The 127,415-nt window shown below is 37.8% G+C and overlaps 1 protein-coding gene and 1 non-coding gene across 9 annotated transcripts; one reads left to right on the top strand and one right to left on the bottom strand.

Annotated features, from left to right (window-relative positions):
- Window positions 1-6,222: 6,222 nt before the first annotated feature.
- Window positions 6,223-121,829, top strand: NCOA1 (nuclear receptor coactivator 1). 8 transcript variants are annotated; one of them, XM_006091697.3, is made up of 22 exons: window positions 6,223-6,412; window positions 37,336-37,491; window positions 49,727-49,832; window positions 53,414-53,580; window positions 56,360-56,457; window positions 63,256-63,433; window positions 65,228-65,407; window positions 66,996-67,091; window positions 68,896-69,036; window positions 76,559-76,706; window positions 77,955-79,272; window positions 82,105-82,285; window positions 85,330-85,447; window positions 86,614-86,782; window positions 88,107-88,421; window positions 96,789-96,890; window positions 98,743-99,145; window positions 106,634-106,808; window positions 111,741-111,924; window positions 115,554-115,643; window positions 119,092-119,148; window positions 119,237-121,579. In XM_006091697.3, exons 3-21 carry the CDS (start codon window positions 49,744-49,746, stop codon window positions 119,134-119,136), a joined length of 4,197 nt encoding a protein of 1,398 aa, XP_006091759.1. In that variant the 5' UTR covers window positions 6,223-6,412; window positions 37,336-37,491; window positions 49,727-49,743; the 3' UTR covers window positions 119,137-119,148; window positions 119,237-121,579. The 8 variants fall into 8 exon arrangements, 6 of the variants coding, with proteins under 6 accessions (XP_006091759.1, XP_006091757.1, XP_023612204.1 ...); XM_023756436.1 differs by lacking the exon at window positions 119,092-119,148 and adding an exon at window positions 35,270-35,401 and having other exon boundaries at window positions 6,225-6,412; window positions 119,234-121,579; XM_006091694.3 differs by lacking the exon at window positions 119,092-119,148 and adding an exon at window positions 30,386-30,440 and having other exon boundaries at window positions 6,225-6,412; window positions 119,234-121,579.
- LOC111826666 lies at window positions 81,055-81,184 on the bottom strand. Its single transcript, XR_002830026.1, has one exon. It is a non-coding gene; the product is annotated as a small nucleolar RNA SNORA17 (small nucleolar RNA).
- Window positions 121,830-127,415: the final 5,586 nt, after the last annotated feature.

Genomic DNA, 127,415 nt, shown 5'->3' with positions numbered 1-127,415 from the left:
CAAGCAGGCTGGCGGGCGGGGGCATTTGGGAGCAAGCAGGCTGGCGGGCGGGGGCAGTTGGGGGCAAGCAGGCCAGCAGGCAGAGTGGTTAGAGGCAATCAGGTAGGCAGGCAGGTGAGCGGTTAGGATCCAGTGGTCCCAGATTGTGAGGGGGATGCCCAACTGCCGGTTTAGGTCTGATCCCCGGGATCGGGCCTATCCCGGCAGTCGGACATCCCCGAGGGGGTCCCGGATTGGAGAGGGTGCAGACCAGGCTGAGGGACAACCCCCTCCCCCCCCCCCGCATGAATTTTGTGCACCGGGCTACTAGTACTAGTATAAGAATGCATAAATGGGTGGAACAACAAATCAATGTTTCTCTCTTCCTCTCTTTCCTCTCGCTCTCAAATCAATGAAATATATTTTTTAAAAACCACATTGATTTATGTTTTTATACAACTCTATGCGTCAGGAATTTGGGCAGAGAGGATTCTTCTGCTCTATGTGGCACCATCTGGGACCACTCACTTTGCTGGTCCCCTGAGTGGGCTGTACAGGACAGTCTAAGAAGGCTTCATGCACATGTCGTGACCAACATCCTGTTGGTCAAGGCAAGTCACAAGGCCAGCCAAGATTCAAGGAGCTGGTAAATAGTCCCCATTTCTTGGTGGGTGGAGTGACGTGTGTACACAGAGAGGGGAGGAGTTGATGGTAGCCATCTTTGGAGAATAGTATCTGGCCATGCCAACTACCACAGTATCTTTTTTTTTCCTCTTTCTGATTGCTATTTATCTCAGTACTACACCTTTAAAGTTCTCATTTTAATGTTTATAGATTCATCAATACACAGTATCTATTTTTAAATTTTATATGCATAGTTTTATTGTGATGAATCTCCTTTACCTTGTATTTTAACTTGTAACCAATTCAAGTCCTTTTATAAATGAAGCAGGTTACAAATATTAAATAAAAAGTACCATAATTTAATAGAAAAAATTTGGAATAATGGGGGCCAAGCTGACTGCCACTCTTATTGTCACTTACTATAAACTTATCTTGGATTAAGGAGCATCTTGGATTATTTAGAGTTGAAAATCCCTAAAACATTTTTGCTTAGTTATTGGGGCTATCTTCTGAGAGTTTGTTGCTTTAGCTTAGTTTCCCTGATTTGGAAGGTTTATTAATACATGTTCATATTTTTCCTCCCTGTTAAACTTTGTGGAGCACAATCTAGGAAAGGCTATCGTAATTTAAATCCAGATATTCTTTGGCTCAGTAATTCCACTTCATGAGTGCACAGATATGTCTTACAGCATTGTCAATAGTGGCAAAATATTGGTAACAACATAAGAGTCCATTAATAAGAGACTGGTTAAATGAAACGATGGTTTCATAAATATAAAATTATGAAATTATTAAAAGAAAGTATGAAGGATTTTTATAAAGAATGATATGAGCCCTAGCTGGTTTGGCTCAGTGGATAGAGTGTCGGCTTGTGTACCGAAAGGTCTTGGGTTCGATTCTGATCAGGGACACATGTCTGGGTTGTGGGCTCGGCCCCCAGTTTGTGGTGTGCAGAGGCAGCCAGTCAATGGTTCACTCTCATCATTCTCTCTCTCCCTCTCTGAAATCACTAAAAATTTATTTTTTAAAAATATGTATTTTATTGATTTTTACAGAAAGGAAGGGAGAGGGATAGAGAGTTAGAAACATCGATGAGAGAGAAACATCGATCAGCTGCCGCCTGCACACCTCCTACTGGGGATGTGCCCACAACCAAGGTACATGCCCTTGACCTGAATCGAACCCGGTACCTTTCAGTCTGCAGGCCAACGCTCTATCCACTGAGCCAAACCGGTTAGGGCTAAAAATATATATTTTTAAAAAGAATAATATGAAATAAGCTTTAAGATGTATTAAGTATTTTAATATGCCACCATTTTTAAAATATATATGTAAATGCTTTTATATAAGCAGAATAAGTTTAAACACACAGTGAGGGAAGGAAGCTGGGTGATTGGGGGAAATTTCTATTCACTATAACCCTTTTGTACAGTTTACTTTTGTACCAGGTACACATATATTAACTAAAAACTAACTTTTAGCCCTGGCTGGGTAGCTCAGTTGGTTAGAGCATCGTCCTGATAAGCCAAGGTTTTGGGTTTGATCCTCGGTCAGGGCACATATAAGAAACAACCAATGAATGCATAAATAAGTGGAACTGCAAATCTTTCTCCATAAATAAGAAAAATTTTAAAATAAAAATTAACTTAAAAAATGCTCTGATAGTTTTATTTCATTTGTTGGTTATTTCATTTCTTGTGTAAGGCAGAACATTGGAAGCTCTATTCAGAGACTAGTAGTCTAGCTTTAGGGAGCCTAAAGGAAAGATTAAACACATGTACCATGTAACTAGGCTCCTTGATATGAGTTTTTGTTTTTTGCATTGTCCAGATATTTTGCCCATTACTTTTATTCGATTGCTTATTTTCTTACAGTTGTATTAAAAAGTTCTTTATATTCCAGAAACAAGTTCTTTAATAGGCATTTGTTTTGCAATTATTTTCTCCAAGTCTGTGGCTTGTCTTTACATTTTCAGAACACTGCCTTTTCAAGAGCAGAAGTTTAAAATTTTAAGTGCAAAATATACAATTTTTTCTTCATGGTTTGTGCTTTTGGTGTCATATCTAAAACTCATTGCCTAACTCAGGTTGGCAAACTACAGCCCATTCAGGCCGCTGCTTGTTTTAGTACGTAAAGTTTTAATGGAATATGGCCATGACCTAATGTTTACTCATCGTCTATGCTGCTTTCATGCTACAATGACAGAGTTTTGTATTTGCAACAAGACTGTATAGCCTACAAAGTCTGAAATGTTTACTGTCTTGCTCTTTGCAGAAAAAGTTTGCCAATTCCTGGATCCCCAAAATTTGTTCCTTTGTTTTCTTCCAGAAATTTTGCATTTAAAAATATTTAGGTGTATTTGTATAAGATAGGACATGTAGGTTGAATTTTTTTGCTTGCTTTCTTTTTTTACCACATGGATTGTCAGTTGTTCTAGTACCAAAGTTGTAACAAAGACAATTATTTTTCCATTGATTGACCTTGATACTTTTGTTGAAAATCAGTTGACCATAAATATGTAACTCTGTTTCTGGACAGTATCTTCTCCATTGATTTGTATGTTTATCCTATTGCCAGAATTACAGTGTCTTGATTCTATAGCTTTATAGAAAATCTTGAGACCAGGTAGTGTAAGTTTTCCAACTTCGGTCTATTTCAAAATTGTTTTTTGAGTATTCTAGTTTCTGTGCATTTACACAAATTTTAGAATTAGCTTGTCAGTTTTTACAGAAAGCCTGGTGGAAATTTAATTAGGTTTTACATTAAATTTATAAATTAACTTGGGAAAAATTGATATCTTAACAGTATTGATTGATCTTTGAAAATAGTGTCTCTCCATTTATTGAGGTCTTTGATTCCCTCACTTGGTGTTTTGTATTTTTGAGCACACAAATCTTGCATTTATTTTGTTATATTTAGCTTAGATATTTCTTTTTAAAAAATATATTTTATTGATATTTAGAGAGAGAGGAAGGCAGAGGGATGGAGAGATAGAAATATCAATGAGAGAGGAGCATCATCGATTGGCTGCCTCCTGCATGGCCCCCACTGGGGATCAATGCCCTGACCGGGATTGAAGTGGGGACCTCCTGGTTCCTAGGTCGATGTTCAACCACTGAGCCAAACCAGCTGGGCCTTAGGCATTTCTTTTTTGATGGCTAATATAATTGTTACTATTTTTTAAATGTCTACCATGTAGAAATACAATTATAGTATGTTGACCTTGTATCTGCAATATGCTTAGTTCACTTGCTGGCTTTAGTGTTGGATTCTTTAGGGTGTTCTATATAGGCAATCCTATCACTTGTGAAAGAAGACTTCTTTAGGTTTTTATTTCTTTCTCTTACATTATTATACTTGCAGTGCAGTACAATGTTGAATAGGAGTTGTGAGAGAGATGTTCTTGCCTTATTCCCAGTCTTAGAGGGAAAACATTTCGTCTTTCATGATTATGTCTGATATCAGTTATAGACTTGTAGATTCATGTGCTATGCTGAGGACGTTCCCTTCTGTTCCTACTTTTCTGAGAGTTTTGAGTCATGAATGGCTGAGTTTTTTCTAATTTTTTTTGCATCTATTAAAGTGATCACTTACGTTTTAGTCTGTTGATATGGTGAATTAAATTGATGGATTTTTTTTCTATTGAACTAAATATCACATTCCAGGGATAATATTATTTGATTATAATACACATTGCTTTTTAAAATATTGCTGGATTTATTTTTCTAATTTTGGTCAAGATAGTTTGTGAGAATTAATATTAAGAAAACTGGTGGGCAGTTTGGAATACAATTTAGATTAGATCAGACATCATTTGGAACGAAGGATTCAAACAATTAGCCCACAGAAAAGTGAAAGTCAGACTGTTTATCTGCTATCAGAAATTTATAAGCAGAGACATAATAAAATAAATGAAAAAGACAATGGTGGACAAATCTGGCCACCTAAAATAAAAACTATTAAAAGCCAATAATAGACTGAGAAAATGTTAAAAGTAAGTGAAAGAAATAGTATCTTCACAATATAAACAACCTACACAAATGTTAATAAAAACAAGAAGACCCCTCTCCCATCTCACCCCCTCCCCTCCCCATGGGTCTGCGAGAGGGAGAGTGTCAAAAATTTGGAAAGACAGTGTGAGTTATGGGAGAAAGACCTGATTAATGGCATATAAAAGGGATACTGGATAGCATTTAGTGTCTAACTGAATTTGAAGACCCTAATATTACATTATAGCAGGATCAGTCTACGTGTGTGTGCGCGCGCGTGCGTGTGTGTTTTTCAAAAGGTCATTGAGTTGCCCCAGGATTAGGAATTTGAGGGTGGTGACGTGGAAGAAAGAAGGTAACATACTAGGTGGACTGATAGCTTGGGTGACAACCAAGATTTTGAGACTGGTGATAGATAACACAGCAGCTGGAGAGATAATAGTAGGTAGGTACAGTGCATGGAAGGGATTGAGGGTGGACCCAGATTAGAAAAAAAAAATAAAGTGGGATATTGAATGACAAAGAGAAGTAGAGGGTGGGGCAGTCAGATGGTGTGAGCTTGAGGGAAGGAATGGGGTTGCTGGTGAGTTGGGTCTGGAAATGTCACCGTGGAGAAGGTCGATCTACTGTCTTGGCCTTCACTCTAGAACTTTCAAGAGCCAGATTTATACTGGTGGCTGAAAGGAGTGTCCAGTGATATGGTTGAGGGTGTAGAGGTGATTTGTTTTGCTATGTAAATGGGGTCTCCAAAGGTCTTTGAAGAAACGATTAGCAGGAAGGGGAGTAGTGGGGGAACACATGAGTGACTGAGAAAGCATAGAGAACATTGTGGGCATGAAAATAGGAGAGAGGGTAGTTGGCCAGAATGGTTTGTGTTTTGAACAAAGTCCAAGGGTGACAAGGGTGAGAGCAAGGGTAGAATTAACTAGCAAGATTCCTGAATTGACCTGTGGTACAATGATTTTTTTCTGGAGCCTGATCCACTGTGTCTTTGTGATCTAAAGGGAATAATAGTAACCCTGGGTGGTAAAGCCTAAAGCAGTTGAACTTTAATGAAAGCAGGTAGGGCTTACATTTCTTAAGCATTCTCTTATATCTACAAATTCCCCGCTGTTTGGCATTAGCTTTGAGGTAGAGTGGGAAGATACAGCACTACCATTAGTTTAGTGAAATCCAATTTGTCTTATCCCACGGACAATGACCTGGGAATGAATAGTAGCCATCATATTGGGTGCTTCCTCCTCATAGAGATGATCTTCTGCTGGAAACCCTGTTTCTTCCTACTTTTCCATTTTACCTAAAACTGGGTACTGAGGCTACTGTTGCTGGGATGATGTCAGCAACTCTGATGAGTGAGCTAACAGTCAGCAGCCCCTTGTCTCCTTGGAACACCGGTGCAAAGCAAATACCAATTTGCTGCATACCTTCTTTGGGGATCTGACTGCTTTAAAGCTAGTAACTAATTACCTCTTATCAACTTTCTTTCTTTTTTTCACCTTTAATCTTTAATTTTAATTTTTAAAATCTTTAGGAGGGAGAAGAATGGGATTTGACATTTCTTTAACAACTAAAGCATCTGTATAAGGATCTTTGTTTGCTTGTAGGAAAACAGTGATGTGTTACAATATCTAAATTTAACCTGTAATATTTTTAGTAGACTAATTGTGTCTTCTTTCTCCTACTTTAGAGTTATCCACACTAATGGAAATGTAACTGGAACCGGCTGATGAGAAAATCAAGGACCATCAGGCAAGATCGTGCAGTAGAAATTTTTGCTTCCAAATGAAGACACCAACATTTAGAAATTTCTACTTTCTAAGGTATTTGAGGCATAATTTTGTTTTAATTTGACTCCTTGGCAGTCATTTCATAATGTTGGTTTTTATATAAATATTTCAGAAGTTTAAATTTTTATGTTGGAATGGTTAGCTATTGGAGAGTTTACCCCTCTCCCCAGCTCACTTTTCCCCAAAACTGAGAAAAGATCCAGATTTTAAAAGGAGGTAATCCTTATAATTAGGAAAGTGTGTCCATTATATGAAATTAAGGTACATACCGTGTGCAGATTAAGACTCAGTAAACTATGTGAGAAGAACTGAAATAAATAAATGCCAGTTTAATAATTATTTTATTTATGGCATGACCCTCTGAGACGAGCAACTGAATTCAGCACTCTGATAGAGCCTGCTCACATGATACAAGAGATCTTAGTGATTGTCCCTTCGTTTGGTTTGGAAACCTTCCTCTCCTATTCTTCTCATTTGTTGTTAAGGATTCTCTATTCTCCAAGAAGTGTCACTTCTACTCCCTATAGACTGTGCCTGTAGGGCTTTTGGGATTTGATGGGTTAGTTTCACTTGCACCAGAAAACCGAGATATGTAAAGAATCAAGTGATACTTCCAAATTATGGGGTGGGTCCCCACTCTGAAGACTACATAAGATAACTGAAAACAATCACAGGAAACATCATGTTAATGGAAAACAAACACAGTGCTTCCTATTTTTCTAAAATACATATAAATTCCAAACAGGGTAGTTAGGTGTTCATGTAAAAAACAAATATTTTTTTAAATTATCTTTTTCCAAATATGCAGAAGGTATGGAAAGATAATTATTTTAGGGGATAGGTCCAAGTTGGTTGGTTCTTCGCATACATTATAGAGGTTTATAAATTAATCATGCTGGGATATAGAAAAGATAAAAATCTGACAAAAATTTATCACTTATTACTTGGATTTATTTATTTCATTTTGTTCTGCTTTAGAAGAACATATAAAGTAGTAAATTCTAAAGTAATAAAAATCCATGATATTGAAAAATTCTAAGACTGCTCCAGTTTAAAAAAATGGATTACCTTCTAGAAAGGGGTGGTATAATTTGAGTAATTTTTGCCAAAGAAAGGTTACCTCAAATCAAATAGCAGATAAAAAAGAGTTAGCTTACTTTGATGAGAGGTTTTAGAACTCTGGCAGCTGGTAGATGTATCTGTACTTTTCTAAAATTTCTTGATGTCATTTCGAATCAAATGGTAATGATGATTACATATATAATTTGTCTTATTATCAGAACCATTTCTCTTAATTTTTGAAATATCTTTCCTTCTTACTTTCATTTAACAACATTAGTAGAATGTCTAAGCTTTGCAAAGAACGATTTTAGATATGTGGAAGAATATAAATTATTCTATAACTTTATTATGAATGAAATTGAAAACATCTTTCATTCAGAGTATTTACTCTGGGGCTAGGGAGGCTAAATACACTCATCTGAAGACCATTTAAAAGCAATTATAAAATGAACACATAAAATCATAATTTAGAACCCCTTTCTGAGTAATATAGTTAAGTTCTGTATTCAGATCTCAACAAAAGTTAAGATTAGGGAGTAGGAAGTTTGATCAGGTGAATTTACTGACTAATTGGTCTACTTAATGGTTCTACTAGAGGCCCGGTGCATGAAATTCGTGCTCTCGGGGGAGTCCCTCAGCCCAGCCTGCGCCCTCTTACAGTCTGGGAGCCCTCAGGGGATGTCCGACTGCTGGCTTAGGCCTGTTCCTTAGTGCTGCTGCAGATGCGGGAGCGGCTCCCGCCACTGCTGCTGCGCTCACTAGCTGTGAGCCTGGCTTCTGGCTGAGCGGCGCTCTCCCTGTGGGAGCACACTGACCACCAGGGTCAGCTCCTGCATTGAGCGTCTGCCCCCTGGTAGTCAGTGTGCATCATAGCAACCAGTTGTTCTGCCGTTTGGTTGATTTGCATATTAGCCTTTTATTATATAGGATTTGTAAAACTGCCACATAGCCAAATTAGGTTGCTTAAATCTTTAATTAGGGATTTCTAATTCATCAATTTCTTCTCTCTCTCTTCACTCATTTGCAAGCTTTCACAGAGCGATATCCCTATTAATATTTGTCATTTTTCCTTTTGAAAGTGAAGAAAAGTGAAAATTTTGCAATCGTGTGCTCAGAAATTTTATATAATACATTTTGACAATATTTTCTTGTAAATTTTTTGAGAGGTCTTTAGATTTTGAGAGTGTGGGGTTTTTTTTGGGGGGGGGCAGGTATGAAAACAAAACAAAATCAGTACATAATTTAGGGCCAGGAACATTTGTAAGTTATGTCTTGAAATATAGTTTACATTAAGTTAAAGTGGTACCTTTTAGAAATATTTTATTTGGATTCAAAAAATCTTTGAAAACAAATTTCAACAAGGTGCACTAAGGAAATAGGTATTCTCTTGCTATAGTTTTCTCTGTGGTATGATGGAAAGAGCACACATTTCGGTTTTTCTATTTTCGTGCTACCCTGGGGAATTGAATTACTGTTTCTGCCTTAGTTTCCTTTTCTATGATAGTAATTATTTTTTAGACTTGTGATAAAAAAATGTAATAAGTATAATTACATACAATAATGCTTTTCAGTGTGAAATTAAAGAATGTTGCTGAAGACAGAATACCACACTCCTGAAGTGTCAGTCACAGTTATTTTTCTCATAGCAACAAACAGGTCAACTCACACTATTGCTCAGAAGCTTGTAAAACCAGTTTCAATGTTAATGACAAATACTATGCTTGGAGAGAAAGTAAAATGAGCTTTTGGCCAACATTCCCTTATCAAAGGCATATCATCTGGAAAAGCAATTATTGTCATGTGTGCAGGCTAGCAGAATTTTTGTTTTTCCGTGTGATGAAAGCACTGATGTGCAGAGGACATACTTGGACTTCATATAGATGTGTAACTGTTACCACTGAGAAGTACACACTACTGCAGAAGAGTATTTTGTCATTGCTTTGTTTTGTTGTTGGTAGTGGTTGATGGGTTTTTTAAGCTATTGTTGCCTGGAAAAGTTGCATTATTTCCTCTGATCCAAGCCCAGTCACTTAAACTGCAGGAAAGAAATTGCACCAGGATATCAATTCTATGAGTAAAAGAAATTGCACCAGGATATCAATTCATATCCCTCTTTTATCAGAGAGAAGAGCTGGCAATTCTGATGTGGTGTGATTTCTTATTGTGATTTAATGTTGAAGAAAAAAGTAAAAATTGTGGAAGCAAGCAATTTTTGGCCATTAAAACCATGTTTTTTCAGATTATTGTGAAGCAGGTACATATAGGATCCTGCTTTTCCACAGTGACGTTTGCTAGCCGTGTAGTATGACAGGGCTTACATGTTTGTTAATTAGTTTTCTAGCAAAATAAATATTTATTATTGATAATTCCATGTTTCTGATCTCAGAGGGGCATGACTTAGCAAATACATTTAGTATTTCAAATAGTCAGAACTTAATTCATATTCACAGTATATGAGTTTTAATGTTAAGGATGAGGTATGAGGATTCTATAAAAAGTCTGAATTATGGTACAAAATAATTCAGTTTCTAAGAGTTTGATAATTTCCCAATACTTGATGAGCTTATTAATTTATCAAAGAAAAACTGCATTTTTCTTGTACATCTTTAAAAAAATATCCAAATTTTGAAATGGAACACTAAGAAATACTTTCCAGAGCAAAAATGCCAGCTGAGAATAGATTAGGAATCTTTTTGAGCCCGTCTCTCAAAATTGAAGCATTCAACATTGAATTTTAAGTGGGATATGTTTTTTGAGGGGCAGTCAATGAAATGCTAAAAGTAGACTTCTGTGAGAAATACTGCTACAATTCTGGGTCCATGTTTTGTTATAAAACCCAGAATGTATAACACAGCTGATTTATAATTAAGAGTTAGGAATTTTTAATTTAGTAGATATAAAGATAAGAAAGAAACTAGTTGTATGGGAATGTGACTTATGACTAAAGCTTATTCTATTTCTGGGGCCTTGAACACCTTGTAAGGAAGTTATCAAACTGTAATAAGGCATGGCAAAATAACTAAGGTGCTTAACTGCATGGACTGTGGCTGGCCAAAGATGAGCATCAGCAAGTTTAATAACTACAGTATAATCAGTCATATCACATATGTTTAAATCTGTAAGTTCATAATGACACTTTAAAACAACTCATTAGTTTTCTTTGGAGTATGCTAAGGAACTAACTATACTTGAAGGGAAGGAAGTTTCTTTTTTTCAGGAGTATTCTAGTTAACAAATGAAGAAGGAGTGATACATAGAACATCACCGTTTTCTAAAAATACATATTTTTTTTTTTATTTCAGAGAGGAAGAGAGAGGGAGAGAGAAAGATAGAAACTCAATACTGAGAGAGAATCATAGATTGGCTGCCTGCTGCATGCCCCCTACTGGGGGATGGAGCCCGGGTATGTGACCTGATTGGACGCAACCATGACTTCCTGGTTCATAGGTCGATGCTCAACCACTGAACCACGCCAGCTGAGCAAAACATCACCGTTTTGTAATGAATTCCTGGACCCAAGCAAAGATCATCAGTGGTTGCTAACATCACAGAAAGACAACCAGGCATTAGGTTTCTCTTAATGAAAATTCACAACATCATTTATGAGGTATTCTTGCCAAAAAATTGAACTGAATCAGATCAAGCCTCTAGTTCTAACTTCTTGTTTACAGGAAACATAGAAGACAGGGAAACAAATGAAATGATAACCATTGGGGATGCAGTCAGCAAAATCTAGGCTTTGGGGAAGTCCTTGGGACACACAACTTGGCTTTTACAACAAATTAATTACAGGAAGAAAAAAAAGAGAAATGAAGGAGGAAATTTGAGATTAATAGTAATGTTTGGACTATATTTGGGTCCAGATTTTAATAAATAAATATTTATGAAATAATTAGGAAAATTTTAACACTTGACTGGTTACTTGATATTAAGAAATTGTTATAGCAGTATGTGGTTATATGAAAAAAGTGTCATCTTTTAGAAATATATACTGAAAGGTTGATGGATGCAAGCATATGTCTGGGATCTGCTTCATTATTTTATAGAATAGAGGGGAGGCAGTGGATGGGATGAAACAAGATTGACCATAAGCTAGGCAGTTGTGGTGTTGGAGGTGATGGTAGTGCTGTAATTCTTGTTTTTATTCTCTAAGCTGTTTTGAAAGTTTCCATAAGAAAGAGGTCTAGAAATTTGCATTTTCTCTTTGTTGGCTTATAAGAACACAATTGAATTATGTTTATTTAGCAATCCTGCTGAAATATTTCTAATAATTTCCTTAATCTATTGGGTTTTCTATGTGGAAAATCATATTGCCTACAAAGGACAGACTTACTCTATTCTATAGTGCTTACTATTTCAGGCATTCTAGCCCTGGAGTCTGACTTTGCTAGGTTTTGTATCTCTCCTTAAAACATTTTTTAAAAAATCCCTCCACTCTAATCCTTACACCTTTTATTTCTTTTGTTTGTCTTAATGTACTGGCTAGAAGTTAAACTTTTAAATACCAGTTTTCATTTGTAATTTTGATTTTGGAAGTTGTCTTAATACTTAGGTAATCCAAGTCCAGTTGAGTTCACTCCTTTACAAACACAATGTAGTCACTCAGAGACTAAGAATTAACTTAGTGTGTAGCCAGGAACCAAAGAATAAAGTGCATTGTAACAGCTTCTAGTGTGTGTTTCTTTTAAATTATATATACCTCCTGATCTGCAGGCAGTCTATTTATGACTCATTTTACTTTCAATTACTTGTTGATTTTATTGGTCCTATTTGCTGAATTTGTGACTCTTATATAAAATTACTCCTTCCTTTCCCCAACCCCACACCTGTTATGTAACTACTTCCCCCTGACTTTACATAGGTTACATGAGATAAAATTAGACAGGGCATTTAGCACACTGTTTATCACATAAGATGTATCTAGTAAATATATCTCTTGCTAACTCATAATTTTGTTTTTAAATTATTTTTTAATTAATTTTTAAAATGGGGAGGAAAAAAATATGGCTTAGTTACTTCAAGAAGTCCTAGGCCTGGGACAGGTGGGAAAATCTGTTGATAATGTCTTACGATGGTTTAATGAGTACTCTCTCTGTTCTCTGCAATGAACTTTTTTTTTATAATAGTCTCTGCGTTTGAGAAAGATTACTGAGAGAGTTGGTTACCAAAAGAATACTTGCCTATTAAGAGATGGAGTGGAAACAATTTAGGGAAAATGTGACTTGTCCCAACTATGTATGTGTGTTTTGTAAAATTTCTCTTTGGCCAGCTAATAGCTACGTTTCATGAAAGGAGGCCTATATGCTCTAATAAGGACATTTTTTTTGTTTGTTTCACTCTCAAGAGAAAGAGCTGGGTTACAATTACAGACCTCCTTTCCTGAAGGTTATGGAAAGTGGCCATCTGAAGATCTGGTATAGCTAGTTAAAAGTTGTGCTGGTTTTCAGGACTTCTCCACCCACCTCCCTCCAACCCAGGTTCACCCGTTATTTTGTATAGCAATAAACTGAAGCAGCCTTTTTAAAAATAAAATACATCTTTAATGGTGTTTTTGAAAGTATTATTGTTAGTTGGAATCTGAAAATTGTAGAAGTTCAAGAGGTTTTTCATTTTCCAAATGACAGTTATAATTATTGAGTGGCATAGTTATTGAAATTGAATAACCAATTATTTGTGTTAAAGAAAGGGTTTGCTTTTACCGGCTATAGTTTATTGGTAAGAGATAAAATATATTTCTGAATAAAAACTACATGTGTATGACAGAAACTCACTCTCCTATCTTATCATGAAAGCTTTGAGTAGAAAGATGAAATGCACTAGTCCCTTCTTTTTAAAAAAAATATATATTTTATTGATTTTTTACAGAGAGGCAGGGAGAGGGATAGAGAGCTGGAAACATCAATGAGAGAGAAACATCTATCAGCTGCCTCCTGCACACCCCCTACTGGGGATGTGCCCACAACCAAGGTACATGCCCTTGACCGGAACCGAACCTGGGACCCTTTAGTCCGCAGGCCGATGCTCTATCCATTGAGCCAAACCAGTCAGGGCTGCACTAGTCCCCTCTTATTCACAGTTTGGCTTTCTGTGGTTTCAGTTACCCCCGGTTAAATGTGGCCCAAAAATATTAAATGGAAAATTCCAGACATAAACAACTCATAAGTTTTAAATTGCACGCCCTTCTGAGTAGCATAATGAAATGTTGGGCCGTCCTGTTCCATTCCACCTAAGACATGAATTATCTCTTTGTCCAGCTAATTTCTTACTGTGCCTGATTTGTAACTTTATCATAGGGATGTATGTATAGGAAAATGAGTAGTACAGTGAGGTATCAAATGTAGGAAAATGCATAGTATATAGAGATTTGGGGGCACCATGAACTGCACCCAGATCAGACGTCAAACTTAATGGATAAATGTCGTGTGTGTTCTGACTGCTCCACCAACCGGTCATCCCCTCATTTCTATTCCTCCCCGTGGGCCTTTAAATTATGTTGTTCTAAGTTGTGGCATTCAGTTAACATTTTTGAAATCGCTTTGATGATTTTTTAAGACTTGCCTTGTTTTGAGGAAGCTTTGTTAGGATGAGTCCAGAGCAGCCTTTTTTCCTAGAGCTAATTTAGAGTTGAAGCCCTCTGATGAGTTTATTTAATGTCTCATGTGTTACAAGGCCTTCACTCTCTTTGATAGGAATACAAACTATTCCTAACCTTGTTTGAGTTTTAGGAATCCTTTGACTTATTTGTTTTCCAGTAGTTTCCTTTCTCCAACCTTAGGTATTTTCCTCTCAACACATGACAGATCAGTACCTGCCAGTGGCTGGAGGGGCCGTCTCTGCAGATCTCCAGAGCCCTATCGCCGAATGCAGTTCCCTTCTCTCTGGTTTGCATTTCCACAAATTCTGGATGCCTTAGCCTCCCTGAACAGGAGTCTCTGTTTCCTCAATTTTCTGAGACTGCCAGACTCTGTTGAAGTTCCCCCTCTCTACCTTGCATACTGTCAACTGCTTCAAGGGCATGATGTGGGGCATTCGTAGACCTCACCTCATTTCCCCCCTTTTCTTAGGAATCTCACTCCTGCTTTGACTGTTGTCCAATATGTGAAACCTGTTGTTTATTTTATACAGTTTTCTGGTTGTATAAGCTGGGAGGATTCATCGGATCCCTATTACTCCGTCATGGCTTTGTGACATACTTGTTTATCTTTTCCTCCTCCTTTTCTGTGGGTTAAGATGAGGGCCTAAGTAAAAGAAGACAAGAAACCAGTTGGCTTGTTCTCAGTGTCTCACTTGTTAGGCTTACCTGTAACTGAGGCAGAGGAGTCCCTAATTGCTTGTGGTCAAAACCCTTTGAGGATAATAAACGGGCAATTTTGCCTGGTGCATCCTCTTCACTTTCCACTGTCTGGCACTTACAGTGGTAGGGTGATTGACCAAGAATTACGGTATTCTGAATCTTGGTCAAATATCACATGGTTTTAATAAGTTCTTAATATTCTTACCTTTAACTGAATTAAGATCAGTTTTTATTTACGTTTTCTCGACTATTTCTGTTTGCTGTTATTTACCTTTAACTTCATAAGGTTTTTTGGTTATGTTAGTTGCTAGTTAGTTTTTTAAAAAATATATATTTTTATTGATTTCAGAGAGGAAGGGAGAGGGAGAGAGAGATAGAAACATCAATGATGAGAGAGAATCATTGGTTGGCTGCCTCCTGCACGACCTACAGTGGGGATCAAGCCCACAACCCAGGCACATGCCCTAACCGGGAATCGAAACGTGACCTCCTGGTTCATAGGTTGTCGCTCAACCACTGAGCCATGCCAGCCAAGTGTAGTTAGTTATCTAACTGGTTATTATTTTTTCATTTAGGTTGTATTTACTTCATTCATCATGTATTTTTCTACATCACAGTAACTTTTGGGATCTTGAAAGAGTTTGATCTTTATGCATTATATCTTTAGTTTTGTTCCTGCTTCTCTGTTCTTGCTTTCTTCTACTCAGAAATGAATGAGTGAATAAATAATTGACAAATATGTCCACACATGCATACATGCAGTGCATTTTCTCAATTCTGTCACTATTAATTGTAACATATACTATTGATTTAACATATTTTCAAGAAAAAAGAAACATTACATTTGTTTTTTAAATCCTTCTTAGAAATTAACTAACAGAAGCATACATTTACCCATATAATTTCTATACTATCTTCTTTCAAACCATAATATACAATTAAGTCCAAACCTTTTTCACATCCTGACATGCCGATTTTTCTCACCTTTGCTTACATTTTTTGCTTTCTTTACACATTATGATTGTTTGTTATAGTTTTGAGTCATATGGAAAATATGAAATTTAACCTGCTTTTTGCTTTTGGTTAAATATTTTCAGTTTTTCTGTAGATAAGCTGTATATTAAATAACTTTATTTTTGAGTCAGCTGGAAACTTTTGACAGATTGATATCCAGCACTTGGTAATAGTACTTTGTCAAATAGTAATTGGTCACACCCATGTCTCCCAGCTCTGAAAATTCTGTGGTCTGTTTTGAGGGATTGGATGCTTTCTGCTGCCTTGAATTGTCCTTGCTTATCTTACAACAGACAGTTTTTGCGTCATAATACCTTTTTATTTCAGTGCTTTATCATAGTTCAGTCTTTCTGAAAACATTTTCAAGCAGCAGGCTTTCAGATTTCACTTAAAATTCAACTGTAAGTACATTTACCTATGAACTTAACTCAGCTATGGTCATAGTTGGGTAAACTAATGCCTTCTATGTGAAGGTATTTCCTACAGGTTTATACCTGGGCAAGGAATAACATGTATCACAACTTATTCTTTTGCTTGACTACTAGTGGGTTTCTGGACATTAATTCTGATACTTCGCCTAGTTTCAGAAACCTAAAAATGTTATTTTAAGAAAAACAACTATCTTTAGAATTGAGATAATATGACTTAGGAATTTAATATATATTAAGCAAGCATAAAGTCTGTCAAGTGGTAAATCTAAAATTACTATGAATATTTAAAAAATATTTACAACACTAAGATTGCAGTAAATACATTGATAAAGTCATGCCCATTAGGTTATAAGGGGATATAGCATAAACAAATGTTAAAAAAAGAGTTAAACCTTCTGGATAATTAAAACAAGAGTGAATCACCTTTTTATACTTACTGAATAACTGTAATAAAATAGTCCATAGGGAATCAAGTACTTAGGCATTGCTTTGGCATTGGTACAGCTCATTTGGAGGGTGGTATGGTAGTATATCTTAAAAGCCTTAAACATATTTATGGCCATTGATTTAATAATCCTACTCTTGGACATTAACCCTAAGTAAATAATTCAAGGAATAAAAAAAGCTGTATCAGCTATATTCACAATAATATTACTTATAATAGTAAAAACTGAAGACAGCCTAATTGGCTAACAATGGGAAATTTGATGTTTTATGATAAATAAATACACAAATAGTTCATATTCAATACATATAAGCACTGTGACAGTAGGGATGGTAGCTTTTCTGTTCTCTACTGTAGCACCAGTGCATAAAATAGTTTGACTTATAGTAGTTACTCAGTAATTATAATTATTTTTGAAATGAACAAATTAATGGAATAATATTAAGTTAAATTGAAATATACACATATAGAACCTGTTCTTAAGTACCTTAATGAGTAAGGAAGATGTGGAACAAGTTGGTTGATGAAGAGTTTTTTGGAGAAATTTGAACTTGAGTTTGAAAGTTCAGTAAAATATGGATTCTCTTGGGACCTAGGAGTTGGGAAAGGCATTCCAGGAAGAAGGTCAGTATAAGGAAAGGCCTGACAGTAAGTAGAATTGACTGGAAGGCAAGGTAGGAGCTGAGGCATATGTAAAGACAGTGCCCTGAGCGGACTTGTAAATCAAGCTGATTAGGTGGGACTTTGTTCTGTAGCATGGGAAGTCATTAATGGTTTTCTATGAAAGTTGATGTTGAAAGAGTTATTTAATTCAAGGAATTTAATTTGGCATTGGTATATAGGGCAGGTTCAGGCAGGGAGATCAGTTTAAACTATATTGGAAATACTAGAGTGGAACTTCGTGTAGAAGTCCAAATATAGTCGTCATAAAGCTATTTTGTTTTTCATCTTGAACTATGGATAGGAATCTGATAATTTGTTCCTTTGCACTAATACTATTTTTATTAATTTTAAGAGTTAAACTTGGTTATGCAAAGAGTATTAGAAGAGTAAACAAAAATAGAATACAGGAAAAATTTTACTGAAATTTTGTTTAAAATCATTCACAAAATTGTTTAGGGTCAAAATAGAACACAATTAAGTAATTCTTTCAGCTTCATGTATGTTTTTGTAAGTCTTCATTAAAGACAGAGGAAAACTATGTCAACTATTATTGTTTGTTCTGTCAAAATATTGCTAGAATATCTTTTTAAAATTATGATCTTCTAGTGAAGGATCATACCATTAAACTTTTTGAATTGAGAACCTAGTTTTCTCTCTAGGGCTTTATGAAAAAGTTTTTTTGTTTGTTTTTTTCTAGCACTTAATATGTTAGTGGCAGTTGGGTAGTGAAAGTTGACATTTATGAAACAGGCCATTGTGGTGAATTAGGTTTATGAAATTTATTTGGAATAAACTAAGAAGAGGTTTTTAAAAAACCAATTTGTTGCCAGTAGTTGTGCAAAAACTAATTCTGCATTGTTTATAAAATGGAGAAACATCATAAATTAAATTATCTCTAGATAAACATGTGCAGAATCCTTTTTAAGAAATAGCAAGCATTTTACCAAGCAGTTGACCAGTATTTTTGAGCATTAATGTTTAACATTCAGAATTCAAAATGTAAACGAAAGCTTTAGATGACAAAAAGATGAATTTTTAATTGAATTCACATGACAATTCAATTGAATTGTTTGAATAGTGGTTCAGAACAGTATACCTAAGTGAATTATTTTATGCTAGAGGCCCAGTCCACAAAATTCTTGCACGGGTAGGGTCCCTAGCGGCTGTCGGCTGTCAGCTGCCGGCCAGGGCTTTCCTTTGTTCCACGTCGCCCCCTGGTGGTCAGCATACGTCATAGTGAGCAGTCGAACTCCTGGTCAGTCGAACTCCCAAGGGGACACTTTGCATATTAGGCTTTTATATATATAGATTTTCAGGTTTAGAGGTTGAGTTGGAAAGGGCTATGCCAAGTAGATGATATTTTACCTGAATCTTGAGTATGTATTATTTGTTCTGCATGCCAGATGCTGGGTTTGTAACATATGCATAAGACATTGCCCTTTCTTTAATGGACTAACAAGTGTTTATAAACTGTGTGACAAATATTTAGATAAGGGAACAAAGATTAGTTTGGAGAAGGGACAGGAGGAGAGGAAGTGTTAGAGCTTTGCAGAGAAGGTGGCATAAGTAGGACTTGAATGATGGATGGACCCACACCTCCTAGAGAATGGGGCCAAGGGTTGTTTTTGATATAGGATGTGCAGTATGAGGAGATGCATAAGGACTTTCTTTCTTTCTGCTCATTAAATATAAATAAACATTTTGACTGGTAGGTATAGAAAAAAACCTGTTATATATCAAACCATTTCTTATAGAATTCATTTAGGAGACCTTTAAATATTAAAGTAAGTATTATCTGGACTGCAAAAAGTTATGAAGAAAATAGAATGGTTTGGCTGATAGTAGGTACTCAACAATTATAATTATTATTGAAATGAACAAATTTCATTTGGGACAGTGGAAATGTTCTATATCTTAATTGTGGTTACAAAGGTGTTTTCCTTTGTCAAAATTCATTCTGTTGTATATTTAAATTAGGCTCATTTTGTGTGTAAATTTTATCTCAGTAATGTTCATTTAAAAATTGTGAATGTATTACATATGTCCCCTTTTATGTTTAATAATATAGATTTTTTAAAAAAATCATAGGTGGGTCGGAAAAATAAAATTGTCTGTGAAATCACACTTCTTCCATATTTGTACTTAGATTAAAAAAAAACGGAGTTCTTAAGGAAGAGATTTTCAGCTGTTTATTATCAAACTAAATGTCCAACACAAGACTCAGCATATTAATCATATAGCAGTGAGCAGAATAAAAGTCCATACTTTCATAGAATTTACTTTTTAGTGGAGGAAGGAGAGGGATACTACAGAAGAGAACAGAGTAATTCATTCCAGGTAATTAAGTGTTATGATAATGTGCCCTTCATCGGAATCGAACCAGGATCCTTCCATCCATAGGCCAACACTCTATCCACTGAGCTAATCCAGCTAGGGCTGGATAATTTCTATTGATCAATCTTTTAAGTTCACTGATTCTTCTGTTATTGCCATTTTAATATTGGTTTCATTCAGTGAGTTTAATTTTGGCTATTGCATTTTTCAGTTCTGAAATGTCTACTTGGTTCTTCTTTATATCTTCTATTTCGTTGCTGAGACTCTGTTTTTCCATGTATCTCAGTAGTTTGTAATTACTTGGATCATTTTACTGATACCTGCTTTAAAATCCTTGTTAGATAATTCAGACATCTTTGTCCTCTCAGTACTGGTGTCTGTTAATTATCTTTTTTAAATTGAGATTTTTTTCCATGTATTGCTTAATTTTTTTTCATAAGTATGATTATTATTAAAACAAATTAGGAGAATCAGAATAAGGAGGAAACTGAACCAATCGAGCTGTATAAGCTCAATTTCTTTTTCTACCAAGTAGATATAGTAATACCTACTTCACAGATGTTTTGTAAAGAATACATGAAAACACATATGTAAAGTATCCAACCCTGTCCCTGGCATATAACAAATGCTCAGGAAATTTGAGTTAATTTTTTTTTCTTCTTTTTCATGCTTATAGTATTTTGAAATCATTGTTGTCAATTATATAGGGAAGAGACTCTTTAAAAGTCATAACTCCTCCCCACCCCCAGCTAGTTCTCTAAATTGTTATTACTTAATACGAAGATCAGCCTGTTCTCAATACTGCCTTAGTTTTTGTTAAACCTAGATAAGTTTTCTTGTTTGAGGCCTAGGAAATTCATCCATTTTCTTCTGTTCCTTAGGGAATCTTTTCTATCCCAAACACCTATCCAGGGCAGAAGTGGATTGATGTATTGTTGACGGCTTCCCTCCTTACTTGCCACCTTACCTTTTGCTTTTAGTATTTTACAACTAAGCATTAGGGGAATGGTAGAAGCAGGAAGAGCTGGAGAAGGTGTGGTGATCTTGACAGAAAAAGACAGAGATGTTACCAAGCTTAAGAAATCCTAACAGCTTCTTTTAAAGCTTTCAGTTGTCCCAGACTCTCGAGTCGATAATTGGAAGCTCTATTGAACTGATGCATCTTGATATTTTCCCTTTGTCTTGAAACCTGTTTGACCTTCACGGTGGAAGTTTTTTCTGAGAAAGTGACATTTAGGTTGAATTTTGAAAGATGAGTTAGGCCAGTGATGGCGAATCTTTTGAGCTCGGCGTGCCAGCATTTTGAAAAACCCTAACTTAACTCTGGTGCCGTGTCACATATAGAAATTTTTTGATATTTGCAACCATAGTAAAACAAAGACTTATATTTTTGATATTTATTTTATATATTTAAATGCCATTTAACAAAGAAAAATCAACCCAAAAAAATGAGTTCGCGTGTCACCTCTGACAAACGTGTCATAGGTTCGCCATCACTGAGTTAGGCTTTACTAGGTGAGGGAGGAAAATGTACAGGCAGACAGAACCAGCATATCTGAAGTTTTTGAAGTAAGAAAGGAGCATATTGTATACTGAAGGTACTAAAAATGTCAGTACAGAAATAAAGATGGTGTGGTATTGACAAAAGGATACACGCATAGATTGTTGGAACAGAGTAGACAGTCCAGAACTGGAACCCACACAAATATAGCCAATTGGTTTTTGGCAAAGTTGCAAAAGCATATCAGAAGAGAAAGAATAGCTTTTTTAGTAAATGGTGTTGGCTTTGCATTCAAATGCAAAATAATGAACCTTGATTTATACTGCATACCTTATATAACAATTAACTTCAAATGCATCATAGATCTAACTGAAAAATGCTTTTGGAAGAAGGCATATGTGAAAAACTTTGTGACTTGAGGTTAGGCGAGACACCAAAAACATGATTCATTAGATAAAAATTTTGGTAAGTTAGACTTCATAGAAATTAAAACCTTTTATTATGTGAAAGACACAGTTAAGAGAATAAAAATAAGCTATAGGTTGAGATTAAATATTTTCATATCCTATATCCAATAAAGGACTTATATCAAGACTATATAAAAAACACTCAAAACTCAACAATAAGGAAACATATAATTTAAAAATGGACAAAAAGATATAGACATTTCCTCAAAAAGGACATACCATTGATAAATGAATACATGAAAAGATGGTCAATATCATTAACCATTGGGGAAATGCAAATTAAAACCACGCTGAGATACCACTACATACCTATGAAAATGACTAAGATAAGAAATAATGAGAATACCAGGTGCTAGTAAAGGTGCAGAAAAACTAGAACTGTCATATGTTTCCGGGGACCATAAAAAATGGTATATACATTTCTTTTAAAAATATATTTTTGAATTAATTTAAATATACAGAAAAGTAGCAAAGATTAATACAGATGCCTGTATATCTCAGTTTCTTGTAATGTTAACAGCTTACAAAACCATGCTATATATTTCAGGACTAAGAAACCAACATTGGTGCATTACTTTTAACTACATTCCAGCTTTTATTTGTATTTCATCAGTTTTTCCACTTAATGTCCTTTTTCTGTTCCAGAATATAATTCAGGACAACCACATTTTGAAAATAAGTTTTATTTTTATTTTCTAAAAATTCTTTCTTATTCATTGATTATGATATGAACAGATTTTTCTTGTTTTGTGGACACATTGGCCTCTTGAATCTCTCTGAAGATACCAGTTAAAGTTAAGACATTCTATTTATTTTGGTTACCTTACTCTTTTTTCTTTGGGTCATTGTACCCCTGCTTTTTCACCTTGGTGCCTCTCTTAGTTTTTATCAATTAGCTGGTGATTCTTGGCTATTCTTCTTTACAGTATTTTCAAACAAAGGTCTAAATAAGTGGTCATCCAATTTGAATATATACAAAATCCCTTCAGGGCCCAGCTTAAATGCAGTTTAAACCTCAAAAAAATCTGATTTAGTAAGACTGGGGTTGAGCATCTAAACCAGCAGTTCTCAACCTGTGGGTCGCGACCCCTTTGGCAGTGGAACAACCCTGTCACAGGGGTCGCCTAAGACCATCCTGCATATCAGATATTTACATTACGATTCATAACAGTAGCAACATTACAGTTATGAAGTAGCAATGAAAATAATTTTATGGTTGGGTCACAACATGAGGAACTGTATTTAAAGGGCCAGAAGGTTGAGAACCACCGATCTAAACACTTTAGATAGTTTGGATGCTTGTAACATCTTGGTAAACTAGTGAAATTCTGTAAAGGTCAGTATTCTTTAAAGATTTTTATTATTTACTAGAGGCCCGGTGCACAAAATTCATACGGTGTGTGTGGGGGGGGCAATAGGGGATGTCCCTCAGCCCGACTTGCACCCTCTCCAATCAGGTAGCCCTCAGGGCATGTCCTACTGACAGCTTAGGTCTGCTCCCCATAGTTCTCTGCTCTCTGTGGGGCCTGCCTGCTCCACACCACAGCGATGGGCAAGCAGGCCCTGCTGGGTGCTGCCTGCAGGCCACGCTTGCCTGCTCCCGGGTCGCTGGGTGCTACTTGCGGGCCATGCTTGCCTGCTGGGCTCACGTTGGTGGGGCGCTGCCGCCAGCGTCACACCCCGGCCACTATGGGTGCCGCCATCTTTTGTCACGAAGTGATGGTTAATTTGCATATTGCTCTTTTATTAGATAGGATTTTTTCATTATATTTTATTGATTTTTACACAGAGGAAGGGAGAGGGACAGAGAGTTAGAAACATTGATGAGAGAGAAACATCGATCAGCTGCCTCCTGCACACCCCCTTCTGGGGATGTGCCCGCAACCAAGGTACATGCCCTTGACCAGAATCGAACCTGGGACCCTTGAATCCACAGGCCGACGCTCTATCCACTGAGCCAAACCAATCAGGGCTAGATAGGATTTTTTAGAGAGAAAGGGAGAGGGGGAGAGAGAGCAAGAAACATCTACGTGAGAATGAAAAATTGATCAGCTGTCTCCTGCATACCCCCTATCAGGGATCAAGCCCTAAATCTGGGCATGTGCCCTGACTAGGAACTGAACTGCCAACTTTTTGGTGCATGGTATTTTGCCCAACCTACTGAACCCCCAGGGCAAGGTCAGTATTCTTTAGAAAGCATTGATTTCCCCAGTGAATTTCATCCTGACCACAGGGCTCTGTAGGTTGGCTTCCCACTTGCTGTGGTAAATGGGAGGTGGAGCCCCTTTTTTCTTTATCATGCTCCATGTAGAGACAAGGCTAATAAACTGGGACCTGTCCCTCCCCCAGCTTCTGCTATAGGAAGGAATTTATCTGCTGTGACCAGCGTTTACTATTTACTATCAGGGTTGTACTGGTTGCCTTTGGTGGTTTTTCAGTTATTCTATGTCCTGTCTATACTCCAGGCCCACCTGACATGAGATGTTTAAGAAGGAGAAACGAAATGACTGGGCTCAGTCTGCCATCTTGAACTGGAAGTCCACTTGTTACTTTTAAAGTGATGTTGTTTTATAATGTGCCAATAAGTATTTCTTTTGAATTCTCACATAAAATAAACATCATAAAACCAGTAGTAGGATTACAGTTTAATCTTGCTTATTCAGATGTTCAAAGAAAATGTAGCTTGTTCATTTTTTTATAAGTCATGTCTTCCTTTTGATGAACCCTGGTCACGTGGTAACTGGAGGAAGAGTATCAGTCTTAAATCTGGTAAACTAAGTCTTATTCAGTAATTTAAATGTTATCTCTTTGGATATTTCAGTCTCTGTTTGGATATTAGTCTTTCAGTTATCATCTCTCCTCTCATACCTTTCCACAGTGGAATCCAGACTTACGGGTTGGATGTATGTGGCTTATGTGACCTTGTCATAGTGGAAGAATACAAGGACCCTCAGTCCATTTTTCACTGATCTCTCCTTCAAAGTGATTGGTCGGGCTACTTCCTGGAATTGTGACTACTAGGGTGCCATCAGAACTGTCCTTGGGTGTTCCGCAGATGTCTACAGCTGAAGTTTAAATGATGTTACTTGAGATTTGTTCTGTGGTTCCAGGATGTGTTGGCCATCTTCCCAGATGTCACACATTACCTGAGGTCTGGCTAGGGTTTTCCATTGGCCCCCTAGCCAGGTGTTCTCTTTTCCAGGCCTTTACTGTGGAGTTACTTTGCCCCTATCACAGTGACCTCTTCTGGAAAATTCACCATCCAGCATCTTAAATTACCTTTCCTCTACTACTTGGGAGCACCGAGGAATTTCCCAGTGCCTTCTATGGCAATTAGGGGAAAGGGAGATTCCAGAACCAACCTCGTGCCTCTCTTCACTCTGATTGTGCTTCTCTGCATTGTTTTGATGTGGTTTTCTCCAGCTTTTGCTAGGGCGTGGATGAGGAGAGGTAAGAGGTTGGTATGTGTGTAGGGGGTGGGGAGTGCTCCTGGAAGGCAGTCACTTTGCACAGTCTCAACAGGAAGAAGAACAGAAGCTATTCCAACTCCCAGATTGCCTCACTCCGTCAAATATCTCTTTCCTTTTGCAGCCTCTACTTGGATAGGGTAATGTGAGTATTGGTCTAATCGCTTTTTCCTCCTGTCTCGGTCCGATTCTTTATCTCACTGTCCTTTGGCCATAATCAGGAATTTGAGGCTTTAATTTGTACTTTCTCTAGGTTTAATCCTCCTTCTACCCTAAATAGCAGGCTTTATATTATAGCTGTCATGACAGAAAAGATATATGCTCTCTAGTGTGGAAGAAACTATAATCTGAGTCTTTCAGGCCTGGTCAGAAAATATTAGTGCGTTTTAAAAAATTCCTTCTTTTGTAAACCAGTTTTAAGAATTATGTCCTACTATAAAATCTTTTCTTTAATTAAGAAGGTGAATGTTAATATTTCTAGTAGGTGAATAAACATAATATTTCTTTTTATTGCTGAACTTTCCCAAGGAAATGGATGCTACTCATAGAATACTAAGAGAGTCAGTAGAAGGAAATGCAAGTGGAAAAAAGATAGATGAGTGTTTTCATAATCATTAGGGTATATGCCTTCATTTCCTCTTCTTTTTCAGAATTTCCTTATAGATTTATCCTTTTCATTATAGTATAGACTAGAGGCCCGGTGCACGAATTCGTGCATGGGTACAGTCCCTAGGCCTCGCCTGCAATCAGGACCATCTTGCTGCCACCCACCCTGGTTCCCCGTTCGCCACCTGGCGATGGGAGCCTGATGGTCAGGGAAGGGACTGAGAGGCCGGCCATTGTTGCCCGCTTGCCGGCCCCACCCCCGCCTCGGGTCGCCATCTGTGTGTGGGGCAACCAGCCGGGTGGGGGGCTTGGCCTGGTTCCTCCTGCATCCCCTGCCACCCACCCAGGTTCCCCATTCACCATCGGCAATCGGAACCTGCCAACAGGGGAAAGGGACCAAGAGGTGGTCAGTGCACCTCATAGTGAATAGTTGAGCAGTCGTTCTTGTCATTCTGCCATTATGGTTGCTAGGCTTTTATTATATAGGATTCTTATATGATTATGTTTCTAAAACATATTTTAGTTTTTATTTTATTTTTATTAAATCCTATAATTTCAGGATTACATTGTATCTTAATAATTTTCCCAAGCAGGGAAATGGTCTGTGTCTCTTTTTTTCATATCTTCTTTAATTATATATAATACGGTTTTATAAAATTTTGAAATACGACTTTAAAATATGTCTCATATTCTTTTTACATGAATCTTTTCCTTTTTGATTTGTGTGTGTGTTTAAGGGAGTAAAATTCAGCTTGCAGCTCAGTTCCTTCTGCCTTGTAGCCCTTTCCTTAGTGATCCCATGGTACTCTGTGTACTTGCCTTTTCTAGTATTCCTCTATTTATGTTTACTAGAGTGTGATCAGCTCAGGGACAGGCACTCAGGTATTGCTTATCTTTATTTGCCTTAGTGCCTAACAAATTCCTGCTCATAATAATGGGCATGGGAAAGTTATCAATTCATATACTCCTTCCCTGACTTCTTTTTCTCTATAGTACTTACCATATTCTAATGTAATATATTGTTTACTTATTTGTCTTATTTATTGTCTGTCTCTTCTCACTAAATTATAAGTGCCATCAAGGCAGGGATTTTTTTTTAAAATATATTTTATTGATTTTTTACAGAGAAGAAGAGAGAGGGATAGAGAGCCAGAAACATCGATGAGAGAGATCGATCAGCTGCCTCCTGCACGCTCCCCCAGTGGGGATGTGCCCGCAACCAAGGTACATGCCCTTGACCAGAATCGAACCTGGGACCCCTGAGTCCGCAGGCTGACGCTCTATCCACTGAGCCAAACCGGTTCGGCAAGGCAGGGATTTTTTAACTATTTTGCTTACTACTGCATTTCCAACACCTAGGAGAGTACCTGGCACAAATGTGACCATTGATTACTTGTAGAATGATTAATGAACTAATTGCTCAAATTTATAATTGCCTGATTATACCATATGATCGGTACAATATGATAGGCATAAACTTCTGGTATAGAAAAAAAATAGTAATGTAATTATAAAGGTGTTAAATTTAAAAGCTTGGAAGACCTTACTATCATCTAATTCTGTTTCATTTTGTGAAATGACCAAGAGGTGAGATGAGTTGACTTAAGCAGAGTCAGTTTCTTGTAGAGATGGAATAAGAATTTAGAACTCTTGAGTAAAACTTAATAATTAATAGTGGCACTTGTATTATTGGTGGAGTGCCCTCTATGTCCCTACCGGTTGCCGGTAGAAGTGGGTTTCTTGTGATGTCGCAAGGAAAGTAAATTCCTGAGACTCACACAGTAGAGTGAGCAATCTTTGTTTGCGTGGAATTAAACCCTGGGTTTCCAAGGTCCCATTTCCCTCGGTCACGCCATGGCAGAAGTCCAGCTGTGTCTTCAGCAGAGCCAGGATTAAAGCCACTGCCCAGAGTCTCTGCCCAATATTAAAACATCGTCCAGTCCAGCATCTGCTAGGTTAGCTTTGTTCCCAGCTGTAGTCCATTGCGTGTGAAAACCGCCATGTGGCTGCTGAGGCCACATGGTGGGCTAGCGCACAGGTCTGTGTGGGTCAACGAGCAAGCGAGAAACAGGAATACAAGAGAGCAAGAGCTGGTAAGAGAAAGAATTCTTTGTCTGGGGATTATGTATTACCAAATTTTTACCATCTTACATTGGTGTCCACCCTCTTAGCCAGTGATCTTTGTTCCCAAGTTAGACTGAAGACAAGCACTTTCCCAACATCATCCAGACTTCATTGCGCATATGCCCATCTTCTCCTTGGTTTGATCCCTTTCCCCAGTGATCTGCAGGGAAAGGATTGGTGGTTCCCTGGGTAATGTGAAGTTGCAGCTTCATGGTGAAGCTGCCCCAGATGACATGCTTATCATGTCTGGCCTCCCGTTTGCTTCTTTCCTATTATTAATAACCAGGTAATCACAACGGTATCACCTTTGTATATCAAAGAAGCTTTTCTTGATATCCCAGTAAATATCTTTAGTATTTTTCTTTCATAGCACTAACACAATTTATAATTGTGTATTTAATGTCTCTCTTCTACATTAGATTGTAAGCTCCATAAAGGCATGACTTTTGTCTGTTTTCTTTATTGTGAAATACTCAGCATCTTATACAGTGCCTGAAACATGATAGGCACTATATATGATTTATTATTTCATAACTGAGGAGGTTTGAAAAGAGGATTTTTGATGAAAACCTGTTTTTACTAACAAAGGTTATGAAAAATTACTGGAGTGGCATTATATTAAAACCATAGGTGCCTTCTTAGGCTTGGATTCATATAGTTCTAAGCAACCTTGTGCTCTTATTTTTTTTTTTTTTTCAAGTAAGCTGCATTGCTGGAAAGCAAATTCACTGACTGCTTGGCAAGAATATTAGTTGAGTTTATAAGATATTGTTCGTTGTAAATGCTACGTTAGATTTTGGGGATCACTATTGGATAAGGTAAAATGATCCGTGGAGGTACTAGACAGTGGGGCTGAAAGATCAAGCACTTCAGCGGCTCTGGAGAGAAGTCATAATCTTGAGGCCCTTGCCCAGCCTCATTACTATTGCTTCATTTGATGAAAATCAAAAACACTGTTTTTCTCCTCAAATTGCTATCCCCTCCTACTTTTCTTGTACTGTTTTGTAGCAGTAACCATGGTTACTAGTAAAGGCTCCTTGGAGCTTTAAAAACATGTCAGTTTCACAGCTGGAGGCAAAGTGATCTAGATAAAAGCATAAGAATAAAGCTTACAGTGGTGTTTTGTTTTGTTTTTTCCCCCTGTTAGAATTGAGTTCTTTCATTAGGGAACACTTTTCCTGAAGTGAAGTGTTCTTTGTTCCCAGTAGAGTAGACAACATTTTCATTTAAATTAACACTAAGTTAGCACCTGGCTCTTTTGTTAGAGTCAGGAAAAAGGAGGTAATGCTACCACTCACCTGTCCTCCACCTGAACCTACCCTCTCTCTATCCTCTTCTTTCTCTTATCTATTTCCTTACCGCCTTCCCTGGGCCAATACTGCATGATAGTAATACTGATGGAAAAGGTTGTGAAGTTGCAGCTTTGGATTAATGGGGGGAAGAGGAATACAGGAGGACTAACATTTGGTATAGTGCTACCAGGAGCATATTTGCCACGATCAAGAAGAAACAAAGGCCAGGTCTTGTCTGAAGGCCAGAATAAGTGATCTCTAGAAGGAAGGCTTGGAGGCAGATACTATTTTAAGGGATGCCACTGTTGAAGTGGGAAAGGAAATCTGTATTTATTAAACATTTAGTATATATTGAATACCTGCATTGGTACTTTCTATTATGTTATGTTCTCTCTTAAATCAGGCTGAAAGGACTCTGAGAATTTTAAAATGACTTATAATTGTTTTCTTTGTGATGATTTTCTACTCTGAAATTCTGCCAGCTTAGCTTATACGTGATTTATACCATCTTTTTTCTTGGTGTGATATAGACTTGCTTGTACCCTGTTTTGTTTTAAATAAAGTTTTTTTAGAATGCAGCTACCATGCTCATTAGTTTATGTATAGTCCAGGGGTCCTCAAACTTTTTCAACAGGGGGCCAGTTCACTGTCCCTCAGACCGTTGGAGGGCCGGACTATAGTTTAAAAAAAAACTATGAACAAATTCCTATGCACACTGCACATATCTTATTTTGAAGTAAAAAAACAAAACGGAACAAATACAATATTTGTATTTGCATATGGCCCGCGGGCCGTAGTTTGAGGACCCCTGGTATAGTCTATGGCTGCTTTTACAGTCCAAAGGCAGAGTTGAATAGTTGCTACAGAAACCATATAGCTTGCAAAACCTAAATTTTTACTATCTGGATCTTTACAGAAAAGTTTGCTATCTCCGATCTAGATCAGTTCATCCTAGACCAAGTATGAGAATGATTATTTTGGGAGGAAAACAAGCATATTCTTAGGTTATATTCCTTGTGGACATTAGAAAAATGGCAGGATGAAAGAGGATACTGGGGATTTAGAGGAAAGTGCTGGGCTTACTGAGCCCTTTTTAATCAAAAGTTTAAACCTAAACTGTGAAAGGAAACTTCAAATGTAAACGTCGTATTTTTTTTACATTACCATTTCTATTTCTACATACATACCTGTGTCCATAGTCTCACATGGACTTGCTCTGATTCTGTTATCATTTGTATACTCACATAAATGTAGACTTACGTAAGTATTTTGACTGGAAATGAGCACCAACATCTTTATTTTACAGATGGCAAAAACTTGAGTTCCTAAGAAGTTATAATATACCTGATTTACAAAAGCAGGTTAGTGCCAAATCCTGGGAGTAAAATCCTGGTTTTTATGTCTGATTTCCTGCTATCTTGCATAGAGGCATTCCAATATGAAGTCTACCCGAAAGCCTCGCCCAATATATCTTTAGTTCTAAGTAGGACTTCTTAGAAAACTAAAGAAATGCTGAAAAGGAGAAAAGCAAAATCTAGATTCTGATTTAACTCTGCTACTGATATCTTTGCAATTTTCTGTAAGTGGACCATTCTTTGATAAACAGAAGTAAGAATTTAGAAGACCGATTAGGCTTGTAAGGATGACTGTAGACTCAGATCCAGATATTTGCTTTATTTCTTGGTAAATGTGTAGTTATTCAAGTAAACTTGCTAATATATTCACAGTCCCTAAGTAATTTATAAGGGGAACATTGAAGAATCCAGAATCCACATTGCATAAGTAGGTTATATGAATGTGTTTAAATGTTTTTCTTTTGTGAACTGAACAAACCATAATTTATAATTCATTATAAAAAGGCTTAATGTATGATTTCATAACTTAATGAAAAAAAACTTCCTTAAGAAAATTAGCTGTTGCTTAAATAAAAAGACAAAAGAAATACACCAGAAATTATAACCATTTTGCTTTTATATTCATGATAGAGATATTGCCATGACACTCAGGGAAGAGTCATTATTTTCCTTAAATTTAGTATTAGAAAGACCTCTCACTTTATTGCATCAGAAGATAATCATAGAATTTCTTCTTACTGGTTCCCCAGGGACCCATTTTAGATAAGAGAAATCCTAAGAGAAGCTTACACAAAAGATCTACATTGTAAATTATAATATAAGAGCTTATTCTGAAGAGGATTTATAAAGCCTTATAAATTAATCTCTACAGAATTGTGTAATTGTTCCTTATTTCTCTCTGTGATAAATCAGGTCCCTCTAATTTCTTTACTTTTACATTGGAAAAAAGTTTTTAAAATATAAAAAGTTTTTGTAAGTTTTAAGTGTTTTAAAGTTTTCTTCTTAGTAATATAAGTAATAAGCAAATGCATGTTATAGCTCAACAGACTTAACTAATAATAATTATAATCTTTCAGAAATTTAAGCCATTATAGCAATTCAATATTTCATATATTTGGTTTTATAGTTTTATTGAAGGCCTTCCTCCAGGTGAATTGTTCACCTAAAGAAAATGAAATGGCCCAGCTGGTGTGGCTCAGTGGTTGAGCATCAACGCATGAACCAGAAGGTCACAGTTGATTCCCAGTCAGGGCACATGCCCAGGTTGCAAGCTCAATCCCCAGTAGGCATGTGCAGGATGCAGCCAATCAATGAGGATTATCTGCTTTACTCAAAGTCCACTGATTTAAATGTTACTCTCAACTAAAAAATACCTTCACCTTTGTGAAAGCAAAATTTAAACTGGTGGTTGACCATATACCTATGGTTTAGCCAAGTAGACATATAAAATTCACCATCACAGGTACCACGTAAGTGATTAATTTCAGTGGGGACAAAAAGATCCCTCTGCATTTTTATAAATCACCTATGAAAAAATTGAAATTAGTATAAGAAATATTAACAAGTTAAAATAAGAAAGAAACATGCATGGGCATGGCCAGGAATATATTCATACATTAGAATCTTATATTTAAATGCAGCATCGGAGAAAATTATAGCAGATGAACAAGTATTACATAATATATAAATCAGGAAATTTTCAGGGACCAACAATCAAAATGGAGTTGAACTTAGGAAAATATTCTTAAAGAATATGAATTTTGACCAAATTTTGAAGAAAATGTGCATATGGAGTTGGGAGATAATTCTGGTAAGTAGATTACCAAAGGGCCTTAGGAGAGGCTTGGGAGGGAAAGGCAGGGAAGAACTGAAAGAGGGCCTTGAATGTACATTTTATATTTGTTTAGCTAGGCAATTAAAAAAAAAAGTCTGAGAGTTAATTAGGAGGGAAGTGATTAAATAGAAACATTTATTAAAGGTATTGTTCTGCATGTGTAACGGACTAGATTGGCTTCTAAGCCCAAGCACAGGAGATGAGAACCTGGGCAAAGATGTATAAACAGGGAATTGACAGAACTTTATGATTTAGTGTTGGAGACAAGAGAGGAAGGGAGTGGGAGAGAGCGAGAGATAGAAACATCAACGATGAGAGAATCATTGATCAGCTGCCTCCTGCACGCCCCACACTGGGGATCAAGCCCAAAACCCAGGCATGTGCCCTGACTGGGAATTGAACTGTGACCTCCTGGTTCATAAGTCAGTGCTCAACCACTGAGCCACGCCGGCCGGGCTATCTCTCTTCTTAAAATTGATATTCCAGCTTTAATTATTCCCTTCCTTAAATATTGGATTGTCTTTGTGGTAATTTATTCTCTTCTCTTCTCACTTTTCCTTGGTCATCTCATCTACTCTACTACCAGGGATTCCAAAAACCTTTTTATCCCACTTCTTTGGGAGTCAGCTGGACTTATCTATTTGGATGTCATATTCATTATTAATGTGTACATAACTGAATTCATTAGCCTCTCCCTCAGACATCTGTTACCGCCTGCAAACTCGGTCTTGACTAAATGGCACTAATGTCTATCCCATCTCTCATGCCAGGAAACTTGGTGCTTGTAGGAGCTTATTTAGAGACTATAATCCTGAATGTAAACAAAATTTCAGCCAGAAAAATGCCTCATTATAGTATTGTTTTTAACAGCATAAAGAAACAGTCTAAAGTCCTGTAGTACTTACTGCCTTGCTTAAAACCTATGACACATACACACATAGGAATATTTTATAGACAGTACAAGCTATGTAGAAGACTATTTAATAACATGAGAAGTTATAGATAACTTTAGTGAAAAAAAGGTGCTCTTAAACAATATGTATACTGTGGTACCATAATTTGTATTTATAGAATAATAAATATATAAATCTTTGCATTAATTCTAGATGGAACACTTGTGGGTGATTTTTATTTACCTGCATTTTCTAGACTTGTACAGTAAACATGCATTACTTTTATAATTTATACATGCAGACAATTTGGCCTCTTGTTTTTTTTTTACCCCCAATTCTTATTGATTTATTCCAGTATCTCATTTGGCCCAACTGTTATTGCATAAATCCCACTGCTCACTGTGTTGGAATTAAATGATCACAGCAACCCTCTTGCCTCCATTGCTCAGCTACCAAAGCTATCTTCCTGAAAATCTTAGCTGGTCGGGTCGTTCCCTTGCTTAACCTTTCCAATTTAAGTAGCTAAATGTTCACCTCCCCAAACCATCAAGAATAGAGTAAATTTTGAATATTTTTTCTTACGATTTGATCTGAAGACCTTTAGCAAACTAGATTTTAACCAACTCAAGATTTAATATAACATTTTCTTCTAACCCCAACCAGATCATTTTTGACAAGAACACAGATAGTTATGCCAGATTTGGGGGATGCAGGAAGAGAGAAAGAAAGGGAGAAAGCGAGAGAGAAAATATGAATTGAACTCAGGCATTTGCAAATTTTTGCTCTTTGCTTGTCCCTTCTGTTTTATCTCTGCAACCTGTCACACTTTGCCCTTGCTGGGTGTTTTTTTGTTTTTTTCTATTCAAGGGACAATTTATCAGTTTTCTCGAGTATTTAGCTAGTAGGAATAAATACCCACATAATGAAAATCCATTCGTTTTAGTGCCAATTATTATATCAGCAGATCTTATTAGGAGTATTTATTGAAGCATGTCATGCTAATAGTCCCAGAGTGTAATTATACTTGCAGATTTCTCATGCTTTTAGGGAGTTTTTAACATGTTCCAGATGGTTAAGTAGGAAGGAGTAGACATTTTGTACTGTCTTTTCAATTATGATTAAGAATTTGATGTTACTACTTATGTTACCATTATTGCTTTTGTTAGGTTAAAACATGAGAGGAATTTAAACAAAATATGTAGATTCTGTGGGTTTTTGTTTTTTTTAAAAACATTTCTTCTATTATGGTCAACAATTAACAGGACCTTTTAGATTCTTTTCCTCTGGTAAATTAATTGCTTTAATTTAAGCATCATTAAAATGAGATAATTGAATGTTAAGTAGTAATTCTTTTATGAATGTAGTCCCTAATTTATTCATGGAAAGTATTCACTTGGGTTTGTTTTAGACTTAAAATTACATGGTGAACCTTCTTGAAAAAACTTACATAAGATTGAAATAGTATAATTTTCCAAATTGTTGAAGGTTCTTCGACGGTTTTCCACAAGCTAATGTGACCTTAGATTCAAAATCAATGGACATACCAGTATACTTCAAATTTTGCCAGTAGTAGTACTGATGACTTCTCACTCATCTATTCATATTCTCTTCTATCCTTAACTGACCATTCATCTACTTTCATTTGAAAGGTATGTAGCGTGTGAACTTGGAATAGTACAGTTAATGGATCATAGGGGTCCAGATCCATAAACCTTGGCTTCATTATGACCTTGTATTTACCTGTATTAACCAGTTTGCTAACTTGTTAGTTGACTTGACGAAATACATTGTTTTTCGATAAGAAATAGAATATTCAGTAATTCAATTTACCACCTGTATATTTTCATAATGTAATTACTGTGAGAAAGAGGACAAATTGGCCTTAATCTTTAGGCTAGTGTTGTTGTCCTTGAAGCTCTCTTCAAGATGTCTTCCATACAAGAAAACAAGCAAAAACATAAAATATATAATGCCAAAATTATATTTTTGGTAATGAATAAGGTAGACTATTCCTAAGAATTTTGTTGGGATGAAAGGAATAGTTTACATTCTGTATCATCTAGTAAGACATACTTCCTTTTAAATTGCCTTTAAATATCTTTGTTCAGACTTTCCTGTTCCACATCTCTACATTGTGCTTTTCTTGTTTCTCCCCCGAACAACCTGCCTTCTCAGCCTCTTCAAACTCCTCAGTACTTCTTGCTCATACCCGCTCCACAAATTCTTTACAGTTTTTCCAGGTAAAATTCTTTACAGTTTTTCCAGGTAAAATTCTTAACCTTTCTATGAAATTCTTTAAACTCCTTCCCAGCAAGATCAAAGTTAGCCTAAACTAAGACTACTAAAAGCATGTCTTTGGGGAGACTCAGTTTATCTTGTTATAATAAACTAGCATTAAATTGGGATTCCTATTTCCAACGATATTGCTAAATTTAATACAGTTTGGTTTGTTGAGCATGTACAACAAATATCATGGTCAAGTTATTATTAATGGTTCAATGTATGGGTCTGTATGGGCAATTTTAATTTTTATTCTTGTTTGTGTTTATTTAAGTTTTTATATATTTGTCTCAAAAAATTTTTATACAAAAGATGGGATTAATTTTTTTTTCCTTTGGGATTAATTTTTAAAAGAATGATTCACACTAGGATTCTATTGAATGAAATATTTTAGTTTTACATATAAAGAATAATATTTGCTTTATAACATTTAGTGTATGCAAGACTTTTTCAGGGGTATCTATATAAGGGTTACATGTGATGAAATTTAGACTGATTTGTGGAAATACCTCTCTGAGTTAGTGATGGGAGATGATAACAGTATATTTGAAAAGCAACTCTACTTTGGGTTCATGAGACCATCTTTCATTTAATAACCAAGCTAGAATTTTTCCTTTCCCCTTCTTTGCAGTATCCCAGCCTCTACCTCTTTACCCAGGCCACTTTCATCATGAGGTGGACAGAGTTGTTACTGTGATTCCCTTCATCTTGGAGGCAGGGAGGGTTTACTTACCCACCCGACCCTCTTCCTGGTATATGACATTTGAAACACCTTTGCCTTCTTGAAACATTTAGAAAATTGTAATAATGGCACTCAGTCCTCATCTTTCCTAAGGTTTTCTTTGTCCCTTAATATATATCTCATGTATTTAAAATATCTTTTTTTTTCTCTTAAATCACAGCATCTCAGTGTTTGATTGAACTTGGGCACTGTATATAAATTGAGACTATATTTGTGTGTGTGTTTAGGCACCTTTTTAAGCACAGATCATGACTTTGCATTCCCCACTGATCTAATTTGTTACCCAGCTGGTGTTGCTCAGTGGTTGAGCATTGACCTATGAACCAGGAGGTCATGGTTTGATTCCTGGTCAGGGCACATGCCCGGCGTTACAGGCTGGATCCCTGGTTGGGGGGTGCAGGAGACAGCCAATCAATGATTCTCTCTCATCATTATTGTTTCTCTCCCTCTCCCTTCCTCTCTGAAATCAATAAAAATATATTTTAAAAATCATCCTATGTAATAAAAGCCTAATATGCTACGTGCCCGACTGTTAGTTCAACTATTCGACCAGTCACTATGACATGCAATGACCACTAGGGGGCAGAGGCTCCGACTGGTAGGTTAGCTTACTGCTGGGATCTGGGAGAGATGGGCCGGACACGCCCTGGAGCCCTCCCGCAGTCCCTCCCCGGCCCCAGTTGTGCACCAGTGGGGTCCCTCGGCCTGGCCTGCGCCCTCTCGCAATCTGGGACCCCTTGGAGGATGTCGGAGAGCCAGATTCGGCCTGATCCCCGCAGAGCAGGCTGAGGGACCCCACTGGTGCCAAACCCGTGCACTGGGCCTCTAGTGATTTATAAGTAGAAAGAATAAACATATACATACAGTCAGAAAAAAAATTAAAGACATATAAATGGGTCTTTCCAAAGATTAAGGGCAGAATGTAATTAGGCATTATGTAAGTAGCAGTCTTAAGTAGGAACATATATTTAATCATCAGAAAGGACTTTAACTGTAAAGTCAGACTTTTATACATTGTCTTTGGAAATATTTTTCCATTTGGCCTTAACAGTTATTTTTCTTTACCTAGCATTCTGACCTTTATCATTTCTTAAACAATAAAATGACAATCTAATCTCCCTCTGCTTTTTTTTTTCTTTTCCTTTGCTTTAGTTTTTTGCATAATTGTCCTTAAATGAGGTGAGAGTGAAGAGATTAGAGCCATCTCTGGAGAACATCTTTACCCCATCCCCCTGGAAGCTAACCTCAGGAGCACTAACTTGACCCTATCTGTTTTGAGGACTCATTATGAACAAAGAAGTCTCCCAGGTAAGAATTGTAGCTCTGTTTTTAAAGAGCTTTGTCTCTACAAAAGTATGGAGAAAATGACTACCTGTTGACTTATTTTTATGGAATATATGATCTGAGAAGCTTCAAGGTTATCATAAAACATGTGTTGACATTTCTAATTGAAAATGTTCAAAAAGTTTTAGATTACACTTTATAAGCCGCTTAAATGCACATTGAAAGTAATATAGGCTTCAATAAGGGAATGTTATGTAAGTACCTGGACTTTATGAAAGAGAAAAGGAGAAAAAAATAGAATAATCTAGTAATTGAACTCTGGCTTAGTGTTCTTATTCTTTAACTCAGTGTTCAGTGAATGAGTCTGAGAAAGTCTTGATTTTCTTTATGTTACAATGAAAATTTTTATCTTTTCTATTTCCCCTTAACATTTTTTAAAAACATTTTAAACTGTGAAACAATTGCAAGATTGATAAACTAAACACCTCTATATCATTACCCAGTTTCACCAATTGTAAACATTGTGTTACGTTTGCTTTATCTCTCTGTATTTTACTACTTCTGCTCCTCCACCACTGTTATGGTGATAATGATGAAGAATCATCTGAGAGTAAGTTGTAGACATTTATGATCTTTCACTCCTAAATATTCATTATTTGTCTCCTACTTAACCACAGTATAATAACCACATTCAAGAAACATAACGTTTTTATTATTATATCTAACTAGAGGCCTGGTGCACGAAATTTGTGCATGGGTAGGGTCCCTAGGCCTGGCCAACGATCAGGGCCGATCTGTGGGGCGACTGCAAGGTGATTGTGGGGGGGCCCTTCTGGCACCCACCTTGGCCAGCCTGGCACTGCCCGCTCACCAGCCCTGCCCCCTGCCACTGCCACTGGTCGCCTCCCTCTGCAGAGTGACTGGTGGGGCGATCGGGGGTCCCCCACTTGCGCCCTCCTTGGCTGGCCTGGGGTCTGCGGGCTGTGGGCAACTCCTGTGTTGAGCATCTGCCCCGTGGTAGTCAGTGCACGTCATAGTGACCGATCGTTCCGCCGGTCATTCCGCTGTTCGGCTGATTTGCATATTAGGCTTTTATTATATAGGATATACAGTCCATACTAAAATTTTATCACGTTGTCTCATCCAGAATCACACACTGCATAGTTGTCACATCTCTTTGATTCCTTTTACCTGGAATAGTTTATCAGCTTTTCTTTGTCTCCCGTGATATCGACATTTTGGAAGAGTCCAGGCCAGCTCTTTTGTACAGCGGCACTCATTCTGAGCCTGTCTCTTTCCATCTATGCTCCTTTCTAAAGAGACTAGGTTATGAGACTTTGGAGATTCATGGATTTGGTACTAAGAACCTTATCTGGAGAACAAAGCCTGTAACTATATCTTCAGGGGAAAATTTGTCAAAACATAGGAAGAGCTCAAAATTCCAGAAGGTAGACCCTAGAGATGATTTGAATGATATTGAAAGGAATTTTGTGTTTGTATGTGTAAGTATACATATAATTTTAGAATCTAAGATTTATATTTTTTGGACAAAAATTAAGGTTTTACAAGGTAGAACTTTTGATTTTGAAGGAATTGCACATTTACATCTTAAGGTGATTCACATCTTATAGGAAATAATTGGTTTTATATTATGACCATAAAATATAAGTCAGGATTAGGAATACGATCAATTTTATTTCTTTCTATGTGATGTTTGGACCAAGAATTGAAAAGATTCTCTGTTCATATGCTTGAGAACCTTGTAAATACCACCCAGGGTTTTTAGATGTGGTATAATTTGTCAGCATTTTAGTGTAGAGGCAAAAGCAAAACTTGGGAATCTATAGTTAGCTTTCCTACTTATCAATTATGTGACTGTAGGTTAGTTATATAAGTTAAAGCACAGCCAGTTTCTAGAACCAAGTTACCTAAGAATGATTTTTACCACTGCCACTTATGATGTTGGGCAGATTAAGTAAACCCCTCCATGCCTCAGATTTCTCATCTCTGAAATGGATTATAATGTTACCTATCTCATATTTTATGAGTAAATGAATTAGTAAGGTTTATGAGTACATAAAATAAGCTAGATGCTTCGAACAGTGATTGGCAAATAGTAAGTCCAAAAAAGTGTTAGTCATCATCATTGTCATCACCATCAGACCATAGTTTCTTTATTAGATAAAACTGTTGAACTCAATCAGTGCATCTATGACGTGGAGGTAATAATAATATATGCTTCATAGGGCAGTTGTGAGGAATAAATGAGTTAATACATATAAAACACATAAAATTCTTTATAATTACATTGTCACATTCTTTAATTAAATGCATATTCATGGGATTACATTTTTTGTGAACTTTCTGTTATTTTGTTCCTCTCATATTCTTTGTTACTACTGACTTTATACTGCAAAAGTGGGAATAGGTAAGATAGACATTTTGTATATTCTAGTGGCTTATATAGTCAAAAGATTTGAGAAGCACTGTACTAGATGATAATTGCTGTGGTGCCTTATTCTGAAATTTTATAAATCTTAGTTTCTGGTTTAATTTATAAGCATTATTTTTATACTTACTCTGTTTGAAAACTCTGGGAAGTGAAATTTGAGTTTTACTGGTTTGGAGTTAGTCTTTAATTGGATATTGCACTGGAAGAGTTATAGCCAGATAAATTCATATGATCATTGAGCAGATATTGAGGCTCTTTAACCAGTTATTCACCTGGAATGTTTGGAGAAATTTTTTTCATTTTTCAATAGGTATCAATAATGTTTTTGCCAAATATATTTTGAATCAAGTGATGTGGCTTAAGTTTCAAGCAGGGCTTTTAAAAATGCACAATCTTGCCCTAACTGGTTTGGCTCAATGGATAGAGCATCGGCCTGTGAATTCAAGGGTCCCAGGTTCGATTCTGGTCAAGGGCATTTACCTTGGTTGTGGGCACATCCCCAGTAGGGAATGTGCAGGAGGCAGCTGATCGATGTTTCTCTCTCATCGATGTTTCTAACTCTCTATCCCTCTCCCTTCCTCTCTGTAAAAAATCAATAAATTATATTTTAAAAAATGCACAATCTTTCTATAAATTTGGGCAATGAAGGTTATATGTAGACTAGAGGCCCAGTGCACGAAATTCATGCACTGGGGGGCGGGGGGGGGGTCCTCAAACTAGCCTGCGTCCTCTTGCAGTCCGGGGGCGATTGATCGCAGGGCTCTACGATAGATCGCCCCAAAGAGGTAGGCCCTGCCCACCCGGTTGGGGCTCCGTGATGGATAGCCCCTGCAGAGGGAGGCCCCACCCACCCGGCCCAGGGCTGCCACGGGGTAGCCTGGGCCTCCCTCTTTGGGGTGATCGATTGCACCCCGCAGAGGGAGGCCCCGCCCAGCTGCCGCAGCCCGCCAGTCAGTGGCCTAAGCCTCCCTCTTTGGGGCGATCTTGGAGTCCCCTGATTGATCACCCCACCAGCCGGGGGCCTGGGTCTCCCTCTGCGGGGTGATCATGGGGCGATGGCTGGGCCCCCGACCAATCGCATCGCACCCACCTGGGCTGTCCTGGCGCCAGTAAGTGTCATAGTGTGGTCGTCCAGACAGTCATTCTGCTGTTCGGCCGTTCGGTCGATTTGCATATTACGCTTTCATTATTACAGATTTGTATTGTAATTTTATTCGTGCCCTTTCCTTTTCACTTGGGGAGAAGGACCCTGAAATTATCTGGAAATTTACCTGACTTGATAATTTTCTAGTGCCCTTAAAATACAATTACATTGTTTGGGCAAATTATTTTGACCCATGTAGCTCTATTACTTTGGTACTTTTGCTAGCTTATAACATTAAAGATCAAATTTAAGTGTACTTATTTTTCTTTTATCGGTTTATATGTGTATATTTAACCATACTGTATTTTGAAATGAGTTTCTGAAATATTTGAGGGAAATTAAACAACTTCTAATTATCTTAGATATTGCAGTAATTTTATGTGACAAGTGTGGTTATTTGGTTTCAGATAATCTGTGTAATGTTGGGCTTCATTCTCCCCAGCTCTAGCTGTTTTTCTGCTCATTACTATCTGAATCTGTGAAAGTGGGTAGAGTTGGTAGAAAGAGACAGACATTGAAATTTTTCTATAGGTTCATCATTTTCTTTTCTTAAGGCTATTACTTCTTTGCTAGACTATGCTCTCCTGTGCACATGCCAGTACATTCAGATACTTATTTCATTCTTTACACAGGTAAAGACAGCTGTAGTCTGGAAGAGTAGCTTTAATTTTTTTCTTTTTAATAAATTCCAACATCTGTTTCACAAGTTATAACAATCTAGAATTGATTTTTTTGAAGACATGTGCAATATCCTATCTAATAATAGACAAACATGGTAATTAACCATACCTCTGACACGCTTCCCATTGGCTAATCAGGGCGATATGCAAATTAACTGCCAATCAAGATGGCGGCCGGCAGCCAGGCAGCTGAAGCGAACAGGAGACTTGCTTGCTCCAGTGATGGAGGAAGCCAAGGTTCCCGCCTGCCGCTGCCGACCTCTGAGCTGCACTCTAAGAAACAGTGTTGCAATTATAGAAGCTAAACAAACCCCAGAAACCTGCTTTCAGCCAGCCAGGCCTCAGAGCTGGAGCTGCAACAATGTTTCAATTATAGAAGCCAAACAAACCCAGATACCTGCTTTCAGCAGCCGAGGTCTCAGAGCTGGAGCCAAGCCTCAGAGCTAAAGCCGGCTCTCAGTTCCAGTGACAGCCATAGAAGGTAAATAAATCCCAGAATAAAAAAAGAAAAGAAAAAAAGGAGAGGTTGGGAGCTTGAGTCACCCGCCAGCCTGAAAATGGCCCTCAGCCCCTCACCCAGACTGGCCAGGCACCCCATTGGGGACCCCCACCCTGAAGGGGGTGTGACCAGCTGCAAACAGCCATCATCCCCTCATCCAGGCTGGCCAGGCACCCAAGTGGGACCCCCACCCTGATCCGGGACACCCTTCAGGGCAAACCAGCCGGCCCCCACCCGTGCACCAGGCCTCTATCCTATATAATAAAAGGGTAATATGCAAACTGACCCTAACAGCAGAAGGACTGGGAATGACTGGTCACTATGACACACACTGACCACCAGGGGGCAGATGCTCAATGCAGGAGCTGCCCTCTGGTGGTCAGGGCGCTCTCACATGGGAGGAGCTCTGCTCAGCCACAAGCCAAGCTGATGGCTGCCAGTACAGTGGTGGTAGTGGGAGCCTCTACTGCCTCCTCAGCAGCGCTAAGGATGTCTGACTGCAGTTTAGGCCTGCTCCCCGCTGGCAAGTGGACATCCCCCGAGGGCTGCCGGGCTGCCAGAGGGATGTCTGATTGCCATCTTAGGCCCAATCCCCCAGAGAGCGGGCCTAAGCCAGCAGGTGGTCATCCCCTGAGGGGTCCCAGACTGTGAGAGGGCACAGGCCGGGTTGAGGGACCCCCCCTCCCCCCCAGTGCACAAATTTTTGTGCACCGGGCCTCTAGTATATATATATAAAAGGCTAATATGCTAAGTATCGACCCTCTGACCGGTCGCTGTGACATGCACTGACCACCAGGGGCCAGATGGTCAACACAGGAGCTGCCATGACGCTCACTGGCCATTTACAGAGAAATGGCATCACTGACTTGGTGCCCACAAAGCAACACTCGGCTTCCCCCAAGTGGGACGCAAGCCCCGCCACCACCCCAGAGTGACAGCCCACCAAATCACAGCCAACACTGCTGAGATCCCATGGTACAAAATGCGGTCCACAGCCCAGCCCAGCCCGGAAACGGTTGCTGCAGGTACCGTGTAATGACATCACGTAGCAACGCCCGGCTTCATTTCCCTAGCGACTAGCCTCCTTGGAGTTTTTCACCCCAGGAACACAACTTGCTTTATAGCCAGATGGAAACATTTTACACTTTAACCAGATGTCTGTGAAGCATTTTCCCGTGCCTCATCTCATTTGATCCTCACAGAAGTCCTGGAGTAGGTAGATAGTTGACTCGGTGGAATCCTGTTTTCTTTTCCTTAGCTGGAAAATGGAGATTTAGAAAGCTTAGAAACTTGACCCGACTGAAAAGAAGTAAGAAATGGTGGACCTTGAAAATGACTTCAGCCCTAGCCGGTTTGGCTCAGTGGATAGAGCGTTGGCCTGTGGAGCAAAGGGTCGATTCCAGTCAAGGGCACATGCCCGGGTTGTGGGCTCAATCCCCAGTAGGGCCGTGCAGGAGGCAGCCAGTCAATGATTCTCTCTCATTATTGATGTTTCTATCTCTCTCTCCCTCTCCCTTCCTCTCTGAAATTAATAAAAATATATTTTTTAAAAATGACTTCAGGTTTTCTCACTGAGCAGAATATAGTCAAACACTGCTGCAGTTAAATATTTCACCCTTTGTTCTCCCTAAGTGATCTACAATAATAATCTGCTCCATGTTGACATTTACTGCTGTGTTGCTGACAATTACCTAAAAGAGAAGTTGGGGTGCTTCACTGGGCTGGATAAAGTTTAGCTACATCAGAAAGCAGGTCTAATTAAGCAAGTTTATTCTATATGTATAAAAGGCTAAGTTGACTCGCGTATGCCCGATACATATAAAGCTCTCGCTGGCACCAATCACACGCGTCTGTTTCGTTCTGTCATTGTCGATCGTGAATTTGGTTGACACTTCTATTATAGAGAAAGGGCGAAAAGCGATATTAAAATATTTCTTCTAATTAATTTCCCCTCAGTATGCACGAATCTGTGTACCGGGCCACTAGTGTATGTATAATTACACAATGTTATTTAAGAGAACTGTAATCATTCAATGAGATTCATAGATTTATAAGAAAATGTTGAAGGTATGTTTCACAAATATGTATGTTGTATGCTATTTTTCCACAGTAACAAATTAATACCAGTAGGAGTATTTTACCAAGGCAAATGCATATTTTTTTTATCTTTAAAAAGTTATCTTTTATTTTATTTTATTTTTTTTAATATATTTTATTGATTTTTTACAGAGAGGAAGGGAGAGGGATAGAGAGCCAGAAACATTGATGAGAGAGAAACATCGATCAGCTGCCTCCTGCACGCCCCCCACTGGGAATGTGCCTGCAACCAAGGTACATGCCCTTGACCGGAATTGAACCCGGGACCCCTCAGTCCGCAGGTGGACGCTCTATCCACTGAGCCAAACCGGTTCTGGCTAAAAAGTTATCTTTTAAATAAAATTAATGTGAGGAATTTAAAATGTTAACTTTAAAAAACTGATATGATTTTTCTTCATCCTGTATATTTAATAGGAAACCGAAAGTAAACTTTTACAGTTTCCAAAATTATTCTCTTTCCATTTAGAAAAAATTAGTACATAGAAAAAAAGCTTATTTCTTTTTAAAAATATATATATATTTTTATTGATTTCAGAGAGGAAAGGAGAGGGAGAGAGAGAGAGAGAGAGAGAGAGAGAGAGAGAGAGAGAGAGAGAAACATCAATGATGAGAGAGACTCATTGATTGGCCACCCCGTGCATGCCCTCTACTGGGGATTGAGCCTGCAACCCAAGCGAGTGCTCTTGACCTGAATCGAACTCGGGACCCTTCAGTTCTCAGGCCGACACTCTCCACTGAGCCAAACCAGCTAAGAAAGCTTATTTGTTAATCTGTAGAATAAGTTTTAATAATAAACATAAATTTATTAAGTACATTGTGGGTTTTTTTGTTTGTTTTTTTAATATATTTTATTGATTTTTTTACAGAGAGGAAGGGAGAGGGATAGAGAGTTAGAAACATCGATGAGAGAGAAACATCGATCAGCTGCCTCCTGCACACCTCCTACTGGAAATGTGCCTGCAACCAAGGTACATGCCCTTGACCAGAATTGAACCTGGGACCTTTCAGTCCACAGGCTGATGCTCTATCCACTGAGCCAAACCAGTTAGGGCAAGTACATTGTTTTAAACATTACATACTTTTAGAAGTTAAGTTATCCAACCCTTCATAATGTCTTTATTAGCATAATAAATTTAAAAGACTTTGCACAGGATTTTCTTTTATAGAAAACATTAAGAAAAATTTGATATTTTATAAAATCGATGAAATAAAATGATGCCTTCATTTTTAAGAACTCATTGCTTTAAATCAATTTCTTTGCCTTTGCTTTCTATTTCTGACCATAATGGTTGAGATATTGGCAGAAGTTTATGGGGGCAGGGGCTAGGGATAGCCACCATCTGAATTTTGGTCCCTTGCTTTGTGGATTCTGAGAGAATTTTTGTTTCCAGATGTTTAAGGAAATCCTTGTTCAGTCATTTGCCCAAAAATATCTGTTTTAACATGAAATTAGGAGGCATGCAAGGAAACCAAAATCATGGAAAAATAGCAATTAATAGAAACTGTCTTTAAGGAAGTCCAGGCATTGTACTGATTAAACAAAGAAGAAAGTTGGAAGATGTTGGAGTTCATCAAAATTAAAAACTTTTATCAAAAGACACTGTAAAGAAAGTGAAAAGATAAACCACAGAATGAAAGTAAAGTAAATATTTGCAAATCATATATCTAATAGAGGTTTAGTACCCAAATATAAAAAACTTTTATGACTCAACAATAAAAAGACAATTAACCCAATTTTTAAAAAAATAGACAAAAGACTTGAATAGATATTTCTCCACAAAAGATATGCAAGTGACCAATGTCATTAGTGATTAGGGAAGTGTAAAGATATCATTTCACACCCACTAGGATAGCTATAATAAAAATAAAATTGCAAAACTGAAAGTAACTTTTGGTTAGGTGGAGAAATTGGCATGCTTGTACATTGTGGTGAGAATTTAAGATGGTACAACCATTATGGGAGACAGTTTGGCAGTTTCTCAAAAAGTTAAGAGAGTTATAGTATGGCCTAGTAGTTCCACTCCTAAGTATATATTTAAGAGAATTGAAAACATGTTCACACAAAAAATTTGCATTTAAGTGTTTACAACAGTATTATTGATAAATAGCCCCCAAATGGAAAAACTTAAATGACCATTCACTGATGATTACCTAAACAAAATGTGGTATATCAAACAATGGAAATTTAACCATAAAAAAGGACAATAAAATTGTTGAAATCCCCATCCTTTCTTAACAAGAGAAAGATTTCAATTGTCATTTAAATGAAAAGAGAAAATTGAAAACTTCTTTCAGAGAACTGCAGGTGTCTGAAACTCTTGTTTGAGAAAAATTTGTCAGCCATAGTCTATGTTACCCATTGCGACACTGGACCCTTGAGAAACATTTTCTTTTTTAAAAAAATTCATCTGTCAAAGTGACCAGTTATTAGAGTTGTTTATTAACTGTTACTTATTTTTCAAATTACATTTTTCTCAGCTGAATCTGGGAGATGAATAACAAATTTCTCATGTGGAAATGTATAAATCAACTGAAATACAAAGCACTGACCTATTTCTTCAGCCTCCCCTATTTGGTTTAGTCTGGTCCATTTGAACCGAGATAGATGTGGTTTCTAGTTCCTAAAACTGCTCTCTAGAGATTGCATGAGATTGGGTATAATTTAGCAAGCCTTTTTAAATCAAGAGGGTACTTTTACTTGGAAACCTTACCTCTTTTTAAAAGGTGATATGCAAATTGGTTTCCTGAAACCAACATTTCTTAATGAACCTTATTTAAGTACCCTAACTGCCAAATATAAAACCATTCCACAAAAAGAGCAGCTATAATAGTTTCCACTCATCGGAGGTTTTGCATTCCACTATCTGTTTGTTGTTTTGTAAATAGAAAGCAGTTCATACCAGAATCATCAGCAAATTGTTGGTGACTCTCTCCCAGCTTCTTACTATTGGCTATTAATTTTGGTGGCCGGCCTGTCTGGCTGCTCTTGAATTGTTGTCTGATGTCTCCTGAGTCCCAGAATCTTAGATAATTTTAGCAAATATCAATAGCCAGTAGTCTGAAGGTAGTTCAGTATGGAGAATCTCCTTTTAAATCCAGATTTATTTGTTGCTCAAAATTATCCAGCCTATGAGATTATATTATTTATGTTTACAGTTGTAAGCACAACTGTAACAGGTCTTTGTGTCTCCATAGAACTATGAAATATAGTAGGCAGTTTCTGCAAAATAGTAGTTACTTACTTTTTCAAAATTAGAAGAGTTGTTCTCTAATTTCTAGACCAGGAAGGTCAGGGTGTGGTGTTTTTTTCCCCCCATTGGAAACAGGGGAACAAGGATTTCAATTGTAGGAAGAATTTATAGAGCATTATGAAAGATTCCAGAAAAGATTTAACCATAAAAAAATCTTAAATATCCTTTAAAAGTTTTAAATGTTGTATTAGTGACATAACTTAATCACTTAAAATTTATCATCCATCTTAGCATCTGTATCTTTTAGGCATTATGTTAGATATTGGATATACAGTAAAAAGATCTAGTAATTGGCTTTGAGTTTGCAATCTAGAAGAGAAGAGAAACAAGAGAATTGTAATTTATAGCACACTATAGTAAGAAATACATGTCCAGGAGTATTTTGAGAGCAAGTAGAATTCCAGATGAGTAAATTCTCAGATGGATATACTAATGCCTTTGAAAGTGGAGAAGATGGACAGGTAGGGAAATGGCCTCTGAACATGAAGTAGGAGTTAGCTAACTCTTTTTTTTTTTTAATGTTTTTATTGATTTCAGAGAGAAGAAGGGAGAGGGGGAGAGAGAGAGAAATATCAATTGGCTGCCTCCTGCATGCCTCCCATTGAGAATCAAGCCCACAAGCCAGGCATATGCCTTGACCAGGAATCGAACTGTAACCTCCTGGTTCATGGGTTGATGCTCAACCACTTAGCCACACTGGCTGGGCTAACTCTTTTCTTTTAGATTTTAGCAAACTCTGAAGTCTTATCTTCCATTTTCTTCCCTGTTCATTATTTTCTTCACTGTTCTATTTCTACTTTTTTTAAAAATATATTTTATTGATTTTTTACAGAGAGGAAGGGAGAGGGATAGAAAGTTAGAAACATCAATGAGAGAGAAACATCGATCAGCTGCCTCCTGCACACCCCCTACTGGGGATGTGCCCCCAACCAAGGTACATGCCCTTGACAGGATTCGAACCTGGGACCCTTCAGTCTGCAGGCCGACGCTTCCCTGTTCATTATTTTCTTCACTGTTCTATTTCTACTTTTGTTGAAAAGTTTAGAGTTGACGCTTTTTCATTATTATATATTTATTGCATAATTTAATTTTTTGTATTAATAAATTTTAAAATATTTACATTTTATTTCTGTGTGAAAATCAAATTAAGTGGCTTCTTTGCTTTGTGATATTTGGTTAACCTCATTTATATTTCTATGGATCTTTTCTTTTTAATCCTCACCTGAGGGTATTTTTCCCATAGATCTTTAGAGAAAGAGTGGAAAGGAGGTGGTAGGGAGGGAGGGAAGGAGAGAGAGAGGTACATGCCCTTTACTGGGAATTGAACCCATGACCCTTCAGTCCTTGGGCCAACCCTCTATCCACTGAGCCAAACTGGTCAGAGCTTTCTATGGATCTTAATCAGAAAAGAAGGTAGCAGTCTTAATTACAGTAATGTGTTACTTAGCTGGATATTGTTTAATGTTGGGATTTCAGAATTAATGCTAATAAAACCATGTTGGGTCTTTCAACATTTTTAAAAAATATGTTTTTATTGATTTCAACCTGGCTTCATGGCTCAGTGGTTGAGCATCAACCTATGAACCAGGAGGTTAGGGTTTGAATCCTGGTCAGGGCACATGCCCAGGTTGCAGGCTTAATCCCCAGTGTGGGGCGTGCAGGAGGCAATGATTCTCTCTCATCATTGATGTTTCTATTTCTCTCTCCCTCTTTCTTCCTCTCTGAAATTAATAAAAATATTTTTCAAAGTTAAAAATAAAAATTAAAATAAATATAAAAATAATTTCTCTGACTCTCACTTATACATTGAGTTTTTACAGTTACATATAAGTGTTAAAAAAATCTCAGTATCTCTTTTATTCTAACAATATTTTTATCCTGATTGATCTCTATGATTTCACAAAGGATTATTAATTTTATTTAACAGATACAGAAAAAAAGTTTAGAAACACTAAGTAGCTGGTGATTACTGTGGTTTTGTATAGATGTAGGTGTCTTTATGTTGGCTGTAATAATCTATGCATTGATTACAATGACTACAATGTTTAGATATTTTCTAACATAAGGGAGCTCCGTCCTCCCTGTGGTTGGCAAGTTCATTAGGATAGATTTCTTGTTGTTGTCCTTTCTTTTTAGGTGTGAAGTTTTTCAACATGAGTGGCCTCGGGGACAGTTCATCCGACCCTGCTAACCCAGACTCACATAAGAGAAAAGGATCTCCATGTGACACACTGGCATCAAGGTAGGAACACTCTTTTCTTGGTCTATTTCTGGCAGAGCCGCTTTATCATTTTCATTGCCACTTTAAAGCTTTTGTTTCATCTACTCCAAGTTCACTGGCCTTCTTTGACTCCTGCATACTTACCAGGTTCTCTTCCTTCCTCAGCTCCCTTATAATGCTACTCCCTCAGTCCAGCTTGCTCCCTCTAGATTTCCCGTAGTCATCACATAGACATTCTACGATGCCAGCTTAGGCATTACTTCCTCAAAGGAAACCTTCTCTTTCTTCCTTAACTATTACATCAAATGTCTACCATTCATGTATCTCTCTCACATATTTTTATAGCTTTGATCCATAATTTCAGATTTTACTAGTGTGTGTGATTATTTCATGAATCCCTGGCTTTTCCACTGCAAACTAATACGTCCTTTAACTTGATAATTTCACTTTAACTTTATACCTTTGAAAGAGCTGGGTTTTTTTTCCTTTCAGGAAACCAGTCTTTCCCTACCACTTATCTGAATTTGCTCTCCATTTTATCCCTAGTTCCTAACACAGTGTTTGGCTTATATTTAGTAAATCATGAAGAGCATATGTAGACCTCAGGTATGGCCAGCCCTGTGTATAGTCGCCCTGGATAGGAGAGTTCCTCAGTAATTGTTGGGGTGAGATGTCTTGTGTCTCCTTCCTGTTACCTCTTCTCCATTCTTTAACTATTCTAAGAGAATGAGGATTAAAGTGCTAATCTTAAAATGGTGGGTAGCTGTGCCTTCTGCTTGTTCAACATTTCCAATTCAACTCAACAAGTGTTTATGAAATGCCTGCTTTTCAACTGGCACCATGTGGGTGATGTTATAAGGATATATGTGAAGTGTGACACATGTTTTCTGTCTTCAAGAAGCTTACCAATCTGGTCATGCCAATCATTCTTAAACCCTTCTGGGCTTCCCCTGGCCCTGAAAAAAATAATCATAATCAGAGTGATGATAACAGATAACATTGATCGAGCTAATAGTGTATGCCAGGAACTCTGCCCAGTATTTTATATATGTCATTGTCTTAATCCTCACAAAAGCCTAGGAGGTAATGTCATTATCCCTGTTTTACAGATAAGAAAACTGAAGCTTAGAGAAATTAAGTGACATGTCCAGGGTTACATAGCTAGTAAATGACAGAGGAAGTTTGAACTTGTACTTTTAAGTAATATATCATGCCTTTTATCATGGCACGAAAGAGCCCTTGTGGTCTGGCCAGGACCTCATCTCTTGCCCTTTTGGGTTCTTACATCTGTAGGTCAGCCATGTTGAACTACTTATAGGTCCTTTGACTTGATATTTTCACTCTCACTTTATACCTTTGAAAGAGCTGGGATTTTTTTCTTTCAGGAAACCAATCTTTCCCTACCACTAGGTCTAGATATCTCATTCCTAGGTCTAGGAGCCATCTGTATGCCCTTCTCCAGTATTACAGTCTTGTCAACATAGTATGATAATGGCCTGTCTCCTTCTCTGTTTTCTGGCTAATTGGAGGCTAAGTCTAACTTACTCCTGGATATAGTACATGATTATCTGGCACATAATGAGTATAGGAGCATTTGTTGAAAAAACTAGTAAATTGAAGAAAAAAAGATACACGAGAAGTTAACTCATAGTAGCATTAACTAGCATGTATGCAATATAAATGGAAATGAAGTGGGTTAGTGAGAGGAGAATGTAGGTGGCCCAAAGTAATAAAGAAAGCCTTCTTTTCCATTAGGTAGAATTTTTTGTCATCTCCACCCCTCCTTCAATTTTGACTTTATTTTAATATATCTACTCTCATTTTCTATCCTCGCTTATTAGTTGCTTCATTTTGTGGTGATTTTCCTAGTATAATTTTCAGGTCATTTTGTAGACACTTCATTATTTCATTACTTTTAGCTTCTCGCTTCCTCTGTCACCTCTCTGTCTGCCTACCGTGCCCATTCTATCAACTTTCTTTTTACCCTACAGTAGTTTCAAGCACTTCAGTTTTACACAAAATTTAAAGTAAAAAACAAATTTGGGAGCCTCACCAAGTGAATCCAATTTACTTGTGTTGAAATGTAAACCCATAGATTTAAACAGATTAGTTCAGACTATAGACTGAATATACTAATAAGTCTAATATTAATTAGTTTCTCTAACATAAAAAGCAGATGTGCTTCAAAACACTATCAGGTTGCTCAGCTGGAGTTCTCTAAAGCCTGTATATATCAAAATGTAGGTTATTCATTCTTTTCATGCCTACTTGTCAATGCCTTGGTGTGAAACTTGTCAAAATCTTGCTGTAAGTACTAACAGTGGACGTTGTAAGAGTTTTACTAAGTAAAATGGGACTAATTCCTTAATAATGTAAGATTAAAAAGACAAAGACAGAATGGAATATATAGTTTTAAAGTTTGATTTTGTTTTGAGATGTGTACCATTTAGTGGTATTTTGTTTTATGTAAGTACATTTGATGATTTGACTTGGTTCTTTTCGACTTACTAAGTTGTTATGTAAATGCTATCACCTTTATAGTCTTTAAAATTAAAATAAATGGCATTTTAATTGTTGCCAAATATGAGCTTTTTAACAACTGCTCTTTCCCTTTTTTCACCTTTTTTTCCTACCATTTTTATATGCAGCCAAATGATTTTGACTGCTGCTTATAAAACAAAGAGCTGCTTATGACCAGTCTCTCATTCTTTTAAATTGATAATAGAAAAATTCATTTCCAAGTAATACTTCATTGTCTTTATCTTACATAAAGCAAGTTGCCTGATGACTTGGCTAAGTAACCCAGGGGTAAAGACTGGAAAACAAAAATGAGCAATACAGTCATTCAGCACATTTGAGTGAATGTAAAGTGCTGGCTGTTTCCGCTGTTATCTTTTGTTCTCATTATTTTGCTTTAAGATAATTTGAGTTTGACTTTATTAAATTTATAAGACCTTATAAGTAGATGGTTTTTTTATTTTTTAATTGAATCTATTTTTAAAACAAAGTTGTATACTAAAGACATTGTTCTCTATACCTTAGTTTCTAATCATTGATTTATTATCCTTTTTATTTTACTTCTTAGATGGGTACTTTTTTCTTTTTGATGAGGACCAACTATAGTCTATTCATTATAAGAATCAAGAGTTTATCAGATTTCTTATTATAACTTATTTGAACTCTTTATAGTCTACCCTGCTTAATTTATAACAAATTTATTTGAAAATTCAGATTTTCTATCTCAAGGCGTTACTTAGAAGGGAATATAATTACAAATGCAGGTAGTATATATACTGTTTGCTTCCTTTTAATATCTGTATTCATTGTTATTGAAATAGTCAATGAATATACATTGCTGAGGAAATTCATCTGTGACAGCAGCCATTCTCTTTATGTATTTTAGCTAGAATTGGCTTCTGTTTTGGTATTTTGTGGTATCCGTTTTTTAGATGTGAATTTACCAGTAAATTGTTTTCTGAATCTGGTTTTATATTCTTTATAAAAATAGGAATCTCTCTAAATGTGTAAACATTAAGTACTCAATCAGAGAAGGAAATGTAGTGGTGGAAATGTACACTTACTGAATTTTCTTTGTGTAACAGCACTGAAAAGAGGCGCAGGGAGCAAGAAAATAAATACTTAGAAGAGCTAGCTGAGTTATTGTCTGCAAACATCAGTGACATTGACAGCTTGAGTGTAAAACCAGACAAATGCAAGATTTTGAAGAAGACAGTCGATCAAATACAGCTAATGAAAAGGATGGAACAAGGTAAAAAAGCAACCCGTGGTCCTGGATGATGTTGCTAAGTGGTTAGAGCATCCGCGTGCAACCGAAGGGTCTCAAGTTCGATCCCCGGTCAAGGCAACATACCTGGGTTGCAGGTTCGATTCTTGGCTGCGTGTGAGAAGCAACTAATTGAAGTGTCTCTCTCACATCGATGTTTCTCTCTGTCTCTCCCTTTCCCTTCCACTCTCTCTAAAAAGCAATGGAAGAAATATCCTTGGATGAGGATTAACAAAAAACAAACAAAACATGGCTTAGTAATTAAAGATACTGACAATATGTGATTTTATTTTTTTATTATAAAGAAGTTGCATTGAACTTCGTAATTTTATTAAAGAAACATTTTTGTTTAGATTCACTTTATTTTAGAATGTAAATCTGAGAGCCTTCTTTTTATAAGAAAGTGGCTTATTAGAAACTGGTTGTCTTGGGAGGTTATGGGACCCAGTACCAGGGCGTAGCGCCAGGGGACACAAATAGTGGTGTGAGATCTGAGGCTCTGACAGGAGTTGAAAGACAATAACTCAATGATGGGAGAATCCTTCCATCTGAATAATGAGCCTCTTTCTGCCTGGATTCTGGGAAAGCCCCGATGTATTTTTATGATTTATATACTATCTGTGTTTATTAGGGACCCCCACACCAGAAAATCCCTGGGCTGCCTACCAGAAGCAAAAGCAAAACACGTTGGAGAAACACTCCCACACCTGGCCACATGGGATTCCCAAAGAAAGAGTGCTTCTGAGGGATTGTATTCTAAAAACTGATATAATATATGAGGGAATAACCTATAGTGAGTAAGAGCACACATAACCAACAGAAGGACTAGACCCAAAAGAATTTCAGATTAATAGAAGCGGTGTGAAAAGACTATAAACAAATATGTTTAAAATGATTAAAGTGATATGATTTTAAGATTTTAGAAGTTGGAAAATGGCTAGTAGTGACAACTTATTTAGCAAACAGCAGAAACGGGTATGGTGAGCCTGTGAAGGGGAGAGCCAACAAGAGGCATATGGCCCCTTCCCTGCTCAGTCGACTCAAAACCCTGACAGCCTGGCTCACGTCCCTAAGTTGAAGGTGGGAGGGTTCCCGTGGGGAAATTGAGCATCCAAAGGAACAGCGCATAAACACTGACAGTTGCGAACGATCCCCACATGAAAAAAACCAGCTCCTTGCCTTGCCCCCACTCTTCACACAGCTGCCAGTCAGCACTTCAGTTTACCACTCTTTAATCTGAATAAAAATCTAAATACTTGGGGAAAGCCTATAATATAAAAGAGAACAAACAGAAAAAAGTAACTCAGAGAAAGCAGAGACAACACAGAGAGCAGAAGAAAACTTAAAACCAAACAGTCCCTTAGAGACAAAAGGAAAACTATTTTATCCGTGAAGCAAGAACAAAATGCTATAAAATGAAACATTCAAAATAAAAATAAATAACCTAATTAAAAATGGGCAGGCAAATAGACATTGATCCAAAGAAGACATATAGATGACCAATAAGCACATGAAAAACATTGCTCAATGTCATAGCCATCAGAGAATGCAATCAAAACCACACTTTACACCCACAAAACAATAATATGGTGTTCATGAAATCATACATATGTAGTTTAAGTATTAAATCATGCTTGGGAATTATTATTGTGACCTCACAATACTGAAGAGGAGGAATGGTGGCAGAGCTTCACTCTATTTGTAGCATTGTGTTAATTTAAAAGGAAAGGCCTGAAGCAAATACTGTTAACATCAGTGAAAAATGAATGGTTACTATGTGAATGTATGCCATGTCATTTTCTGTATTTTTTGGAATATTTAAAACATTGCATTTTTTAAAGTAAAAAAACGAATTGCAATCCTCGATAATACTATATTTGGCTTTTGGTGAACTAATTCATCTGACAGATTAGAAACTTTTATTTAAGTATGATGCTGCTTTAAGATAATGGATGGATTTTTCAACATCATCACACAAAAGAATTTCAAAGCACTCTAGCAGTTAGTTTTACTACCAATCAGATCATCATGACATGAGTGTGAAAGGTTAGTTGTTCATGCAGACTCCCAAAAGGAAAAATCATATCTTCACTTTCTCTTCAGTGGCAATTGATCAGAAAAGAAAAAAAAATGACAAAAGTAATTATTCTTTTACAATTTATCCATTTCTTAAATTTTTTGGTGTAGACTTTTTAAAAGGCTATAGAATTATACCATTTTTCTCACTGTTGGAACACTGGACTTTGTAGGTCAGAATTCAAGTCCTCCTAGTGCCACTAATTAGTTACTACATTATTTGGAATGCATTACTTAACCTTTGTGACCCTCAATTTTATCTTCTATAAAACAAGTATAATTAAGACTAAATGTGAAAGTGCCTAGGTCAGCAATTTTCTACCGATGTGCCACAAAAATTTTTAAAACATGCAATACCTGTTAGTACTAGTTAGGGGTTCTAACCCTTTCCCCCTTAGATTACCAAATAAAAAAAAATGACAGCAGTCAACACAATAGTAACCATCCAGTGTGAATGTTTCAAAATCATACCTATTTTTTTTTGGCAAAAAATGTATTTGGTGTGCTGCAGAATTTTAGTAATTAGTTTATGTGTGCCATGAGATGAAAAAGGTTGAAAATCACTGGCCTAGATAATAAATATATATTTTATTTGTACCTGAAATTAGGTGAGTCTGTGTCTTCTTAAACTTGTCATTATAGAAATAAGCCCATTTTGGATGTGTGACTTTTTGGTTCTTTATTATAGAGAAATCAACAGCTGATGATGAAGTACAGAAGTCGGACATCTCATCGAGTAGTCAAGGAGTGATAGAAAAGGAGTCCTTGGGACCTCTTCTTTTGGAGGTAGCTGTTCTCACTGACGCAGAAAGTCAGCCAGTTTGGGTCTTTTTCTTCTTTTGTCTCTTATAACCAGTTAATAAATTATAAAACAAATTAAAGTTTTAAAGAACTTGAATACTTATTTTGGGAACTATTTTGACAGTTGTTACTGTTTCACAATTAAATGTTAATAATGATCATAAGACATTTTCATGAAGGCATTCTAAATAGTGAGATGGAAAACTAAAGCCTACCGAATAGCTTTGCCATTTATTTCTGTGGTGGTTAGGACTAGTTGGGAAACTAAAGCAGAATTCTTTAGCTAGCTAGTGCTATCTATGTGCCTACTATAGAATTTCGTCTTTGAATAAGGGATGCCTCATTTTTTGCAGTAGGTGTTTTCCTGAAAAGTTTTCTGACTAAAAATTGGTTAATTGTTTATGCAAACAGTCTAAGAGAATGTACTATTTTAACAACCTTCTATCAAGTTTTTTAAAGTAAAGAACTTTTAAATGGAATTACTCTGTAATTGCTGTGTAATTTCACTCCTGTTTTTTCTATTTAATCTTTACTCCCTCTATTCTCAACACAGATGTTTCGTTTCCAAGTGTGCTCATCACCATAAATGTTCACTCTCATACATGAATGTTTAAAAATATATGTATGTGTATGTACACACTTATTCCCCACAGTGTATACTCTTCTATCTCTAGCCCTAATTTTAGCATGTATTATATTACATATATAAAGTAGAGATATAGCTAGACATAAAATTGATTATTCTTTCCTTATCCTACCTCAAGGCCCTTTTTTTCTGGTGAAGTGTTTCTAACAAACATGTATGGGTCTCTTTATTTTCTAACTTCTTCATACATATTTTCCTCTTGCCCTATTTCTGTGTCTTTGCATTAACCATAATTCCTTCTACCAACACTGCTGATGTGAGAACATTCTCAAAACTCAATTCTTGCTTTTCTGGTTCCAGAAATATTATGTATTCTCTTTGCTTCACCTTTCATCTCTAAAGAGATGACACCAAAATATATACTTCTTGCTTTAACCTCTTCCCATACTCCATTTCTGTACTTTTTACAGGCTGCTAAACATTTTTGACTCTCGTATTAGCAACTTCTTCTCCCCTCAAAATTTAAATTCTTTATTTCTCCTCCATGTTAGACAGTACTTTATAACATTAGACTATTGGTTGTAATGATTTTTATTAGGGAATGAGCACATACTGTTTAGAACTGTGAAATACAGAAGGCATTGGATACTGGCTAGAAGCTTCTCTCTGAGCCAGTGCATGCATACACATGTAAGTGGGAGAGGAGGAAGCTACCACACGTGATGGACTCTGATTTTTTTTTTAATGTTTTATTGATTTTCTACAGAGAGGAAGGGAGAGGGATAGAGAGTTAGAAACATCGATGAGAGAGAAACATCGATCAGCTGCCTCCTGCACGCCCCCCACTGGGGATGTGCCCACAACCAAGGTACATGCCCTTGACCGGAATCGAACCTGGGACCTTTGAGTCCACAGGCCGACGCTCTATCCACTGAGCCAAACCGGTTCTGGCTGATTTTTTTTATTATATTCTTTTCACAAGCCATTAAACGCGACTGCAGTTCAGAAACAGTGTTGTAACAAGTATAGTAAAAATTTTAATGGTAGAATCTAAGTGGTGAATATATAGATGTTCACTACAAAATTCTTTCAACTTTGCTATATTTTGAAAATTTTTAATATAAGCTGTTAGAGGAAAATAAGTTAAAGAAAGAAAAGTACTTTAGGCTCATTTCCCGCTTCTACCCCCATCTTCCCCCTGCTTGGTCCCTGTCACTGTCCCGCTACTTGGTTCCACGTAGGCCCTTCCCGGAGACCTGCTCCAGCCTAGCGCTTACTGCTCATCTCTGCTCCTCTGCAGGGTGTTAGTAGATGAGTCTTGTCATATCTTCTAATTTTTCTATGGGAGTTCTACCTGCCTTCTTGGTGCCCTGAGTTTAAAACTAACCTAAGAATCTTCTGTCTCCTTTCATTTCTTTAAATACTCATTAAATTTATCTTGTTCATATAATGTCATTTGAGATCATGAATAAATATAAGGTATAGAGGGCCTCGAGGTTTCTGGAGTTCCTGTAGGAAAATGTCATCATTTCAATCCTAGTTCCACACGTTCTTCAGAAACCACAGAGATCAACAAGGAGAGCAAATAGATGGTCCACAAGCTGAGTGCAGCACAACTGCAGACAGAATACTGCTACTGCTACTTTAATTTATGTAAACATTTGTTATTGCTGCATGAGAAAGGTCCCCAACACTTTAAAATGAACAGAAATGACAGCAAAACATCCACTCAAAACTACAAGAAAACAAAGTAAGGTGTTTTTTTTTAGCTGATGAAATTATTACCCTGAAAACCACTATGAATCAAAGGGAAATTGTAACACAACATTACACACGGATTAAATGTCATTAGGCAAGCATTTTCAACTGTGAAAACAGAACAACAAATTAGAAATTTCAAAAACTCAGAGATATATTTAGGTTCTTGACTCTAACGAGCAAATAATAATTTTTATTTATGAGCTATAGATACACGAAACAGACTGTATAATAGAATTACTAACTTTTACTGACTTCAGAGTTGCCTTCATGGACAGCCTTTTCTATTCCTCTTCTCTATTCTCCAACCCCATCCTCGTTGCCTTAAACTTTGTAGAGTCTGATCCAGTGAAGCCAAGAAGAAGTGGTAAAAAGCCACCATGAGATTGTCCATTGCATCATCTAGGCTGCAGTCTAGTGCTGCACTGTTTAGTAAGTTAGCCACTAGCCACACGTGGCTATTCACAATTAAATCAAATAACAAATTCAGAGCTTCAGTCACAGGAGCCACTAAAGTGCTCAGTGCCTGCATGTGGTTAGTGCCTACTGTATTGCAGGTACAGAATACTCCAGTGTTGCAGGAAGTTCTTGTTTTACAGTATTGATCTGGAGGGGACTTGCTCATCTAGAAGATCTGCACATCTAAACGTGTCCGAACATCCACCATAATATGAGAAATTCTCACCCCACAACTTGTCTCCCCACCACCATTTTAAAACATAAAATTTAAAAAGTAACATGGATTAAGAATGAAGGTATTAAAAAAAGAATGAAGTTATTGGAAGTACTTCCCCCACATTTAAAGAGACAGTGGTATTAGAATTTATTATTTAACAAATACCTGTTGGCCCATGGTAAATACTCATCAGTACAGGCATTTTTAAATTTTTTTTATTGATTAAGTTATTACATATGTGTCCTTATCCCCACATTACCCCCCATCCTCCCCACTCATGCCCTCACCCCCCTGTTGTCTGTGTCCATTGGTTAGGCCTATATGCATGCATACAGTCCTTTGATTGATCTCTCCCCCTTACCTCCACCCTCCCCTACCTTCCCTCTGAGGTTTGAAGGTCTGATCGATGTTTCTCTATCTCTGGATCTGTTTTTGTTCATCAGTTTGTGTTGTTCATTATATTCCATAAATGAGTGAGATCATGCTATATTTATTTTTCTCTGACTGGCTTATTTCACTTAGCATAATGCTCTCTGGTCCCATCCATGCTGTTGCAAATGGTAAGAACTTCTTTTTTACCGCAGTGTAGTATTCCGTTGTGTAGATGTACCACAGTTTTTTAATCCACTCATCTACTGATCCCACTTCTAGGACTATATCCCAAGAAACTAGAAACACCAATTAGAAAGGATATATGCACCCCTATGTTCATAGCAGCCCAATTCACCATAGCTAAGGTTTAGTACAGGCATTTTTTTAAGCCCCTCATTTCCACTGCTCCTTGTTGTCTAAATTCTGTTGCCTCCTATTCAGAGCTCTGTGTTACCTGGCTCTAATGCTTCTTATTTCCCCCTGGACCCCAAGAAAAGTTCTGGTCTTGTCTCAGGGTCTCCCTACATCTTGCATGTGCATCCACGCTTCCTTACCTTGCTTTTTCCCATCCCTGCATTGCTGTGTGCCTCTTGGCACATTTGACTACCCATTCCCTCTTCCTTAAAGCTCTTCCCGTGGCATCTTTTATAGAACGATCACCTCTCTTCTCTGGCTGTTCCTTAACCTCTGTCTCACATTTCTCTTTCTTTGCCTTCCTCTTACGTTAGCATTCTCCAGAGTTCTGACCTTGACTCTTACTTTTTTTTTTTTTTAAATTCTGTGTGCATTTCCTGGGAAGTTTGGGATCTACGTCTATGTCTATATGATGTACTGGTGTGTATGTGTGCACATGTATATGTGTATATAAAACATCAGTTAGGCCCTAGCTGGTTTGGCTCAGTGAATAGAGCATTGGACTGTAGACTGGCAGGTCCCGGGTTCGATTCCAGCCAAGGGCACATGCTCCGATTGTGGGCTCGATCCCTAGTAGGGGCGTGCAGGAGGCAGCCAATCAATGATGCTCTCTCATCATTGATGTTTCTATTTCTCTCTCCCTCTCCCTCTCTGAAATCAATAAAAATATATTAAAAACAAAAAACATCAGTTAGGATTCTCTGGATTCCAAGCAAAAGACAACAATTCGGACGAAATTAAGTAAATGTGAATTAATTGGAATGCTGTTTGGAAATCACAGAACCATGCTTGAAAATAGGATGAAAACAAAATCTCTTTAGGAGGCTAGAAAGCCAAAACTATTCAAGTAGACTCTGAGAAAGACCTATCTGGGCTGCACCCTGCTGCTAGAACGAATGTATTCCAGCCAAGTTCCGTCTTTTCGTCATTCCCTGCAAGGTGCACAGTGAGGCAGGCGGAGGTCTCCCAATGGCCTGATTAGGAATCCCACGAGATTTCATTTAATGGGGAACAAGTAACTCCCCAAAGGAAACCAGATATTCTGTGAAAGGAGAAAAGATGACGGTCGTTAAAAACAAATAAACAGAAAACCCCACACAGATGATACGTGTACTTCTAAATCGAAATGATCTCTCTTCAGAGCATCCCTTTCATGATATCCTGCTGCCCTTTGAACATCTTTATCTGAATGTTCCTCAGTCATTTCAAATGTAATATTTCTAAAACTAAATTTATAATCCTTCCTTTTAACTTCTGTTTATAAAAAGAAAACGTTAAAAAAGGAAAAGACTAGATCCCCCCCCCGAGTCCCTTAGGGAAAGGCACTTATCTACCAGGACCCTAAAATCATTAGTGAAGAATCACCCCAAATGTGTGTTCCCATAGGTGCTGCAGGTGACCAGGTGCCATTTGTTCCGCTTCTGTCAAATTCTCGGCTTCCACTGCCATCGCCTTCATTCAGGCTCTTATTTGAACTGGACTATTGCAATAGCATTGCAACTGAGTTCCTTGCTTCCCAGCGCCACACCACACCCACTGCCAGAAAGATCTTTGCAAAAGTATATTATGTCACTCTCCCATAAAAATGGTGCCTTCAAGAAGATCTCCGTTGCCTTTGGGACTAATTCCTTATTTTTGTTGTTGCTTTTCCTTGAAGCTTTAAAAAAAAATTTTTTTTTACTGTTAAATATAACACATATATTACAAGTGCATACAAAGTGATTTTTTTAACCTCTGAGCTGTTTCCTCTGTTTTGAATGTCCTTTCACCTCTCATTCACCTGAGTTACAAAATTAAATGTTTTATTATTTGGAAAAAATCTGCTAGGTAGCATATTATCATTACCACTTGTCTCATAGAAAAGGTCAACAAATTGGGACACGTGTCTCTCTTAAAAAGAAAATTAGCAGCCCCATAAACATTGTTAGACAGCTCTTCTAAGAATTTGTCACAGATAACCAGCAAACGCCTATGTGATACAAAGGATTTGCCTCTTACAAGATCCTGTAAATGTTCTATTTTTTTAAAGGTCTTGTTTTTATTGCTCATATACATTCTATAGCAAGTAAACTGCAATATATTTCAGTAAATGGAAGGATTATAAATAAGTAAGGGGCCACCATCCACCTCTGTATTCTGGATCTTCTCTTGGGATTCCACAGTTTGTGATATGTGACTGTCAGTACTGAATGAGGTACCAGGGTGTCGTTATGTATATTAAGCTTAATTTCTTCCTCATGTTTTGAATTACACTATAAGGGGAGGTTCTAACTTTTTACTACACCCCTGTGGGTTTTCTGTTCCCCTTGGGGCCGTACATCTGCTTCTGGAGGCCGTGGCTCTATCTCTGTGATTTGGGCCTCCCGTGCACTGCCACTCTCTCCCCTCTGCCTAGACTGTTCTTCTCTCTTCCTCTTCCCCTCCTTGGCTGTTCCTTTTATAACTAAGGTAGGGGTCTGTAAGGAGCTTTCTTTGCCCCCCCCCCCCATTAAGTATCCTTCTTCGTCCATAGAATAGTCTGTGTATGTCTCTGACACTGCATTCATCACTGGAATTTATTATGTTTATGTCTCTCACTTTACCATAAGTTCCTTAAGGGCAGAAATGAGTGCATAGGTCAGTCACTTCAGATCTGCTACCATAAAATGTCTCTCTAAGGGGGGATGAGGACACACTTGTAATACCTTAACCAATAAAGAAATTTAAAAAAAATGTCTCTCTAAGGAAGAAAGTTGACATATTCATTTATGCCTACTTGAAACATTAGTGTACTGTTTAAAAATCCTGTCCTGTCCACAGAGAGCACGCAATAGGAAATCTTCTATTCAGCCCTCACTCCTTTTTTTTTTTAACTTGACATATATTGCTGACCTCTTTTTCAATACAGAAGTATACAGTATATGTTTGTTTTTCTTTTTATCTTTTAACCTCCCAACCTCTTAACCCCCCCACCCCCGCTTTTTTTTTGGTGTTGCAGGCTTTGGATGGATTTTTCTTTGTTGTGAACTGTGAAGGGAGAATTGTATTTGTGTCAGAGAATGTGACCAGCTACTTGGGTTACAATCAGGAAGAATTAATGAATACCAGTGTCTACAGCATACTGCATGTGGGGGATCATGCTGAATTTGTGAAGAATCTGCTACCAAAATCACTAGGTACAAAGAAATGTATTTTTTAAAAGAATATGAACTCCCTGTAGCTTCTCTTTATGTAAATATATTATTTACCTAAATATAAAATATAATAATATACTAGTATTATAAATACATGGTATTATTCTAAGAAATGTATGTTATCATATATTAAAATATTGTAAAATTTAGTTTCAGTCTGAGATGTAAATATGAAGAGGGAATGCCATCAAATAGCTGATGGAGGCTTTCAGCCTCTTCCTCCAGATTGTGCCACGGGATTGTGATGGTAATGGGAGGCCGAGCAGAAGCGTCAGCTTGAAATTCCCTTTGTTTTCCATTTTTATTTTGTCCAAGAAAGAGAGAAATGAGTATCCCTCCCACCACCCTGCTCAAAGAGAAAAAGGGAGGAAGGGAAGAAAGAAGGGAAAGGGAAGGAGGGAGGAGGGATATACTATCATATTATGTACTTATTAAAATCAACATTTTTGGATGTAAGTGGTTTCAGCTCAGGAGTTCTAAGAATGATTGGACGGGTCGTTAAGTGACAAAGGAGCCTAGCTTAGAGAATGGATAGGGTCTGATTTCTAGCCTTTCTGCTCCATTCACCGAGCCATGTGCATATTGCTCCAAAACTGGAGGGAGGACCTTGGCTAGAAATTCTATGTGACTAAACCAAACATGCAAATAAAATGTTATCCATAGCTCTTTATTTTTTACATTGTTTACTTATTTCTTCTTTGAAAAGAGTAGTAACTGAGGACCTGAAATGATTGTTTTTATTAATATCCCTAGTCCGATATGTGAATTGTCCATGGATCTTATGTGTCTCGTTATTTTAGAGTGTAAATGACTTTAGAGATAATATTGTGGATTCCTTTATTTTAAAGATGAGGCAAAGATTAAGTAATTAACCCAAACCTCACCACTAGCTGTAGCAGAACCAAGACTCCTTACTCCAGTGTAGGTTTGTGTCCAGGATTCCCTCTTAACAGCTATAGAGTGATGAGATTGTAAAAAAGAAAGAGGGTCAGTAGAAATGGTGACCTGCCAAACAGAAACAGAAATTCTTTTTTGAAATGTACAGACACAAAAAAAAAAAGAAGAAAGAAAGAAATGTACAGACATCTTTTCTAGAATTCTAGATTCAATTTTCTTTTACTGAATCAGGTGACATTTCTGTTTTAATGGTCATTTTTTATGTAATAACTTACTGATTACTCACAATATTCAGAGTATTATATAAACTGTGGAAAAATAGTTATAAGAAACAAAGGTTGTTCTCTATCTACTCTAAATATTTTATTTAATCACAGACTCCTGTGAGAAACTTTGAATCCAAAAAGGTGCACAAGCCCATCCTTAAAAGTTCACGCCTGCCAGGTTAAAACTCCTGCTTGACAATGGACCTAAGGTTTTCAGTCATTTTTTATTGCCAGACTACAACTGGAAACAAAATGGAAAAGCTTGTTAACTGCTGTTAAATTTGAGTAGAAGAGCTAGTAAACTATTAATTTGTAATTTTTGTCTCTGTATATAAAGAATGCTAATGAATTAGGGTACTTGTAAGGCCTTACCGTTGAGAGAGGAAATCCTATACAGTCTCTTAGAAATTTTACAATTTTCAAATTGGTAGACATTTACATTTGCTAAGGAAGATAAGTATTCTGTTGCCTCAGGATAACATTAGATCTGATGAGGTCTGTCTGTCTTTTAATCTGAGTACCTAATTAAATAGATGGCTAAATGTGTCTTTTGTATCTTCAGATTTTGTACTTTTTCACTTATTCAGGGATATAATCAATTTCTCTTCCGCAGTAAATGGAGTTCCTTGGCCTCAAGAGGCAACACGACGAAATAGCCATACCTTTAACTGCAGGATGCTAATTCACCCTCCAGATGAGCCAGGCACTGAGAACCCAGAAGCTTGCCAGCGGTATGAAGTAATGCAGTGTTTCACAGTGTCACAGCCAAAATCAATTCAAGAAGATGGAGAAGGTAAAACAAAGGGTGACTTTAAGGTTTTTAGTTGCTTTTTCCATGGCTTTCAGGAATAGGGAGGTAATTGATTATAAAAACTGCCTTCTTAAGATAGTATTTTTGGTTACTGTATTATATATCATAATGGCTGTTCAACTTGCTATGCATTTCTTAATTTTTAAGAAAAAAAATTGCTAACATCTATAATCACCCCTTTAAAATGCCCCCAATTTCTCAATTTTAAGCTGGCATTCCTAGTAAAATGTCAAATTCGTACCAACTTGCTGCCTAGAAATAAGAGATGTCGCTAACTCCTGCCAGTTGGAAACGTACCAGATGCAGCAGGCTGTTGAACAGCTCTGATTTTTTTTGAGTTTCAAGTTTAGAGTGCAGGGAACATTGGAGAATAGAGTTAGATTTTTGAGGCTATACAAGGTAATTTATAAAGAGAAGGCTTATGAACAGATGAAAACACAGCCGAAGCTCTAATATGAACATGGCATCATCATGGCTTTAGTTAAATATGTGACAGTGGATGAGTTTTCCATGTGAACTTAGACTGAGCTAAGTTAAGAACACCACAAATTGGAAACTGGAATAAGGACCGGGGAAGGTAGGAGATGAGAAGTCAGTCAGATGCAAAAAAAAAGGCTGTGTACTAGTATGTAGCTGGTCTCACCAGGGAAGGGTGCCATGATCAACTGGGGACTTTCTATAAAATAAACATGCACGGCTGCTTTATATGAATAAGTTCATATTTAGCCATGTGATGTTGCACATTCAAAAAATTTGGAGCTGGAACTTTGAAAAAATTATAGATCCTACAATATAAAGTCCTGTGTCAAAGGCAAATTATGCTTCTTTAGAAAGAGTTAAATGTTTTTTTCATATGATAATTATTATCTGCACAGAAGTAGTTTTGCCTAGATTTAAGCAACACAGTAAATTTTTAAATACATTCTATAGTCAGTTTCTTATAGTCATCAGTACTTAATGGCTACAAAAATTAAATTTTTTTTAAAGAACATTTTTTATTTTATTTTAGAGAGAGTAAGAGGAAGGGAGAGCGAGTGAGAGAAACATTGATTTGTTGTTCTACTTATTCATGCATTTATTGGTTGATTCTTGTATGTGCCCTGACTGGGGATTGAACTCGCAACCTTGGCATATCAGGATGATGCCCTAACCAACTGAGTTACCAGGCCAGGACTTAGGAATAATTTTTATGGCCATTAAGTACTGATGCGTATAGGAAATTGACCATAGAGCTGTATTTTAAAATTCACTGTGTTGCTTAAATCTAGGCAAAACTACTTTGAGTTTTTATCATCCAAGTACATGAGATGCATCAGTCTCCTCTAGTTTCTAGTTTAGGTAAGAACAGTCCATGGGAAGGAATTACTTATGCTAACTAGATCTCTACCTGGAGCTTCCTGTTTTTGGTTGCCAGCAATTTTATTTCTAGCATTATACTTTTATATAGAGTGACTCCAGTATAGTGTCAGATCCTATAAAATGTATTACTTCTATAAAAACTGATAATGTCAAGTTATAGATTATGAACCATTTTCTACCCTTTTCATTTTCCCTTTCTTGTTTTGGGCAGATTTCCAGTCATGTTTGATTTGTATTGCACGGAGATTACCTCGGCCTCCAGCTATTACGGGTGTAGAATCCTTTATGACCAAGCAAGATACTACAGGTATTAACTGCAAAGTTAAAAATGTTCCATCAGTATTAATGATGTCAGCTATGCTTTTAAAATTAATTACATCCCAGATATTGTGTCCATCTGTTCTTTGCTTTTCCACTATGTCCACTTGTCTTACACAGAAAACATTTTAAGTGGTGGTTTTGATGTTGTGCATTTTAGATATTATAATCATTGTTATTTTTAACTTTTCATATACCTATATTTGTTTTTATTATAAATTATTTTTCATAACCATGGAATAAAGTTTTTAAAGCTATTTGGCAATGTAGATTTAAATGCATATATTTATAAATGGATACAAGTATGGTGGCTTAAATGTATCTGGCTATTTTTTTCTTTATTCTTTAAATTTATTCAGCACATAATTTTTGAATACCTAGAAATGCCTGTCACTATGTATGATTGCTTAAGAGTGTACATGGTTGAGCAAAAAGCAATGATGTAATTACAAATCATGATATGTTTTATGATGGAAAAGGTGTAAGATGGTAAGGTAAGCTAATAAGGAGGACCTGTTTAAAATCAGCTGGTTAATGAAGACCTGGCTGAGGAGCTGATATTGAACCCTTAAGTTTGAGGTGGTGCCAATTATGTGTGTTGGGAGGGAATGGTGGGGAGGGTCACGGGGCAGAATAAGCGCTCCTGATTGAGGCGACAGCTGCGGGGCCCCAGGATGACAGGAGTGTGTTAGAAGAACTGAAAGAAGGGCACGCGAGCCACGGGGCGAGGAAAGGTGATGGCGCCTGAAAATAAGGCCTTCTTTGAAAGGCTACTTCAGGTTTGATTCTCATCAAGAACAAATTATTACTGTTCTTTACAAACTGTAAAATACTTTTCATGTTATTTAATCTTCACTCTAGCACATCACGTTTTTGTTTTTACATCAGAGTTATATGTTTCACTCACCTCTTTAATAAAGAGAGAGATCATTTCTACTAAATTTTATTCTTTGTGAAAAGTTTAGTTTTAATGTACTTTTTCATCTTTATCATTGTTTATAAGATCCTCTTACAATATTTACTAATTTTCTTGTCCCAGAAATCTAATATTCCTATGTTGTATGCTTTATTATTGTGTTCTTAAAGGTTCGTTTCCAACTGCTCTTACTAAAGAGTAGGTGGAAATAAATTACCAAAATAATATATTCATGTCTGCCTCTCCTTCCCCAATGAGTGATTCAGCCATTAGTGTGTAGCTAGAGAGCAAGCCAGAGGAGTCTGAGCAGCATTAGTCCCAGCAGCTTCAGGTCTTTATGGCGTGCCTTTAATTATGGCGTGCCTTTAATACTTGGCTGGAATTGAATTTTAGAATATGACATACTAGTAGGTAACACACTCCAAGGCCAAAACAATTTTTCATTATCATGCCACAGATATACTTTGTTACCATAGGCACTAAAAATTAATAGTGCTTTTTAGTGCTTTTTCTTTTTTTTTTATTTTTTTTTTTTTTTTCTTAAATATATTTTATTGATTTTTCACAGAGAGGAAGGGAGAGAGATAGAGAGTTAGAAACATCGATGAGAGAGAAACATCGATCAGCTGCCTCCTGCACATCTCCCACTGGGGATGTGCCCGCAACCCAGATACATGCCCTTGACCGGAATCGAACCTGAGACCTTTCAGTCCGCAAGCCGACGCTCCATCCACTGAGCCAAACCGGTTTCGGCAGTGCTTTTTTCCATTATGCATTTGGGAGGCAGAATATTTCTGAGAAGCGGTTGTTCATTTTGAAATACAGATTATTTAGATCAGGAGGCTATCATAAATGTAAAATTTTATTCTTTGTCTAGGTAAAATCATCTCTATTGATACGAGTTCCCTGAGAGCTGCTGGCAGAACTGGCTGGGAAGATTTAGTGAGAAAATGCATTTATGCTTTTTTCCAACCTCAGGGCAGAGAGGCATCTTATGCCAGACAACTATTTCAAGAAGGTAAAGTTTTCTCTCAGTTATTTTCACTAACTTTTCTCTTTATTAATATTGAATAACTTACATGGAATTTATGGCTTGATAAGTATTTTCTCCAAATTACAGTTTTTGCAATAATCAGTTTTAGGAAAGGAAGAAATGGGTAAGCAAAGTAATTCATGAGTGGATCCTGAATTTGGGATATACATTATAAAGACTAGGATATCATGTGGTGGTCACTCATTCATTTGTGCATTCATTCATTCGGCAGACATGTATAAAATTCCTTACATGCAGAGAATACTATGTAAGGTGGCAGGAATACCGTGATGTTTAAGAAGCAGGGTTTTGGTGTCAAGGAGCTTAAATTGTATTAGGAGAATACTTGACAGTTTTAAAGATCAGTGTGACATGGGCTGTAATAGAGGTATAAATAAAAGAAGGAAAAATTTAATTATGACCTGAAGAATCAGAGATGGCTTCAGAGAGGAAGTGGCATTTTGTCTGGAAGATCATGCAGAACAGGCATGTCCAAAGAGCTTTGAGATTTATATTGTGAATGTTTTCTTCATGACTGTTACAGTACCTGCATCTCCTAACTCAGGTTGAAGTTTCAAGTTATAGGTATGTCATATGAAACTAATAATAATTGAATAGATGCTGCATCATAGTAAGCCTATGGGAGTATAAAACAAGTATATTCTCTGCCCTTAAGGAACTTAGCAGTATTATAGGAAAGACAGGGAAAATTATCTTAGAATTAAGTCCAGAAAGTTCATAGAGATTCTAGATAAAGGGATTTTGATGCACTTAAAAAAATATTGTCATGTAATTATGGTAGTTTACTGCCCCTTTCACAATGTAATTTATTCTCCAAACTCTAAGTAGTTTCTTTGGAAAGAGACTCTCTGCATGGCTATTCCTGAAAAACAATTTAAAAATATTTTTCATTATTCCATCATCCTTCTTGATGTTAACATTTCCCCATAATATTAGGTTTCCTATGTTTACAGATGATTTTCCATTCATTACATTTTAGGTCAACTGCTTCCTAATGTATGGAGGAAACAGTAACTGCTTCCTAATGTATGGAGGAAACAGCTTACTTTTTTTTTTTTTTTTTAGGAAGCCATCTGTATGAATCTCACTAGTCTCGTCACTAGCATCCTACAGACTAATGGTTCCGCAGTGGGCCTTTTACTAGACTGATAGCATCCCTAAAAATAATATTGCAGTGAATAGGACCAAGAATCTGTGTTTTAGAAAGTTCTTTAGGGAGTCCTAAAGTGCAGTCAGGTCTAGAAACCATCACAGTACACAACCAGTGCCACCCCCTGGATGTACACTTTGTGACTCCCTTTCCCAAGAGTGGCACTTTACTTTTGCATAGACTTAAGACTCAGGGTACTGTTTCCACTACTGTCTGAAGTGCTGAAGTATATGATACTCTCTGATTTTTGCCTTAATTTAAGACTTAATTTTTTTGCTTATAATTTATCTACATTCCCACTAAGGCAAAGAAGGTCTAGATTATTATCTCATTCTCCAAATGATTGGGCTCCCCATAGATGTGATTGAAGCACAGCTTAAACAAACTGTGCGAATTCTCTATAAAATAGATTGATTAAAGTTTAATAAGTAACTAATCTATCATTAGCATATGAAGTGAAATAATTTAGAGTAAACTGTAAAGAACTTCTTCCCATTAGTCATTTCTTAATGTCCTATCTTCCCTCTTTTTTTTTAAGAAAAAAAAATTCCTCAGTAGAAATAATTTGTGGGGTTTTTTTTCAGAATTAAGTTGTCCAGAGTTCACATGACTCTTGATTCTAGTGTTTTGGAGATTCAGGACAACTTACCAAACAGCAGTCATGGGTTGAGTAAAATATCTTTTTCTGATATTTTATATTTAGCAGTATCTAACCTGATAAGAAAAATTAAACACTTACACGAGAATCACCCCTATATGGGAATGACCTGCTGAATTAAAGTCTCAGGTGAGGAACCAGATATCTTAAAAAGCTCCAAAGGTAATGCTTAAATACAGGCATACCTCGGAGACATTCAGGTTCTATTCCAGACCACCACGTTATAGAGAGGGTATCACAGTAAAGCAAGTCGTAATCTTTTTTTTTTTTTTTTTTTTTTTTTAGTATATTTTATTGATTTTTTACAGAGAGGAAGGGAGATGGAGAAGGATAGAGAGTTAGAAACATCGATGAGAGAGAAACATCGATTCAGGTGCTTCCTGCACACTCCCTACTGGGGATGTGCCCGCAACCAAGGTACATGCCCTTGACTGGAATCGAACCTGGAACCCTACAGTCCGCAGGCTGACGCTCTATCCACTGAGCCAAACCGGTCAGGGCGAGTCGTAATCTTTTTGCTAATGGAGGGTCCTACCTTCAATTTGTAAAAAACGCACTATCTCTGAAGCACTATAAAGTGAAGTGCAATAAATGAGATATGCCTGTACATCAACTTAAGAACTAGGGTTGATGCTGCTTCTTCACTTACGGACAGTGTGAAAAGAGTGCAACAATTATCAGTGTATCCTTGATTGTCTATAAAACTTTTAAAAAGCTTAAAAGTTTGTAAAATTCTACAGTGATTAATTTTTAAGCAAGAAAAATTTGTTCTCCATCTGTGTTCTTTTTTCCTGTCCATTAATTTACTCTTGAAGGCAGTGGCTGGTATAAAATCTTAATATACATTAAAGTTTTAAGTTGGTTTTTATTTAGTTTTTCAGCTGCTTTTGACAGGGAAGCTCATGGACTGCTTTTCACATTTCATTTTCCAGAATCTAATTTGAAAATGCTTTTCAGCCAAAGCATATATGGGAACATTAGCATGAGCTAGATTACAGCGATGGTTCTCCATTGAGATTAGGGAGAAATGGATATCAAAACCACTTGAGTCTCTGGATCTGTTTTTGTTCATCAGTTTATGTTGTTCATTATATTCCACAAATGAACAAAAACAGATCCAGAGACGGAGAAGCATCAATCAGACCCTCAAACCTCAGAGGGAAGGTAGGGGAGGGTGGGGGTAAGGGGAAGAAATCAACCAAAGGACTTATATGCTAGCATATAGGCCTAACCAATGGACACAGACAACAGGGAGGTGAGGGCATGAGAGGGGGTTTATGGGGGATAACGTGGGGATAAGGACACATATGTAATAACTTAATCAATTAAAAAAACAACAACACTTGAGGAATTTTTTAAACTAGGAGAAGGTCCATGCAGGTGTATATCATTTGGAAAGGTTCTGAGGTTCTGTTCAATTCAGAACCATGCCTTTAAAGAAAGGTCTCAGTGGTCGGCAAACTCATTAGTCAACAGAGCCAAATATCAACAGTACTTCTTCAAAATAGACTCGCCCAGGCCGAAAACCGACTTCTGCGCATGGGCCACGAAGTTTCAATTGCACTGTATGTGCGCCCGCACGTGGTATTTTGTGGAAGAGCCACACTCAAGGGGCCAAAAAGCCGCATGTGGCTCGCGAGCTGCAGTTTGCCGACCACGGGTCTAGGTTAAATGTGTCCCAAAGTTCATCTGGGCAAGTTGTTAAACTGGCTTTTTGTGTTCCACCCACACTACTGAATCAGAGTCTACAGTCTAAGATGTTTTCCTACAGAAAATGTTGGGAATGCGCTCTAGGGTCCACCAGATAGTCATAGCTACAACTAGAAATGATGTTTCCTGCTGAATTAAGTTTGGGAAATGTTTTAATCTCCCACATTTGGCGATTCATTAGACATATTTATGGAATTTAAGTTTCTGGGAAGTTCTACCATAACAATGACTTTGTTATCCAGACTTATTTTTCCTCAGAATACTTGTATCTGTAGCACATCAATTAGCACTTAGGGAGAGTAGTGGTCATGGGAAATGTTGGGCTTTCAGGGGTGGGCAAACTTTTTGACTCGAGGGCCACAATGGGTTCTTAAACTGGACCGGAGGGCCGGAACAAAAGCATGGATGGAGTGTTTGTGTGAACTAATATAAATTCAAAGTAAACATCATTACATAAAAGGGTACGGTCTTTTTTTTTTTTTAGTTAACATGGTTGTTGAGGTTAACTCAGCATCCAATTGGGTGGAGTAAAAACCCAAGTAGCTCTATTTCTACAGCTGCTATAACCAGAGAAAGTGATTCCCTTTGCTTTGTAGCTCTATTGAGGCCTATTCTGGGAGGGGGAGAAGGAGGGATGAGACAACAAGAACAGTTGCCATTTTAAAGTTTCTTTGAAGAGGTTCTGGGACGTCAGTAATAATATTCCTTCCCACTAAGTGTTCTAAATTTTTAGAAATGGACACAGAAGTCAGGGATCAAAATACTAGCTATATGCCTGGCAAAACTAGATCAGAAAATAAGGCCAGAACGTGTGATCAAACTGAGATTTCAAATAGTTTTGTCCAGGCCTAAATCTTGAAACCCACTTATGGGTATAATTTGGTTTGCAGAGCAAATGTTCATCCAAACAGCTCTGTAAACAATTGTGACTTCCTTCCTCATATCTTAATTCAAAAGATTAGTGATTGTTTTATGGGGTTGCAACTATTGGTATAAATGGTGTCTAGGCATCAGCTGAATGTGTATATGATTCAGGACATAGATAATTTGGAACCTGCTTATTTGTTGTTGTTATTGTTTTTTGGAGGGGGTGTTTATTCAGGAATATACATTCAGTTTCTGCTATGTTCTATTCTAGGCTCCAGGCTAGATATTATCTCACAACATTATTGGCTACATTTTAGTGATGATGGGCAAAGGTTAATGTGCATTATTAAGTCCTAAACTTGAAAAGTTCAACCCTGAATCTGACTCCTAGGCTCTTGATCCATATGCTGCCTGCCTGTTGACCTCTCCATCTGAACAATTGAGCAGTAGAAGAGTTTGATTTAACTGGATAGTCTTTATTAAAGTTTTAACTGGATAGTCTAATTAAAGTTTTACTATATTTAATATTGATGTTTTTTATTTCAAAGAGTGATGTGTGAATTATGATGTGCTAAGTCTTACTCTACACATTCTCACCCAAAATCAGTAATCTAACTTCAAACATTAAAGTGTAACCATGTCCTTGTATCAATAAGAATTCTCCAGTTTTGGAATTTTTACTATTTTAGATATGGTCCTACAAGTTAAGGCAGCACAATTACCAAAAGACCATTGATGTTTCTGTAGTCCACATTAAGTGTCTTAATGTTCCCATGCTAGCCTGAGTTTCTAGTTCTTCCTCAAATTTCTTATCAATAAATCAAGAAATTTGTCTCCATTTCTATTACAAAAGTAAGTTTAGATTCCTACAAGAGCAGACACATAAATTGAGACATAAGCATTTGAGAACATAGCTAAGAGTTAAAATCTATCCTTTAAGGAAAATTTATGGTCAATATTACCCTGTTTAGATGATATTTCAGTTGAGAATCAATCAGCAAGTACTTACTGTATGAATTTATATGCATAGCATCATAGTTCAAGATTCAATGGAGAGTGGGAAACAAGAATGGAGCATAAAACTTGCCCTTATGTTTATTTGAGCTGAAAAAGAAAAAGAAGTGTGTAAAAAGTTATCTACCTCCTACAAAGAGATATAGAAGAAATGTTTAGGAAGCAATGAGAAATAAGATTGGAAATTCAAGTCAAAGTCAGATTGTACAGAGCTGTGCTGCCAGTGTGGGAGCCCCTAGCCACATGAGTGCTTGAAATGTAGCTAATGTGACGGGGAACTGAATTTTAAATTTTATTTAATCTTACATTTAATTAGCACATGTGATTGATGGCTACCATACTGGACACTTCAGTTCAGTGGTGAAAAGCCAGTGAGGGTTTCCCAGAGATAGGAGATCCTAAAGAGCAGTGGACAGTGGTGAGGATAAAGACAAAATGACATATGCAAAATAACAGGAAATATATTGCGTTTTATCTGGCTCTTTATATAACTGTAGCTTTATCATTATCCCAAAAGTTAATTATCTCAAAAGGCCACGTCTTATCATAGTTGTATTTTCCAAAAATATATTAATCAGGAATTGTTAATATTTTTTAGGGTTTGCTATTGCAAACATTTACTTATAATCTTACACAAAAATTATTAGTTTTCATTAAAGACATTTTCATCATCTGTTACTTCATTAGAAACTAAATTTCTTTGTGTGTTATCTTTGGTGAATGTGCCAGTGATTTGGCTGAAATTGCGAGATGGGTAAGGAATTCAGTTGTTTGCACATAAATCTTTAACTGTTTCAATTAAGTTTATATCCTGGTTTTGGTACTTAGGCAGATGGTATAGATTTATAACAGTTTATGCCCTCCTCAGTTTATATGGAATACACAAGACAATAAAATAGAACATGTCTTCTATTTACTTAAAGTAACATATAGCTGCAGAAGTTACTTATTAATATGTCATTTTAAGTCTTTTTCACATGTCTTTAAAATGTATTTGAAGTCTTTTCTGAAATGTCTTTGGAAAATAGGAGTGCATTTATTACAGGCTAAATTATAATCTTAATTGTGGTAGTAATGCTTGTGTTTCTGTGGATATGATTTTTAAGCTTGGTATAGCTGAAGCTACCTATTAAATCTTTCTTAAAATAGGATTATGTTGTATTACTAAAGATCAATATTTTCTTACTTAATAGTTTGGCATGGCCTTCCTATATTTAGTAAATACTTACCAATATGGTTAGAGTTTTGTCTGCTGTTAGTAAAAGCTTTGTTACAAAAGAAAGTTATGTTGTTTAGATAGTGAGTTGACTGCTTTAACCGAGTTTTTGTTCCTTACATTAATAATCATTGGCTTTATCTTAATTTGCTTACTAAGCTAAATTCAAACATCAAAAATAATACATATATGAATATAATAATTTGTCAGGACCTTCGTGATTCTTTTTCGTCATCTATTATTTCATTAGAAACTAAATTTCTTTCTGTGTTATATTTGGTAAATGTGCCAGTGATTTGGCTGAAATTGAGATGGGTAAGGAATTCAGTAAGGAATTCATTTCTGAGTGAAAAATTAAATTTGACTTTTAGTTAAGGAATTCTGTAAACAAATCAAAACTTAGAGGGTGAATTTTATGATATGTGAATTATATCTCAGTAAAGCTGTTATTAAAAAATCAGCCAGTAAAGGGAAAAAAACTTGTTAAACATAATACTGAAAGTGAGAGGGGAGAAGGTAATGTCCTGGTATTTTTAATGGACACAATAAATTTAAAGAGCTGCCCTATTATAGGGAAAGATTAAGGTTGGTTTTTTTATGGTTGGGGTTTCTTCATAATCATAACTTATGTGAAAAGGCACCCATTCAAGTAGGAGTGAATTAAAACTTGTCATCGGGTGGTATATTTCAGCCAGAATCATGTTCCCCCTCAGAGATCTGTTTTGTTTGAACTATTCTTTGAATCTGAGGAGGCAGCATTTGGGAGGGCATATTAAGAATGAAGTTCTAGGTAGAAGTAAGGCTTGGTAACTCCTTTACCCAAAGTGCAAGTGTCAGAATTTTAACTAGGTTTCTCTTTTGTTTGAAACAGTGATGACTCGTGGCACTGCCTCCAGCCCATCCTATAGATTCATATTGAATGATGGGACAATGCTTAGCGCCCACACCAAGTGTAAACTTTGCTACCCTCAAAGTCCAGACATGCAACCTTTCATCATGGGAATTCATATCATCGACAGGTACTACCTCATATGAAATAAGTCAGTTCACATATCTCTTTTTAGAAAAAAATTTTATACTCTTAATGGCTAGAAAATAGAAATTCTAAAGTAGGCATTAAACTTGTGTGATGAGTATATATAATCCAAATATCCACATTGGGTTTTATAGTTTTGTCACCTAACAGTAGCTTTGTTGTTTAAAAGGGAGACAGGAAAGGTGAGGCTGAAAATTTGTGTTCTAGAGGAAAAATCAAAAAAGTGGATAAAAACCTTCAACTTTCCATTTATGGTCTTATAAAAGATTTGAGAGTTTATTAATATTGTTATTTTATTTTTAAATGTTTCCTTTTCATTAGGGCAAACTTTGATGGCTTCTGAGTTCAAGTTGATAGTTTCTCCAAACGCAAATCATTAACCTATCAACTTGAAATTTTTTAATATCATTGTTCCTAATTTGTTCTCCTCTCTAAACATGTCTTACATTGGTATATATGGTAAATTCATGTGGTATATATGGTAAATTCATGGGACCATTCTTTTATCCTATGAATTATTCAGAATCATACATTTACCGCTATGTATTTAAAATTTAGCATTAAACAGAAACAAGGACATTTCCCCTCACTTCATCTTTTCCTCATCTGATATATTTGCTTATTGGAACATGGTAATACCGGTCACAAATCTGTTGTCATAATTATGGATTTGAGTAAAAAACTCGATGAAAATCTGAATTTAGTATTCTGCTTTTCCCTAATTTTAGTTTAATTTATGCTTGTGAATAGAATTAACACAGTTCTTTTTTTCATATTGTGATTTCTCTTTCAAAACATCCGCTATGTCTGCATGTCACCCTTTTTAATTTTTACATCAGTGACACAGTATTTTCCTTACCCAGTCTTCCTCTCTGGAGTTGAAATACTTAAAAGCACTAACAAGGGAGTCGTGAATAAATGCTTTGTAAGCAGAGATGTGGGAAGTTTATCTTTCAACCAAAATTATTATACTGCTAATTATTTGTACTAAATTTTAAAAAGTATATATATTAGATATTTTTCCCAAGTCCAAGAAAGATTTTGTTCCCATATAACAGAAACCATTATCAAATTTACAAGACCACGGCTCTACTTCCTATTAAGTGCGGCTAATATTTCATAGTGCACTGTTTTTCCTTAGTGAATGGTCTTGTTTTAGAATATGCATCACAAAAATATTTGAATGGAAACCAATACAGATGATTGAATAATAATGTCTTTTCTCCCCTAGGGAACACAGTGGTCTTTCTCCTCAAGATGACACTAATTCTGGAGTGTCAATTCCCCGAGTAAACCCCTCCATCAATCCTGCTATCTCTCCAGCTCATGGGGTGGCCCGTTCATCCTCACTGCCACCATCCAACAGCAACATGGTATCCACCAGAGTCAACCGCCAACAGAGCTCAGACCTTCATAGCAGCAGTCACAGTAATTCTAGCAACAGCCAAGGGAGTTTTGGATGCTCACCTGGAAGTCAGATTGTAGCCGGTGTTGCCTTAAACCAGGGTCAGGCCAGTTCCCAGAGCACTAATCCCTCTTTAAACCTCAATAATTCTCCTATGGAAGGTACAGGAGTGTCCCTCGCACAGTTCATGTCTCCAAGGAGACAAGTTAGTTCTGGACTGGCAACAAGGCCCAGGATGCCTAACAATTCCTTTCCCCCTAATATCCCAACATTAAGCTCCCCTGGTGGCATGACAAGTACTGCCTGTAATAATAGTAACCGATCTTATTCCAACATCCCAGGAACATCTTTACAGAGTATGAGTGAAGGACCCAATAACTCTGTTGGCTTCTCTGCCAGTTCTCCAGTCCTCAGACAGATAAGCTCACAGAATTCACCTAGCAGATTAAACATGCAGCCAGCAAAAGCTGAGTCCAAAGATAACAAAGAGATTGCGTCCATTTTAAATGAAATGATTCAGCCTGACAACAGCTCTAGTGATGGCAAACCTCTGGATTCTGGGCTTCTGCATAACAATGACAGACTGTCAGATGGAGACAACAAATACTCTCAGACCAGTCACAAACTAGTGCAGCTTTTGACAACAACTGCAGAGCAGCAGTTACGGCATGCTGATATAGACACAAATTGCAAAGAGGTACTGTCTTGCACTGGCACTTCCAACTCTGCCTCTGCTAACTCTTCAGGCGGCTCTTGCCCCTCCTCTCACAGCTCGCTGACAGAAAGGCACAAAATTCTACACCGGCTCCTGCAGGAGGGGAGCCCCTCGGATCTCACCACCTTGTCCGTCGAGCCTGATAAAAAGGACAGTGCATCTGCTTCTGTGTCGGTGACTGGACAGGCACAAGGGAACTCCATAAAACTAGAAATGGATGCTTCAAAGAAAAAAGAATCAAAAGACCATCAGCTCCTACGCTACCTTTTAGACAAAGATGAGAAAGATTTAAGATCAACTCCAAACCTGAGCCTGGATGATGTAAAGGTAAAAGTGGAAAAGAAAGAACAGATGGACCCTTGTAACACAAACCCGACCCCAATGACCAAACCTGCCCCTGAGGAAATCAAACTGGAGTCCCAGAACCAGGTGGGTAAAGCTCACTTCATAGGATGAACATCGCTCGTTAATTTTTTCCTTTTCATTTATTTTACACCAATCATAAACCAGACTTGGATTCAGGCTGTTTTGCCCTATCCATTGGGTATATGTTAAAAGGTTAATATCAACGGTTGAAAAATCATAGGGTGCCTTCAGAAGTTCTCTTTGGAACTTTGGAGGGCTATAATATTAAGGCATCATCTTAAGAAAGTAAATATTTTTTTTTATAGACTCAAGAGTTCACATCTTTGGAGATTTTTAAAAATACCTTTCCTGCTCTCTCCTCCCAACCTTAGCTGTTGAATATAACTATCTGAGAATATAGTACCCAGAAATCTGTTTTTTAAAGAAGTTCCCCAGAGAACTGTGATGTGTAGCTAAGTTTGGGACACTCTGATGTAAATGACATGGGAGAGAAATGAAAAGGTCGATGAGGCTGCCCATATTGTCTTGTTTTGCTGTTTCATTTCTTTTTAAACATTTTCTAAGGCTGTTTTTCTTCTCATCTGATTCTAACCATACTAAACCCCTTTCAGAATAAGGACTTGAATATTCTGGGTAGTAGGGTATGTAACATGCCCTGAAGCAGAAGTAAATGTCAATAAATCTCTGCATACATTGTTATGGAATCACTACCTCTATGTTTAGGCTGGAGTGAGGGTGGGGTAAAAATTAACAGGCAGCTTCCTGTATTGAATCATTGCTGTGGACTCTGAAGGAATTTAAGAAAAACAGAAAATATGGTCCTTCCTCTCTAGGAGCTTACCAAGTATTTACAAAGAATATAGACATCCATAAAATAGCTGGAAATGTATTGACAGAGCAGTTTATCAGTAAGGCTCTCCATTGTCAGACAAGATTCAAATTAGTCTGCATAAGTCCTTTTTCTTGGACCAGCTTTATTTTCTTCTCCCATCTTCCAACAAGCTCTCTCCCCTCAGGCATACTGTACTCTAGGCCCATGGAAGTCCTTGCCATTCCTGGGATACACCCCTCTTCTAAGCATCCTCTGCCTTGCCCCCCTTTCTACGTCTGCTGAACCCATCTTCACAAACCAGTCCAGACACCATCTCTGTACAGCCTTCCCCAGTAGCCCTCGTTAGCCATGTCCTTCCTCTGCACTTGACAGTGCTCTGGGCTGTCTCTGTTTACTATTGTAATAACACTGTTTTGATTATTTATTTGTGTGCTCTTTGAGGATAGAGCTTTCTCTCATGTTTTTTAGTACAACTAAGCTAAAAGTCATGTTTTTTAAGCTGAAAACAGTTTTAAATAATGACTGAATTAAAATTCTCTATAAAATTAACTTTAAAAATAACAGCTGTATTAAACAATGCCATTGCATACAATGCTGGTACACCTGTTTTGATGCACGTGCACACACAGTTTTGCTTAGTTCAGACCTAAAATTGGAATTGCAGAATTATAAGATAATATGTTTTCATCATTAGTAGATAAGTCCAGTTTTTCTAGTGTGTGAGAATTCCTTCTAGTTGTCCCATATTTTTACTAATATTTGGTCTTATCAGTCTTTTAATTTTTAGCCATTCTGGGTCTGTGTAGGGGTATCTCATAGTTTCAATTTCTCTGGATCTCTTCTTTTGTGAATTGCCTACTCAAATGTCTTGCCCAGTATGTTCTTTTTCCTAATGACTTTTAAGAGTTCTTTATGTACTTTAAATGAGTTCTTTATTGGTTTTATATTTGCAGATATCTTCTCTGTCTTGTGGCTTGCCTTTTCTTTTTCTTGTTGGTGATTTTTTTTTTCCGCGTGTCAGGCCGTCAACCATCCAGGCGCCCACGGCCAGGATGCTGGGCTTAGGCGAGCCTCTCTGCTCTCTGCCACCTAATGACGCAGGCGGGACACGGCAGCCACACCTGCAACACCTCTAGGGGCAGTTGTTGGTGATTTTTTATGAAGTTCTTCATTTCAATATAGTTCAGTTTGTCATTTTTTTACTTTATGGTTAGTATTTTTTGTAACAAAAGACACATTCAAAAATGTTCACGGTAGCTTTATTTATATTAGCCCCAAACTGGGAACACCCCCAAATATATCACAGTAGAAGGTTATACCGTGACACATTCATACAATGGGGTACTATTCAGCAGTAAAAACAAATGAGTTACTACATGCAGCAAGATGTCAGAAATGTAATGCTAAGTGAAAGAAGCTAGACATTTTAAAAATACATACATATAGTTCTATTTATACAATCTAGAACTATAAGTTTTTGTTGAATTAAATAATGAAATACAAATAGGTAGACATTTTATGTTGATGACTTACCTCAGAGTAACATAGAAGAATAATACAGTGAAATAAAGGCCAGTTTTTTTCTGTGCATAACCTCAGACAGGTATTGGGACTCCTTATCTATCCTAGAAGACAGATATATTAAGGTAAATATATATGTAAATTTTTTATTCCATCATTAGATCATTTCACAAAATTTTGAAAAAATATGACAGAAAAAAATTACCCTTGATAACTATCATTGATAACTATCACTGTACTCTTAACACTTCTTTCCAGTTCAGTCTTTTTTTTATACAGAGATATGTTAGATAAATATGATGTGTATATTATCTTATATCCTGCAATATATTAATATCATAAGCATTCAAATTTTTTCCAGTGGAATAGTTAGGTCATGTAATTTCAATGAGGTCTCAGTCTTTCTAATTATTTCTTCTTTCTTCATTCTTTCATAGCCACATTTAATTCATAGAGTTTAAAGGAGCAACTTATTTTCTACATTGTTCCTGGTGAAAGTATAGAATATACTTTCTCTAACTAACTTTGGTTTCCATTCTTAGTTTACAGCTGACCTTGATCAGTTTGATCAGTTACTACCCACGTTGGAGAAGGCAGCCCCATTGCCAGGCTTATGTGAGACCGAGAGGATGGATGGTGCGGTCAGCGGTGTCACCATCAAATCCGAGATCCTGCCCGCTTCACTTCAGGCCACCACTGCCAGACCCACTTCCAGGCTGACCCGTACGTGTTGGGGACAAAAGCCTCATTTCCAGTGTTTAATGAGTCACTGTTACTGCGCAGAGCTTTTGTTTATCAAGAATGAAATATCTTTTCATTAATGCTACTGTAAATAATATAGTTACATTTAGACTTATGACCTTCAATCAACTTGTGTGATTTATTTATCTATTTATTATTCTTTTTAATCCTCACCCGAGGACATGCTTAGAGAGACGAAGAATGAGAGAGACAGAAACACGATGTGAGAGAAACATCAATTGGTTGCCTTCCGTAGAGACTAAACCACAACCCAGGTATGTGCCCTGACCTAGAATTGAACCAGCAACCTTTCGGTGCATAGGATGATGCTCAATCAACTGAGCCACTCCGGCTCAACTTGTGTATTTTAAATTACAGTGTAACATCTACCTTTTTGTAATTAATGTTAAGGTGAGCAGTTGATGTTAAGGAGAGCAATTTTGTATTCTTATCCAAAACGTTCCATTGCAGGGCTTTCAGAAATATAATAATTGGGTCAGATTTTGTTTCCCCAAGTGTCTTGAACACTAGTCCTAAGAGTTGCAAAAAAAAAAGGACTTTGTGCTAAAGTACACTGAACCAAACACTACATGGCACCTACATCATTCCTCATTAAAATTTCACAATGCATATTACAGGTTTTAAGAAGTGTTAAAGAAATGAGTTTAATTTCTTTCACTTAATTTCTTTCTTGATTATGGAACTCCTTTACTCAGGAAATACATGTTACCCCATAGAATGAATTTTCCATGGAGCACTGTTTAGGAGACAACTGTGTTGAAATAATTCACTACTGCTCTAGCCATGTTAGCATTCTTCTAATTAAGAAACACTTGTGATGTTCTCCATGTCTCTCTATGGTCTGATAGCATCTCGTTTTTCACTAGTATTATATTCCATTGTATAGATGGACCATAATTTATCCATTCTTCTGTTGAAGGACATAGCTTATGTTTTTAAGTTTTGATAATCAATGAATAAGGAGTTATAAACTTTATGTACAAAAAAAAGAAAGAAACACTTCAATAGTACAACACTTCAAATTCATGAAGATAGGATTGTCAGATATTCTCACCTATCTCATTTTGAAGTTGAAAAAACACACAGTGGTGATAATTCCACTGTGAGACTTTGAAATTAAAAGAAACTAACCAGCTCACTTTCAAAATTTGCCTGGGTTCCTGGCCTGTCTTATCCCTCTTCTGACAGGATCAGTTGTGAGACTCGTTTATTTCAATCTTACAGCAGCTTTTAGTTGTCATGACACAATTCCTGAAAGTTTACCAAGACTTCCAGGCAGCTGTAATGAAGAATCTTAAGTCACCTTGACCCTCTTCTCTATCAGTTTTTAACTATACTTTGATTTTTAAAAAATTGTATTCGTCTTCTCAGGCTGCCCTAACAGAGTATCACATACTGCGTGGCTTAAGCAACAACTTTATTTCCCCACAGTTCAGGAGGGTAGAAGTCCAAAGTTAGGGTGTTGACAGGTTTGGTTTTCTCTAAGGACTCTCTCACTGGCTTGCCCATGGCCGCCTTTTTGCTGTGTCCTCATGGTTGGTAGTCCCTCTGTCTGTGCTGTCTGTGTCTTAATCTCCTCTTCTTATAAGAATACCAGTCACAGAGCCCACTCTAACGACCCTGTTTTAACTTAATCATCTCTAGATACAGTCACATTCTGGGGTGCTGGGAGTTAGAACTTCAGCATATAAATTTGGGGGGAATACAGTTCAGCCCATACAATGATTAATTATTTAATATATGTTCATCTTATAAATTATAAGCAATCATTAGAAATCTTAGAAGAGAATAAATGTTATTCTTAATCTCACTACCTAAAATCTACCAAGGATAGATAGCCTAACAGAATTTTTGTGTGTTAATATTTGAAATAATTTGTAAAAATAGAATTATTCTGAACATAATATCTTGGATTATGCTTTTCTCTGTTTCATTTAACAGCACATTATAATTATATATTCCATAATTTATTTATCAGTCCCTAAATTTCTATAATTTGTGTTATTTACAGTGTTTTTCCTACATAAGTGGTACATAAATAATCAAAGCTTTCAAAAAAAATTCCCTCATAAAAACTTTCAAAAATGCATATACTGTTTCTTCCAAAACATAATTCAATCTCTTTTTTCATTTGTCATTATAAGCATCAATTATTATACTATTATATTTTCAGGTTAACAACTATAGAGCTTTGTCCATTTACTGAATGACCCTAGAGCAGTGGTCAGCAAACTGCGGCTCGCGAGCCACATGCGGCTCTTTGGCCCCTTGAGTGTGGCTCTTCCACAAAATACCACATGCGGGCGCACACGTACAGTGCAATTGAAACTTCATAGTCCATGCGCAAAAGTAGGTATTTTGTGGAAGAGCCACACTCAAGGGGCCAAAAAGCCACATGTGGCTCGTGAGCCGCAGTTTGCCGACCACTGCCTTAGAGGCTATGCCCTTTGGTTTGTGCCTTTTATACAGTATATTTTACTTTTTGCTTACAGCTCTCAGACCATGATAATAACACTGTCCCTACTTATAGCATATTCTGATGTGCTGTAAACTGAAAAATTCATTAACCAAAATTGTTATAATTATCTTTGAAAATTTTCCAATAGTCTGGAATGATTCTCCTATGGTAACATCAACTTATGTGCAAACTTTTTGTGTGTGTGTGTGTCTGATTAAGATTTTATTAGTCAGTTATTGTGGTCCAACTCCGCTGATAGGACCTCTCATATTAGACCTGATTAACAATGGGAAAATCCACCCAGAGATGTGCAAACTTTTTAACATCAGGTTTTCTTTGATTCACAGACCTTTTCTCACTTTGTCATCTACTTGTTATTTTGTGGCACCTTCTAGATAGTTTAAGTTTCTGAATAAGTGACTCTATCATTGAAGTAATACTATATAACTGAAATCTCACGCTTCTGTACTATATATTACTTCTGGAAAATATTATCATTTTGTCTTCCATTGTGACACTGACTTCTTACCTTTGCTTCTTTCATCAGGATTACCTGAGCTGGAATTGGAAGCAATTGATAACCAATTTGGACAACCAGGAACAGGTGATCAGATTCCATGGACAAATACTACAGTGACAGCTGTGAATCAGAACAAACCAGAAGAGTGAGTAATATATTTCGTATTTTGTAAAGTATCAGATACCAACTTCTACAACAAAGAACTACTTTTCCCAAACTGGATTCCAGGATACATTGATATTTTGTTAGATGTTGACAGAAGTGATTGATAATGAAAAAAAAAAAAGGATGGGGAAGATGGAGTTAAACAGATGTATTTACTGCATGACTGCAAGACTAGTGTATATTGTAATTACCAGAAGATTGATGCAGTATGCAGCTGTTGGTTTATTTTTTATCTCTTACTTTGCTTTGATGGATTACCATAAAGTTTCTGAGACCTATGAACGAATCGGCCTCAGTACAACAATTATGTTGCTCTTGAGCTTTTAGTTAGATAATTATTCTGTCCAGTTTTTGTTTAGAGCAAGAAGGTATAAGGAGGAAAGGTACTTTCCATATCTACTCAGTGTCCAACTATTTGTTTTATTGCTTAATACCAAGCATGTTTCATTTTTCTAGTTTGAGTTCTTTTTAAAATGGCAATCATGTAATGTTAGCAATATGATTTAATCATCCTTGAACATTAGGTAATGCAATGTATACTATTTTGATTGTGGTTCAGTTACCAATAATTAATAGCATCCATTGAATGAATAAATTTTTCCTCCCAATCCTCACCTGGGGACATGGTTATTGATTTTTAGACAGAAGGGAAGGGAGAGGAAGAGAGAGAGAGAGAAACATCAATGTGATAAAGAAACATTGATAGATTGTCTTCCCATATGCTCCGTGACTTGGAATGGAATCCACAACCTAGGTATGTGCCTGACCAGGAATCGAACCCAGTCTTCTGGTATACCAGACAATGCTCCAACCAACTGAGTCACACCAGCCAGGGCAGAACAAATTTTAATATAGGCTAAATTATTTTTTTCTGAGATTTTGGTTGATTTTTATTTTCTATTTTTGTTAATTCTTTTTCCCTATCTTAACTATGTTTGGTTAATTTTGAGACTAGTTCTGTAAGCTGACATGAAGAATATGGAGACAAAGTTCAGTGATTGGCAAAATAATGAAAAATATGTTCATAAATTTCTGTACATTAAGTGTATCAGAAAATTTTCTAGAACTAGATTTGCATGAATATTTATATTGTATTTGATTTCTTAAGATTGAATAATTATTAAACTGTATCCTTTAATTCTGCAGCCAGTGTATTAGTTCACAATTAGATGAGCTTCTCTGTCCACCAACAACAGTAGAAGGAAGAAATGATGAGAAAGCTCTGCTTGAACAGCTGGTCTCTTTCCTCAGTGGCAAAGATGAAACTGAGTTGGCTGAATTAGATAGAGCTCTGGGAATTGACAAACTTGTTCAGGTATTTACTAAAGTTGGCATTTTTTAAATGATTCTTTCCTGAGAAGCTAGAAAATGGTTTTTAAGCAAGGTTTTTCAGTATTCTCACTGTGTTTTATAATTTACCCTTGTGGAAGTTAACAAAATATATAATAGGTAATCTACACTAATAAAAGAGAAAGATGAAAATTGACCATGCCTTCATGATGCCCACCAGCCAATCAGGAGTGAGTATGCAAATTGACCCAAATATGGCGGGTTAATTTGCATACACAGGTGCAGAACGACAGGGGACAGGGTAGGGTGGGACACTTGGGTCATCGTCATGGCAGAAAGGCGGCTCCTGGCTGGAGCAAAGGTGGTGTTGGCAGCCAGGGGAAGGAAGGCCCATTCTTGCACAATCTTTGTGCTTCGGGCCTCTAGTAGATAATAATGGGATTTTACACAAAGTAGTAGTAATAATAATAGTGTTAGAAAGTCTTAGCCTTTCACTATGAAACAGAATCTTAGAAGCTCTCCTTAGAATAGAATACAGATTCATATCATCACTTCTAATTTTAGGATTTAATATAGTATCCTTTATTCATGCGAGTCTTCAACCTATATTTTTCATATTTCAAATGTCCAGAGGAAGTTATGCTTCATGAAACTCTCCTTTTAGTTACACACACACACACACACAAATACGCACACACAAATACACACACGCATGCACACACACACACACACCCCTATACACAACAGGTCACAATTTAAATTGTATTTCTTAGAATCAGTAATAGTGAACAAGTAGGAAAGCCCACCTGTACAGCATTCTGTTAGGTGAACTATGAATTTTTTTCAAATAGGTAAAAACATGAATTCTATATTTAAGATAGAAAAATGCCTGACTCATCCCTCCTTTAGTAAGCTACATCTGTAGTAACCTAGTAAATATAAAGTTTGTTGATTCTTAGGTTTTGCAATGAAGTTCTTTTTAAACCTTTTCACTTCATTTCATTGATTTAGGATCTTCATTTTAACTGCATTTTCATTTCTTTACTGAGATTTTAAACATCTCAGTTATGGGGGGAAAGGAGACATATGTAATACTTTCGACAATAAAGAATTTTAATAAATAAATAAATAAATATAAACATCTCAGTTAATCTATTACTCCATTTCAAAAGTAACTTTCAGAGGTAGTTCCTTTAAGTAGTAAACATCTGGAGAGCTTCATGAATCCACTATGAATAGATTATGATGAAACTTTCTAGAGATGCTATCGAATCCAAAGTTACATAGAAAAACATGTCATTTATTGGCAGAAACATATGTGTAAAATAGCCTCGTTTATTTTCTAACAGGGAGGTGGATTAGATGTATTATCAGAGAGATTTCCACCACAACAAGCAACACCACCTTTAATGATGGAAGAAAGACCCAACCTTTATTCCCAGCCTTATTCTTCTCCTTCACCTACTGCCAGTCTCACTAGCCCTTTCCAAGGCATGGTCAGGCAGAAACCCTCATTGGGGTCCATGCCTGTTCAAGTAACACCTCCCCGAGGCGCTTTTTCACCTGGCATGGGCATGCAGCCCAGGCAAACTCTAAACAGACCTCCAGCTGCACCCAATCAACTTCGACTTCAACTTCAACAGCGATTGCAGGGGCAACAGCAGGTGAGTACTCATGTTTAGCAGGCGATACTTTTTAAAGGTATGTGCTTTCTTTGTAACAAGACAGCCCAGTTGCTACAACCAAGGTTTCAAGTTTATTCCCAGGACCTTTATGCAAGACTCAAAACACCACCCTTGGTTTGCTAGGATAAGAAAAGGGGACATATTCATTCAATTAAAAGACTGCTGGCTCATAACAAAGTACTCTGAGACCTACAATTTAGAAGCAGTTAATCTTGTTTTTTGAGATAAAAAATATTAGGATGAACATCGTACAATTAATAAATCAATAAAGAGAAACACAGTTTAATTTATAGAGTATCAAGAAACACTGTTTATGATTATTGAGACAGAAAATGCAGTTTATGTTGTTTGAAGTTGGAGTGGTCTTATATTAGGAGCATGAGGAAAGAATAATTTGGGGGTGTTGGGTGCTGTGGGTGAGTTAAATCTCTCTCATGACAGGCAATGAGTAGGTATAGTGACATACATATTTAAGTCTGTATAAATAGCAGATATAGAGAGAATCATCAGGAGCCAAAAAAGCAAATGGTTAAAAGTATTATCTCTGAGAAGTGGGACTGGGGCTGTAGATTTCTCTTTCTTCATATTAATCCTTCTGTATTTTTTAAACCATATGTGTATATTGTTTCAGATTATTTTTTTAAGTATTTAATGATATTTCCTGGAGCCTTACTAATTCAGGAAGGAAGAAAAAGATAAATTGGAAAGTCAGTATGATATAATGGTGGTAAGAGTAAGCTCTAGTTTCAAATCCTAGTGCTAACCTTAACTTAGGTGGTTCAACAATCAATTTATTTACCCTTTTAAAGCTTCTGGGTCCTCATTTATAAAAAGAGTCTAATAACTAATTCCTTTACCTCATAGGTGGTTGTGTGCATTAAATGAGATAATGCATGTAAAGCTCTTAGCACAATACTTGGCATCTTATAGCATTTAATAAATGCTAGCTATTACTATAAAATTATATTCAATAAATATAATAGATACCATAATGTACTTTCATTTCACTTAAAAAGATGATGAAAGGGAGAAAGAGAAAGGGAGAGATGAGATAGGGAAAAAAATTTAATTTTAATGGTAGAATAACAAAGAAAGGAATAACTGTAAATCTTGGGGTGGAATAAAGGATTCAAAGAGGAATTAAGGGGAGAGAAGGAAGAAAAGAAACAAAGAGAAGGAGTAGTAATATGTTCTGAGAATAAGTTAAAGATAAGCTGCTTCTTGTTATAACTTGTTGTTCATCGTAAGATAGCATAAGAGGAGGAAATAATTAATAGTTCCTCTGTATTTAATCTTTCATATAACATATTTAAGGGGACTAGTGATAGGTACTGTGAGGAAGATAAAGAAAAAATGATACAGGCGACTTTGAGAACTTATAGTCAGCTTAGGGTATTTAACAGATAAATACCCCAAAGTTAACAGCAGTAAGTGACTAAGTGCTAAACCAAAAAAGGAGAGGAAAGTGTAGGTATGCTGCTTTCCTCATTGCACAGAGTAGGGTTCAGTACATACTGTCTACAGTTACAGGCTCAGTGAGCAAGACCATTTCAACAATCTAGGTCAGGTTCCTGAATAGATGAAATGATAATTCATACTTAGTTCAGAAAAAAAATTTGTTTTTGCTTTGATTTGCTCCTAAAGCAGCTGATAAGCAGAGTAGTCATGCAAAGAATGTATCTGAAATAAGGACACAAATAAGTCAACATCGCTCCTCTGTGCTTCCTTTAAATATTATGGAAGCATGTCCAAGGTTTGGAGGTCTTGGTAGCCCAACAAAGTGAAATAAATATCCATCAAGTTGGAGAAATACAGAATATGGGGCACATTATGTTTTAAGCCTCCAGATATGTTACTACACAAAAATAACATATAACTGCCATGTAAAACAATAACTCTGCTACCTAATGAGCCACGATAGCCAGACCTATTCTTTGGGTTCAGGGCTATCAGTTCTTTTGTTCAGTAGTGGTACTCAGTCCATAGTGCTCACTGCAGAGTCTTCTATGTGTGAGGGAGGTCTGGCCAAGGCTTATCTCAGCAGTAGAGAAAAAGGAAAGCTCAACTCAAAGTAGTAAAACAAAAATATTTTTACTCAAATATTAAGATGATTCAAAATAGAGACATGTCCAGGTGTGGTTAGTTCAGAGACAAGGATGTTATCAAGGACCCAGGTTCTTTCTGTCTTTTTACCCTGTAATCCTTGGCAACTAGAAGAATGGCTGCCATGGTTACAAATACCACATGCAAACAAAACTATCTAGCAGGGGAAAACAAGACTATCTTTTTCCTATGCATCTTGCTTTAAAAGCCATGAAACTTTCAGAAGGCTCTTGTGCCTTCTTCCCCACTTCCACCCCCAACTCCCAAAAAAGGGAAAACAAAAAAAAGACTTCACATGTTTGGCTAGCCAGAACTGAATCACTTGTGCACCCTTAACCAATCGCTGGCAAGGATTGACTTAGAGTACTCGTGGAGATGTGTGATTTGGGATAATTAGCTGAATAAAATCCTATTCTGTCATCAAGGAAGAAGAGGAGGGTAAATGGCTGTGTTGGCATTAATAGTACCTGATAAAAAATCAAGAAATTAGGTTTAAATAAATTATTTTAAATTATACAGGTAAATTCACAGTCGGGATCAAACATCTAACTTCTGCCTTAAATTCCATTAAATGACAGGTTGTATATTTTAAGTGAATAAATTCATATCAGTATAGAAAAAAAGAATACCATCAACCTACTAAGAATTTTAAAATATAGAAAGCAAAAAATAAATAAATAAATAAATAAATAAAAAATAAATAAAATATAGAAAGCAAACATAAGAATCAAAATTATCATATACAAGTAATACAATTGCAGCGAAGTTTCTAGATAAAAGAATAAGAAATAAAAATTAATGACAATCCTTTTTATTAGCAACAAGCAATTAGAAAATATAAAATAAAAATTAATGACAATCCTTTTTATTAGCAACAAGCAATTAGAAAATATAATTTCAACATATATCAAAATATGCAAAAATAAATCATAATTAAAAGTCAAAAAGAAGATACAAGTAAAATATATTTGTTGATTTAAAGGCTGTTGTAAAGATGACAATCTTTCTGAAGTTAACCTATAGATTCAATGGAATTCTGATTAAAATATCAACACAGAATTTGACAAATAGATGCAAAACTTATTTTAGAAGAATGAATACAACCTTAAAGAAGAATGAGGATGAACTTGCCCTACCAGATATCAAGATTTAAAACCAAGTTTTAAAAATTAAAACATTGTAGAACTGCCATAGGGATAGACAGTTCTAATCTATCTATATATATAAAAGCCTAAGTAACCATTATTACAGAACGACTGGCCGACCGGTCGCTATGACACACACTGACCACCAGGGGGCAGACACTCAACACAGGAGCTGCCCCCTAGTGGTCAGTGCGCTCCTACAGCTGGAGTGCCGCTCAGCCAGAAGTTGGACTCACACCAGGCTCATGGCTGGTGAGCACAGCTGCAGTGGCAGGAGCCTCTCCCACCTCCGCAGCAGTGCTACTAAGCGGTGGCAGCAGCAGGCACAGTGGGGCCAGGATGAGCAGCAGCGTGCTGTGCCCGGCCCCGGCTGGGGCTCCTCCCCAACCGCCTGCCACTTCAGCACTTCTACATCCCTCGGGGGGGAGGTCAGATTGCCAGGGATTGGGCCAAAACCCAGCAGTCCGACATCCCCTGAGGGGTCCCGGATTGCAAGAGGGCAACAGGCCAGGCTGAGGGACCCCATCCATGCATGAATCCGTGTACCAGGCCTCTAGTTGGAATATAATAGAGAGCCCAGAGACACACCAGACATATATAGGAACTTTATAAGTGACACAGGTGGCAGTCAGTGGGGAAAGGATGGCCTGTAAAATAAATGCTGGTACATTTGGCTGTCCATGGTGGGGGAGTCAAATTAGATCCTTATCTCATACCATACACAAAAAATAAATTCTAGATGTTTTAATGGCCTAAATGTGAGTATGAGAAAATCTCTATGGCCCCTTATAAAAAGGTCATAAAGGAAAAGGTTGATGTTTGCATTAAAATGTAAAACCTGTAAGTAAACAGACACCATAAACAAGATTGGGGATGTTATTTCAGGGAAGATATTTGCATAACAGACAAAGGATTAGTATCTAGAATATATCAGATTCATAACAATATTTTTAACACACTTATCTCACTTGATTGATATCATGTTTACTTGTTGGTCATGTCCTCTTCTTCCTTCTTCCCTCTTGCCAAACACAGGAGATGTAAGCTTCTAATAGTCAGGAAGGGAACACAGGGCCTAATGATTTGAGAAGAAAAAGAAAGGGACATACTCAGATCTACATTAGAGTTTATTTTTAATAGATCTTTAGATCAGTTTAAAAAATATGATTTCCTGACCTTAAGTATATCTCATTGACTAGAGTATGGTACACAAGGAGTAAAAAGATTCTAATATTTTAAATTTGATTATACAGTTAAGAATAATTTCCAGTTGGCGGACAGGAAGAGGAAGAACAAACACCCTAGGAAGCTAATATAAATGCATTGGCTGAGACTTAAATGGTAAAAATAAAGAAGGAACTAGTGATTAAGAAGAAATACAAAGTTAAAGCCTTTAGGTGTAGTGTCTGCTTACATCTCAAATAAGCAAAGAATCAAGGAATGTATCCATAATACCTATAAGAACTTGTAAAGTTCTATTTTTGGAAAAAGGATGACAGCATAAATGGGTAGGTCTGCTGCTTATAGAAAATAGTATAACACTGGCTAACAAAGATACAATTATTCTATTCCAGTTTTGCTTTCTTCTTCTCCAGCAAAGGACATAGTCTTCATACTATTTAAAAAAAGAAGAAGAAAAATATGAAGAGGGAGTAACAGTCCAGACAGATAAAGAAATATGATATCCTTAGGCAAGTCCAGATATTTTGTTAGGGTCCTCAGGAAGGGTATGGATCTGGTATAAGAACCACTATTGATAATCTTTTATATATTACTAGAGGCCCAGTGCATGCATTCGTGCACTGGTGGGGTTCCTCAGCCTGGCCTGTGCCCTCTCTCAGTCCGGGACCCCTCAGAGGATGTCGGACTGCTGGTTTCGGCCCGTTCCCCACAGGCCAGACCAGCAGTCCGACATCCCCCGAAGGATGTAGTAGTGCACAAAGTGACAGGCAGCTGGGGAGGAGCCCGAGCCACACCACTCCCATTCATCCTGGTCCTGCTGCACCTGCGGCTGCTCAGTAGCACTGCCATGGAGACAAGAGAGGCTCGTGCTACCGCAGCTGCACTCACCAGCCGTGAGCCCCACGTCTGGAACCCGTGGGTCAGCTGAGCAGTAACCCCACTGTGGGAGCACACTGACCACCAGGGGGCAGCTCCTGTGTTGAGTGTCTGCCCCCTGGTGGTCAGTGCCCATCATAGCACCCGTGTTTGGTCATTCAGTTGTTTAGGCTTTTATATATATAGATAGACTAGAGGCCCAGTACATGAAATTTGTGCACAGGTAGGGTCCCTAGTGGCTGCTGGCTGCTGGCCGGGGCCTCCCTTCCCCTGGCTGCCTGTTGCTGCCACTGGCCAGGGCCTCCCTCTGGCCGCCGGCCAGGGCCTCCCTTCCCGCGGTTGGCCGGCCGGTCCCGCTCCCTGGTTGAACTCCTGGTCAAGGGGACAATTTGCATATTAGGCTTTTATTATATAGATAGAGAATAGAAGCAACCAGAAAATAGAACTAAGGTCAAAGAGCAGAAACTACAGAGAAGCAGATTTCACCTCCAGATTTCTGACAAAAACTGCCTGATAAAAGAATAAGCTTCTTTAATAAAATAAGCTTCTTGGGGAGGCACTTGAGATCTTATTCCCCAGCATATATCCTCAGTTTGGCTCAAATAAACTTACTTAAAAAACAAAACAAAAACTCGTTGGCTTATAAGAATTTATGCAGTGGCTGTATCAAGATTCTCACCCTTGGCACTACTAACATTTTGGTGATTCTTGTTAGCGGGGGAGGGGGACTCCTCATGCAATGAAGGATGTTCAGCAGCCTCCCTGGCCTCTACCTACCAGATGCTAGTAGAAACCCCTCCCCAAGTTGTGACAACCAAAAATGTCTTCACGCATTGCCAGATATCCCTTGTGGAGCAGAATCACCCCTGATTGAGAACCTCTGGGCCAGATAATCATCTTTTAGGTTACTATAGAAGGACTTCTTGCTAAGGCATTGAAAAAAGTCCACTCAGGCAGACAAAAAGGCAGCTATCCTGTGCTGTGTGTGTGTATGTGCATACATGTGCATGTTTGTGTGTGTTTTATATGCATAGACTGGGTTTGTATCCTTCCACACGAGCCCCACATTTCCTTTTGTAATGCAACAAGCCTTTTGACCTGCCCTTTATAGGCTTTTGAATTTGTGTCCCTCGCTTTAAGGACTACCAGCCTCTTTCATGCCCCAAACTCCAAAAGTTAAGATTTTCAAAGCGTTAAAGGAGATGGTGAACCTTTTGGGAAGACTTCCTTGAAGAGGTGGAACTTGATCTGCTTGCTGGAAAATGGGTAGCATTTTAGTAATCAGAGAGAAGAAATAGGTCAGAGTAAGACAGTTGTACACACAGTCAAGGGAAGGGAAAAATGAACAAGAGTTATTTTATGGGCAGAAATCAATCAATTTTTCTTTAACAGAAAGTGCTTATAGATTGCTGCTATTTAGAATAATTCCTTCTACTAAAAATAGCCTATTTCTTTTCTAAGGTTATTTTTTCATTTTTACTACTTCTCAGTCATCTTTCCTCCATCCCCACCCATTTCATTGTCACCATGTCTCACAATTGAAAGGATATATAAAGCTATAAATTTGGAATCCCAGCTCCCACTCCCCCAGCAGTTTTTCTTCTGTGCATCACTAAGTATTAATGTGTGTTCGCCTGTCCTCATTGCCTTCTGTTTTCTTATACTTGCTCTTCTTTCTGCCTGAACTTAACCTTTTGAAGCTCCCATTGAGCTCACTCAGGCGCTTGGGCCCTGCCTTCATGTCCTACACTAGTTATTGGTCTGTCTGCATTGCTGTAGATGTCTATATATGCATCGCCATACTTGATCTTTAAGCTATAGATCAAAGGTGGGGAACCTCCAGCCCGTGGGCCGTACAAGGCCCACAAAATTACTTGGTCTGATCCTGCCAAGGCATTAGCAGTGAGTTGATTACATGTCTGACCAAATATAGCAGGCTAAGTTTTAAGTTGATAATTTTGTATGGCCCACGAATGATGTTATAAATATCCAGATGGCCTTTGGCAGAAAAAAAAGTTCTCCACCCCTGCTATAGATGGTTTATAAGGAGGTACAACCCCCAAGGATGCTTGTTTTGTTACCTGATAAAGTTGAGGCATGTCTGTGACCTGGAACCCTAAGCCTGGTATAGATAGCATCTTCCAAACTAGCGTTCCATAGAAGATTGTTCTAGGAGATACTGCTAATGGCTATATGTCAGAAAAAAAGGTTTGTGATAAATAAGTTGCATAGCCTATCCCCTTCTTAAAGACCTGCAATGTACCCATAGAATTACTGCAGTAAAGAACTCTGTTTCACCTTGTGTAACCCATCATTCCCAGTACTTAATACAGCACAACATGCTGTTTTCCTGGCACATCTATTAATATCCTGCAGAACAATGTTCTTTTAGAACACCGATTTGGGAACTGCTGGTCTAAAGTAATTACTTCTTGCAGTTAAATAAATAGTTCATTTTCTCAGACCATTTGTTTCTTACATAATTCTCTTCAGCTAATGAAATCATGTTGGATTTTCCCCAGATATGTACCCATTAGACAGGCACCCTCCAAGTGGGAAGTACCTCAACTTCTCCATTTATCTTCCAGACCTTTGTAGAATGTGCCCAATTGTATACTTACATTTTTACTCACAATAATTGTATGACCTAGAGCTTTTCTCCCCATTATTACGCTTACCTGAAATAACTAAGTATTAACGTGTTTTTCCAAAGTGCGATAAATGCCTTTGTGTGTTTGTGTATTTTAGTGGTAGAGCATTTATGGCAGAACATTTGAAAGTATAATACACACACCTGTACCTATGTGCATACATATATGTGCATGTGTGTATTCTGTTTTTAAATGCTCTGCCATATTTAGTGTAGGTGGGAACTATGTTAGGAATTACCAGCCTTTTGGCAGATAAACATGGAGAATATCTTACTGAACGTGCAACAGTAAAACTTGTTAGTAATCAATAAAATGTTTGTGTTACCTGTAAGGGCTATGCTATATTTTCATGTAGAAATACGATATCTCATTTTTTCCATTTTTTCTAGTTGATACACCAAAATCGGCAAGCTATTTTGAACCAGTTTGCAGCAAATGCTCCAGTTGGCATCAATATGAGATCAGGCATGCAGCAGCAAATTACACCTCAGGTAATGTGAGCAAACCAAACACTGTTAGTACTTTTCTAATCCAAGCCGTGTTTCCTAAAGTGTTGACTGGAGTGTCTTTGAAATGGTCTGTGAGCTGATCTTTTAATGATGTTTATAAGTGTAGCTCTCTTCTAGAATGAATTTATAATGAATCTGTGATATCCCTTACTGATATTTGATCAAAAGCTGAGGGCTCTTTGTTTTGTTTATTGTTATTGTTGTCACTGCTATTAGATACCAGTGGACTAAGTAGAAAACTCTTATTGCTGTTCTGAATAGTGCTAGTAATAAGAAGCCTCGGCTATGAGACTGTATGAATGGTGCCTGAAACCCGATCCAAACTGTGTCACATTGCTGAGTTATCTTAACTATCTTGTGTCTCAGGTCCGTCTGAGCATCAGCATTTTCTATTTTTTATTTATTTGAATGACCCTTATACATGAACACAGAGCCACTGGAACTTTAAACATAAAAAGAACTGGATAGCCTTCTAAGTGTTAACTAGATCTTAACTTCCACACATAGTTTGTTATTTTTGCTTCAACCACTTTTTTGTTTCCTTAACCAAATTGACACAAACATTTGGGAGATGAAGGACTCTAAAGAGGATTCAAACAAAATTCTTCTTTTCTCCATAAAATGGACCTAGATGGATTTGGGGCAAATACAGAAAGCCAACACTAACCAAAAGGATAAATACTGAAACTGCTGGTAAGCAGCAGATGTTGGCATCTTTATGGATCCAGATTTGGGTTTCTATGTCTTATAAATCTTGGGGTTAGTTCATGCAAGGGTAATTAGGTTGTAAGGAAACAAGACCCTATTATGGAATTAACATAAAGATGATTTCTACCAGAATGTCATATGTCACAGTTTGTTCTAGATTGGACTATATGTAGTTGACAAGTTTAATTTTAATGGAGCCATATGCTTTAATCAGATCCTCAATCTGAATTGATATTTTCTGAGGAAGGCTTTATTGACATGCCATATTGCTTTGCAAATTAGACCAAAAAGTGATTTCAACCTAATGTTACCACTTCTTTCTTCATTTATAATATCATAGCTATTTAAAACACTCTAATACCTAGAGTAGTCTTATACTGCAACAATGAGATAAAATAGCTGGTTCCATTTATTTCTGTTTATTTTCTTATTTCTAATTATTTTCCTTTTAAATGATAATTTATTAGTCATTGGATCCTGGGTTTCTGATTTTTCCTCTTTTACTAGTAATGGTATTAGTAAGTTTTTTAACTATAAAGATAATATATGTTCATTATAGATAATTTGGAAAATAATGAAAAGTATATAGAAAAATTTAAATCACCTATAATCACATTTTATTCATTTAAGTAAAGTGGAATAAATGATTTCCGTGAGAAAAAGGGGAAACTGTAATTTTTTTGAAATAGAAAAGTAGAACTCTCCTAACAACCTAATGTCAGATAAGATGGAAGTCGTTAGCACATTTCTTTCTCTCCTCTATGGTTTTAATGTTTCTTTTAATCATTTTTTATGACTTATAATACTAACCAATGCGTATTTTCTTTGACTTTTCTCAGTTCTGTGTGACTTTTTGAGAATTTGCATTTAACCACTTTAACAGTCAATAATAGTGTTTTAGCATTTCTCAACTACCTTTAATCTATAAAATTTACTTAATTATTTTTCTCTCCTGTGATTATTACTTAAGAGTTTTTTGTTCCCTTTCAGTTTTATTTTCCTCTATATACTGATAATTGCTACATGTTTTGTTGCCCCAAGCTACTAGACTTTATCCTGTAAGCTTTCCAAGATAGGTAGAGGTTATAATTATTATAATAAGTGAAGAATTTTTCCTCCTTTGCAGCCACCCCTGAATGCCCAAATGTTGGCCCAGCGCCAGCGGGAGTTGTACAGCCAACAGCACCGACAGAGGCAGCTAATACAGCAGCAAAGAGCCATGCTCATGAGGCAACAAAGCTTTGGGAACAACCTCCCTCCCTCGTCTGGACTGCCAGTTCAAATGGGGAACCCCCGTCTTCCTCAGGGTGCTCCGCAGCAATTCCCCTACCCACCAAACTATGGTACAAATCCAGGAACCCCACCCGCTTCTACCAGCCCGTTTTCACAACTGGCAGTAAATCCTGAGGCAACCTTGGCCAACCGCAACAGCATGGTGAACAGAGGCATGGCAGGGAACATGGGAGGACAGTTTGGCACGGGAGTCAATCCTCAGATGCAGCAGAATGTCTTCCAGTATCCAGGATCAGGTATGAGGACCCCAACCAACATTGTTGCTTTCATAAGAACTGCACACAGATCTCTTTCTATGTGTTTCAGTTCAGTGACATTGAAGCAGTGTGCTAAAGAGGAGAGACACATGGGGGTCAGGAGGTCCACGCTCCAGACTCACCTTTTGCCAATAAATGCTTGAATGATTTGAGGCTTGTATCTCTGTTTGATAGCTAAGATTATTAAATTAGAAGATCCATAAAGATGTGTCTACAAAGCACATTCTCTTATTTTCTTATGCCCTCTGATGGATCCCTATAAGAATCTAATGAAAGTCTTTTTTAGACAATGGATTTAAGTTCATTAACTCAAAATTTGGATATAGTTTCTTTAATTACATTGAAAATTCTGATAGTTTACATAAGGATAAATAATGTTCACAAAGTATCTCAAAATTCTCATTGGTGTCACCATTCTTAGCTGCTTAGTTTGCAGGCTAGTCCTGCAATATTAGGCAACTCTCTGGCTTCCAAAAGGACTTTTCTTTTTGGATCTTTCATTTGCAGTCTGTCCCTCATTCTCTTTGTCCTAGGTGATGGTATCTTGTTTCACTTCTATCACCTTGACGTTCTGATAGGTAGTGGCAAAAAAAAACACATTTGATTGATCTGCCATGTTTAATCAGCCTTTAATGCAAAATTAATGGCAAACTTCTGAAAAAAATTGAAATAAATTCCTGATATTATAAGTGAAAGAAAAAGTAAATTTTAAGTCTGCTTAAACATGAATATCAATGAGAAGGTGGCTGTTTGACTTGAGTAAAATAGTGAAGTTACATAGAGATTTTTGACATGACAGTATACTTATCAACTTTGACAGCCAAATTAATTTAGACTTTTCTTTCTTACAGCAACAAATGCTAAAGTCCTTTGACTATTAATTAAGTGTCTAGGGAGACTTGTATCAGAGAGCACCAGAATCTCTAATACATTTTAATCAAAATTATGCCACATCAGTTCCCTTGTCCTCAAGACAATGAAGTCATCTTTGGCTGGTTTGTTTCTCTGACACTATCTGTGTGGGCAGCAAAAGGATTATAAATCCATAGTGTCATTATAAGATGGTCTGAACAGGAATGGCCTTCAAAAGAGTTTTATTTCTCATGATTTCTGTATGCAAAAAAATTGAAAAGCCTTTTTCACTTTACTTTAGCTTGCAGAGGGACTTCCTCCAACATTAGGAGACTTCTATAGTTACCTATTTGCCCACTCCTCTTCTAAAAGGGCAACCTAGCCAAAACAGCACATAGATGCTTGGCCTTCATGATACTGATTGCAGAGCTGTAAACCAAAAGATTTATCTCATTTATTTGGAGGGGGGACTAACTACAAGTAAGCCAAACATTAGTAAATTCCCCCAAGGATTTTATTTCTCTTATAAAAATAGTACTTCTGCCATTTTCAGTCGTGCTCTTTGATACCTCTTCTCTGGAAAGCTAGTTAAGGAGAACTGTTTCAAAGCCACCTGGAAGGCAGTGCTTCACAGCCCTGGTTCCGATGAAGTTAACAAGATTTCTTTCAGGGTTGTGGGTATAGTTATTGATCTCTTGAATGTCAATATATAGAACACAGTGATTGAAGTAATGAGTTGGTGGACCTTTGTTCTTTACCAGGCAATATAACCGAATGTGTTGCCATCCACCGTTGATGCTGTATCTAGTACCCGGATTTTTCTTCCAGCCCACCTTTTGACTGACCAAAAATACTTTTCACAAAGTAAGAATCTTACTTTGATAAAGCCAGCAGTCATACTGCAAACAAAACCCAGAAGCTGGGTACAATAGAGTAGAAGTTTCATCCAGTTGCAGACTGAAATGAAATGGCAGAACTTTCAATTCTTCCATAAACTGCTTTAAAATAATAGGAGAAAGTTGTTTGTTTTTCTGGATAACATAAGAACACCTAACGATAAAATGTTTGTAATTTCTTCCACTGTTCTAAGGTGAAAGTTTGCCTCCAGTATGGTCAGCAGCCTGGTGTAAGGCTTCAAGACCAGGCCTTGTATTAGTACAAATTCAAGTTCTGGAAAAGTTCCAACCATTTCAAAGCAAGTCTTCTCAGCGGGGGGGGGGGGGCATCAGATGTTTTTATAAATAAAGTTTTATTGGAATACAGCCATGCTCATATAGTTTACATTTTAACTACAGCTGGTTTCACACAGCAGAATTGTATAGTTGTTTCAGAAACCTTATTGCCTGCAAAATAAAAATATTTAATATCTGGCCCTTTGCAGAAAAAGTTGGCCGATCTCTGTTCATTGATGATGGTAAAGCCAAATGATAAATACATTAACTTTGCTTTAGTCCTTTGCTTTGGCATCTTTCAGCTTAACATAGGCCCAACCAAAGTAACTGAAGGACATGCAGACAACAGTAATGGCAGAGTATGCTTCCTGTTATTTCTGGAAACAAATTTTTTTAGACTATTATGCTAAGAAGATGAGTGCACTAGAACAGAATTAGACTTTAAAAGTTTGTTTCATGCTAAGGCAATATTGATTCTAAGTAAATATGACGGATTTTAAAAAAACGTTGTACCCACTTCATGAATTCCTTGAAGCCCATCCGAGCTCCCTTCTGTGAACTACACAGTGAACGTGCTCCTCTCCCCACTCCTCCCAGTGATCTCATCAGCTCCTGTGGCTTCAGTGACCTCTTCGTGCTGATGACTGTTCTCTATCTCTAAACCAGATCGCAGCTCTGTGTACAGCTGCCTACTGGACAAACATACTTCAATTTTCCACCAACACCCCACACTCAACGTGTCCAAAGTTAGACTTACCAACTCCACTTCCCCTTCCCTCCACAACTCAGTGTCCCAGCTCTAACAAACTTCTCAAGTTCCAAGAAAGAGGACATACCTTGCTCTCTTTTTCTTCCAGGCTTATGTACATCTTGTACCCTGTCTAAAATATCCCTCCCTCACTGTCTCATTCTGTTCCTTTCTTCTCTTAGAGGGGTCTCCTCTGGAAGCCTTCCCTGACACTCCCAATCATAAGCACTCACCACCCTGTCTTCCAACCATTCGTTAACCTAGCTGCCTTTCTTTTTAAACAGCAAGTGCCTCGAGTGAGCAAAGTGTGATATTTTAATATCTGTTTCTCAAGTACTTAGCATAGAGGTTGGGGTGGGTCTGGGAGTAGATGCTTAATGAATCTTCGAAGAAATTAATGAACAGAAGGATATATCTTAATTCTAGTTGCTGCTGCCAAATGGCTGTGATGCTGTTGATGGTCCAGCAGGGAGAATTAACATAGTCTAGGCAAAGATGGAATTGTAGACTTTAAACTAGATTATCTGGTTCAAGGAATCCAAGGTCCAATGTAGAGGCCGAACTGGGACTAGAACTCTAACCACCTCTCCAACTCATGATTGACAGGCTGGTTCTTTCTACTAAAACTAGGTCATCTGATAAGAAAGCCATGGGCAGTTAAGATGTGAGATAAGGCCAGAAAAAATGCCAGAAAGCATGGTGATGTACTTGCAGTCTCTTATTTATTGTTTCCTTTCACCCCACAGAGTAATATCCAGAATGTCATAAATATCTCTTCCCCCTCACATATATAGTTTTTCTGAAAGAAAGTATTTTATCATAAATATGGTTTAAAAAGCATTAGAACAGACAAGTGTTTATTAAGGATCACAATCGAAACAGTTGAAATTTAAAATGTAGAATTAATGCAAAGCTAGTCAATATATATGGAGATGATTAACATGATAGGGGAGGGGAGAGAAACCCCCCCTATAGAGTTATAAATAGAAAAAAAATAACTTTCTCTATTCTAAGTCAAAATTATTTACCAGAGATTAAATTACATGTGGAGGAAGCAGCAAGGAAAAATATGTAACTTTATTTATATAATCTTTACGCAAAAAGGTAGATAAACACTTAGTAAAAGAAAAAAAAACTCAATAAAAACTGTAGGTTGCTCTACTTTAATAGAAAATTTAAAAGTGTAGCCTATTAGAAAACAAGTGAATAAATTAACTATATCTCTGACCAGATTAACCAAACAAATAAAGAGAAAAAGGTCATTGTATTAACAATGACAGAATACAGACTATTATACAGGCATATACAATTATGTCTACAAAGAAACATTAAGAACATATAAGTATGCATATGATAAAATGATAGGGAAAGAAGCAAAAAAAATTTATCCAAGATTTTATGGAGGAAGATTTGAAGGGATTATACTAAATTATGGTAATCAAATTATAACTTTTTTTTTTCTGCCCCTGTATAACTTTCTCTACCTCAAAAGTATTTAACTCTGAAGTGTATTTGTCAGGGGAAAAAAAGAATACAATATGCTAACATAACAGAAAACATAAAAAGAAATCCATTTTTACTTTTTAAAACTGTTAATAGACTTTGACTTTTGGCCAACGTGGGGTAACAAGGACTGGATTTATTCTCCTATTGAAACAAACAGAAAATCAAAGTATATGAAGCAAACAACAGTTCTCAAAGTTGTCCAGACTATGTGCAGGGAGAGGGACTCCACCAGCAATAAGTGGTGTCTCTGAGTTGAGGCAATGGAGCTGGGCACAATATAAGAGAAGGAGCCATGTAGAGAGAGAACTATGGGGGATAATTCTCTAAGATGATTTCACTTAGATCTTCAGCTGCATACGTGGCTGTGGGTGTGTGTGTATACATGTGCGTGTACATGCAAACCAAGGCCAGGGAAAACCATCTGAAAAGATTAAAGGGAACAGTCTTTAATGTTCACACAGAGCCAATTCTTCTTCTCACCAGCTAGAATAGAAAATTCATAATTCATGGGGTGTCAAGCAGAATACTCAGGAGGGTTTTGCCTCAGTAATGAGCAAAACTGAATGAACTGTGTCTGCTTTTGTTTCTTTAGGCACAACACCCGAAAGAATTAAACTGTTTTCATGTAACAATGACCCTGACAAATGTCAAAACTATTTAAAGGGATTTTAAAAATTGAGCAACTAAGAAGGTCAAATTCATAATGTCCAGAATCATTTTTTAAAATTACCAGGCAAGCAAAGAACCAGGAAAATACAACCAATAATGAGGAGAAAAATTAGTCCATCAAAACCAACCCAGAAATTACACCGGTGATAGAATTAAGGGATGTTAAGACAATTATAAATTCTACATTTATTCTGTATGTTCAAGAAGTTAGAGGAAAGATTGAACATGTTAAATAAAGGTATGGAAGATATTTTAAAAATCCTAAATCAAACTTCTGCAGATGAAAACGACAATGTCTTTGATGAAAAGTATATTGGATGGGATAAGAAGCAGACTGGAAGTTACAAAAGAAAAAATTAGTGAACTTGAAGATACAGTAATAGAAATTAGAGAAAAAAAGTTTGAAAAGATAGTAATTCATTTCAAATTGATCTTATAATTCAATGCAATCCCTATCAAAAAACAGCCCTGGCTGGTTTGACTCAGTGGATAGAGTGCCAGCCTGTGGAGTGAAGGGTGCCAGGTTAGATTCTGGTCAAGGGCACATGCCCAGATTGCAGGCTTGATCCCCAGTAGAGGGCGTGCAGGAGGCAGCCAATCAATGATTCTCTCTCATCATTGATGTTTCTAACTCTCTCTCTCTTTCTCACTTCCTCTCTGAAATCCATAAAAAATATATTTGGAAAAGAAAAAAGCAACAAACCTGGCTGGGTGGCTCAGTTGATTGGAGCATTGTCCCATACACCAAAAAGTTGCGGGTTTGATTCCTGGTCAGGGCACATACCTAGATATTGGGTTTGGTCCCCGGTTGGGTGCATATAGGAGGTAATTAGTGTTTCTCTCACATGGATGTTTCTCTCCCTTCCTCTTTCTCTAAAATCAGTAAGCATATTCTCGGGTGAGAATTAGAAAACAAAAAACAACCATGCTTTTTGGAGAAATTGACAAACTTCTCCTGAAATTTATATGGAAATGCAAAGGGATAGCCAAGACAATTTTGAAAAGGAAGGACAAAGTTGGATGACTACTAGTTTCAAAAATTTTCATAAAGTTATAACAGTCAAGACAATGTGGTATTGGTACAAGTATAGACATACAGATCACTGCAACAGAATGATTGACTTTAATGGTAAATTGATTTTCAATAGTTAAATCAATAAGCATCTTGAATAAAAAAGAACAAACTACTGATAACTGCTTCAGAATGATTAAACATCAGAAATAGTATGCTAAGTGAAAGAAGCCAGACATGGAGCACCTCAGATGATTACATTTATATGTAACTAGAGGCCTGGTGCACGAATTCATGCATGGGTGGGGTCCCTCGTCCTGGGCAGTGATTGAGGCCTATTGGGGGGCCGGCTGGCTGGCTGGAGGGACCCCTGGAGGTTGGCCAGCTGCCCCCCCCCATTGGGGCCTATCAGGGGCCAGCAGGCCAGGGGTAGGGGCCGTGGACCATTGGCTATCCACCCCCCCCATCAGTGTGGGGAAGGGACCGCAGGTGGTTGGGGGGCCAATTGGGGCCTGGATCAGGATGGTTGGCTGCCGCAGTGCCCATCATAGCAACTGGTCATTCCAGTCATTCCGGTTGTTCCGCCGGTTAGGTTGCTGGGCTTTTATATATATAGATTCCCAAAAAAGGGCAGATCTGTAGAGATAGAAAGGAGAGCAGTAGTTGCCTGAGGCTAGAGGTGGAAGCGGGATTGACTCTACACAGGCACAGCAAATATGGAGGTGATGAGAATGTGTAAACTGGATTGTGGTGATGTTTGCACAACTCAATAACTTTATTTAAATACATGAGTTGTGCAGTTCAGTGGGTGAATTTGACACCATGTAGATTATATCTCAATAAAGTAAAGAAAAAAAAACAGGGAAAGGAAGAAAAGCCCACAAAAATGACTGAGGAGGAATAGCCAACAAAACTCTCCTTTTTCATTTCACACGTGGGTTGTTCTTATCTTTGCTTTTTCAACTTATCTTTATTATACAAGTAATCTGTCATGCATGTTCATATAGGTTTTTTACACTTAAAAGTTTATGTAAGCAAAATAGAACAAAAAAGTCACATGTAATCCTGGTATGCAAATCAGCATGTTAGAATGGAAAACATTCTTCCAAACTTATTTTATGTTTCTTTACCTGTCTCTCTTTTTAAAAAAAATATATTTCTTTATTGATTTCAGAGAGGAAAGGAGAGGGAGAGAGAGAGAGAGAAACATCAATGATGAGAGAGAATTACTGATCGGCTGCCTCCTGCACACCCCCTACTGGGGATTGAGCCCGCAACCCAGTCATGTGCCCTTGGCCGGAATCAAACCTGGGACCCTTCAGTCCGCAGGCTGACGCTCTATCCACTGAGCCAAGCCGGCTGGGGCTACCTGTCTCTTTATACTGAAATTCCTTGCCTTATTTTTAAGAAACAAATGTTTACTCTATTGATTAGGCTATTTCTAAAGATCGTTGTAGGTTAATAAATTTATAATATATTCACATAAATTAATTTGTGTCAATTTGCAGGAATGGTTCCCCAAGGTGAGGCCAGCTTTGCTCCATCTCTGAGCCCTGGGAGCTCCATGGTGCCGATGCCAATCCCTCCTCCTCAGAGCTCTCTCCTCCAGCAAACTCCACCTGCTTCCGGGTACCAGTCACCAGACATGAAGGCCTGGCAGCAAGGAGCAATGGGAAACAACAAGTAAGGGGCAATTTTTATCTCCGACTGTCCCCAGTACTCTGCAGCGCATAAGAACAGCTATTCCTTCGCAATCTAAATACATTATTATTGGCTACTGCAATTGGAAAATTCAAGGAACTGAATTTTATGTCATCAGCAAGAAAAATAATGATTTTTAAATCCTTTAAGTGATTCTTAAAGGTAAATTTGTATGTTTACAGTAGAGAAAAGTGGTCTAACGGCCCCCAACCTTTTGTCCCACATCGTACACCTAGGGAATATGATCAATTCCCATTTGGACAGACTTCCCAGGGACAGATGTAGAAATGGGAACTTATAAAAAAAGCATCTCTTTATATAAATGCTTAAATATCTTAAAAATCTTTAGCAAGAATGGCAAAATGTTAGAATTCAATAGAGTTGAATTCAGACAGGTTGCACTCTTCTCAGTATTTTTTATTTATTTTTTATTTTTTTAATTTATATTTTATTGATTTTTTACAGAGAGGAAGGGAGAGAGATAGAGAGTTAGAAACATGGATGAGAGAGAAACATCGATCAGCTGCCTCCCGCACACCTCCCACTGGGGATGTGCCCGCAACCAAGGCACATGCCCTTGACCGGAATCGAACCTGGGACCCTTCAGTCCGCAGGCCGACGCTCCATCCACTGAGCCAAACCGGTTTTGGCCTCAGTATTTTTTAAAGATTTCATAGTAACAAAGGTTTCGAGGCTTCTGGGTTGTTCTGCCTTACCCAGCTTTTTGATTCTAGGTACTCAGTGGCCTCATCTTACCCATTTCGCTTAGAATGATCTCACTGAAGTCATTTTCCTCCAAAACCTGGCTGCTGAACTTTTCACACATCATTTGAATTTTTTAAGGGTTTTAATTTGGTTGTGTCTTGGTTCTAATGACAGGGAAACCATTTGATCTGACAGCATAATAAGTAAGGCAGTTAAAGTTTAAAACTCAAAGACTGTATTCTCTGAAAGTTCACTGAAAGGTGAGAGAGGAAATCTTCTTGTCAGAGAACTATGTAGCTCTCAGAGAGGACTGTGTAAAAAACTGTAGCTCTCAATGGGGACTGTGTGTAGATTAGGTAGAAATGGAACTAACATGCAAGAAGAATTTAGTCTCCTAATGTGTTCCAATCCCAGCTTCCTAAACCCACTTAAGATTTCATGGTCCATCACTATAATTACTCCCTTACAGGCACTCTCAGCTTGCTAGTCCAGCTCTCTCTCTTTCACACTTGTGCCTAGCAAAGTGCTCCTAATGAAATCCAGCTTCAGCCCTTGCTCCATGTCTACACTTAAGCAGCTAATGTGGCTTGAAGCAACACAGTCATGCTGCAGGTCTGTTCCCCCTTGACAGTTAAATTTGTTAGAAGACTATACTCTGTCACTTCCTCTCCTCTCATTCCTTGTTGAAACAATCAGACTGTTCGTCCCTACCACTCCACCAAAAGTATTCTCGTCAAGGTCACTAATGTCTTCTCCAGTGCCAGCTGCACTCAGTGGTCATGGTAGCACTTAACAGTGTCGAGCATTTACTCTTTCTTGACATTCTTTCTTCATTTGGTTTCTGGAACAACTTTCCTCCTTCTCTCTGTTTCCTCCTCTCCCTGACCTCCATTTGAGGGCCTCAGAGCTCCCTCTAGGACAGTGGTTCTCAACCTTCCTAAGGCCGCAACCCTTTAATACAGTTCCTCATGTTGTGGTGACCCCAAACCATAAAATTATTTTCATTGATACTTCATAACTGTAATTTTGGTACTCTTATGAATCGTAATGTAAGTATCTGATATGCAGGATGTATTTTCATTGTTACAAATTGAACATAATTAAAGCATAGCGATGAATCACAAAAACAATATGTAATTATATATGTGTTTTCCGATGGCCTTAGGCGACCCCTCTGAAAGGGTCGTTCGACCCCCAAAGGGGTCGCGACCCACAGGTTGGCGACCCACAGGTTGAGAACCACTGCTCTAGGACCTCTTCCCCATATCTATTCCCTTGGTTATATCATCCAATCTTATTGTCATACATGCCTATCACTGTGCTATGACTCCCAAACACAAATCTCAGCCCAGACTTCTCCCCTACACACCGTACTGTATATACAACTGCCTAATCGACATCTCCACATGGAAGTCTCTTATACAACATGATGGAAACTAAGGGATATTCTCCCCAAAACATGCTCCTCTCCTACTTTTCCCCATCTCAGTAAGTAACTCCATTTTCCAGTTATGCAGAGGAACACCTTTTCTTCTTGTTACCTGTCCCACTTGTACACTTTGGTGCAAGTCACCATCGTCCTTTTCCTGGACCGTTGCAGTAGCCTCCTGCCTCCATGGTTCACCCTTGTTCACTACAGCAACCTTCAGCCAGAGTGATGCTTTTCAAACAGGAGGCCGTGTGTCAGTCCTTTATTCAGAACTCTCCAACTTACTCAACATACAATATAGGGCTAGAAAGTGCCACTCAGTCTTGCTCCTGGATGCTTCTCTGACCTCATCTGCTAATCTCATCACTCACCCTGCCACACTGGCTTCTGTTTATTCTTCTGTTGTGCCAAGTACATTGCAAACTCAGGACCTTCGCATTTTTAAAATCCGTCTGCCGGGATATTCTCTCAGTAGTCATGGTTTGCTGTCTCATACTTCATGTCTCTGCTTAATGTCACCTTGTTAAACATAGATATTGAATGTCACCATAGTAAACTCCCCTGACCATGATTCCTAAAACAACACCATTTCCCACCCCTGCTCCTTCCTTTCCCTTCTTCAGCGCTTAACACCTGACAGAGTGTGTATTAGTCTGTTTATTTATGGTCTGTCTCTCCCACTACAATATCAGTTTCCTAAGAGCAAGGACTGTTTTTGTTTACTCCTGTATATCTATCCTTTAGAACAGGTAAGCACTTAATATATGTTTCTCCAACGAATGAGTGCAGATTTCCTATTCCTACTTAAGTCACTTCTTGCGTTCAGACACAATGTGGACTTGAGTTTTGTTGTACGTTAGCAGTTTTGGTGAACTTTGACTTTCCCATGTCATTTGAGAAAGAAAATAATTATCACCAACTCTTCAAACATTCACACTTGCTTATTTGGTTCATGTGTAGAAGCTCGTTAGTCAACGCAGGCAGCATATGTTTTGTGGCCACGCACTGTCCCTGTTGCACAGGGCAGGGATCACACGCAACGGGAGAAGAGCTCCTGCTGTCAAGTCACCAAGAGTCTGGCTGGTGACAGGAGTAGGCGAAGAGAAGTAAAACACAAAACAAACAATCATTAATAGAATGTTGCGTTCAGAGACAGTAAGATGTGATTCTTTTTCATTACCTCTCTGGTGGCAAGAGAAAGAGTTAAAACAAATCTGTTTGTCCTGGAACTGGGCAGCTTTCCCTGTAACTCTAGTCACTGGGAGAGTCCTGGTGCTTATTAGCATTTTAAAGGCTAAGAAGGCCTGTTGTTTAACCCTTCGTTTCTCAGATTTATTTGACCAAGAACTCCTCCTTCCTGCTTGTTAGTACCTGTCCTCCCTGTGGAACCCACTTTAGGCCAAAGTCTTAATTTTTCCCTGTTCACCTCATGATTTAGGGGCTACCAGTACCTGGTACTAGCTTAAAGAAACTATGATGGCTGCCATGAGCCCAACTAGAAAAGCAGAGGGAGGGGTCCTTCGGGCATAAGACCTAAGGTGCCAGTGAACCCCATAGTCCATTCCAGGACCTGGAACAGTGACTGATGCCACAGAACAGTTGGTCTCCTTCCCAGGATGGGAGAAACTAAAATGGAACTATTGGCAGGAGCAATTTGAAAGAACTTAATATATAGTCCCAAATATAAATTTGACAAGAAATTAAATCCTAAGCTTTCTCCACTAAGTATGACATCATTGCAGTCCTTGAAAATTCTGCATGCATTAGCTTACATAAGCCCCGAGCCTCACAGTGGTGATTGATCTATTGGTTGACAAATGAGCGTTGTCTAAGGCAGAAATGTTCTCGTTGGAAAGTGAGCAGCAGCCTCATGGGTTTTGTCTTCTCACTCAGTTGTGGGGACACTGCCTCACAAGCATACACATTACACATAATTGTGCAGACATTAGTGGTTTACAGATGCATTATTGACCATTTCCTAGGCATATAATTTCCTTTGAGCATTGGTGTTTTATGATTACCTGGGGAATATTTACTACTTTTCTTCAGACATGATGAATAGCCTGTTTCTCAGCCTGTTAATTTCAGTATTACCTTAATCTGCCAAAGCTATCCTGCTTCCCTCCCAAGAGCTAGCAAGGAATAGATAAGCCATTGATAGGGTAAATATTCTTTTAAATAAAATTTTCCATAATTAACATTAAACCAGGTAGCATTTTACAATAAGCTCTTTGCAGCTTATTGTTTAACAATTGACAGATAATCATAAAACATTTGGTGTTTTGTAGAACTTATAAAAGACATACAATTCATATATTTTCCTTTAGATGTGTAGATCTGTATCACATAGAATTTTGGGGGTTCACATATAAAGTTTCAAGCTCTATTCTATCTACTAATAGAAACTGGCTTAACATTTATGATCTTAGAATGATTTTGATGGTTAAATGGGTAAACTTCAGTTATCTGGAAGATTTACTTATGTGAAAAACTTCCTTTCTTAATTATTCAGTTAATTGGAGCTTATCAACGCTAATACTAGGCCAGATGACTGTAACTTAAAATGAGCTCTTTTTAGTGATTAAACCCCTTGGGCAGAGTTGAGAATGCATCTGAATTATACTCAATCCTTACATATTGTAATAAGATAAAGCCTATGTATAACTTAAGAATGTAAAGTATTTTCTTTAGAATTCTGTCTAGTAATTAAGAAACAAAGTCCAGTCACATTCCATGTTCATGATCAGTGGATGTAATTGGGATTGTTTTTGAGTTAACAGTGTATTCAGTCAAGCCGTCCAGAACCAGCCCGCGCCCGCACAGCCAGGAGTGTACAACAACATGAGCATCACTGTGTCCATGGCGGGTGGAAACACCAATGTTCAGAATATGAACCCAATGATGGGCCAGATGCAGATGAGCTCTTTGCAGATGCCAGGAATGAATACTGTGTGCCCTGAGCAGGTAAGCGGCACAACTGGCACACTTGCTACACGCACACCACACCATACCACACCACAAATTATTATTCTAAGGAAAGTCGGGTGTATTTATAGTTACTCATCAAAATAACCCGTTTCTTTATTCTTCCCCTCTATCTTTTTGATAATTGCTATCCCTTAAGATATTCAATGGAAATTTTGACTGACCTTGTAAGATTTTAGTCTCAGGAGATTTTAGTGTTTTAGGTTTATTATAAAAAGTACATAAAATGCATTGGCTTGGAATTTACCCCTGTATGTTCTGAACATTTTAGTACTTGCTATGTGCAAAGATAGCTGTATAGGAGATAATATTAACAAGCTAGGGTTAAACAACATGAACAAAGGATCAGTTGAATAATAGGACAAAACAGCTGTGAAGGGATGGACCCCCCTAGAACCATACATATTATGTCAGATGAAGGGTATATACAACTGACTACTGAGAGTGTAAAGGAACAACATCCCTGTTAGGAAAAACTACATGGAAAATTTGTCTAAGGAAAGAGAATAGAAAAGAGCATTTAAGTCTTGTTGTCACAGCATGATCTAGGCAGGAATAGAGGTTGAGAAGCTTAATGAATGTTAAAGGGATATTTTATGTTATATTTAGAGCAGAATAAATGTGATAGGCATTTTAGAGGTATTGCAGGCCATCTAAATGTTTAGAGTTTATCCTGGAGCCTCCTGAAGATTTTTAAAAAGAGAATTACTAAATTCAAAGTGATATTTAAGAAGATCATTGGTTACTATTCTCATTATCGGCAGCTACAAAGTAGACTATGATAAGTAGGCTTTGACCATGTAGCCATAATTTACAACAAATCTTAAAAAATATGTAAACACTGATTACCTTTTCTATAGAATTCCTTTCTGATACTAATTTTTTTAAAATCCCTACTCCCCATGTATTATGTAGTAAGCCTAATGAAGTTAGCAGGGAGAAAAAACAACAACTTAGTGATCCATATTTTATAGCAAAATAAAAGAACTAAATAGGATTGTTTCTCGTCCTTGTTATCTTGTTTTTATTCAGTTATTAGAATTATTCACTATTTACAGTAGATTAAAACAAAATAATAAAAAATATAATGCATTAGGTTAAAGAACATACATTTAAAGTGTATTTTTTATGTGGTGAGTTTTGCTTTTTTTATTCAATTTTATATTCTCTGCCTTTTCATTGAAGTGGTTAGCCCATTTACATTTAATATGATTATTGATATGGTTGGATTTAAGTCTCACTTTTATTCTTTTTTAGTCCATCTCTTGCCTTTTTAAACATTTAATTAAATATTTAAATTCATTTTATCTCCTTTGTTGGCTATATATATATATATTTATCTTTACCTTATCATCATCTGCCTTAACGTGATACTTCATGACCTCATGTATAATATAAGAACTTCACAAAAGTTTATTTCCATTTCTCCCCTCCTATGCTATTGTCACATACATTATGCCTACATACCCCACAAAATATTGTTAGTGCTTTTACTTTAAACAGTCAAGTATATTTTCTAAAAATTTAAATAAGAATTCTTTTATATTTACCCATGTAGTTATTTCTAGTGTTCTTCATTCCTTTGTGTAGATCCAAATTTCCATCTGGTATCAAATTCCTTCTGCCTGAAGGTCTTTATTTAACACTTTTTATAGTGTAGGTTTGCAGGTGATGAATTCTTTCAGCTTTTATATGTGTGAGAACTTTTTGTTTCACCTTCATCTTTGAAAATTATTTTCCCTGAGTTCTGGGTTGGCAGTTTTAGCTTTTAGTACTTTAAAGATGTTGCTCAGTATTTCTGACAAGATAACCGCTGTCATTTTGTCTTCATTCTTCTGTACATGTTGATTTTTCCCCCTTAAGGCTGCTTTTAAGATTATTCATTCACTTTATTCCTGGTTTTAAGCAATTTGATCATGATAGTCTTTAACGTGATTTTATTCATGGTTCTTGTGCCTGGTTGGGCTTCAGTGAGCTTCTTGATTTATGAATGTGTAGTTTTCATAAAATTTGGAAAAATGTTGGACATTATTTCTTCCAATATTTTGCCTGTCTACCAGCCCTCCACCCTGCCTTCAAAGACTCCAGTTACACATGTAGTAGGCCTCTGGGAGTTATCCCACAGCTCACTGGTTCTCTGGGTCTGGGGGATTGGAGGTTTGGGGAGTGGTGTGAGGCCAGCCATTTTTTTCTCTCTGTGTTTCACTTTGGATCATTTGTGTTGTTATAGCTTCAAGTTCACTGAATCTTTTCTTCTACAGTGTCCGACCTGTTCATTTTATAAATATATTTCTCATCTCTGGCATTGCTCTCCATCTCTAGAAGTTCAGTGTGGACTTTTTTTGTATCTTGCATATCTCTAACATGTTCAGTACTTTTCTCTCTCTTCTTGAACATATGGAATCTGATTATTATAATAACTGTCTTAATATTCTCACCTATCAATTCTATCATATGCATCATTTTGGGGTTGGTTTCAATTGGTTGACTTTATTTTTCATTATAGGTCATATTATTCTGCTACTTTGCATGCCTGGTCATTTTTTATTGGATGCTAGACATGAATTGTACCTTGTTAATATTCCTATAAATATTCTTGAGCTTTGTTTTTGGAAGTGGTTAAGTTACTTGAAAACAGTTTGATCATTTTCAGGTCCTGCTTTTTTCTTTGGTGACCACAGCTATGTGTATTATAGGGCTAATTTTACCCTAGTATTGAGGCAAATCCTACTTGATAATACATGAATTATAATGTTTTCCACTCTGGCTAGTGGGTTCAAGACATATTCCCATATCTTTGTGATCTTTGGGAATTATTCCATGAAAATCTTTTCAGATGAATCTTTTCTCTTCTTTGGGTAGTTCCCTGACACCTATTAGCTGATCAGTTCTAAGCTGTAGTCTCGAGGGGATCTGCAGATCTTCAGAACTTTCTCTCTGTGTAGCTCTCTCATCAGATATTCCACCCTGTGAATTCCAGCTGCCTTGGCCATCTCAGACTTCCAGCTGCCTCTTCTCAACTCAGGAAGTCTGCCAGGCTCTGCCTGGGTTCCCTGTCCCCACGCTAAGCCTGGAACTTCAGTCTAGGCAGTAGGCTGGGGTCATCACAGGACTCGCCTCAGTTGTTTCCCAACTCTTAGGAGTAACTTTCTTTCATTGTCTTTGTCCACTGTCTTGAGTGTCTTCATTTTATATATGTTGTCCAATTTTTTAATTGATTCAGGCAGAGGATAAATCTGATCCCTGTTACTGAATCTTGACTGGAAGTGGAAGTCTTTTGCAATTAACTTTTAATTGAAGTATCATATATAAGAATATAGAAAAAGCATACAACTAGATAAATTGTCACAAACTGAGCACACGGTTATAACTGCCAGCCAGGTCAACATTGCCAGCACCCAGAGGTTCTCCTCCTCTCCCTTCCACATCACTCTCCACCCCTACAAAGGGGACCACTGTCCTAACTTCTAACAGCATAGACGATCGCTAAGCTCTGTATGTCTGCTGTCCTGTTACTTTTCTGTCAGTGAGATTGTTTTTCATTGAAGAATTTGAGCTTCAACTTAAACAACTATCTTGTAATTTGGTCTTGTACTTGTCTCTAATAGATCAGTGATTCGGCACTGAGACACACAGGCCTCTACTGCAACCAGCTTTCATCGACTGACCTTCTTAAAACAGAAGCAGATGGAACCCAGGTCAGTAAGAAAATTCTGAGCCCTAAGCTGCCAGAGGCACTCTAGAGACGCACGAAACTTTGTGCAGCATTGTGGTTAAGAGGATGACCTTGGGAGTCAGACCTGGGTGTGAGTCCGGGCCCTACTCTTCTTAGCTGTGTCATCTTGGGCATGTTAGAGAACCTCCTGAGCTGCTGTGTAACCAATAGACTAACAACATACCTGCTTATAGGATTGTTGAGAGGGTTAAATTGTTGAGATAAACTTTCATAAGGTTTAATTTAATGTGGCTACTAATTACTATTTTGTAAATCAGCGGTTCTCAACCTGTGGGTTGCGACCCCTTTGGCGGTCGAATGACCCTTTCACAGAGGTCGCCTAAGACCATCCTGCATATCAGATATTTACATTACGATTCATAACAGTAGCAACACTACAGTTATGAAGTAGCAACGAAAATAATTTTATGGTTGGGTCACAACATGAGGAACTGTATTCAAAGGGCCAGAAGGTTGAGAACCACTGTTGTAAATAAACACAGTGCTCAAATTCATATGTAGTCAAAATACCTCAAAAGATCTCAGTAAATTCAAGTAAAACAAAATGTTTGCTGTGTACTCTGCCTCCTTATTAGAAGTTTGTTTTAAAACAAACACATTTGTAATAGCTTAGTGGAAAAAAATAAAAATAAATTTTAAAAAAGCAAAAAAAAAAAGCATGGGTGGCCACTTTTTTATATTGACCTACATTTGGAAATGTTGGAGGTTTTAATTCGCTAGGTAACTTTGGTTTAGTATTTAGTCTCTTAATAAGTAGTTTAAAAAAATTTACCAGCATTATGCTTAATGTGGCGATACAAAGAAACGTGAGACATCTTTGCCCTTTTGATGAATTATGTGAAGAAGGGAGGAAACAAAGTTAGATCTATGAAATAAATGCTCATGGTTTGCCAGGCACTGTGCTGGGCACTATGCATTACCTCCTGTAAGCTTCACTTTACCCCCAGGAAGGAGTAGTATTCCCTTTTTTCCCACAGATGAAGAAACAACCTGAGGAGGTTTGATTATATGCACAATTCACAAAGCCAGAAAGTGGCAGAGCTGTGGTTCAAACCCAGGTCTTTCTAACACTAAAGTTGATGCTCTTTCTGCTACACCACTGAGGGCCTGCTGAAAGACAAAACACATAGACTGTACACATAAATTGTCACTCAAATTTTCGTTACAAGTAACAAGAGACGTGAGTGTTTTTTTAAAAAATAGTAAAAATTGCTGAGATGGTTAGATGAGCATTTCCATAGGAGATGGGACTGAACTGGGCCTTGAGGGATAGTTTGCCAGACCAACTGAAGGAGAAAGGTCTTCGGGCTAGTTGTTGGAAGCTATGGTGGGGTAAACTTGGAAGTCTAGGGGATTGGAAGTGGAGGGTCCGGAGACAGGGAGACAGTGGTATATCTTAGCATAGTGCTGGGAAACCAAATTCACTGAAGGAAGGCAGAGGGTTTGCAATAAGAATTCATAGGAATTAAAATTGGTAGAATGTATTGGGGCAAACTTCCAGGGGCCATGAATGCTAAACTTAGGGATATGGATGCAGTCCTGCAGACGTGATCCTGAGAGGAAGCAGTGACCCAAGTGCTAGTCTAGGCTTCATGTGGAGGCGGGGAGGGGAGAGAAGGAGCCTGGGCAGCAGCTCTGGAGGAGCAAGATCAGTTAGGAGGCTGTGTCCATTAGGGAAAAGGATCTGAGTCCTGTGGGGCTGAAGAGGGGATTCTGTGATGGGGAAGATGAAGTCTTCATTCACTAGAAGTTTTTTAAAGTCTCACACCTATGGAGACTTACACTGGGCAGCTCAACAAAATAGGTCAAACAAAACAATCAAGACTTGAAGTAAAAACGATTCTGGGAAAGCTTAAGAGGCTGGGACTCGGTTCCCACACCAGCCCTTGACCTGGTAAACCTGAAGCTCTCTTTGCGTCTGGCCTCGCCTGTCTGTGAAGGTGTGGCAGCACTAGAAGTCCTTGGAGGGCTGGTCTAAGGGAGCTCTGCTCAGCTTGTGGAGTGCTGGGATGAGGAGGAGGCAAGACAGGAGAGAACAGGAAAGGAACACAGAAAAGAGATGCAAGAAGAGGGCTGGTAGGGAGATTGTTGACATGGGAAGAGAGCAAGGCCAGGGGGAGCTCTAGAAGGAAAAGTAGGAGTGAGGAGTTAGGGAGAACGAAGGTGAGGGAGGACAGAGAGGCAGCTAGAGAATAGATTCAGACAGTTGGTATATTTTAGATACACAAGGCAGAGCCCAAAAGAAAACAACAAATGGAAGCATGTGGAGGCAAGAAGCAAAATTTGGGAAAGTGGGGAAAGAGGAGGATGAGGAGAGAGAGGCCAAGGAGAGAACTGAGGCTATTCTAAGTAGAGTTCATTCATCAGGCACTAGAAAAGCTCAGGGATGCCGACTTTAGCTGAAGGAGAGTAGACTGGAGGTGTCGCTGGATCGAGAGGACCAGGGGCTGATACGGCAACTGGATCACTGAGACATTTGACATTTGGCCAGTGAAGGTTGATGGAAAACAACTTTTGTTCAATTAGGATAAAATTTTTTTCAAAAAGCTGAATGTAATTGGCATGAATTAGTGACAAATGGCCAGGAAATGTACCATTAATCTAAAATACTTCAGGAACCTATTAAACACGAGGCTCAAGTTGGCTAAAAGCTTGAGACAGTTAGATGTACTTAGATGACCGAGAAGGCCTTTCGATTCTTGGTCGGGAACATTTACAGTGTGATATTGGCCTTTATCAGTTCTACAAATGACTTTTTAATAAGACTGATTGGTAAAGACTAACTTCTGGTTTTGTTTTCCCAATAGAAAATGCTGTAACTGTGCAACTGTAGACATTTTAAAGGAATAGTTCTATTATTACTGAAAGTAGTTAAAGGGAAAATTCACACTGTTCTCCTCTCGTAATTTACTGTTATTTTTACTTCATGTGTTTAAATGGATTATCAGGAAAAAAAGTTAAATATAAAATTGTTCTGCTAATATTTTGCTGTAATTCTAAAGGCAATAAATAAACATGTAATAGTACATTTAGGTACTTCGGGACATTAACTTTAGTAATTCTGATGTCCTGTTACTGAGTTGTGGTGGTTGTATTTTGCTAATACTGGGTTAAAGTCCTTAATTTTCTAACATCATAAAGATTTTTTTTTATCCTACTAAAGTTATCTGTAGAATGCTTTTGAACCAGTTTTCCAAATAACGTGTTGTTGTTTTTTTTAACCCACCACTGGATACCCAGTCTCTGAAACTGGGCTTTTCCCAATCTTGGCAATATTAGCAATAATGCTCACTTTCAGTATTGATGGCAACCCTGTAGGAGGCTTGACCATTCCGATTTTTATTTTATTTTTAAAGTGTGAACTTTCCAGAACCCTGAGCAAAATGAGTGCAGCGATTTTCTTTTTGTAGGACAAGAAGACAGAAGAGTTCTTCTCTGTGGTGACTACAGACTAGAGGAATGCTCTAGTGAGTTTCCACTTCAAGTAGTACCCACTCATAAGCCGGGGGGGCAGACCTTTCTGTCTAAACACATCTTTTATTTGTGTTCCAGCAGGTGCAACAGGTTCAGGTGTTTGCTGACGTCCAGTGTACAGTGAATCTGGTAGGCGGGGACCCTTACCTGAACCAGCCTGGTCCACTGGGAACTCAAAAACCCACGGCAGGACCACAGACCCCCCAGGCCCAGCAGAAGAGCCTCCTTCAGCAGCTACTGACTGAATAACCACTTTTAAAGGAATGTGAAATTTAAATAATAGACATACAGAGATATACAAATATATTATATATTTTTCTGAGATTTTTGATATCTCAATCTGCAGCCATTCTTCAGGTCGTAGCATTTGGAGCAAAAAAAAGGAGTTCACTTTTGTTGGGAGATTGAGAGATGTTTTTGTTTCTTTGTAAAGGCCTTGGATATTGAAAAATAACAAGGCAGAACAGTTGGACAATCTATTTCTTGAGCCAAATTTAATTATTCTTATTTTTGTAATCAGTCATTGGCTTCTTATCTGGATGAAGGCCTTTGGAGGAGAACCAAAAGGACAAGTTCCGCAGGAAGACAGAGCTCGCTCCGCAGCTCAGCTCCGACTCTGCCCAGGAAGAAGGGCCTGTGCCCTCACCAAAGGCTGTCACGTGTCTCTAACCAACAGCCCTTCCCGACCCCAGGCAGCTTGTGTGTACAATCAGCTTCTTCTAGCAACTCTGTATCTGTTGGCTTCAAGAGAATATTTTGCCTCCACATATGTACCCCTTTTTTAAAGATGGATTTAAACCAAGATGCCTCCAGGAATGAGGACGAAATGAGTGTATTCAGAGGAATCCAAAAAACACAGTTTGGGGAAAATGCAATAATTTTTGATGAGATGGGTGAAGGACAAGAAGCGAGTTCTGTCAATTATTGTAGATACAATTTTCTGATTAAATCTGGGAAAAGGCAGCCTGTTCTTTCTGCTTTTATTGTATTAACAGCTGGAGTAGCTAAAGTTATTTAAAATAAAATTAAGTTTATGATCCAAGTAGCTTATTTTTCCCTTTAAATCTCCCTGTAAATATATTTGATTTCTTGTAGAAATTTATTTCCTTCTGTTTAATTTTATGGCTTTATTATCATACTCTTGATTTTTCTATATTTGTGTGTGAAATATAACATTGATTGAATTGCAGTTACATCTGGCTAGTAAGATTTCATTATTTTAATAACTGTGATACCATGTATGGATTTACTTTGGGGTTCAAATCAAAATGCCAACTGCCGGAAAGAGCCGTTCCAGATGAGCTAGAGCTCGCACTGCCCTAGTGTCTCGCTGGGATCATCTGCCTTGAGAGCAGTGTCAGGAATTGTCACCAGAAGTGCACAGGCTACTTGTACAGAGAAATTAGTACTCAAAGGAAATCTTACTTTTTTTAGATTGACTTTGGGAATTTTAATTTTCATCAGTGCAAATATGAATTTATTCTGCTCTGAGGCTAACTGGTACCATGTTTTCCCTTTGTGTCCTGTCACTCTGCCACATCTTGTCTCATCCTGGCCTCTGAGTCAAGGACCCAGTGAACTGACTTTCTAGTTCTAGAAGTTCTGCTGCAAGGCCAGGAAAGCTTGAGAAAGGTCTTGTGGAAGAAGCAAAGGTAGACCCCCATCACTCGCCTTTACCTGCACTCCTGGGCCTGTGAACGATGACAGCACCTGACATTGCGCACCAGCTACCTCTGCTTCCGTGGCAGAGAAAAGGCCATAAGAACTCACAGTGGAAGTGGAGCTTGGACTCAGACATCAAGGAAGAAGCCATTTTCCCAGGTCCTTCTCTCTGCGTCTCACCACCCCTAGTTACAAACAACTCCATTGGGACAGCATCTATTCAAAAAGTATAATACCGAATCAAAAGATTGGCGGAAGGGCTCACATGGGTAGCAACTATGAAAGAGAAATAGGACACTCAGTTACAAACATTATCTCTTTTCCTTTTTCAGAAAAATGCATCCCCGATGTCATTCATTCCCAGCTTGAAAGCCCAGCCATATTACTCTAGTCCCTACCAAACTGCCCTAGGATATCATCTCTGTTCTGTTTGTGATATTTAGACTTGCAGACTTCAGGAAGTTCACCTTTAACTTGAGCATTCCAGATGAAGTTTCCTGACTCAGTACTTTCGCATAAGGACTAGAAAAAAAGTGGTAAGGAAAATTGGAGATGCTAACATCCTCCTCCATCCCAACTGCACCTTAATGTATGCATGTCACCTTCAAGGTTTTATAATTGCACTGTTTGTTTTATGTATGTACAGATTGAAATTATTGCTACATTTGAGGAAAATAAAATTGCTTGCTTCTATGTAATTCCTGTCATTCCACAGGAAATGCACTTTTCCAGCTGCTGAATAGAATTTGTTTAACAACCTCATGGGTTGCCTCTTCATTTACAGGGAAGAAGTGAAACCTACATCCTGCAGGAATTGCCAAAGCCCAAAATGACTAATGGGTAATTGAAGGATAATAAGAGAAAGAATCCCTGAAGCCAGAGATCCTGGAAGTCACCCTAATGCGAACCAGCTCAGTGAAATTTGAGAAGGTCAAAGTGAAGTCCTGACAGTGGGCCTAGAGGAAATTCTGACTTTGACCATTTGTCTGATGATTAAACACACTGGTCCAGCTGTTTGTTACCCAGGCGATCTGGTCCCCCCAGCACTTCAGAGTCACACGATACCGTATCTCTCGCTGCTATTGGCTTTTATATACTAACATTTATTATGCAGATGTTGAATCTTACTTGAGGAGCCTTTCAATCTGACAGGCCCTGTTTCTTATTTGTGTGTGTTTAAGGCAGCTTAAATCCACTAATACTTGGCTCAGTGTGTGTGGGTAAGGAGGGTAAGCAAGTGTGATACCAATTAGAGGGCAGGGGTGGATGTATATCCTATACATGTTCCTATACACAGATACACACAGATTTGGTAGCTGTTGTCTGAAAGTATTTATGGGGAACAGACCCTTTGTTTCCCGAAGTTGGGATAAGGTAAAAATACTTCTCTTCAATGAGGCTAAACATTGATTTAAATTTATCCTAAAGTGGTTGTGGGAAGGCCATTAGAAAAACAAATAGAAACAATTGAGGGAACAGTGAGGTTGACACAGAGAAACTTCATCTTTATGGTTTTGCCTAAGATAGGTTCCATACCTAGAAACTGTCTTCTGGATCCTGACAATCAAAGAAAAAGAAAGACACCTGTCTGCTCACACAGAAGTGGGGCTGATTTCCTGGCTGACTAACTGGTCTTCCCAGAAGGCAGCTCCACTTGAATAAAGTGATGGATTCAGAGCAGGCTTGATCCTGGACCATTCCCGTGTCTCTAAAAAAGATCTGGATGAGTTAGATCCATACATTCTTTTGATTGGTGAAAACTGCCAAAGGAAGCATTCCTCCATCCAGAACCTTTTCTGCCAGTGCTAAATTAGTTCTTTTTTTAAAATCCTCACCCGAGGATATTTTTCCATTGATTTTTAGAGAGAGGGAAAGACAGAGAGAAATATCGATGTGAGAGAAACACATCGATTAGTTGCCTCCTGCACGTACCCCAACCAGCGCCCAGGCCGGGGAGCAGCCTGCAGCTGAGGTACGTGCCCTTGACAGGAATCAAGCCTGGGACCTTTTAGTTCGCAAGGCGATGCTCTGTCTACTGAGCCAAACCAGCTAAGGCTAAATTAGTTTTCTTTATATTTTTTATTTTTATTGCTATAAGAGCTCTTAACATGATTAAAGAAACACAAAGCTCTGGCCTCTTCCACTCATTTAATACATTTTATTGTCTTTATCCAAGGTAGTAGGGACAGGGAAGGATCAGACAGACATGGACCCTTCCTTCCCAGAGCTTATATTCACCAGGGGCGACTTTGTGCTTATAATCAGAATTGGATTACGTTAGTGAGACCTTGTCTGTAGAGTCCAGGAAGGTTTCCTCGAGGAAGAAATGCCATTTGAAGTGAGGTTTGCCAGATGGTGAGGAAGTAGCTAGTGAAGAACAGTCTGAGGAACAGCACATGCAGAGGCCTGGACAGAGGAAGGGACCCTGGAGAGCTGGGTTTTTAAATTGTTAACTGGTGTTCCTGAGTTTTCATAACCATTTTATTAGAATTACTAGGGGCTCAGTGCACAATTTCATGCACCTTGAAAGGAACCGTGGGCCGAGAGGCTGCAGTGGGCACAGGGGCAGATCTCAGCCCATCCTCAGAAACCCCGCCTGGCCCCTCCCACTTCGGCCCCCTGTCCCCTGTCTGCTGGCAGCCCCGCTCCTGCTGCCCACGTGCTGACGGCACCCGGCCCCACTTGCACCTGCTGACGGTGTGGAGCGATTGGGGTCAGTGCCATCAGCGGGTGCGAGCAGCGGCTGCTGCCCCAATCACCTCTTAGGAGCAGGGGGAGGTGGAGAAGTCGCCAGCAGCCACCACTCACACCTGCTGGTGGCGCTGAGTGATCGGGACCGGCAGCGGGTGCAAGTGGGGCTGGCGCTGGCAATGGGTGCAAGTACCAGGCAGGACCGCAGCACACGGGAGCAAAGAATTTTCAGTAACCACCAGAGGCTCACCCCAATGTCAGCAACTGTTGCCCCGCCTTGGTCTGGTGCCCCCACTCACCTGCTCTACCATCCCGCAGCAGCCAATGCCCGCCATGTTCCGCACACGCCCCCTGGTGGTCAGTGCACGTCATAGTGACTGATGGTTCGGTTGTTCCACCATTCAGTCTATTTGCATATTAGCCTTTTATTATATAGGAAGATGTTAGCGGGTAGACTGAAAAGTAATTGAAATCAGCTAAGAGCTCCAGGAGGAACATGAACTAGGCTTTGGGATCCTCAGTTGGAAATTGTGCCAGCCACTAGCTGAGATACCTTCCATTACCAGCTCTATCCAGAAGTATAGGTTTTTACATATTTTAAACAATACTCTATTGTAGTTGATAACAATATTAGAAACATTCAGGAAAAATAAATTTGTACTGTAACAATTTGTAAGGTGCTTTTCAGTACATTCATGTAATCCTTTGTAGTCCTTTAAGAAAGTTCTCGTAAAAAGAAAAACTCTAGCCCTAGCCGGTTTGGCTCAGTGGATAGAGCATCGGCCTGTGGACTGAAAGGTCCTGGGCTCGATTCTGGTCAAGGGCACATGCCCAGGTTGTAGGTTCAGTCCCCAGTAGGGGACATGCAGGAGGCAGCCGATCCATGATTCTCTCTCATGATTGATGTTTCTATCTCTCCCTCTCCCTTCCTCTCTGAAATCAATAAAAATATATTTTAAAAAATAAAGAAAAATTCTAAAAGGTTATAGCAAACACTTTTTACCAATGGATTGGGACTTGAAACCAAGTCTTCCAATTCCAAATTCTGGATTCATTATCCTGCACTATTATGATGTAGGACTAATTCAGAGTCTTATTGTGTGACCTTAGGCAATTTTCTTACATGAAATAACTTTCAAAAACAGGCCTTGAAAAGGAATGAGAACTCAAGGGCTGAGGAGAGAGGACCTGGCCCCTTCTCTGAAGACAGGCAGAGCCTCTTGCCCTTTGGAGGCCTAAATGGGGGTGAGCTTTGTGATAAGGTCAGCAAGGTGTCCCACTACAATTTTTAAAAAATGTTTTTATTGTTTTTAGAGAGAGAGGAAGAGAGGGATAGAAACATCCATGATGAGAGAGAATCATCAATCGGCAGTCTCCTGCATGCCTCCTACTGGGAATCAAGTCCACAACCCAGGCATTGTGCCCCGACTAGGAATCGAACCATGACCTCCAGGTTCACCGGTCGACACTCAAACACTGAACCACACCAGCTAGGCCCCACTAAAATTTTAGGAGAGGCAGTCTGTCCATATCTAAACAGGAAATGAAAAGGGAGTTCCATGAGGCTGCAGTGTCATCTCTTAGCTTAAAAGAATTTTGGAAAATGGGTTCTGTGTGAGGCAGGTATAAAATGACTGACAGGATCCTTTTTTGTGAGGCAGGAAATTTGTTTCCTTGGATCAGATCATAGAAGCATTCACTTTTCTCCGTCTCTTGATTCTTCTGCAGACAAAGAATTTTTCTCCTCTCCTGGATTTGGGATCTGGTCGAATTATTTGTGCTTGTCTCAGAAATTTGGTAGTTTGTGCAACCAACAGAACCAAGCAATTCCCACAGGTATCCAAAGCAAGGCTGAGACATGGGCTTGAGAAAAATAAAAAGAATTAAAATATTAGAAAGGGCCCAGCCAGTGTTGCTCGTGGTTGAACGTCAACCCAGGAACCAAGAGATTCCCGGTTCAATTCCCAGTCAGGGCACATGCCCAGGTTGTGGGCTCGATCCCCAGTAAGGGGTTTGCAGGAGGCCGCCAATCGATGTTTATCTCTCATCAACATTTCTATCCCTCTCCCTTCCTCGCTAAAAGCAATAAAAATATTTTAAAAAATAAAATGTTAGAAAGGAATATCTGTTCCATGAGGTTTTCCTCCCACGACAATGCCCAGAGGTCCTATAGTACAGAATAAAACACAAAACCTTAGACCAAGGTGGTGTTTATTCCATGTTTTGATGAACTGTTGCAGGACGGACACTGATGGGAAGTACAGATGCTTGCCTGAATCTGTTTCCTTTCTAATAGTGGAGTTTCTAAGTCGGTTAAGGGAAACTTTTCTTTCTACTCTGCCAGGCAATGGGCTAGGCTAATACTCTTTTTTTTTTTTTTTAATAGATTTTACTGATTTTTTACATAGAGGAAGGGAGAGGGATAGAGAGTTAGAAACATCGATGAGAGAGAAACATCGATCAGCTGCCTCCTGCACACTCCCTACTGGGGATGTGCCCGCAACCAAGGTACATGCCCTTGACCAGAATCGAATTTGGGACCCTTGAGTCCGCAGGCTGACGCTCTATCCACTGAGCCAAACTGGTAGGGCTAGGTTAATACTCTTGTGCTAATAATCTCTTAGTTTGTACAGCACTTTTTAAAAATATATATATTTTATTGATTTTTTACAGAGAGGAAGGGAGAGGGACAGAGTGTTAGAAACATCGACGAGAGAGAAACATCAATCAGCTGCCTCCTGCACACTCCCTACTGAGGATGTGCCCGCAACCCAGGTACATGCCCTTGACCGGAATCGAACCTGGGACCCTTCAGTCCGCAGTCCGAGGCTCTATCCACTGAGCCAGACCGGTTAGGGCTATACAGCACTTTCACATACAGTATGTCATTTGATTTTCAAAATCCTTTGAAGCAATTAGAGTAGGGCATAGCCTTCTTTTACAGATGGGGAAATAAGCTCAGATTTTTTGCCAGGTGGCTAGAAGTTCTGGACCCGAGAGTCAGTTCTTTGGTTTTGGGATGAAACCTGCCATTGTTCCCACTGCACAATACAATGAGATAAAAGCACCATGACACAATGACACAGAAAGACTGATGAGTTGCCCTGGCTGGTGTCGCTCAGTTGGTTGAGTGCCGTCCCATGCACCGAAAGGTCACTGGTTCGATTCCTGGTTAGGGCACATGCCCAAGTTTTGGGTTCCATCCCCAGTTAGGTTGCATATGGAAGGAACAGATTGATGTTTCTCTCACATCAATGTTCCTCTCTCCTTCTCCCTAAAAGAAATCAATTTTTTTAAAAACCTATTTTTTTAAAAAACCTATTTTTAAAAAGAAATTTTTTAAAGACTAATGAGTTAAAAATTGTTCTCTGGAACTCAAGTTCCTTAGAGGTTCGGTGGGGTTTCCATTTTGAAAGTAAATTGGACACTAACTTTGGTTTTGCTAAAGTACTGATTTTTTTTCATGTTTTAAATTTGCACAAGGGTAATAGTTCTGAAGTGACTCCTTGCACTCTCCCTTCTTTTCTCTTAAACTCAGTACCACTTACATTCATATGCATCTTAAGTCTACTCTTCTAGCCAAGACCTCTCTCAAAATCTGGTCTTGATTTTCCAACTGGTGAACATTACCACATGGGAGGATCCCCACTCCCCAGCACCTCAAACCTAAGTCCGAAACCAAATAACTTCCCCACAAATAAGCTACGGTGTCTCTTATCTGCATTAATTGCATCATCATTCTCAACAACTCACTCCCATTCATCTCTCCAAATTGCGGAAAATTATCCCTTGTAGTGCCTCATGCTATCCTCTTTCTAACCCTGTTAATCACAGACCAAATTCAGGACTTATCTTTCTTTGAATGATTATAGGAACCACTTTTGTGCTTCTTACATTCACCCGTCAC

The sequence above is a fragment of the Myotis lucifugus genome, unplaced genomic scaffold, assembly GCF_000147115.1.
Source record: "Myotis lucifugus unplaced genomic scaffold, Myoluc2.0 scaffold_94, whole genome shotgun sequence".
Classification (NCBI taxonomy): domain Eukaryota; kingdom Metazoa; phylum Chordata; class Mammalia; order Chiroptera; family Vespertilionidae; genus Myotis; species Myotis lucifugus.
Note: the sequence above shows the minus strand (reverse complement) of the source record. Positions and strands in the feature narration are given on the sequence as shown.

Bases quoted from the DNA above. Each gene is read 5' to 3' on its own strand.
- NCOA1 (XM_006091693.3), top strand. From the start codon at position 49,744: ATGAGTGGCCTCGGGGACAGTTCATCCGACCCTGCTAACCCAGACTCA. The intron at 49,833-53,413 runs GTAGGAACACTC...TTTGTGTAACAG, and splicing joins TGTGACACACTGGCATCAAG to CACTGAAAAGAGGCGCAGGG. The intron at 53,581-56,359 runs GTAAAAAAGCAA...TCTTTATTATAG, and splicing joins AATGAAAAGGATGGAACAAG to AGAAATCAACAGCTGATGAT.